General features: G+C 40.5%; 6 protein-coding genes and 1 long non-coding RNA gene across 11 annotated transcripts; 4 read left to right on the forward strand and 3 right to left on the reverse strand.

Annotated features, from left to right (window-relative positions):
- The first annotated feature begins 10,944 nt into the window (after positions 1-10,944).
- LOC134206335 (uncharacterized) lies at positions 10,945-12,460 on the forward strand. Its single transcript, XM_062682033.1, has 2 exons — positions 10,945-11,352; positions 11,600-12,460. Exons 1-2 carry the CDS (start codon positions 10,945-10,947, stop codon positions 12,458-12,460), a joined length of 1,269 nt encoding a protein of 422 aa, XP_062538017.1.
- Positions 12,461-21,300: 8,840 nt separating this feature from the next.
- On the forward strand, positions 21,301-23,188 carry LOC134221696 (uncharacterized). Of its 2 annotated transcripts, none has more exons than XM_062700906.1 (5): positions 21,301-21,768; positions 21,832-21,887; positions 22,229-22,305; positions 22,364-22,419; positions 22,667-23,188. In XM_062700906.1, the coding sequence occupies exons 1-5, from the start codon at positions 21,428-21,430 to the stop codon at positions 23,028-23,030; spliced, it is 894 nt and encodes a 297-aa protein (XP_062556890.1). In that variant the 5' UTR covers positions 21,301-21,427; the 3' UTR covers positions 23,031-23,188. The 2 variants fall into 2 exon arrangements, with proteins under 2 accessions (XP_062556890.1, XP_062556941.1); XM_062700957.1 differs by having other exon boundaries at positions 21,302-21,768; positions 22,247-22,305.
- A 242-nt stretch (positions 23,189-23,430) lies between these two features.
- On the forward strand, positions 23,431-75,988 carry LOC134202000 (PDZ and LIM domain protein 7). 4 transcript variants are annotated; one of them, XM_062677161.1, is made up of 5 exons: positions 23,431-23,849; positions 43,175-43,326; positions 74,143-74,276; positions 75,130-75,730; positions 75,803-75,988. In XM_062677161.1, the coding sequence occupies exons 1-5, from the start codon at positions 23,685-23,687 to the stop codon at positions 75,918-75,920; spliced, it is 1,170 nt and encodes a 389-aa protein (XP_062533145.1). In that variant the 5' UTR covers positions 23,431-23,684; the 3' UTR covers positions 75,921-75,988. The 4 variants fall into 4 exon arrangements, with proteins under 4 accessions (XP_062533145.1, XP_062533147.1, XP_062533144.1 ...); XM_062677163.1 differs by lacking the exons at positions 75,130-75,730; positions 75,803-75,988 and adding an exon at positions 74,390-75,082 and having other exon boundaries at positions 23,436-23,849; XM_062677160.1 differs by lacking the exon at positions 23,431-23,849 and having other exon boundaries at positions 42,831-43,326.
- A 4,265-nt stretch (positions 75,989-80,253) lies between these two features.
- Positions 80,254-86,535, reverse strand: LOC134206336 (uncharacterized). The gene is given in 8 exon segments (XM_062682034.1): positions 80,254-80,382; positions 80,384-80,583; positions 80,643-80,802; positions 84,786-84,973; positions 85,339-85,507; positions 85,567-86,039; positions 86,102-86,203; positions 86,272-86,535. Coding segments are annotated over 8 exon segments (1,473 nt in total). The 5' UTR covers positions 86,324-86,535.
- A 25,166-nt stretch (positions 86,536-111,701) lies between these two features.
- LOC134202047 (proteasome subunit alpha type-6-like) lies at positions 111,702-114,291 on the forward strand. The gene is made up of 3 exons (XM_062677164.1): positions 111,702-111,937; positions 112,001-112,333; positions 113,874-114,291. The coding sequence occupies exons 1-3, from the start codon at positions 111,862-111,864 to the stop codon at positions 114,203-114,205; spliced, it is 741 nt and encodes a 246-aa protein (XP_062533148.1). The 5' UTR covers positions 111,702-111,861; the 3' UTR covers positions 114,206-114,291.
- On the reverse strand, positions 114,258-114,939 carry LOC134202063 (probable small nuclear ribonucleoprotein Sm D2). The gene is made up of 2 exons (XM_062677165.1): positions 114,744-114,939; positions 114,258-114,683 (listed from the first exon to the last, which is right to left on the reverse strand). Coding segments are annotated over exons 1-2 (360 nt in total). The 5' UTR covers positions 114,746-114,939; the 3' UTR covers positions 114,258-114,325.
- Positions 114,940-119,435: 4,496 nt separating this feature from the next.
- LOC134221830 (uncharacterized) lies at positions 119,436-119,921 on the reverse strand. Its single transcript, XR_009982383.1, has 3 exons — positions 119,846-119,921; positions 119,625-119,774; positions 119,436-119,568 (listed from the first exon to the last, which is right to left on the reverse strand). It is a non-coding gene; the product is annotated as an uncharacterized LOC134221830 (long non-coding RNA).
- Between the last annotated feature and the right edge of the window lie 17,614 nt (positions 119,922-137,535).

Below are 137,535 nucleotides of genomic sequence, written 5' to 3' on the forward strand. Positions count from 1 at the left end.
ATATTGAGGGAAATCAGAAAAGTCAAGCTCTATCTGGAATAAGGGCGAATGTCGCAAGAGAGAATTCTCTTCGCCGACTTCCCCTCTGATGTATCCTGTAACGTACAGTTCGATACTTACACTTTAGCGTGTAAGTGAATTGACAGGTCTGCGCTGCGCGCAACACTGTCTGAGTTCTCGTTAATCAATAAACGAACCGACAGGTTCTTTCTAATCGATCACTCGACCTGAACACATCGTATTTTTATTAGCTCCCGCGAATACCCCCAAGTCTCGGTACATTTCGGTAGTGGTTTTACCGGACTTATTAGTGGCGACGAGGAAAAAAATTGTGTTCGGTGCGGCAGCATTATACGGACAGTGAAACTTCTCCGTTTTTGCTCCAATCACCGTCGGAGGCACCATCGCTATCAACGACGAGCGGACTGTTTCGCCGCTCGCTCAATAGATATAGTGAAATCAAAGTGCTAATTAATTGGTGTCGTTTCGGTATAGTGAAAAAAGCATATTTAATTGCTAACCGAACCGCCATTTGGGTTTTTGGCGTGGTTTTTCCCGCAACAATAGAACCAAATTATTAAAACTTACTACGGTTTTTTTCTTTAGAAAGTGGTGTAAAGTGCTACAATTATATTCTAAATTATTAAGAGTGTTTCTTTTTATTCAAAACAGAAGTTCATCGTTCTGCACGGCGGAAGAATTGTGCCGCGAAAATCTGATTAATTAAGGGTCCACTTCTCGATTGATCGATTTATCGGGCACACTACGGACAGCAGGAGAAATTGAACAGCAGCCAAACCTTTGTTGCTGCGGCTTTTGTTTCACCCCGCCCGGGAGGTTTGATGTTTGTTCGTGGCAACAGGTAAAAGTAGCGGATCAAAAGGGTGAGTGAAAACTTTTTGGTTTATGCCAAAATTATAGTAATTAGAATTAATTGAGAAAGGTGATTCCGTGAAATATTGATAATCGATTTTCTTTTATGACTTGTTTTGATTAATTGGTGATTTTACTTTTCGCTATTGCCAAAGAATAGGCGCTTAATCAAAGGTAATTAAAACATAATAAATTTGCGCAAGAGAAGTGGCGTATTGAATGTAACAACTTGGTAAATATTCTTTTTGGTGATTTTATTTTTCGCTTATTCTAAGAAAAGCTGTGTAATTAATTAAAACTAAATTGGTGATTTAGCGCGTTAATTTTTATCAATTCGAAGCGCGGTGAACAATGATGCTTTTTGGCTTTATTTACTAGAACAAAAGAAAAAGAACACAATAGGAAAACAATATATTATTTATCCTGATTATTTGTCAGTGAACGTATTGAATGTATTGAAGCATTTCACTTATTGCAATTTTTTGTTGTATTACGACTTTGAGTGAACTTGTATTGTTTTTTTAGTTTTTGCTAAAATGTTGACAAATATGTCTTACATGGTAGCTCCCAATATTGAGCCCTACCGTAAGGGTCAATCATTTGCTTCTTGGATTAAACGTTTATCATGCCATTTCCGAGTGAATAAGGTGAAAGAAAATGAGAAAAAATACCAGATGTTACTTTTGGGAGGCGATTTTTTGTTCAATATGGCAGACAAACTCTTTCCTACAGATGAATTGTTGGAAGAACTTTCCTATGAAGTAGTAGTTCAAAAGCTTAAGGAGAGACTTGACAATAATGATTCAGTCTTACTCCACAGATATAATTTCAGTAGAATGGTGCAACAACCTGGCGAATCAGCCGGTGATTACATATTTTCGTTGAAAGTTCTTGCGGAAAATTGTGAGTTCGGTGATCAAAAGGATTACCTCATATTGGATCGCATTCTTGTTGGTCTACAAGATGGCTCACTTAAACATCGCCTTTTGACTGAAAATAACCTAACATTAGAACAGGCTGAAAGGATTATCGCTTCTTGGGAAATGGCGACTTATCATACAAAAATGTTGTCTAACAATAATGTTGACTCTGTGGCTTCAATAAATACCAAGCATCCATTTTGTTATCTGGATAATAAGGATTATAAACATAACTCGCAACTTGACTTCCAACAGTTTAGGTACCGTGATGAGTCTGCTAGTACATCTCATAGCCGAAGGAAAATTGATGGAAACCAACGGATGGTAGACCAGCGTATCTGTGATTACTGCGGACAGCGAGGACACGTGCGAAGAAGGTGCTTCAACATTAAGCGAGAGAAGAGCGATGAAGTCAAACATGTCGACATCCGAAAAACTGGTGTGATTCCGGATAGCTTGTCCCACCAACTGGATAGTTTGAAGACAATGGATTGTGGCTCGGATAACAATAAGGAAAATGACCTTGAATTGGAGTGTATGCGTATTTCTTCCATTGATTATTCCAGTAATTCATGTTTATTGGATGTATCTGTTGAACGTAATGTCATTCGAATGCGGATTGATAGTGGTTCTCCGGTAACAGTAATGGGAACAAATTTGTTCAACTCAAAACTCAACCTTCCCTTATGTAGAATGTCTAATCAACTGACTGTGATAAATGATTCCACACAAAACAAATCTGGTGAAATTGAGGTTGCAGTTGAATTGGATGGGGGACAAAAGAATTCAAATTTATTAGTGCCTTTTTGTGATGACCAGTTTATTCCTTTGCTGGATAAAACATGGCTGGATGATTTTTTCTCCAACTGGAGAAATGTTTTTGGCAATTCAATGCCATTTAACAACTATTACAAAATTTTGGAAAAACAAAATGAAGCACTAATTGCAGTTGATCAAATTAAAATTGTTGATGTATTTGTCAATTATTTGAGTAAAGCTGTGTGTAATGCTGATAGTGAAGGAGATGATTTTACAATTACTAAAAAAGATTGTGACATTCCCTACAGTTGGAGGGAGAACATTTTTAAATTGTCGGTGTTTGATTCCAAAATTCAGTATACTCTTTCGTTGGTGATGAATTTTGCGAACCTTTTTTCGCGAATGGCTTCTAATATGTCAGCTCCCACAGAATATAATGAATATTGGAATAGTGAAATAAAGAATTTTCCTGATAAATCTTTGGTCAATGCCAGGGTAAACAAAAATAATATTATGCAAGAAATGATTTATTCTGATTGGCTTGGGAGAACTTATGAAGATAGAATTTTGGCGAATCGACAAATTTTAAGATTTTTTGACGTGTGTTCTTTGTTCCATGACAAAGTGAATATACCGCAGACAATTCAAAAAAATTTAAAACTTTTATATGGCAGCAAAGTTGATGTTTTTGGAATAAAACGAACAGTGAAACACGCGATGCACTTTGTTGGAATAAACACAAATTTTATTGTTGCTTGTGACGTCTATGCAAGTGTGGCAATAAATCCAAAACAACACATTATTATTAAAATTTTAAAACGTAAACCTGCTACAAAACTTTTGGCAGTGAATAAATTCTCCAAAAGGGTGGAGGTAAAGTGGTTGATGGTAAACTGGTTAGTGATTTTTGCAAAGTTTACTAAACTTATTGCTAGTTTTGGAATGCCAGGCGTTATGTTGCTTGACAATGGTCTTCTATGCAAAAGATACAAGTTGAGCTTTCAAGACCTAACAAATTCATGTTTGTTTCCTTATAACTTGACATTGGAGGACAGTTTTCCTTCAGAAAAATCATATTATCATAAATGTATGTTAGTCTGTTTGATTAACTTTAAGAGGCATAACGTGCAGCATGTACGCAAAAAGCTGAGTAAAGCATTTTTCTGTAAACATGTCTCTAATAACTCATTACAGATCATGATTGAAAGCGAAGCGACAACCACCGTCCATCTCACTCAACTACGACTCGCTAATGATGGACGCGGCATGCCAAGGCGATCGATGCGTGTGGTCGAGACTGGTCGGCCGCTACTGACTGACGACGACACTTCTGTGGCTGGTCGGCCGCTACTGACTATCGCAGAATCCACGATGGCATCCGTAGGTGGCGACACTATCTGGCAGTTACCAGATCTGAGCGCGAGACAGACCCCAGCGCTATCGAAAGTGATCCATTTAAATAGAAATAGCAGTAAGAAAAGAAAACTTCCATCAGAGCCGGTAGTGCTTTGTGGCCTACCTTGGCGGTCTAAGAGAACTAGAATAAGAAGTGAATATGTTTTTTTATGATGAATAATTGTTCATTCGAAAGTTCTTTCTTTTAAAGAAGGAAGAGCTGATGTATCCTGTAACGTACAGTTCGATACTTAGAGCCCGCACATAGCATACGTTTGCGTTGCGTTTGACAGTTTTCCCATGGGAAATATGTCAAACGCAACGCAAACGTATCCTATGTGCGGGGCTCTTACACTTTAGCGTGTAAGTGAATTGACAGGTCTGCGCTGCGCGCAACACTGTCTGAGTTCTCGTTAATCAATAAACGAACCGACAGGTTCTTTCCAATCGATCACTCGAACACAACACATCGTATTTTTATTAGCTCCCGCGAATACCCCCAAGTCTCGGTACATTTCGGTAGTGGTTTTACCGGACTTATTACCCTCTTTTAAATTAAAGTGACAAGCAGATGATTTCGTTGCGATTTTTCCCCTCCGAATGAAAGAAAACAATGAAAACTTGCATTCTGATGTGATTAACCGCGAAGAAATCCACTGCCTGTCACTTTTATTTAAAAGAGGGGAAGTCGATGAAGAGAATCCTCTCTTGCGATATTCGCCCTTTTACCAGATAGAGCTTGAAGTTTGATATTCTTTTCAATATTTCCCTCATCTCCCCCGCAGTTTGCCCACAGGAGTCGATGACGGTTGAGTGGGTGCGTGTTTTGTGCGTTATACCGCTATTTGATTCATATTAGTTCAAGAAAAAATTGAGTTTTCTTCAGCTACGGCCATGCCGGCAAATCAGTGAAAATATTGAAGAAAAGTTTGATGAAAAGTTTGACGAAAAAGTATTGTCAATATATGCCTCGTGTAAGGTCTGCTAAAAGGGAACTTGATTTCTGTCCTTTTGACCCTTCCTTCGGAAGTGTCTATAATTCCACTTTGTATGCATTACGCAGGTGTGTTACGTATTAATCTATCAAGAAATCTCGTGATTTATTAAATAAAATGTATGGTATTTCAAGCAAATTCACTTTGATATTGAAAATATAATTATAACAAATGATATGACATGGAATTATGCTTTTTTCTTATTTGTTTCAAAGAAACAAATGATTTTAAATGAGGAACATATAGAAGCATGTACAAAAAAATCTTCTCAGAAAAGCAAAAACGTAAAAATTTAAAGCGATTTCAAAAATTTCTTCAGTGGAAGCTAGATAGCAAATGTGAGCATGTTTTGAGACACTAATAGATTACTTGTATGCATGTATGTGTGCGTATGTGTGCAAATTCTGAAATTTACTACCATAAAAATCTCGCTCATTTTTAAGGTATTGAACAAGTTTAGTTTTACCAAATTAGGCATCCATAAGGCGAAATATATGTTATTATTGAACGCTATTGAGTTTCGCTCAGATCAATGACTGATTTAGTAAGTTCTGGATTAATTAATATCGAGGTCTCTGGAAATTACGAGTACAATATATGCAACCAGCGTCACGATAGTTACTAACCATCTTACAATAGTTATTCAATCTGACGAGCGCCTTATAGATAGGCAGCATGAAGTACAGTACGTTATCATTCGTTGAGTTGTCAATCAACCCATGACATCCGCCTTTGGGTAGGCAATTATTTTGCACTTTCACGGTAAATCGCCGTGGGAAGCTGAGTAGTTTTATCTCGATTTAAATACTGGAGTCTGGAAAAAAATTCCTTATGACTAAGGAAGGGTCAAAATCTCACTGTAGGTGGATTAATCAGGGTTTTTCTTTGTTGTGGATCTTCACGCTTTTCAAATAGTCTTATTTCGGCCGGAGATACGGGTTTGAGAACGATACACTGCCAAAAATATCTATATAAGATATATGTGTCGCCGTTATACATTTTTGCAATAGCTCCACCCTAATATAATCGATATAGAACCACACATAAATTAAATAATTGCTAATTCGAGACCACACATAAAGCTTATTTGGACATATATTTTATTAGCAGTTTTGCATGGAGAATGGTTATGTGTGCGCTGATAATATCATAAGTTTATATATTATACATCATAAGTTAAATCTATTGATTTTTGCCAATAAATATGTGTGGATTTTTAGTAATGTAGTCATGGGATCATATAAAAGCGTCTACTCCAGTAGGATTCGATGGCAGCCACAAGGGGGACAAAACAATAAGTGATTCAAAAATTGATTCTTCTTTTGACTATGCGTTAGCTATGGATGTGGTAAACTCCTTTGTCAAAGGGGGTTTAGCGAGGCGGAAACGGAGTGACGAAGGCTGCAACTAGCAGCACCAGAGTCACCCCAGCAGTGATGGGGTATAGCCCTATCAGCACGCTCGGCATGCTACTACCCGGAATGCGGGTGTTCGCCGACCAACTCGATAATATCAGTAAGGAACTGAAACAGAACCTTCGGATGCTCCGCCACTGTTCGAGTCGCAAGACAAGAACAGGGCGCGTTTATCAGGCGGGTGGTGGGAGAAGAAAAGGCCGACAAAAGTGCCCAAACCGATGCTTGTCTGGACGGAGCAGTTCGGGGTGCCAAGGAGCACGAAGGGCGTCGACCCGAGAAGGCGACTTCTCGGTCCAATAAGGCGAAAGGTATCAACAAGACGCAAGTCGCCGGGTCACAACAGGGTACTAGCCGGCCAGTGCCATCGGCACAAGGAACCGAAAATCCGTGGCAGCTAGTCAGTAGGGCAAAGAGGAAGTCGACCGCATCTCGATCGAAAGCAAAGGAAAGATAGGAGGCCTTACCCTAGCAACACACATGTTCCACATGGGTTACTGTAACTTATATGTAACCAGATTCAGTCACATTTAAGTTGCTGCAACCATTTTGTCTGACTTGTGCTGCTCAGGTTGTTGGTGAAACTGACAAAGATAAGTACACCGAAGTCTTTAAATTGATGCGGGCGGATGAAAAGCTTTCGGCGCTGGGTCAGGACGTGCGAAGCGTCAGAGGCACCAAGACAGGTGAATTGAAACACGGTGCGCAAGCTAGCGGGACGGACTATAGCAGCTGACCCAATAGTTCTTGGGTAATGGCACCGAGGTGAGGTCGTTGGGGGTGGGAGTGACCCTCCAGTGCAAGCAACTGGACGAGGTCACAAACGCGGATGACGTGATACAGGCCAAGAGTTAAACTGCATAGTTCCTACTAGAGACTTTCCCGCTAAAACGATCGGTCGCTCAATGCCCGCAGGGCGATAGACGGTTCCATAAGTACGACGGGTAGTGACAGCGCATTAGACCGACCCTATGCGAAGAAAAGGTCCATCGCCTAAGGAACAAAATAATTGTGTGGCTGGTAATATAGTGAACCCGCTGATACCCCCCTTCGACCTCTCAAGTGAAAATTAGGGTCCTGTGCTCAGAAGAAAATTTGTGAGCGTGAGTGTCACGGTGAAAACTGAAGAGGTTGCGAAGACGGTGCGGAGAAGTTCAAAAGTAGTGATACTTGATACTTGATGGGCTACAGCTCTTCGATGAACCTACGCCGAATGGAGTATCCTTCTCCACTGGACTCGATCCTGTGCCAATTGCTTCCAGTCGCCCTGAACATTGAGCGCCCTCAGGTCCTCTTCAACTAAAAAAAGCCATCGTGTACGCCGCCTTCCACGAAGCGTGCCGCCTCTTCCGAGTTCTCTACCAAATATTATCTTCGCTTGACGTTCTTCCGGCATACGAACAACGTGACCAGCCCACCGTAGTCTGTCGTGTTGAATAAGCTTAATAATATCCAGCCCTTTATACACCTGGTAAAATTCATGATTCATGCGGCGCCGCCAGATACCGTTCTCCTGTTTACCGCCGAGTATTGTCCGCAGTACCTTTCGCTCAAATACTCCGAAAGCTCTCCGATCCGCCTCTTTTAACATCCATGTTTCATAGCCGTATGAAGCCACAGGAAGAATCTGAGTAGTATACAACGCGGATTTTGTCTTTGTTTTCAGACTACGGGACTTAAGCTGGTTATACCCATAGTGATCATCTAGCAATTCGCTTTAAGATCAGCTATGGCGTGCAACATCTGAGGTCCGGGGATCCCTGTCAGGTCCGTGGGTGGAGGACCACTTCGACAGTGAAGTTTTCACCGTGGCCTTGGGACTGGAAGCCAACACTGAAGGTCTAAGCGGGGATGCGTTGGTAGCTGTCCTATCACGCGCTATCACTGTCCTATCAAATGACAGACGCCTAGTACACTGGTGGAGTGCCGAGATTGCGGCCCTTCGATCAACCTGTTAAAAGGAAATGAGCAGCAGAGTAAAACACCAACACGTCCGTGTTGTGATTAGGCATAGTGATTAGGTTAATCTTAACACAACCTACCTCAAGGCTAGACGAAGGAATGCAACGTGCCCGCTCCGAGGATAAAAGAGCGGACAGCCGTGAAGTGCTCCTTTAGCAAGGCCATCAAGAGCAGCAAGAGAGCGTGTTTCTGATGGTAATGAAACAAGCTGGTGCATCGGATACTATCGGAATAAGCGAAATAAAACCGGATACGCTAAGTAACAACTTTTGCATTTATTGACGATTAGTTTTGAACTCTTTGAACAATATTGCTGGAGAGAGGCAAGCGCGTTTTGTCGTTAAACGGAAAACAGTGTTGCGGGTTTGTTGGTAATAAAAGAGGGATGATTATATCTCCCAACGGTTTGTTGTTGACTCTTCCACGATATTGCTGCACCGCTAATCAGGAAAACATAGCCAGAAGTTGATTTCCATGTCGTACGATCGCCGGCCCAGTCGGCGTCAACGAAGCCTATTAAATCCAGAGATGATCCGGAGAATTCGATTCTTCTATCAATCGTTCCGCGAAGATAGTTCACTACCATTTTGGCAGCCGCCCAATCCGCTTGCGTTGCGAAGGTTGATTTACTCGGCGACTTAGTACTGAAACTGCTGCAGCGATGTCAGGACGAGCGTTGACTGCTATATAAAGAAGAGCTCCCACCAGACTGCGGTATTCGACAGTGTTGGGCAGTAGCATCTTCTGAACTACCATGCGCGTATTGCTCATCCCTCGGCGTTCTAGCTGATGTCACCAAGGCCAAAACGTTAAGCCGTTTGTTGTATATATAGCCTCTCAAACTCACACTATAATAGCCGCTACTGTTTCTATCCACTTCTAGACCAAAAAGTATTTGAGTTCTTGAGAACAGTTGTTTCGAATTGTTTGCTGAACTTTTCATACACTAAGTATGTCTAATTCATCCTCTTCTTCACTTGCCTCTTTTTTGCAAATTGAATATCTTTCGGATGCTTGATTTACCCAATCGTCACATGTGTGAATTTCTTCGGGTGGGATATTTAATTACTTTATCCTTTGAACGTTGCTGATTGATCATCGTTCAGTAGAAATACCCTCAACCTCGCTAGTAACTCTGGTAAGATGTAATCACTGGCGTTAGTGAGTTAGTCAGTTAGTCAGTCAGTTAGTCAGTTTCACTGTTAGGACATCTAATACAACACTTAACTGTTCTTTCCATTTTTTGTGTGGAAAATAGCAGGTAATATTATTTCTCGCTCGTCCAGATTGACATAGTTCTGGACTTATCAACCATCCAGCTTTCCAGCGGAACAGTTCGAACAGCATAACAAATCCAGTGGTTTAGGTTCAACTGAGCTATTTACGCGACCGAATCCGTCTATCAACCAGAGGGGTGCATGTTGTTAACGCTGGGAGCACAGATCAAGCACATTGGTGGGAACTTGTTGATCCTCACCTCCCCACTTCCTGCACTGAAGTAAGTTATTCAGTTAGGGCCTCTACACCTACAGTAATAAGATTTATGACCGTCGCCGAAACTCCTGAAACAGGTCTGAGGTATTTTGTTTGTGCTCACTGCCCAAGTAACATTCTAAGTTTTATGAATTACTACAAGAGCGTTATAAACCGATATCTATAAAACCATGGTAAATGCACTTTTACCTTGGTTGCATCCACCAAAACCTTATGGAGACCAGATTTTGTCTAGTTGGCCCACTCTGGTAGAGGTTCTGAAAGGTTTATTGACGAGCCGTTTCATGACTAAATTGTCAAACGAACATGATTCGATTAACACGCTGAAAACCTTTTGAAAACCATTATAAACTGTATTAAAAATGCGTTGAGAATTTTTAAAAACCAGTTTTGGGCTACCTTCCCTAGATACCTGCTAAAATATTTAAAAACAGCATCTCTCATAATGTAGTTGGATTTGATAAATTTCATTCAGATTAGACGAATTCATTTGACCAAATAAAATTAACAGAAAAAAACAAGAGTCATATGTCTCCATCATCAAAATTTAAAATAAATTCTTTTTGTGATTGCCAAAAAATCTTCGTGTATAGTTGAAATTTTAAGTGCGGAATGAAATTTATTGTGAAATGTGCTAAAGGAAATTCGAAAAAACAAATGCGCTTTCTAATATCAATATTATTGCAAATTATCATTTTCCAGAATAAAATTATCATGGACACTAGAACAGGTAATATTCGGTTTATCATTATAATTTCATATATGCATAAAGACATACTGCTGTTCTTTAAAAATAATGTTTTATTTTGGTGTAAATACCATAGTTCTGTTTCTGAATAAATTCGCCTAAAGTCAGATAGTATCATGGCGGATGAATTAACAAAATAATTCCCAGATCCATTATCGTAAAAAAAGTTGGCCTTGTCAAAATTCACTATAAAAGCGAAACATTTCCAAATGACATTTATGCAGATAATGTGCATGCCAGATTGTTTTTATACCAACCAAATTGCTGTTTTCATTCCTCTTTTGTTATTTTTCGCCTTATATGATGACGAAGTTGACAGTTTAAGCAAAATAATTGAAGCAGTTAGCTGAAGTCAGTTCCTATATTTAAAACCGAAAAACGAGATGCCTTACAAAATAGTGCAAACGATCGAGCGAGGTGAAACCTGCCTAACAGTGGTTCCGTCAGGATGGGAGGAAAAAGGTACTCTACATTGGCCAAAAAAGAATGTGGTTGCTAAACTGTCAGCCGATGAATTTTCTGTGCCATCGCCGAAATGGGAACGAATGGACTGCGTAAGAAAAAGAGAATTCAAAACTCGTGCCGAAGCTGAAAGGGAGTTGGAACGTATGGAAGCTGTATCTGATACGGAAGCGGACGAATCTTCCATTGCGCCGCCTTCCAAGAAAAGCTGCCTCGGAACAAATCAAAGCGGAAAAAACACGGTAAAAGACTTCAATAGCCTTTTTTTAGTTCCTGGTCAGGAGGTCAACACCGAAGCTGAACTTGTTAACGAAGAGGTTCCGAACCAGGTATGAATGAATTAGTAAATTGACGAAATTGTTCATTGCCTTAAAAATAATTATTGAGGCTCTTGTAGAAAGGATCCAAAAAGTACGTCACGCAAAAATAGCTTACCCTTCCCACTTGTTCACACTTTTTGTGCCTAACCTGTATGAATATACACCATACTCCTCTGCAGGCGGCTTCTTTTGAAGCGGAACGTACTTAACAAACGAACCCCTTATATCCCGTAACCTGTTCTTTTATGCATTCCAGAATTGTACTATGTCAACAGAAACTATCATGCTGTTTGCTCCTGGAACAACCGAATGTGAACCTGGGTCATCTGGCACGGTGTTTTCGCAGGGATCAGTTCAGGTGACAAGTCAGCAGGACGTTAATCTTGACCTCAAGGCTAATCAGCAAACGATTATGGAGAACCAGCAAATAATTGTGAACAATCAAATCAAACTGATGCAGGCGCTTGCAAAACTTCAGACTGGTGTCGATTATTTAATGGAGAATAATATGTTTGGCAACCATCAGTCTAAAGATCCTGCGAAGATACTGCTGAAACCTGTGAACTCTCTGGCCGAACTTATTGATCTGGAAGAGAGTCTGAAAGAAGCCAATACGATTGATAAGTACGTAGTCAACATGGGATTCATCTGTGGAACTGACGGGAAGGCATCAGGTATGGACAGCTGCTATAAACTCATCGATTACTTTATTACGCGAGAATTCATGCATTCATGCTCGTGGACAGGAAACACCAAAGTTACTGACGAGAACAGTCCAATAAGCACGCTGCAGACTGCACAATCTGAAGCTACTGGGAAGATTCCCTTGAAGTTTTACGTACATTTTCGTTCGCTGTTCTTAAAACTCATTCGCATGGCTGACAAGGATTTCACGGAGATGAAATGTGATGAGTTTTTCAAACGTGTAATGAAAAACAGCAAGGCAAGACTACTCGCAAAATCTTCATCAAAGCATAAAAACCGTCCTTGCAACCTCAAGTATAAGTCACGGAAAGTAGAGGCCACAGATGGAATAAGTTTGGAGAAAGAAGACTTCGAAAAAGGATCCGAGCAAACCACCGTTCAAAATTTGCTGGAACAAACACAGCAGGTTTAGTGGAAATGTATGTTGTTATTGAACACAAGTTTTTTTTTAATTTTAAGTAATTATCTTTTTAACACTATGCTGTACTGCGTATAACTTTTTTTTATTGCCAATGAGTATTTGAAACATAATAAATACATATTTCAAACTATATATATAACAAGTTTTATGGCAGCACATTTACAAACATGGTATAGAACACTTTCACTAGATAATAACTAAAGTTGTATATCCTTGACTCACCAATAAATAGTTTACCAACAGTATATTATATATATATATACATTCACTTCACAAAAGTTAATAAAACTAATGACTCCAAACCCAGCTCCAAACTTAAACTAGAATGCTTAGTCCAATGTTTATACCAATGCATCGGTATCTGCTGATAAATGGATGGAACAACATAAAGTATGTTTGTGTTGTTAGCCATCCAAATAATACATGCATTGAGATTGATTTCCAACACAAGCTACGTCACAGCAAAATCAAATAGGAATATTTTGTTATTTTCAACCACAACCGTAGCGTTTGTGTTCGTGAAAATTTTCGACGAGCGCAATTGCGAAACAAATTGCATAATTACATTCGAACGAACTCCCATAAGAAGCTGTGCAATTATGTACGGTAACATTTGTTTTGTTCACATTTACTTCATATTTGTTCACATTTACATCGGGATGGGTGTCATCACCTTTACTGAAGCACATCGCTCCCATCCACTGCCTAATGGAGCAAGGGCTGCTTTGTCTCTTTTTCGCTGCAAAGAAAACAACGAGGCCAGTAAACTGTAAAATTTATGAGGAACGAAAGAGAAAAAGATGTTTCCGTGCAGTGCCCTATATGCTTGCAGAAGGTCTTCTCCATCATCTGGTATTATAGTTCCAGTTGGAAATCGAATTTCGAACTCTCGAAAACCAGAGTGTATGTAAATAAGAGTGGCGACACTGTCAGAATTGGAACAGAATTCATCTGTCATTCCCATACAAAATCGTGTTCCAAACGAGCAGGAGACCTGTCAAATGCGGCACATGTCGCCACTCTTAATTACATACACTCTGTCGAAAACCAATTTTATTCGCGTTCAATTTATAGCGCATCATTTCGCAACTAGTGCACATTGTTCGCAACTAGATGCGCTATACAGCGCACCAGGTGCGCACTAATGAAATTTGCGACTAATCGGAGAAAAATTGATTTTCGCGAGTTGAAAAATTCGGTTTTGAGCTGCACATATAATACCATGTATTCTCATTGCAATAATCCCGATTTGCTTCAATAAGGTCGGAACGAACCCAAAAGTATTGTATTTGGAATGCTCTGAACATTTTTTAACAGACTTGACGTTTCACTCGATCCACCCTGGTCCACCCGCTGTGGGTGACAATGTTTATATTATTTTGGCAACTAATACAAGCTTAGAGCACATTTGCTCATACCTTTACCCACATCGAAATAATCTTTCGTTTGTTGTTTATTTTGTATTATTTTCGACAGTTTTTTCTTAAACATTCTACGATAGCATCTTAAAAGTTATATTTTGTGTAAAAAGAAATAGTTTTTGGAAAAAAGTGGCTGTTGTATTTTGCTGAAATCCAGCTGAACGGTGGGTGTGTAGAAAAAATCTGCGCGAATTCTTGGATATTACAGATTGGTAAGTGTTAAGGATATTGCTGATAAGCGATAACAGTATGATGAGAAATTTTATGGAAGAGCGCATTTAACATTAAACTTGTTGCTATTTCAAAATTATATGGAGTTGCATACATAGCTGCGTTCAGGACCGGATTTAGCCGGAAGGGGGCCGACAGTTTGTGGGGCCCCAAAATGTACATAAAAGGTTGGTTTTGGTACATAATAATTGTGGGGGCCCGGGGCCATGGCCCCCCCGGCCCCCCCATAAATCCGGCCCTGGCTGCGTTGCTACTGCGTTTCTTATTGATGCCAAAAGATATGTCTCTAATTTTGGTTTTGACATGGTTGTTTTTTTCGAATAATTCAGTTTATTTCACATGAGTTGATCACCGACGTATGATACAAAAATAAATGTAGATGATGACATTTTCTATAGAGTATGCAGTAACGGAATGAAAACGGTTTCTCCGGAATGATTAATAGGTATAGCTACCATTTTACACTTTATATCATCAGTTTTGTAGTATTGCGGTGAACTTTCTTTACAATTTGAACTGTAGATGTTAAGTCTGGTAGATAAAAATGGCTTTCTGAAGAACGTACCAATTTGTTTCAAATGTGAACCATAAATGTCAATAGAACAATTTTTTTTGTTCCGCATGACTCATCGCAACAATGTTTCCTGACTTAGTTAAAAACCATTTGTTCGCTCTATCGTTACTTAATGAATATTCGTTCATTTCAACTCTTGCGTATTGAGCTGAACTGGTTGATAGATTTTCTCGTAATATCTCTTTCGTTAATTTTGGACATGAATCAGCTATGCAAGTGCTGGTATATTCATTACATGTTATTTCATCTATTTCTAATAGTCGTTTGGCAACCTGTGACAAGGGTTTGTTTCCAGTTCGCAGGAGCTTCTTGATTTGACAGAGTTTGCTTTCGAACGGATATGCACTAAAGTCGGACAGTACCCCAAACTTCTTAACATCATTTACTAAATGGTTCAAATTATGCACATTGCTGGTGATGTAATCTTCACCGTAAATATTCTTGAATAATTCCAAATAATGCTGTATCAATTCATTTGCCAAATCGAGTAATTGATCATAGACTTTGACGAACAAATAGTAACAGCGCAATAAAGTACCAAGAAGTGCTCATAAATGTCTGACGGTAGCACAGGTTTCAACACAACTATTGAAATATAGTAAAAAAAAGTGCGATATTCTGTCCCCTTCCAATGCGCTAGGCAATCGAGACCTCGAACAGATCTATGAATTTCGGCGGGCATTTTCATTTGTTTTAACCTTTGTGACACTTCTGCTGTGGTTTTAGCAGACCACTTTGTCCTGTAATTTCCCATGTTTCCATCTCGCCACCCTATTAGATGTCGTTTCATAATGCCCAAGTCAATGAGATGAAGGGAATCTGCAACCGGAAAATCATCTATCATATCCATGGGCAGCCTTAATAGAGGTGAATCGGTTTTATGATGTGATCCGTAAAACTTATCGCGGAATCCACGGTCGGTGCGCAAGTTCGATTGGATTTGCGGGTAATAGTTACAGTGTGAGACGTACGAGTATTCACCCGCCACTGTGCACTTTTGGCAGCCATTCTGTGCATTAAAATTGGCGACTCCTGTGAATATTTATAATAAAATTGTTATAAGATTTACGTTTAAAACATAATGAAATAATGTAAAGTTTAAATACCTTTTACAAATGCTCGAGCAGGAGAGTCACATATAAAACATCTAATGGAAACCGAAATTTTGTAACCATTAATGATAATTCCATTCATATACACATCTTCCATCTCATCAACAAAAGGTGTCAAAAATTGTACAACATCAGCCGGCTTGTGTTTACCAGAGTAAATGCCAATTATCATTGGTTTTATCTGAGGCATCTCATGAATGCTGAACAAAATTGGCCAGAATTCATCTTTAGCACTTCTGTAAATTGGCAATCCATCTATATTAATTTTCAATGATAAATTCAATGGCACTGAAACTTCCGAGCAGACCCTCTCAATGCAAGATTTGAGACCATGATGCCAGTATTGACCGTTTGCTCTAGTTTGAATCGTTACACTCTGTGGAGTTTGTACAAGAGTGCGAGGATCTCTTGGAAGCACATTAGGAAGACGAGTGTTTAAAATGCACAACAGCTCTTTCAGTGCGTTTTGTTTAACATTGTAAGTTACCGCCCAACTTCGAAGAGCCTTCAGTAAACGAATGTTATTCACCATTTCGTTGTTGGTAATGTCATCTTCCTCGTTCTCCGAATCATCTGAATGATATTCTTCACCTCCAGAATATTGGTGTTGAACATGCTGGTAATTAGAAGTATCATGGTTCTTTGGTTCAGTCAGCTCATGCAATCTAATAGTGTCCTCGGCTATTTCAAATGGTTCATTGGTTTTTGGAGGTTCTGTTATCTGCCGGACGGTATCAGTGATGTCGGTATTTATCGACGGATCTAGATGTTTGATACGCAACTTCGAATTACGCGATATTGTACAATTGTTGTTGCAAATGGTTAAAAAGTTTTCTCTAATTTTACGTTTGAACGATCCACTTGTTTTAATTTTCTTCAGCTTGTTTTTGAACGGATCCATCTTTCAGAATACAAACAATTTTCACAGTAATTTAATAATACATTTATTTATTCCGAAGAGTAACAATGAATACTCTATGGTTACATCTCAAACTGAAAAGCCTTTTTTCGACTTTTGTAGCGAGCAAACATGTTTATCGACTATTTTGTGAAGTCAATAATAAATAAACGCTCGCTGAGTTTATGATTGATTTGAGAAACAGCTTTGTAAAGGGAAGAACTGCTGCTTTAAATTTCTTTTTAAATCCAGATAGTTTTTGAATTCATCACTGGACTTCATAATGTTTTGAAAATAACTTCAACGTTTGACATTCTTAAATGTCCCTAGTAAACGAAACAACATGTTGATTGCTTTTATAAAACCATTATAAATTAATGTAAAAGCCAAACGGCAGCTCATTTGTTACTTGGGTGGGCAACATAACTTCAGCTTGGCTTTAGCTAGCACCTTCTGGGCCTCCGCCAAGAAAACTGCGTTCACATTCGACTTTTCCTCAATTGAATCGCGGTATCCTGATCTCTCAATACATCCACCAGGTCCATCCATTGGCTTCGGTGATTTTCTCCAGTCCTTTGCTCTGGGTCACCATTACTGGGCATTACACTCTTATTTGCACCTCATCACTCAGTACCTCCTCTGCCAACTGTTTTTACGCGGAACTCTTCCACGCAGCATCCAGCTACAGTACAAGAATTATTTCGCCTTCTTCGACTTTCAAATCTCCAAGGCAAATCCAATGCAAAACCAAACCAATTCATATCAAATACAAATCCAATCCAAATCCAATCCAATCCAAATTCAAACCAAATCCAACCTACATCCAATCCAAATCCAAATTCAATCCAAATCCAATCCAAATTCAATCCAAATCCAATCCAAAACCCATCCAAATCCAATCCAAACTCAATCCAAATCCAATCCAAATTCAATCCAAATCCACTCCAAATCCAATCCAAACCAATCCAAACCAATCCAAACCAATCCAAACCAATCCAAACCAATCCAAACCAATCAATCCAAACCAATCCAAACCAATCCAAACCAACCAAACCAATCCAAACCAATCCAAACCAATCCAAACCAATCCAAACCAATCCAAACCAATCCAAACCAATCCAAACCAATCCAAACCAATCCAAACCAATCCAAACCAATCCAAACCAATCCAAACCAATCAAACCAATCCAAACCAATCCAAACCAATCCAAACCATCCAAACCAATCCAAACCAATCCAAACCAATCCAAACCAATCCAAACCAATCCAAACCAATCCAAACCAATCCAAATCCAATCCAAACCAATCCAAATCCAATCCAAACCAATCCAATCCAAACCAATCCAAACCAATCCAAACCAATCCAAACCAATCCAAACCAATCCAAACCAATCCAAACCAATCCAAACCAATCCAAACCAATCCAAACCAATCCAAACCAATCCAAACCAATCCAAACCAATCCAAACCAATCCAAACCAACCAAACCAATCCAAATCCAATCCAAACCAATCCAAACCAATCCAAACCAATCCAAACCAATCCAAACCAATCCAAACCAACCAAACCAATCCAAACCAATCCAAACCAATCCAAACCAATCCAAACCAATCCAACCAATCCAAACCAATCCAAACCAATCCAAACCAATCAAACCAATCCAAACCAATCCAAACCAATCCAAACCAATCCAAACCAATCCAAACCAATCCAAACCAATCCAAACCAATCCAAACCAATCCAAACCAATCCAAACCAATCCAAACCAATCCAAACCAATCCAAACCAATCCAAACCAATCCAAACCAATCCAAACCAATCCAAACCAATCCAAACCAATCCAAACCAATCCAAACCAATCCAAACCAATCCAAACCAATCCAAACCAATCCAAACCAATCCAAACCAATCCAAATCAATCCAAATCCAATCCAAACCAATCCAAACCAATCCAAACCAATCCAAACCAATCCAAACCAATCCAATCCAAATCAATCCAAACCAATCCAAACCAATCCAAACCAATCCAAACCAATCCAAACCAATCCAAACCAATCCAAACCAATCCAAACCAATCCAAACCAATCCAAACCAATCCAAACCAATCCAAACCAATCCAAACCAATCCAAACCAATCCAAACCAATCCAAACCAATCCAACCAATCCAATCCAATCCAAACCAACCAATCCAAACCAATCCAAACCAACCAAACCAATCCAAACCAATCCAAACCAATCCAAACCAATCCAAACCAATCCAAACCAATCCAAACCAATCCAAACCAATCCAAACCAATCCAAACCAATCCAAATCCAATCCAAACCAATCCAAACCAATCCAAACCAATCCAAACCAATCCAAACCAATCCAAACCAATCCAAACCAATCCAAACCAATCCAAACCAATCCAAACCAATCCAAACCAATCCAAATCCAATCCAAACCAATCCAAACCAATCCAAACCAATCCAAATCCAATCCAAACCAATCCAAACCAATCCAAACCAATCCAAACCAATCCAAACCAATCCAACCAATCCAAACCAAATCCAATCCAAACCAATCCAAACCAATCCAACCAATCCAACCAATCCAACCAATCCAAATCCAATCCAAATCCAATCCAAATCAATCCAAATCCGATCCAAATCCGATCCAATCCTTCGGAGGGTTGTTCATGCTTTTCTATTGGGTCGGCAATCTATACAACGTTCTGCTCGTGTTATTTGCTGCCTTCCGTTTCGGAGGTGCTGATTTATTCATACTTTTCGGGTTGGCAACCTGCACGTCCTTACTCAGTTTGGGAGTTACACCTGTGACCATTATTCGTCGACGCAACTCCTCAATGTGCCTTTCCGCCAGCTGTTTTGTTCTGTAAAGGGACGAAGAACCCTTTGCACATGTATATACATAAAAATGAGGGGGCCCTCCTTAGCCGTGCGGTAAAACGCGCGGCTACAAAGCAAGACCATGCTGAGGGTGGCTGGGTTCGATTCCCGGTGCCGGTCTAGGCACTCATGATATACGAATGCAGAAATCGACATTGTTGTTTCAAAAGGGCGAAAGTCTCAAACGTAAACATTGATTTCTTCTGCTGATTCAAGGAAGATTAGAGACTTCTGGCGGTATTTTCCACTTCCGTTCGATAGAAGGCGCGGAGCGCCACCAGTTCCATGTAGTTGTTAGCTGGGAGCGATCCTAGTTGTTGAGGAATTTGCAGGTAAAGGGATTGTTTACGTTTGCGACATTGGCCCTTATGAAACACCCGTGTCGAAATGGTAACCTTGCTTAGAAACCTCGCAGTTAATAACTGTGGAAGTGCTTAATGAACACTAAGCTGCAAGGCGGCTCTGTCCCAGTGTGGGGATGTAATGCCAATAAGAAGAAGAAGAAGATACATAAAAATTAATGTCTGTCTGTCTGAAATCTTATAGACTCCGAAACTACTGAACTGAACTACTTTTAAGCAGAGGTTTTTGGGGCCGGGGAAGGTTCTTAAGATGGTTTGAGACCTCTCCCGTTTTTGGAAAGGGGGGCTCCCATACAAATTAACCAGAAACTTCTGCATAACTTGATAACTAAGCAGAGAATAAATCAATTTTATACGAAACGAAGTTCGTCGGGTCTGCTAGTGTTGAATATTTATAGTGGTTGATAGCTCTAAGAATATAAATAGAGAAATGTCTATTGCTTTCATATAGCACAATGCAAACGTCTATGCTGGCTTTCTCGATCCTTAGCAATTGTTGAGAATCGAGAAGGTCATTGAAATTGTCGACAAGATGGATTACCATCTATTGAACACCAAACGAAGTGGACTTTGATAAACATTGAATCTTACAAACCGCTGAGGACGGAATGCCGTCGTTGAGAAGCGTGTGGTCAACTTTTGTTTACGAAAATTCACCAAAAAGATAGATGTTGAATTTGTCTTTCTACTGAATGCAAAGACAACGATACGAAAATGCGTAGACGCCAAATGGCGCCAGGGCCAACCTCGATCTTTACCATTACGATCGCAACTTGATCTCGCCAAAATGTGCCAAGAATTCGTCCATTCATATTGTCTACATGTAGGCGTATTAATTTAGGACAAAATATTCCGTTTTGAAACTGTCAATCACAGGAAGGAAGCGTTGCATCGATAATCACGAATCTTCTAAACGGTTCAAGCTATTTGTAACCACCAGTGATTAACGGATGATGAGAACATTTTCCTGACAATATCGAATCGCGCGGATACTTGTTAGTGGTACCTGCTTACTGTTGTCGTTTATTTTTATCTCTTACCGATCAATATAGAGTTTCGAGCCGAAAAAGGATCACCGCAAAATCATTGATCCGTGCCAGTGGATATCGTCCCGGTGCAGAGCACTTGCACCTGCACGTCGTTGACCGATGATTACATTGGAAGGTGATCAAAACACCCCACCAGTTAGATAATGATGACTGTATAATACACGAATGGGATCTGATCGGCATCCGGCCGGATGTACCGAATTCGGGACGAATCATTTGATTCGTGTTCGGCTCAGCAGCCACTGACACTGTCGGGTCGGCTGACATTGAGTAATAGGTAATTTAAAGCAATTTTCAATTGTTTGATAAATTTTAATCGATCGCGAGTGAGCGGCGCAGAAAGAGCTTTCGCAAACGGAGGTAGAAACAGAAGTGTTCAGAAAGGAGATTAGTGGGACGCGAAGCGTGCATTACAGGGAAGATGGATGTTCCAGTAGACGCGCAGGAGCTGGCGTTGCCACCAATCGAGTCGTTCAAGAACTGCCAGTATCATGTGCGGGTTAGTGGAACGACGGATCTGGACAAGCGGGTAATGTCGTTTGTGGACAATTTGTGGGGGTTTGAGGTGACAGGAGGTGTTGATCAGTATGAACCGTTGACGGTGATCACGGTAAAGCGTGAAGGGTTGGCGAGAAGAGCCGGCATTCGAGTGAACGATGTTATTACCAAGATCAACGATACTTCGGCGGAGAAGTTGACTTTGGCCCAAGCACAGGAATTGATCGCAGAGTCAGGACGGACGGTAAAAATCTTCGTCAGGGGGTAATTTCACTTGCAGGATAATTATGAGAAAAATATATTTGACAAAAATTGTCTAAATTTCAGCGATGTAGAAGAGGAAAGTGACGATGAGATGACTGTGGATTATTGGTTTAAACCTTGTAAGTGAAAGATGTTCCAGATAGTGATCACTCATGTAATTGTCTACAATCGCACTTCATTCTGACGTATCATTATTGATTGGATTTCATAATGACTTGGAAACTCTTTCGGCAGCAACTATTGGGTTGTATGGGATACTACTCGGCTCAAGAAAACAATGGTGTGATTGAGTGATGTGGTGTTCCACCTTTGTCTGGAAGACGTGATTGTTGACAATATTGTTTGTACTCTCTTTCTCTCTCATCCGACCCTCGAGACTATCTCATCCCGTCATATCCTATCCCATCCCACCTGTCCGTGTTCTTTGGTGGAACAGTGGTCCACACTTGTTGATCGATAGATGGTTTTTTCTCCTCAGTGAGCGATGCCGAGCGTGCAATGCTGGACTGGGAGGCACGTATGCGTGCTAATCGGAATGTAAGTTTTGTGTCATCTATTTCGGTAAGCATTTTGTAACAAATCTTACCATTGACAGCCGGATAAATGGAATGGGTTGTGGCCATGGAATGATCGCAAGAAAGTAGTCTACAAGTAAGTATTGGTTCTGTGGCTGACGCCGCCGATGCGAAACGAAAAAGATTGCCGACGCCAAATTCGGATGAAAATAACTCTAGCTGCGGTACGAAATGCGGAAGTGTCAACGGCAGGAGACGGGCGGTTTGGCAGCTTTCCTAAGCATATTGGTGAAATCAAAAATACAATGTTGCCACAAACATGAACTTCTTTTGCCTAGCTAAAGGCGTCAGTAATCTAAGGTTCGATTTTCTTATTATTTTAGGGAGTCCAATTGTTACATGGTGCCAAGCGTGGCAGAGGAGAAGCGTGAGCGGGAATTGAGTATGCGTGTTACGGAGGATGAATACAGAAGGCACCTGGAGCAAGAAAAAGCAGAAGCTGCCAAGAAGAACGAGGAACAACGACTGGAAAACGAGCGAAAGGCTGAAGAGGATCGAAAGGCCGAAGAGGAGGCTTTCTATGCACAATTCGAAGCCGAGCAGGAACGGTTGCATGAGCATGAATCTGGAAAGATTGAAGCCAGTGCAGAAGCTGATCAGTATATTGAGGAGCTGATGCAGCAACAAGATGATCTGCTGATGGAGGAAGTGAGTACTGAGGTGCTAGATTTAGGAGCAACGGAGTAGGACCGCTGTAGAGTAACATGGTAAAGTTTTGCAAGAGTTGAACTCATTTAGCATTAACTGACAAGAACATTCGCGTAATGTTCGATATTTACATGTAAATACCGAAACATATTTATCTTTATTTTTCCAAATAAAAACTGTTTTGTATCATGAAACCATTTGATCAAGTCCTTTCCTGTTTCCCAAATCCGATAGTAAATCCCCAAAAGCACAGGAAGGGAGAGAAAGAGAGGAATAAAGTGCCATAGACGAGACTTATATCAGTTTCTAAATTTATCGCGATCGATAGTGAATTGAACCCATCGTTGTGCAAGCGAAAAGACACGATGCAGCGCGTTGGCCCCGTTACGGAGTGACACGAGACGAGTGAAACCTGTAACGAACACTGCACCAACGATCAAGTGCACGACAACGATCAGATATCACTTGCACACGGGACGGTTCAGACGCACATCGCGGTTGCAATCCAACGGAATTGGTTCCTCGTCTAATTTCTATCAGAGTGACGGTTCGCCGGAAACGTGCCACTTCCAGACGTAGTTCGTTGAACTCTATGCGGTATTCATTGCGAAGATCAGTCCATTTGAAGTTGTGGCTCAATTCGCAGAAGTCTCATAAATCGACTACGTAATCATTTTCATTGGTGTCGTCGAAATGCCCGAATTTGTGATTGAAAAACGCAATATTCCAGTGCTCACGATCGCCTCCAACACTCCTGATGCAGGTGGTGCAACCGGCGGAAGTGGAAGTGGTGAAAATGCCCTCGGTTTCCGAATCACCGGAGGGGCTGACTTCGAAATGCCAATAACGGTGTTTCAGGTGAGCAAGCAGTTGCATCGAATTGGTGGCCAATTGAATCAGTATATAGAAGTAGTGTCGGGAGCATCATATGGCAGACGAATCGAAAATAAACGCAGACGATGGGATGGCAGATAAAAATAGCGCGCCGGCTTCACGGGATCGTCGGCTTTCGCCGGTCGCAACAGATGCGAGCGATGCGTGTTCATGAGCACTGCACGCATTCTGTTCTGGTGGCCCAGTCAACCCACTTTCGAGTGACTTCAATGCCGGACATAACCTAGGATAAATTGATTTCGGTGAAGGTGGGATAGAAGATTGCATTCAAGTTTGTGTGCGAACCGCGTGTGGGTGGCGTTTGCGCAGTAGTTTGGTTTAGAGTAAGATGATACCAGGATGAAGCAAAAACCAACTTGTTTTCTTGAGTTTGTTCAATCTATGGATTCGCGTATTTCATTTGCAGTATAAATAATGGGGACCAAGCATTAAAATATAGATGTTATAATTGTTACTTTTGCACAAATCGCTGTTCTAATGTTGACCATGCGAAGGTGCTGTATTATTTACAAATTTGATTATCAAGTTACAACTCATTTTGCTTATATCAGGAACTTGTTTTTCACCTCTTGTCAGTTTGTTGAATGAAAATTGAAAATAAGGGCCAAGCCATGGTCGACATTGGTCGTTCCCATTGTTCTACCGTTACGCGTGATTTTAAAACTCTCTGTCGGTGCAAGTCTGAGTTATTTGGAGTTGTTAGAATTCAATAGGTAATTCCTAACTAATTTAAAGAAAATTCACTTCACTTAATTTTAAGAATAAAATATTTACTATTTACAATTTAGCCCTCTCAGGGTCTATACGGGAGAATTATTTTCTAGAGGACTGTACAGTTTGGGGTTAGGAAATGCACCGATATTTCACCTTACCGGTACCGGTTGGCTACCATACGACGATAGGGTTGTCAAGTCGACCGAATAGTCCCAATGATAGGGTTGCACCTTCTTCGATGTCGATCTTGGGTTCGGAGCTGGACTGACAGCACCAGCGACGATAATAGGGTGACCGTTCTTCGACTTTCACCAAAGGGGCTTCACTCACAGGGTTGTCACGGAGTCACGGAATGCTTCGTCCCACGTTACACGGTAACTGGTCGTGTACGGGCACTTTTTGACCGGAAAATCACTGGTCACTCTATGGTAACTGGGTTAAGTGGATTGCTTGTTCACCACTAACACCACTCGCGGCATGGAAACTGGATTGACTTTTTGTTCCTGCGGAGAAAATCGAAGCGAGTTAAAACGCGAACTACTTGATGCGGTATTTTTTCCAAACCAAAAGAGAGCGAATCCTGCTCCAACCTCCCTTTTATACCCTCTACGGGATATGCCGGATTTTGACCTATTGTCCATTTCTTATGGACATCATCTCTCAGTAGTTAGTATGATGCGAGATGGTGCTTACGGGCATCGGTAGGAATGGAGGGACATTTGCTTGTTGATTCCAAGGGGTATTACAGTATAGGATAAAGATTTGCATTCAAATTTATTTATTTTTCAAATTCATTTTCTTTTCAATTGGTATCATAGAATGAGGGAATAGGATTTATTTTTTTTAAACTATGTAAGTGTAGAAAACAATTATCAACAATTGGTAAGGTAAATATGCGAAGAAAAATAAAAACGAAGCAAATGCAAGATTGGGACCTATCTTAGAGGTAACAGAGTGGACGAAGACGTGACGACAGGGCTTATTCATTACATAACACAAAAAACACAGATTTGAACCCCCACCCACTCCTCCGTGACATGTTTTTAACATTTCCGTCTTACCCACCCACCCCCACCTGTGACGCATAACGTCTTACTAAAATTTCACAAAAATGATGAACTGGTTTTTTTTAGTGAACTATTTGTTAACTTCCGGGGCAGCAGGGACTTTGTCCAAGGGCTTGACGATCCCTCCCCAGGCCATCTGCGAGTTGTGGCGCCTGCCTAGGATGTGGTGGGGTTTGACAGTGGGCCCTGTTAAACCTCTATAAAAAGCTGCATGTATCCGCAAGTAGGCTCCGCCAAAGCGACGGTGTGCCGCTCAAAGCGCACAAGCCCAAGTCCTGGTGTTAGGTGGGACGCTAAACAGCCCTGACACGACGGCCCTCCGGCGAGACAGGAGGTTTGCGCAGGCCCAATAAGCCGCCTGGAAAACCAATAATTACGAACAATATAAGAGATAATGCGACTCGATATAATCGGCAAAGACCTAGGCGACGAATAAAGGATCACGATTGGAAGCTTGGAACATGGAACTGCAAGTCGCTAGGTTTCGCAGGTTGCGACAGGATGATCTACGATGAATTACATCCCCGCAACTTCGACGTCGTGGCGCTGCAGGAGATTTGCTGGACAGGACAGAAAGTGTGGAAAAGCGGGCATCGGGCGGCTACCTTCTACCAAAGCTGTGGCACCACCAACGAGCTGGGAACCGGCTTCATAGTGCTGGGAAAGATGCGCCAACGCGTGATTGGGTGGCAGCCAATCAACGCAAGGATGTGCAAGCTGAGGATTAAAGGCCGTTTCTTCAACTATAGCATCATCAACGTGCACTGCCCACACGAAGGGAGACCCGACGACGAGAAAGAAGCGTTCTACGCACAGCTGGAGCAGACATACGATGGATGCCCACTGCGGGACGTCAAAATCGTCATCGGTGACATGAACGCGCAGGTAGGAAGGGAGGAAATGTATAGACCGGTCATCGGACCGGATAGTCTGCACACCGTATCGAATGACAACGGCCAACGATGCATAAACTTCGCAGCCTCCCGCGGAATGGTAGTCCGAAGCACCTTCTTTCCCCGCAAAAATATCCACAAGGCCACATGGAGATCACCTAACCAAGAAACGGAAAACCAAATCGACCACGTTCTAATCGACGGTAAATTCTTCTCCGACATCACGAACGTCCGCACTTACCGCAGTGCGAATATTGAATCCGACCACTACCTCGTTGCAGTTTGCCTGCGCTCAAAACTCTCGACGGTGTACAACACGCGTCGAAGTCGGACGCCGCGGCTTAATATTGGGCGGCTACAAGACGGTAGGCTAGCCCAAGAATACGCGCAGCAGCTGGAAGTGGCACTCCCAACGGAAGAGCAGCTAGGCGCAGCGTCTCTTGAAGATGGCTGGAGAGATATTCGATCCGCCATTGGTAGCACCGCAACCGCTGCACTTGGCACGGTGCCCCGGATCGGAGAAACGACTGGTATGACGGCGAATGTGAGCAGTTAGTAGAAGAGAAGAATGCAGCATGGGCGAGATTGCTGCAACACCGCACGAGGGCGAATGAGGCACGATATAAACAGGCGCGGAACAGACAAAACTCGATTTTCCGGAGGAAAAAGCGTCAGCAGGAAGATCGAGACCGTGAAGAGACGGAGCAACTGTACCGCACTAATAACACACGAAAGTTCTATGAGAAGTTGAACCGTTCACGTAAGGGCCACGTGCCACAGCCTGATATGTGCAAGGACATAAACGGGAACCTTCTTACGAACGAGCGTGAGGTGATCCAAAGGTGGCAGCAGCACTACGAAGAGCACCTGAATGGCGATGTGGCAGACGAAGATGGCGGTATGGTGATGGACCTAGGGGAACGCGCGCAGGACATAATTCTACCGGCCCCGGATCTCCAGGAAATCCAGGAGGAGATCGGCCGGCTGAAGAACAACAAAGCCCCTGGGGTTGACCAACTACCAGGAGAGCTATTTAAACACGGTGGTGAGGCACTGGCTAGAGCGCTGCACTGGGTCATTACCAAGATTTGGGAGGAGGAAGTTTTGCCGCAGGAGTGGATGGAAGGTGTCGTGTGTCCCATCTACAAAAGGGCGATAAGCTGGATTGTAGCAACTACCGCGCAATCACATTGCTGAACGCCGCCTACAAGGTACTCTCCCAAATTTTATGCCGTCGACTAGCACCAATTGCAAGGGAGTTCGTGGGGCAGTATCAGGCGGGTTTTATGGGCGAACGCTCCACCACGGACCAGGTGTTCGCCATTCGCCAAGTACTGCAGAAATGCCGCGAATACAACGTGCCCACACATCATCTATTCATCGACTTCAAAGCCGCATATGATACAATCGATCGGGAACAGCTATGGCAGCTAATGCACGAAAACGGATTTCCGGATAAACTGACACGGTTGATCAAAGCGACGATGGATCGGGTGATGTGCGTAGTTCGAGTTTCAGGGGCATTCTCGAGCCCCTTCGAAACCCGCAGAGGGTTACGGCAAGGTGATGGTCTTTCGTGTCTGCTATTCAACGTCGCTTTGGAATAATACGGGTAATACGAAGAGCAGGGATTAACACGAGTGGCACAATTTTCAATAAGTCCGTCCAGCTATTTGGCTTCGCCGACGACATAGATATTATGGCACGTAACTTTGAGAAGATGGAGGAAGCCTACATCAGACTGAAGAGGGAAGCCAAGCAGATCGGACTAGTCATTAACACGTCGAAGACGAAGTACATGATAGGAAGAGGTTCAAGAGAAGACAATGTGAGCCACCCACCGCGAGTTGGCATCGGTGGTGATGAAATCGAGGTGGTAGAAGAATTTGTGTACTTGGGCTCACTGGTGACTGCCGAAAATGATACCAGCAGAGAAATTCGGAGGCGTATAGTGGCTGGAAATCGTGCATACTTTGGACTCCGCAAGACGCTTCGATCGAATAGAGTTCGCCGCCGTACCAAACTGACCATCTACAAAACGCTCATTAGACCGGTAGTCCTCTACGGACACGAGACCTGGACGATGCTCGTGGAGGACCAACGCGCACTCGGAGTTTTCGAAAGGAAAGTGCTGCGTACCATCTATGGTGGGGTGCAGATGGCGGACGGTACATGGAGGAGGCGAATGAACCACGAGTTGCATCAGCTGTTGGGAGAACCATCCATCGTTCACACCGCGAAAATCGGACGACTGCGGTGGGCCGGGCACGTAGCCAGAATGTCGGACATTAACCCGGTGAAAATGGTTCTCGACAACGATCCGACGGGCACAAGAAGGCGAGGTGCGCAGCGGGCAAGGTGGATCGATCAGGTGGAAGATGACTTGCGGACCCTCCGTAGACTGCGTGGCTGGCGACGTGTTGCCATGGACCGAGCCGAATGGAGAAGACTCTTACATACCGCACAGGCCACTTCGGCCTTAGTCTGAAATAATAATAATAATTGTTAACTTCCTTCATAGTACATAATAATACTGTCAAATTTGAATTTAATTTAAAATTTTGTTTTTTATATTATTATTATCATAAATGTTACCCGTAACAGAACTAAACGAACCCACCCACCCCCTAGACAAATCGTAACATTTTGTAACGCAATATTGGGTACCCACCCACCCCTTAATGCGTTATGTAATTTGTGAATGAGCCCACACGGGTCATCACCACGGTGACCACGGTCATTTGGCATAAAGTCGTTTGACATAAGGCCGTTTGGCATAAAGGTCGGTATAATGGTGATTTGGCATAAAAGTTGTGTAATCACCGATTTCGGAACTTGTGCATAATATGTTCAAATATTTATAATTATCGCTTGAACATTATAAGAGAAATGCTTTCCCTAGCAGCACACATGTTCTATATTGGTTACTGCAACTCATATGTGACCAGATTCAGTCACAATCAAGTTGTGGTAACCATTTTTGTCTGGCTTGTGCTGCTCGGGGTGAATTAAAGATTATTGTATCAAATCACCACCGCTCGAAGAAATATTGGTACACTTCATGAAATTTTTATTATCTGCCTTTTCCACTTAACATCTTTTTACCTCTGTGTCAGTAGCAAGATCTATTTATCTATCAAGATCTATCATCTATTTATCGACTTCAAAGCCGCATATGATACAATTGATCGGGACCAGCTATGGCAGCTAATGCACTAGAACGGATTTCCGGATAAACTGATAAGGTTGATCAAGGTGACGATGGATCCGATGATGATGTGCGTATTTCGAGTTTCAGGGAGTAATACAAAAGTCAGGGAACGACACAATTGGTACGATTTTCACGAAGTCCGTTTCGCGCGACATTGATATTATGGTACGTAACTTTGAGAGGATGGAGGAGGCCTACATCAGACTGGAAAACGAAGCTAAACGGAATGGACTAGTCATTAACACGTCGAAGACGAAGTACATGATAGGAAGAGGTTCAAGAGAGGACAACGTAAGCCACCCATCACGAGTTTGCATCGGTGGTGACGAAATCGAGGTGGTTAAAGAATTCGAGTAGTTGGGCTCACTGGTGACCTCTGACAGTGATACCAGCATAGAAATTCAGAGACGCATCATGGCAGGAAATCGTACGTACTTTGGACTCCGCAAAACGCTCCGATGGAATAGAGTTCGCCGCCGTACTAAACTGACTATCTTCTTCGTCTTATTGGCATTAAGAACCCACACTGGGACAGAGCCTCCTCGCAGCTTAGTGTTCATTAAGCACTTCCACAGATATTCACTGCGAGGTTTCTAAGCCAAGTTACCATTTTTTGCATTCGTATATCATGAGGCTAGCACGATGATACTTTTATGCCCAGGGAAGTCGAGACAATTTCCAATCCGAAAATTGCCACCAGTAATCGAACCCAGCCTCCCTCAGCATGGTCTTGCTTTGTAGCCGCGCATCTTACCGCATGGCCAAGGAGGGCCCCAAACTGATTATCTACAAAACGCTTATTAGACCGGTAGTTCTCTAAGGACACGAGACCCGTACGATGCTCGTGGAGGACCAACACGCACTGGAAATTTTCGAAGGAAAGTGCTGCGTACCATCTATGGTGGGGTGCAGATGGCGGACAGTACGTGGAGGAGGCGAATGGACCACGAGTTGCATCAGCTGTTGGGAGAACCATCCATCGTTCACACCCCAAAAATCGGAACACTGTGGTGGGACGGGCACGTAGCCAAAATGTCGGACAGTAACCCGGTGAAAATGGTTCCCGAAAACGATCCGACGAGAACGAAAAGGCGAGGTGCACAACGGGCAAGGTGGATCGATCAGGTGGAGGACGATTTGCGGACCCTCCGCAGACTGCGAGCTGAATGGAGAAGACTTCAATATATAGCACAGGCCACTCCGGCCTTAGTCTGGTTATAAAAAAAAATCAGTAGCAAGATCATCGTTGACTGAGACAAACTACAATAGACGGAAACTCCGATAGCATAATTGTAAGTGCTCAAGAGCAAAAAATATTTTATTAGTTACTAGCAGACCCGACGAACTTATTGATTTATTTATCCGATTAGTTCTTGAGTTATGCAGAAACTTCTGTTTCATTTGTATGGGAGACCCTCTATCCACAAGGGGGAGGGGGTTCGAACCATAAACATATTTTCCCTTCTAAAACCTCCACATGCAAAATTTGGTTCCATTTGCTTGATTAATTCTAGAGTAACAAAAAAATTGGTGTTCAATTTGTATGGGATCCCCCTTTCTACAGGGGAGATGGATCCTAAACCATCTTAAGAACTCTTTTCGACCCTAAAACCTCTACATACAAATTTTCACGCCAATAGGATTTGTAGTTTCCGAGTCTATAAGGGTTAGACAGACAGATTTTTTTTTCGTATATAGAAGAAGAAGATTTCTGCAGGAGATATAAACACGCTGTCATGCATAAATCTAAAAAAAGGAGGATTTTTCCCGGCATATGACAAAGGAAGATACGATTCCTTTTTTTTTTTTTCAATTAATGCATTTGCCCAACCGAAGGCAAAAGACGATATGGTTCCTGCTGTAAGAAAATTTTGATCTTGCTAAAGTTTCGCCACAAACGCTCTGATCTCTCTAAATTTTATAGACGTATGATGCATCATTTGCAAGCTGAGACTCCTTTTCACGGCAGGTGCATAAATCTAAAACACAATTACATGCTATTCTATGTTCGTACGATGTAGACCTCAGACTGACATCTTCAGTAAAGCAAATTTACAAAATAGTAGATCGGAAGCCTTCTTTCAAGAGGCTCGTAAGCATCCTTTCAAGGGGCTGGAAACCACCTTTTAAGAGGCTCGGGAACCTCCTTTCAAGGGGCTCTGGAAGCATCCTTTCAAGAGGCCTGGAAGCCTTCTTTCAAGAGGCTCGGAAGCCTCCTTTCAAGAGGCTCGGAAGCCTCCTTTCAAGAGGCCCGGAAGCCTCCTTCAAGAGGCTCGGAAGCCTCCTTTCAAGAGGCCCGGAAGCCTCCTTTCAAGAGGCTCGGAAGCCTCCTTTCAAGAGGCTCGGAAGCCTCCTTTCAAGAGGCTCGGAAGCCTCCTTTCAAGAGGCCCGGAAGCCTCCTTTCAAGAGGCTCGGAAGCCTCCTTTCAAGAGGCCCGGAAGCCTCCTTTCAAGAGGCTCGGAAGCCTCCTTTCAGGGGGCCCGGAAGCCTCCTTCAAGAGGCTCGGAAGCCTCCTTTCAAGAGGCTCGGAAGCCTCCTTTCAAGAGGCTCGGAAGCCTCCTTTCAAGAGGCTCGGAAGCCTCCTTTCAAGAGGCTCGGAAGCCTCCTTTCAAGAGGCTCGGAAGCCTCCTTTCAAGAGGCTGGGAAGCTTCCTTTCAAGAGGCCCGGAAGCCTCCTTTCAAGAGGCTCGGAAGCCTCCTTTCAAGAGGCTCGGAAGCCTCCTTTCAAGAGGCTCGGAAGCCTCCTTTCAAGAGGCTCGGAAGCCTCCTTTCAAGAGTTTTGGAAGCCTAATTTAAGGGCTCGGCTGCCTCCTCTTAAGAGGCTCGCAAGCCTTCTTACAAGAGGTTTTGTATCCTACTTTCAAGAGGCTCGGAAGTCTCCGAAATTCCTCAAAGTCTTGTAGCAAGCTTGCAGGGGAATCGATCGGCTCTTCATCTCATAGCTCTCATTTCCATCCCATCAAAAACAGAGCAATGAAAAGGTATTTGATTTGTTTTTTTTTTTTTTTTTGTTATTTTTTTCAGCAGTGAGCACGTATGTTAGCAACAAAAAGCGACAAGATTGGTGCTGTATTTCTCTGTTTTGCGATAAGATGAATATATGTTCATTGAGATGGAAAATGGATTAGTTCCCCTATATAAACTTAATTTGAATTGAAAAGTTTTACGGAATAACGAAAATTTCAGACAACTTTTTGGAGAACCCTATATCCCGTTAGTTTAGTCTTATGAGTTACACTTATTTTTATTTACAGCGATAAAAATAGGATGTACCTCAATGAATGCAAAAGATCGAAGGGGTACCTCTCAATAAAAAGGTTGAGAACCGCTGATTTGGACTAACATCTGAAAGCAGACATTTTTATTTTGCTGCATATCATATTCTCAATCCAGTTGAAACCCGGAGTTGGGGGATAGCGAAGTTGGATTTTTCTCACAATCCGTACGTTAAACCTAACTTCGGAAGTGGTGCGCTGTTTTCGTATCGCGAAGCGCTATTCAGCGCACCACTTCCGAAGTTAGGTTTAACGTACGGATTGTGAGAAAAATCCAACTTCGCTAGCACCCAATTTCGGGTTTCAACTGGATTGAGAATATTATCCCTACAATCTAGATCTAGAAAACCTTTGCCCTGCGAGCGTGCTCCCACGTTCGTTATCATATTAGGGGAAAAGGCCCCAAAACGCCCCCCGGGGCAAAACGACTCTCGGAAATAGCCTTAATAAAACTAGACGTGAAATTATGTAGGTTAGGCGAAAAAAGTGTCAAAATAATAGATAATAGATAATAGATAACTGAAATTTTCCACATTTTGATGAAACATCTAACATTTCGGCGAGGCAAAACGCCCTAGCGAAACTATTCTACAATGTACTCGCGTCTCCACGCACTGTCCATACCAGAATGCTGATGTGCCAACGCATGGTACGTTGTTCCCTAAGAGCTGCCTGCTAAAAGGCGTTTTGCCTCATGAATTTTCCGCAACGAAATATCACCACTTTTTTGAAATGTGAGTATTATCAATATGATTGAGATTTTTTCTAATTTTATTATGACATCAGCTAGCTATATTGTTTAACTGTTACGTGAGGTAGAAACACCCATGAAAACCGTTATAGCTAAGGCATAAAAGCAGTCTATGCTTAGCTAGGGCATATTGCCCCTCCTTCTCCTACCATCGTTGTCTGCCGCATCGTCTATCAGGTGCTCTTGATAGTGCTGATGCCAGTTTTGGATCTCTCACCACACAGCTAAAGATTAAAACTGGCAACCCTGCTGTGAACTAGCTGTTTTTACTCCGTGCTCTGCTCTAAGTTAATTAGTTCTGGTTAAACTCTATAAACAATCGTCGATTGTAATACATCCTAAAAATCCTGCTGCTGTGCTGTGCTATTTCCATATCAAATCATAGAAGTGAGTGAAATCAGCTGAGGAAATAAGCATTCAAAATGATGCCCCGTTGCATCTAATGCAAGAGATCGCCCTGCCATACAAATCGCCGCCGATACTGCCGCCACCTTCCTCCACCGCCACCAACCGCCAGCTCCACAGCTTCATGCAAACAACATTGAACATATTCGCGGCTCTATGCCACCACTCTAACCGTCGACGCAGCTGCAGAGAAAAGTTAATTTCATCTCTTTAATATCAATTACAACTACGTCGCTGTAATATGCCGTTAATGTGAAGCTTAGAAATACCGTTATTGGATGTATCCCTGCTTATCCCAGCTGTCGAAATAAACACACGTTCTGCTTGTTGTTTTATTTATCCTCCTGCCCCGCCAACGTCAACAACCCGATAACGAATCATCATCACATCAACCATCGCGAATCGTGGTCTATCGACTTGCTGCTTCAGACGCTCTTCAGATCCTGGTATCCCCCTTCTGATGATCATCGCTCCGCTGCTACATTGCCATCTTAGCTGAGACCATAGCCAGAATACTGGAGCGGATCATAGACATCGCATAGCAATCGTCTTCCATCTTTCGCTGTGTGAGTACGAACCTGACACGTCATTACCAATAGGCATATTTCCAACACAGTTCATAGTTGTCAAATCTGGTTGTTCGCCTAACTTCCACAAGCGACATCTATTGGTGAATACTACAACCATGGGCCAAAATTCACATGTCAGCATCGAAGAGTTGCCAGACCTTATCTCAAATGCGCTTTCCGAACATGCGAGGAAGATATTTCTGAATATCGAGCATAGTCAGCAATTTTAACAAACAAGTTGGATGATCTGTCCGATCAAATTGTTAAGTTGAAATCGGTTATAAGTAAGTTATCCACTGAGAACGACTACTTGAAAAAGCCTTAACTACGCTTTCCGCTAAAACCGATGCAATGTCTAATGTAGTCGATAAGCAGGAAGTCGAATTGGATACCCAACGGCTCTCGCAACTCACCTCCAATGCCATTATTCTAGGCATTCCACGTGTACCGAACGAAAATACTGAATCCCTTGTGAACATAATCTGCCGCACTATTGGGTTCAAAGACGACGACAACAAAACTATCGTTTCGTGCACAAGACTGGCTTCTACTAAAACAGACAACAACCCAATTCGAGTCACGTTTAAAAATGCCAGTGCTAAGGAACGCTTACTTGCAAAGAAGAAGCACTTTGGCTTGCTATCGGTTTCGATGATTTCCGGATTTCGTTGGCCCTATGGCTGGACAAATAAAGTATTCATACGAGAAGAGTTGTCTCCTCTTTCTATGGAGATCTTCCGTGAGCTAAAAACGCAACAATCGGTGCTGAAACTTCGCTTTATTTGGCCTGGTCGTGATGGGGTGATATTGGTAAAGCACACTGACGTCGAATAGCAACCACTAATGCAAGAATTAATTGACAGTATGTACAGGCTTACCATATAATGGATTTCAACAATTTTGCTCAAAATCTTCTTGCATTATCTCCTGATGGAATATTTACATCCGTTAGTTCTGCTGGAGTAAATATGCTACAAATTAATATTCGTGGAATGAATCGTATGGAGAAACTGGATTCTCTATGTATATTTTTGAAAAATCTTCCTGTTATCGTTGATATATTGTTAATCGGTGAAACGTGGATTAAAGAAAACAGAAGCAGGTTCTATAACATTCCTGGTTATATAAGCGTGTTTTCGTGCCGCAGTAATTCTTCTGGAGGAATTGCAGTTTTCATAAGGGAGGGACTGAATTTTGACGTAAAAGCCAATACAGAGGACAACGGATTGCACCATATAGAGGTTGTAGTGCAAGCTGTCCAATCTCGCATCACCATTCATGGAATCTACAGACCACCTGGCTTCGACACGGAAAACTTTCTTTCGTTTGTGGAACAACTTATATCATCTTTAAATCCAAGGAATCCCTGTTTTCTTCTAGGAGATATGAACATAGCTGTTAATGACACCGAATCGCGTGAAGTCCAAAAGTATCTGCAACTGCTGGCTTCGTACAACATGACAGTAACTAATACTTACTGTACACGACCTGCGAGTAACAATATCCTCGATCATGTCGTCTGTCAAACTGAGATCTCCGAACGCATAACGAATAGCACCTTAGACTGTGATCTTAGTGATCATTGCTACGTTATCACCCATTTTAATGTAACAATTGGTAAACTCAACAGAACACTCACCAAGTCCATCGTAAACCATCGGGAGATAAGTACTCACTTCAGGTTGTTTCTTCAGTCCACCAACCTTTCAATCATGCAGCCCAATGAGCGGATATTAGCAATCGTTAATCGTTATACCCACCTCAAAGAACGCTTTTCTAGAACAATATCTGTCGAGGTGAAAGTAAAGCAAAATGTGTGTCCCTGGTATAATTTCGATATCTGGAAACTTGGGAGGATATCCAATAACCTGTTTCAGAGATGGAAAAGAAACCGTAACGACCAACACATAAAAGATCTATTGGAACATGCTAATAGAAGGTTAGCAGAAGCCAAAAGACGTACCAAGTCTAAGTTTTACCAACAGCTCTTCTCTTCGAATAACCCCAAGCAGTTGTGGAGCCGAATTAATAATATCTTGGGCAACCGGTCCAGCAAACCTAAAATTCCTATACTTGAGGTAGATGGACTTCAAATAACAAATCCTGATGATTTGGGAAATGCCTTCAATAGCTTCTTTTCGTCAGTGGGAGAAAACGTCGCAAGAAATCTCAACTCAGATGGTGACCACAACAAATTTAACACCATGGATTCATCAGTACGCTCAATGTTTTTAAGACCGGCATCACAAGTGGAAATAACCAACATCATCGATAGACTTGATTGTTCAAAAGCAACCGGAGTAGATGGCTTTCCGATATCTGCTCTGAAGGAGTATAAACAAGAGCTTTCCAGCATCATCTGCACTAGCTTCAATGACAGTATATCATCCGGAATCTATCCTGATTGCTTGAAAAAAGCAATAGTATATCCAATCTTCAAAGGCGGCGATCCATCCAACCCTACGAACTATAGACCGATTTCAGTTCTACCATCGATAAACAAAATATACGAGAAGCTCTTGTCATCGCGTCTACGCTGTTTTCTGGAAAGTACTGCACTATTATACAAAAAGCAATATGGATTCAGGCAAGGATCGTCAACGGAAATGGCCGCTCTGGAACTTCTAGACGACGTGGCCAGTGCTGTGGATCAGAAGGGGGTTGCTGCAGTAATTTTTCTAGACCTGTCTAAAGCCTTTGACACAATTAACCATGACATGCTCCTGAAAAAGTTGTATACATATGGAATACGTGGTATTGCAAATGACTTACTGCGAAGCTACTTATCAGATCGACAGCAGAAGGTAATGGTATCCGGACACTCCAGTGATTATCAAAATGTAAATTGCGGCGTTCCCCAAGGTAGCAACATCGGTCCTCTGCTATTCCTAATCTATATTAATGATATAGCCAACCTTCGAGTATTAGGCCATCCAAGACTGTTCGCCGATGATACTGCCATTCTTTACAAAGGAAAATCTGTATCTGATTTGTACCTTGATATGCAGATTGATATGCTACTGCTGACGGCATATCTCGAAAATAACTTGCTGTCACTGAATCCGAAGAAGACTAAGGGGTAAGCCAGAGTAAACGCGACGTGCGATGCGACGCGACGCGACAGTGCAATTTGACAGCCTGTTGATAATGATTGTTATTCTTTTACGTGAGTCGCGTCGCGTCGCATCGCACGTCGCGTTTACTCTGGCTTGCCCCTAAGCTAATGATTTTTGGCGGTACAGAAGATCAAGGTTCATCCAATCCTACACTTATTGTCAACGGTGAAACAATTGAAGAAGTGGCAAGTTTTAAATATCTAGGCGTGCATATTGATAGTAAATTACGGTGGGACGTACACATCCGGAAAATCATTACAAGCTGTTCATCGTTATGTGGAATATTACGTAAACTATCTAATTATGTACCGCGGCACGTGCTGCTGAAGATATATTATTCGTTTATCCATAGTCGGTATCAATATGGTATTGCTGTTTGGGGAACATCGTATAACATGTATCTTAAGGACATCCAGGTCCAGCAAAATCGATGTATCAAAGCGATATACAAATTACCATTCCTATATCCCACAAATAGCTTATATAATACCACGGAACATAGGATTTTTCCAATAAAAGGTATGTTCACTCTTCGAATATGCCTTACTATGTACAAAATCATAAATAATTTGAACCTGCATCATAACTGGTCGTTTGCTTCTGCTATACATCAATACCGTACTCGGAACGCTCATTTGCTGCAATTAAGTGGGTTTAGAACTGAAATAGGAAGGAAACGATTTCAGAACATAGGACCGTCTATATACAACCAACTTCCTGATGACACCAAAAACGCACAGCCAATCAGCCAATTTAAGAGTCGTCTAGAAGAACATGTTAAAAACAATATTGATAGATTTATTGCTCGTTAGCTTCATTTAAATGTTTATATTATTTGAAATGTTATAATTGTTATATTAGCTAGTTCCATTGCTTACCATTCTTGCTATAGCGAGAGACTCGAAGCCAAATTGTGTACTCAGTGCTGCATCGTGTCAGCATCTAGAAGGCAGCCAACGCAATGTAGGTAGTGCAACCCTGGTAACGTTAATTCCGAGCGGTGGATCCCATCGCAAACACTTTATTCAAGTACCACATCTACTATAGCAGCGGTGACAAAGGAGAACGCGGCGTTGGCTTCATGGTGATCAGGAAGCAGATGAAGCAAGTTATTAAGTTGAAGACGAAAAGAGACCGTATTTGCGTGTTGAGAATGAAGTGCAAATTCTTTAACTACAGCCTGATCAGCATCTAGGTATGCCCCAACGATCGTTAAGCCTGATAAAATGAAGGATGCGAGCTTTATAAGGCCTACGAAGAGTGACCAACACACGGTGTAAAGTTTGTCATCGGGTATGTAAAAGGAATCAGGAGAGAAAGCTTCTCCTGCCTGTCATTGATACGGAAAGCCTTCATTCCGCTACCAACGAAAACGGTCTGCGACCCGAGTGGCGACATTGCTCACTAATAGACCATGTGCTGATCGACGAACAACATTTCATGAACGCAATAGATGTAAGGTCATTAGAGGCCCGAACAGTTATTCGGATAACTTCGGTGATAGGATTGCTGAATAGTATCGCCTGAAGCTGGACGAGTTGATAGGAAATGTCAGTGGATTGGTCGACGTCAACAGATTGTGGGATAATATCCACTAACCTGCCAGCGACTGACGGAAGGGAAAAGTGCTGCCAGGAGTCGGATGGTAGTGGCTGCTTCCCAATACAATATAGAGCGGTACAGTGTAGAAAGAGCAGAAGGAAACGAATCTACCGCAGAAAGAAAAGGCACTACGAAGAGAGTATGAATCTTGAATAATAATGAAAAATAAATAAATATTAAAAAAATAAATCAATGAATACTGTATGATAGGTAAAGCGCAGGTGAACTGAACATGGATAGAAACAATATGCGGAGGTTTTACGCGACTGTCAATGGCGCGCGGCATAAGACTGTGCTAGTACCCGCCATGTGCAATGACCGAAAGGGGAATTTGCTGACAGACAAGACTATTGTGGCAGCTAGGTAGAAGGAGCATTTTGATTGGCTGAATGGTGAAAACTAAGATGTATTGAGAAGCAGTATATAGTCATAGACGACGATGGTCAAGGAACCACAGAAGATATTTTAGTTACTAGATAAAGATTGTCCCTGTCGTCGCTGTCCGGAACATCTTTTGCTGGCGAGGATATTTGGTGTATGAATGTTTCCTTCATTGATATTTAAATGAAGGAAAAATACATACGATTTGACAGTTTGGTACCACACATGTTTCGGACAGCAGAACAAAGGGAACCGAAGGGACAATTTTTATCTGGTAACTAAAATATCTTTTGGAACCACCAACGCTGGATAAAGATTTCTTAAGATAAATTCAAATATTAATATTTTTTTGCACTGCCAATGCAATTCTATTCTTATTCCAAATTATTTATTCACAAATAAGGTATTCAATTACCAAACCAAATCATTTATTCAATTATTTATCATGTCTAATGGATTCTTACCAAATTGTTAACCTGTTAAAAAATCCACTAACCACAGTAATCTGAGTTAACATTTTGTCTGTCATTCACAACGGTGTATTGTAGTCACAAACCAAACTTCTCGTGACAATGTTAATTAGTAAATATAAGACGACTGACAGCTTTATTGGCAGTATTGGTTTCCTAATATCTCTCGTGCTAAATTTGACTACAAAATTCTTAGTAGGGGAATGATCCCCTTTTGTTTTTGCCGAGAACCAATGTAGTTTGGTTCTGACATATTTTCGACAATAGATCCTCTACACTGAAGATCAGTATGTAATGATTCCCAATAATAGCATTATCAGGCTTATCCGGCGATTCGTCCATACGAATCGTCTTCTCTATGTATAATAAAACATTTGCACTTGAGCTTCAGGAAATTTGATCTTCCATTAGTGCAAACATTTGCCAAAGTCATCTATCGCCCTATTTGTGAATGATAACAATCCTCAACCGGTGTGTGATCGTTGGCTTCGACCGACACGGTGTTTACGGTCTAAATTTAGATGCGTCCAACGAGCAGCGCTACTGTGGCGTGTTGTCCTACACTCAGGCAAATGAACATACGAAATACATAAGGCAAAAATTATGAATCTACAAAATTGTGGAAAATGGTTGAAACATAAGTCTCTCATGCTTTCCATCTTCAGCTTTTTAGATTTCATAAGCGAACGTATGTTGTTTATTCGTTGCCTGGATTGAATTTCATGAGACACTTTTTGAAATTTTGTTCAAAGCTGATTTGAAGGAAATCATAAGGCATTTTATGAAAGACATCATGCTCGTTGTAGTTACCCTAATCGGAAGGAAGGCGCTTCTGTCAAGAGAATCATGTTCTCATTTATAGCAAAGTTTTCAAGTCGTGCGGTTGAATTCAACATCGAGGGGGTGTGAAAAAATCTTATGTTGAAGTGTTCTCAAGTGTCGGTGAATAATATAGTGTTCAATTGAACTCAACTGAGCCAATATGTGAAAAGGAATGGGTTTAATTCGAATAAAGTAGTTAAGTAACTTTATCTAGATTCGAAGATATTTTGAAACGCGTTCTACATCGCTCATTTTTTCATAACCTCGATGTTCTCAATACAACTAAAACGCGAATAATAAAACACATGTCATGTTTGCACAACTATATGAATGAACCAAAATTTTGATTACCATTATTAACGCGCATATTTATAACACAAGAAAATTTTCAATATACACGACTTAGGAATTCATAATGCAGCATTATGAATCGATTAATATATCGCAAAATGCAATAATGAATTCATAGATCTGCATTATGAATTCATTACGATGCTTCTTAAAAAATTACGAAATTCATAAGGCGTGGTTATGACCTCCAAGTACTACTTCTGCGATTCATAAGGTAGGGCTATGGAATAATTCATGTGTAGCGTACAACGTTTATAACGCTTCATTGTAATTTCATAAATGTGCCTTAAGAAAATGAATTTTAAATCCAAAACTTATTGCAAATTTTCAAAAGGCAGGATTATGATGATCGATAGCCAATTTGCCTGAGTGTATCCAAAATGATTGACTGCAAACGGAAACTGTTTCATCCACTGCGACAAGTTTCGACCACTTTATGAGTATTTATTTGAAACTGATCCCGTGTAGATTGCAATATGTACAAATAAATTAAATCCTGCGACAACTACATTGCCCTTGACGTCAGATTTACATAGGTTAAATTTTCATTTCATTTTAAGAAAATAATGATTGTCGTTGCTTCAGAATTGTCTGAGACTCTATTCTCTATTGAATATTTTTCTCTTCTCAGAGAGGTGAATTTTCTATCATCGTTTGGGAGTCGGTTGTATAGGTACCCGTTAAAAGGTTTACCCAGATATGAACTATAGAGAACCGAACAGTTTTGTTTGTTTTAAATGTGCTGGATGGCGTCTTGCCTTATTTTGCTTTGGATTAATATGATTAATATGAAAGTAAAAATATTACGAATCGAAACATCAACTCTGTGTTACTAAATAAGCTTGCCATATGTTTAATGTCAGCTTGTCGACAAGCTAAAGTGCATCTAGGTACATATCATTGCATTTATTTATGCTATTTCTGTTGGTCGGAATCAATTGAAACGCAACATCCCGAGTCCCGACATAGTACAAAATCTCAATAAATTTGGAATAAGGTGGAAATAAAAATTCGAAAAGTGCAATGATTAGATTTCGATTTAACACACTTACTACAAGAAAACAAGTTTGGAAAAGCTTTCAAAATTCCTTTTCCGATTGTATTTTAGATCGGGTTCAAATAGTAGGTTTCACCGATTGCACACATGAGAGCAGACGAAACTTTGTTTTAAAAATATGAAAATCCGAACAAACCATCAAAGAATAACCAGATCACATAATAAAATCACCGACGAAAAATAAACGCCAACGACGACGATGATGATGATGGCCCAGGGCAACCCATCTGTATGGCATCCAACATTTGCCCTCATTATCGGGTTTTCAGTCTCGCGTCTATTGTCCAACCGTTCGAATCTCATCCCGCGATAAAATCCGCGATTATTTTGTGCGCTGACCCCTGGCCGAACTTAGTTTCCTTCAATTGTTGAAACCGTGATCATTGTTTTTGACCATCTGCCGAGATGGCTCTGGAGGAACCGAAACTAGGCCCGGGGGAGGATTCCGAACAGTACGAGGACGCAGTTGGCCAGCAGCGGCCCTCGAAGCGTGACGATGCTCCCGACTACTACAAACGGCCAAAGTTCAAGCGCAACATTATTCCGTTCGAAACGGACGATCTGTCGGTGCGGGTCATACGTGAACGTTTTCTTATTCCGAACCAGGTCAAGGAGAACAGCCCGGCGGCCAAGGCCGGTCTGAACCTGGGCGACCAGATTGTCACAATCAACGGGGCGGACGCTTCGGCGATGCGCCTTGCCACGGCGGAATCCGTGATCAAACAGGCTGGCGAGCAACTGCAGCTGGTGGTGACCAAGTAAGGATCAAATTTAAGTGTTTAGTGCCCTGTGTTGTAAATAAATGGTGTAATGGTGTGATTGGGGTAATTGGTGCATGGATGTAATTAAAAGTGGGACATTATCATTATGTACTTCTATTAATTAGATGTTGGCGAACTGAGTTCAAAAACAAAATATCCTATAGAAAGCGACACTCGTACGATCAGTGAGATCTATTTTTAGATACAGTTTTCGTAAACGAAAATAAGAATGAAAATTTTGATAACGTGAAAGTGAATCTAACAAAAAAATAGAATGTGATTCGTTAATTTGTATAGATTTTCATGATTCCGTGTTCATGCTGAACGTCCCGAATTTTCACAAAAGATTCAGAGAGTGAAGTGCAATACACGTACATGTAGCGATTCAGTTAATGAACTAAAGCGATGCGTGTTGTGGATGTACATGTATGTACATCGAATTTGCTGCTCTCCTCAGTATAATATTAGTTTATCTACCTTCCCTAACTTAACTCTGATTTTTAAAACATTCTGTGGTTTTAATTGAATTTATGGAATCATGAAGAGAGATACAATTATACAATGAAGAATAGAAGTAAGAAACAAGTGTGAAGCGAACAGAATTTTGATTTTTTTTTCTAAGCGGAGGGCCATATCGTAAGAACAGCATTGTTGAAATCGCTGTTATTTTGCCTAACGTCCACCCGGGAACAGCTTGAGTAATAGCATGATGACAACTCTTACCAAGCCAGGCAAATAACAGCGATTTAAACCCGTTAGCGGAAGGGAAGAAATATGCTCTAGCTAGGCAAAGACTGCACTGTTGCCTTAACTGTAACATTTTTGATATTTTGTTGCCGGAAAACCCATGACGCAAAACGCCCTTTAGCTCCTACTTTAATCAAGCCAATCTTATTCGAATAGTATTCCTATTCATATTCCTTTTAATCAACTCCAGGAACTTTTCAAATAGGCGTAAGTGAATTTTCTTACCTTTTCTTTTTCTTTTTTATCGTACCTTCTCTCTTCTTATTTTTTCATTCTTCCTTCTTCTTTCTTCTTTCTTGCTCCTTCCGTTTTTTCTTTTTCCCTTCTGCCTTCTTCTTTCTTCCTTCTTCTTTCTGCTTTCTTCCTTCTTCCTCCTTACTTCTTTCTTCTTCGTTTTCGTCCTTCCCTCATTCTTCTTCCTTATTTCTTCCTCTCTCCTTCTGCATTCTTTCTTCCGTTTTCTTCCTTCTTCCTTTTTTCTTATTCTTTCTCCCGACTTCCTTCTTTTTAATCTTTCTTTCTTTTTCCTTCTTCCTGCTTCTTTCTTGCTTATTCCTTCTTCCTTTTTCCCTTTTTCCTTCTTCCTTCTTCCTTCTTTCTCCTCCCCTCTTCCTTATTGTTTTTTCCTCCATACTTCTCTCTTTTTCCCTCTTCCTTCTTTTTCTTCCTTTTCCTTCTTTTTTTTTTCTTTCTTCCGTTTTACTCCTCCTTTCTCCCGTCTTCCTTCTTCTTTTTTTGCTTCTCCCTTCTTCCTTCTTCGTTCTTTCTTCTTTCTTCTTCTTTCCTTCTTCTTCTTTCTTCATTCTTCCTTATTCATTTTCCCTTTTTCCTTTGCCCTCTTTTTCTTTCTTCTTCCTCCTTTTTCCTTTTCTACTTCCGTTCAAGTTCTTCCTCACTTCGCACTACTCACTTCTCACTCCCCAGTTCTCATTCCGCCTAATGGCCATTCGGCCTAATGACCATTCGGGCTAATGACCTTCGGCCTAATGACCAGCATCGTTGAACAAAATAGTTAAATCATTTCTGTCTCTGAGTTCTGTTCACTTTAACATTGTGTTTTTGATAATTCGGAGGCTTACTTGCTCCAGAAAACTTTCTTCATTCTAAACTTCGGAATCCTGCTTGCTCCAGGATATTGTTCTTTTCATCTCAGAGTCCTACTCAATCTGATCGCTTTTTTCCTTATCTTTCAACCTCGGAGTTCTGCTAGAACTGTTTTTTTACAGCCTTGGGGTCCAATTCACTCCGGAATCTTTATTTTTAGCCTGGGAGCTTTAGTCGCTCTTGAATTACGGTATACCTCCGCTGATCCGACAAATGTATGGCCGGACCATCGGGATTGCTCTCATTAATCCGACTGTCAAATCCATACAAATGAACCAAAACAAAATCACTGCACAAATTTGAAAACTGACAGCATAATGTGTTTAAATGGGTGTTGATACTTTTTAATCCGGAAAATTCCGGATTCGGATTCCGAGATCCGGACTAAGGAGTCGTCGGATTGGCGAGGTCCGGATAAACGGGGGGATACTGTATTTGGGAATCTCATAGTCCTGCTCGCTTCGCAAACATTTTTTTTTCAACACGGGGTTCGGAATATTGTTCTTTAAATTCTCTTCTGTTAGTTTTTCTTTGTCTTACAGATTTTGAGTCCTGCCGGCCCCGTTTTTTTACAGCCTTGGGATCCTACTAGATCCGAAATCTTTATTTTCACCCTTGGATACCTATTCACTTCGCAATATTTAAAAATCTCGAAGTCCTGCACTCCCGCAATTTTTTTAACCCGGGATCTTACTCGCTTTTTTTATCACGGAGTCCTACTCGCTCCCGATTTTTGAATTTTTTCCTTTCAACCTTGGATACCTACTAGCTCCGGAAAATTGTACTTTTAATCTCGGAGTCCTACTCGCTCCGGATTTTTTTCTTTTCCTTGCACCTCGGAGTCCTACTCGCTCCGGAAACTATATTTTCAACCTCTGAGTCTTACTCGCTCCGAAATGTTTTGAATCTCGAGGTCCTGTTCGCTTCAAAGCATTTTTTTTTCTCAAAGTCCTACTCGCTCCGGAATACTTTAAATTTTCTTTTTTAATCAACCATGAGCCTAAAACAGCGAAAAACAATCCCAAACATATTAATGAATGTGGCATGCATCCATTTTTATGTGATCCGTGACGCACCAGGTCTAGCGCTTTAGGACAGAGGCGCTGATATTGAACCGAGGTGCCGATGGACAGAGGGCGGTGCCACCCGCTTCCTCATCCATCGGAACCTCGGATGTTGCTGCTCGCTGCGATGTCCATCTTACCTGCTGCGCCATGTCGTATTCGTTCGCGGCTCATTGGTTCGCTTCTACTTGCTACGATTTCCGTAGTCAAAAACCATCGGGGTTGCTGTGTGAATCTTCTCTATAACATCGAGACGTTCCATGGAATCCAGTTCTTTCTTTACTGCTGCTCGGATGCTATGCGGGGCGTGACCCGCGCGCCAGTCTTGTTTCCCACTGATTCGGGATCAGATCTATCTTCTTCTTCTCCTCCTTATTGGCATTACATCCCCACAGCCGCCTCGCAGCTTAGTGTCCATTAAGCACTTCCACAGTTATTAACCGTGAGGTTTCTAAGCCAAGTTACCATTTTTGCATTTGCCACCCTCAGCTTGTTTTGTAGCTGGCCGCATGGCTAAGGAGGGCCCTTCGGATCAGATCAGATCTATATCGTACACTCCAAGCACTTTCATTCGATGATTTGAGAACGAAACGAGCCGTTTTCGATGGATGCAGGTGGATTCCCAGCGGGCACCTGAGTCAAGCTTCACTGAAAACTATTTGTTTTTTACTTTCACTACCTCAAATCACCCAAGCAGCACATGTCAAGTGAAACTGGCTGCAGCAATCTAATTGTGACTTGATTTGGTCACATATAAGTTACTATGATCTACGCACAACATGAGTGTTGCTCGGGCAATCACTCTCATTTCCTGTACTTTCCAGTTCTTCTGAGTCATCATCGGACTCCGTTTCATTCTCCTCAGATGCTCCATCCTCAGATACGTAGGCCTATAGCCACATATATGTATGTAACGGTCTACGAAATTATTGACGACAAATAAAATAAAATAAATAAAATAAATAAATAAACACCCGGCTCTCCGCATGACACCTTCCAGCGCAATTTTGAACAACTGGCACGAAAGTCCATCACCTTGTCTTAGTCCCCGGCGCGATTCGAACGAACTGAAGTGTTCGCCCGAAATCGTCACACAGTTTTGCGAACAGATGATGCGTTGGAACCTGGTATTCACGGCATTTTTGAAGGATTTTCCGTACAGTAAAGATCTGGTCCGTTGTCGAGCGGCCGTCAACGAAGCTTGGATCGCATCCTCAACTTTCCTCAAGGTGGGGGCTGGTTGGCTTCCATCGCCCGCTGCACTAACGTAGTCATCTCTTCCGCTGCCTTGACTTTCACTGCCTGTACTCTCAGCGCCATTCAAATGTTCCTCGCAGTGCTACTTCCACCTTTCGATCACCACACGTTCGTCCGTCAAGATGCTCCCATCTTTATCCCGGAACATTTCGCCTCGCGGCACGGGATGCGTTGAGCTTCTGGTAGAACATGCGTGTTTCTTGAGAACGGCAGAGCTGTTCCATCTCCTCGCACTCCGCTTCTTCCAGGCCACGTTTCTTCTCCTGAAAAAGGCGGGTCTGCTGTCTCCCCTTCCGTCTATAACGTTTCATGTTCTGCCGGGTACCTTGCTACAACGCGACCGCCCGCGCTGCGTCCTTCTCCTCCAGAATCTGTCTGCACTCTTCGTCGAACCAATCGTTCCGCCAACTTCGTCCCACATACTCGACGTTGTTCTCCGTTGCGTCGTTAATGGCTGCTTTAACTGTATTCCAGCAGTCCTCAAGAGGGGCCCCATCGAGCTCACCCTCTTGCGGCAACGCTGTCTCGAGATGCTGCGCGTATGCAGTGGCGACATCAGGTTGCTTCAGTCGCTCTAGGTCGTACCGCGGCGGTCGTCGGCGCCGAACATTGTTGATGACGGGTAGTTTTGGGCGCAGTTTAATCATCACCAGATAGTGGTCAGAGTCGATGTTAGCGCCACGATATGTCCTGACATCGATAATGTCGGAGAAGTGCCGTCCATCAATCAGAACGTGGTCGATTTGTGATTCTGTCTGCAGTGTCTGCAGTGGATCTCCAGGTGGACCGATATGGAAAGAAGGTATTGCGTAAGAAGGTATTGCGAATGGTCATATTCTTGGAGGCTGCGAAATCAATTAGTCGTAGGTTTCAGTTCGTCAGCCGGTGAGCGCTGAACTTTCCAATAGTCTAAACTCCTTCTCTTGGCCAAACTAAGCGTTCAAATCTCCTATGAAGATTCTGACGTCGTGGCTTGGGCAGCTGTCGCACTGACGTTTCAACTGCACGTATAATGCATCCTTATCATCATCAGTGCTTGCGGAGTGTGGGCTATGGACGATGATTATGCTAAAGTTGAAGAACCGGCCTTTGATCCTCAACCTGCATTCTCTTTTTGATCGGCCTCGAGCACGCGCCTTTGCATATCGCCCATCACTATGAAAGCTCTCCCCCGCTCGTGTCTGTTGCCGCAGCTCTGGTAGATGGTATGATTACGTTCGGACGATTGATCCCTTTCAACAAACCAAACCTCCTGCAGCGCAACAATGTCGAATCCACGGTCCTTGAGCACAGCGGCGAGTATGCGTGTGCTCCCGATGAAGTTGAGAGATTTGCAGTTCCACGAACCGAGTTTCCAATCACTAGGTCCTTTTCATCGCAGTGGTCTTCGCCGATGGTTCCGGTCCATACTCTCTAGTTGATTATTCGTTGCGTGAGCTTTTTTTTCAAGGCTGACGTGCAGGGTCTGACACTAAGCCCTATACATTTCCGGAGCACCATTCCTCCTTATTCCCGGTGGATCATGGTGCACTGTCCAGCACCACGAGGAGGTAGAAACAGGAGTTTCTGGGTAAGAGGCTAAGGATCACGAGATGGGGTCTATTTTATTCCTTCAGGTACGCGAAGTACCAATGGTACGTTTCATTCAGCAGTTGCCGTGCCAGCTGAACATGTTTGAGCGTTTGTTGTGAAGTCGCACAAACTCCCATATATTTTTTGATGGTTGATGTACAAGTTGGCGCTTCGGTCGATTGTGTGTGATATTGTTGGTCAAATGAATTGAGTGTTCGTGCCGCTAGTTGTGGAATATTGTGGATGCTTGGCTGCTCAAAAGGAGTTTGAAGCTAGCCGGTGGACTAAAAACGAGAAAAAGGTGTCTACTCAAAGAGGACTACCAAGACCAAGGCTTGATTATCCCTTTTAGGTACGGAAGCGGAACAAGCAATGCATATGCAATGAGGGAGTGCAGCTCTTAAATAACCTGACCACCAGTTTTCATCTTAACATTATTAATTTAGCCGGAAGGGGGCCTGGGCCGAGAGCTTATGGGGCCCCTAAAATGTACAAAAAAGGTTGGTTTTGGTACAACAGATTTATGAGGGCCACGCCCCCCCCCCCCTAAATCCGGCCCTGCATTAGCATTAACATCACTCAAGTAAAATTTTCCAAACAATGTGGTAAATCATAGAGTGGCCATTGTCAGCAGTAGGGGAAGAGGCCCCAAAACGCCCCCCGAGGCAAAACGCCTTTTGTGGTTTCCCTCATATTTATCGTCATTAACCCTTATCCTCCCATGATACTTTTTAGGCACTAAAAAATGCCTTCAAAAAATCATAACTCCTTTGATTCTCAGCCGATTTTGACGATTCACCTACCAAACGAACCCCAAGTAGCACCTGCAACTTTGCTCAATTAAAAAATTATAAATAAAAGTTATATACGAATTGTAAATAGGTTTTGATTGTAACACCACGTATTTTAATGGTCATAATTTGGTTCTGATTGCTTTTGGATCGGTAAGTTATAGTTGACGGTTTTTTGTGTTTAATACTTGTTTATAACTAGTTTAAAACAAGAACTGAGAGAGTAATGTTTGTTTGTTATATATATGATATTTGCATACTCATATATAACAGTCGAAATGACACACGAAAAATATCCCTTGGATGTAATAATCATTTTGAAGTCTACTGCGGCTGTGAATTAAAATATGCACGCTTACCTCCAATTTTTAAAACATATTCGATTTACTAATTTTCAATCCTGGGTACCCCTTGGGGCCATGATAAGATTTTCTTCCTTAGGTCCAGGTCGGTAAGTCGGCTTCACTATTCTTCCGGGAAGCTGCCTCTTCCGTAGTCGAAAAATATTCACGAGCTATCTGGTTCATGGAATTATTTCACTAAAATCACTTTTTTATAATCTCTTAACAGAAATAGGAATCAATACGTACACAATATTATTATGTATGTTATTGTTTTTGTTTGTAACCCCCGCAACCTATATACAATTCGTAAGTATTTTGAAAACCGATTTATTACTGTTTTATAGCAAACTCTTATATTTTGGTTGCGATGTGTATTATATACGAGTTTTATATAAGATTTGTAGTAGAACATTTATAGAAGGTACTTTTTCACAGAAGTGAATTACATTGGTGTACAAAAATTTTGAAATTCTTTTTGATTTATGTAAAATTAATTTTAATAATGCAAATTATAAACGCCAATTTTGTTATAAACTAGATTTCCCATACGTAGGATATAAAGCTAACGGAAAAAGGAGTTTACAACACATGTTCTAACGTTGTAAATTGCAATTATTCAAATAGAATGTATTGGCTGAAATTTCATCTAATTGATCCTTTATCTCTCATCGTAATTATTCTCGTGTTGCGTTTATAAGCACACATAAAGTCATATAAAATATGTTGGTAATTCGCATAGCCGTTGTTTTATGTTTTGGATTTCTGATTGATTGCTTTTTTGGCCTACTTGCCAGCTTAAAATTCCATTAGCATTTTCACAGTTATTAACTCAAAGCTTTCATATGCCTGACATTGCATGAATATATCTTTTGGATATATGTAGAGGATCGAGAATGTTACCAATTGGTCAAAATCTTTAAAATGTTATTTATTTAGGTTTGATAATATTAAATCAATCAATGATAACCCCAGATTTAGTTGATGACATTAATATTATACTTAGTTAATATTATAAAACAGATTATAATGACAATTGTGACTATAATTTCCTTGAAGGGTCGAAAGTCAGTTAAATTTAAAATATGCTAGGGGGTCGAAAAACTTTGACAACCAATGTAGTAGTATGATGAAAGTAGTAGTATGTAGTATGATGAAAATGGCGAATTATCATGGCCTCGGTCAACAATATGACTGATTTTCACCCATTACGTATTGATTTTGTATGTACTTGCCAATAATTTCATCCATTTCTAATGGCGCATGATTTCTCTAGCACCAAACATGTTAGTTTCACCACAAATTCAGAACGGCACGTTAGTTGGCACTATGTAGCTTGCTAAATATCACGCCTAATGAATAGAAAATATATAATTCGATTACCGTTATCAAAACTCCTTCATAGAACTTTCATGGATATTTATCAAAATCAGAAACAAAATTTAAAAAAAATGACAGTTTGACTTTTATTAGCAGAATTATGTGTTATAATTGTGTTGTATTATTGTTTCAAAATCAATTCCAATGAAACATAGATAATGTTATATAATGACTCCACCTCTTGCGCTTTTTTCGTTATATTGTAGTCGTATATGTGATATTCATAACACCATTTTGCACCAGCAAGAAGATATAAACAAGTTGTAATTTTCTAATTACGACAAGTTGTGTTGCTTGGGACCGGTTAGGTCTCTAGTTTTTAAACCTGAGAAGAGAATCGGCATTGGCTATCTGGTTCCGGAGCTCGTTTCGCGAAATCATGAAGTTTGAGAGGTCGCAAGATGGGTTTCGGATCAGATCGAGAAGTGGCCACTTTCCCGGGGGAACTAGGTCCCAGGAATACCACGGAGCCTGACCGGCACCACTCAGGTACCTCAAATTAGACTATATTGAGCACGTTTCGCAACATCATGAAGTTTGAGACGTCGCAAGATGGGTTTCAGGTTATATCAAAATGGGCCACTTCCCCGGGGGAGCTAGGTACACGGAATGCCACGCAACCTGACCAGCACCACACAGGTATCTCAAATTAGACTCTACTGAGATCGTTTCGCGAAATCATGCAGTTTGAGACATCGCAAGATGGGTATCGGATCAAATAAAAAAGTGGTCACTTCCCCGGGGGAATCAGGCCCCTGGAATGCTATGGAACCTGACCAGAATCACTTTTGTACCCAAATTAGACTCTATTGAGCTCGTTTCGCAAAATCATGAAGTTTGAGAAATCGCAAGATGGGTTTCGGATCAAATCAAAAAGTGGCCACTTCCCCGAGGGAACTAGGTCCCCATAATGCCACGGAACCTGACCAGCACCACTCAGGTACCTCAAATTAGACTCTATTGAGCTCGTTTCGCGAAATCATGAAGTTTGAGACGTCGCAAGATGGGTTTCGGATCAAATAAAAAAGTGGCCACTTCCCCGGGGAAACCAGGTCCCCGGAATGCCACGGAACCTGAGCAGAACTACTCAGGTACCTAAAATTAGACTCCATTGAGCTCGTTTCGCAAAATCATGAAGTTTGACAGGTCGCAAGATGGGTTTCGGATCAAATAAAAAATTGACCACTTCCCCGAGGGAACCAGGTCCCCGGAATGCCACGGAACCTGACCAGAATCACTTAGGTACCTCAAATTAGACTCAATTGAGCTTGTTTCGCGAAATCATGAAGTTTGAGACATCGCAAGATGGGTTTCGGATCAAATCGAAAAGGGGCCACCTCCCAGGGTAACCAGGTCCCCGGAATGCCGCAGAACCTTTCCAAACCCACCAGGGAACCTTGGAAGAGGCACTATTGAACATGTCTCGTGGTTTCATGAAGTAGGAAAGATAAAAAAAATAATTTTAAAACTTTTAGCAAGGTCATTTGATTTGAGAAAAAAAAGGCACCCCACTCGACCCCGGAATTATTCCGGAAGCAGGTGGCCAATATCAATTCTCTTCTCAGGTTTGAAAACCAGAGACCTAACTGGTTCGTTAGGTAGGTGACTCGTCAAAATCGGTTGAGAATCAAAGGAGTTATGATTTTTAAAGCCCAAAAAGTATCAAGGGAGGCTAAGCGTTAAGGTGGCCGTAACAAAACTAGATCTAAAATTATGTAGGTTAGGCGAAAAAAGTTTCAAAATAGTGTATCGGAAGGTCGAAAAACCGAAAATTTCCACATTTTGAAGAAACATCTAACATTTTGGCGAGGCAAAATGCCCTAGTGGCACTAACCTACAATGTACTTGCGTCTCCACGCACTATCCATACCAGAATGCTGATTTGCTGACGCGTGGTGCTTTGTTCCCTAGAAGCTGCCAGCTAAAAGGCGTTTTGCCTCATGAGTTTTCCAGCAACAAAATATCACCACTTTTTTGATATGTGAATATTATCAATATGATTGAGATTTTTGTCAATTTTTGAATGGCATCAACTAGCTATCTTGTACATTCAAAGTTAATTGCCTATATGCCGGGTATTAAGCCACCCGGAGTGGAAATTAATTACTATGTCTGAAACTTGATTATGCATATGTACAACATGTGATAGATTTAGTTCGGAAAAGGTATTGGAGGTCTCCTTCCCTTCGGTGGGGTTTGATCCCGACGACCCCAGTTCGCATGACAGGTGCTTTCCCTACTAAGCTACGAAGGACCTCCGTGGTCCACCGCAACAGCGTGTAGGTACTGGCAAATTAAATTCCCAGCACCAGGTTGACCATGATCTCTCAATACATTTTCAGAACTAACTCTCTCAAATGTATTTTGTACACATCATATCAACCAAGTAGGATGGTATTTAATATTGCCGGCTCCTACACACTTGCTTCGACCAGCAACGGCGCTCAATGAAGTAGGGTTGTGTGAGTTGTGCCAGTTTGGTCGTCAGATCAACACGACCACACAAGCGAAGAGATCGCCACTCGAGATCAGTACATTCAAAGTTACATTGCCTATATGCCGGGTATTAAGCCACCCGGAAAATTAATTACTATGTCTGAATACTTGATATATGCATATGTACAACATGTGATAGATTTAGTTCGGAAAAGGTATTGGAGGTAACCGCCCTTGTGTGGTCGTGTTGATCTGACGACCCAGTTCGCATGACAGGTGCTTTCCCTACTAAGCCCTACGAAGGACCTCCGTGGTCCAAGCAAGTGTAGGTACTGATGAAACCAAATTAGCACCAGGTACCAGCCGATCTCTCGCAATACATTTTCAGAACTAACTCTCTCAAATGTATTGCGAGACATCATGGTCAACCAAGTGGATGAGTATTTAATATTGCCGGCTCCTACACACTTGCTTCATCAGCAACGGCGCTCAATGAAGTAGGGTTGTGTAGGTTGTGCCAGTTTGGTCGTCAGATCCCATGCACGACCACACAAGCGAAGAGATCGCCACTCGAGATCAGTACATTCAAAGTTAATTGCCTAATACCGGGTATTAAGCCGAACGGTGGAAATTAATTACTATGTCTGAAACTTGATTATGCATATGTACAACATGTGATAGATTTAGTTCGGAAAAGGTATTGGAGGTAACCGCCCGCATATAGGCAATTAACTTTGATGTACGACCCCAGTTCGCATGACAGGTGCTTTCCCTACTAAGCTACGAAGGACCTCCGTGGTCGACCACTGGCACAGGTACTGATGACAACCAAATTCCCAGCACCAGGTACCAGCCGATCTAGGAGCTCGCAATACATTTCAGAACTAACTCTCTCAAATGTATTTTTGTACATCATGATCAAAAGTAGGATGAGTATTTAATATTGACCGGCTTAGCTTCCATCAGCAACGGCGCTCAATGAGTAGGGTTGTGTGACCTGGTGCTGGGAATTTGGTCGTCAGATCCCAACACGACCACACAAGCGAGAGTCGCCACTCGAGATCAGTACATTCAAAGTTAATTGCCTATATGCCGGGTATAAATCTATCACATGTTGTACATATGCATAATCAAGTTTCAGACATAGTAATTAAATATCTTGTTTAACTGTTGCATAATGGAAAAATACCCATGAATAGCGTTACAAATAAGACAATAAAGCAGTGTTTGCATAGCTAGGGCATATTGTCCCCCGTTCCCCTAAGTGAAATATTCTCCTATGATTCGGGCAACCGTTAGGTTGCTGTTAGAGATTGTAAATAAGTTATTATCAGGACCACCATTTTAAACGGAAGATTTGAGACGTTGATTTGAGTTGATTTGAGACGAATTTCTTCAAAATTACATTCAATGTAAATGGCATCGGTATAGCGGTGATAACTTTATTCACCATGTGGCGTCTGTAGCCATTCAAAGGTGAACCAGGTGAAATTTTCTCGCAGGATTCAGTCATTGCTTGGAAAAATATAAAAAGCAATAAAATTGAACATTTTTCCATAGATGGCTTCTTCATTAGAAGCGTTTATCGTTCATGGCAAATTTAATAAATTTTATTGCTTTTTTCTCTTTTTTTGTGGACATTTTCTCATTCTTCTTGCTTTTTAGTGATTTTTTCGCGAATTTTGTGTAAAAAATCTGTGGAATGTTTTGTAAAGTTGTTTATTGCTAAACAAGAAATTTTGTATTTTTTTTTTCATGACACATTTTGATTTCATTATGGAAAATTTTCCTTATTTTTGTTTTGTGGTACATCTTTATTGTTTATGAAAGTTTACTATTATTTATGGAAATTATATATTTGGCTTATACCTTGAATTCTGTTCTGGTAATATACTATATTTCTTACAGAAGTTTCAGGGTAAAAAACCACAGATAAAAACGATATTTTGCCAAAATTCTTCCGTAGTCGTTTGTGCACACTAGAGAATTTATGATACAGCTAGTTGAAGTTGAACATAAAGATGTATTTGCGGCTTTAGGGGGGTGTGCCCGAAGTGTAATAGCCTGCTGATACCCTAGTTATGAGAAGATGGATAGGATATGAATACATAATGCTTTTCTTGGAAAATTGAGCTGGTTGTGGAATTTGATACCCCTGCAGTGTCGTATGAGAAACGCGTATAATGCGCATTTATATAAGTTCATACTCACCTGACATGCGGTTTGCTGGACACGCCTTCACCAACCAACATCACCCACCGTCATCAATTGATCGTCTATATGTAGTTAGTAGTTATGTTCTAATGTGTAGAACACTTGCCAGAATAAAAAAAATCCACTGCATCCACAAGTTCGTAGACTAGACTAAATTCCTGCGCAGCCGTTCAACAGGTAGACAGCTTGACGCGTTTTGCGTTATTCGCCGTTCGATGGAGATCCCCGCGTTGGCACGTCATACCCAAGAGCGTCCGCCTACCATAACAAATTCCGTGATGTCTCGACAGGTATACGAGTTCGAACAGGTGACGCCATTGATTGATGCTGAGTGGTCACGTGCTCGTGTAGGTTGGCAAACGGCGATGAAACTAAGATAGGTACTCGCATATATACCTACCCGATACAGTTCGGGCTACTGAATGGGTTAAGAAAACCAATTTCAATGGATATAATTTGAGACAGTCGGCGTCACCGTCGTCGGTGCTGTCCGGAAATAGAAATGCGCATTTTCATTTTTTTTCTTTCATTTTATCGACGACAAACGACGTCGAGAGCGAGAACTGCAAAGAAAATTCATCACGTTCGAGAAGCAAGTAACGAGGTTGAGATTAGCTATTTTCGAGAAAACTCGAATAACAACAGGGCCTATGTACAGCAACACACTTGTGTGACGGAAACAAGTTGCGAAACATTTTTGTTTGCTTCGGATTTTCTCAAGTGTCGTCGGCCTTTCTGGATGGTTGTGGAGAGGTGGTGGTGTGTGATGTAAATAATAAGTAAAAACGGTAGGGTAATCCTAGATTTTCCGTAGCAATGCTAGACGGTAGCAGCTGTTGCCGTTTTTTTTGCGGGTTTGTGTTCTGGTCAGACGTACCTACTTAACCATAAATCATCACAAATTGAAGACATAGTTTATAGTCTGTTATAGTCTTTATGATGTTTCAACAAAATTGAGATCATAGTTCACCGCGATAAGAAGCAGACGTCATTTTTTCCGTCTCCCGAGTTTTTTTTACCTCAGTGAATTTCAGTAAAAATTGAACAGAAAAATTGAAAAAAATGTGCTCTTTGGTTACAAATTCCTGGAGATAATGGTGCAATTTCCAATGTTTGAGTGAATTCTAGTTAGATCCGGTGAGCCGTTTCCTTTTACACCCTCTATTCTATCTTATTCAACGATCATTTGGATCCGATTGACAACCAAACAGAGCTAAATACGAACAGAATTACCTTCATCTACTTTCTATGAGTTCTAAATCAATTATATGCTGTCGATTTCTGTCATTACTTAAGTATGATAATAAATTATAGAGGCCGCGGATGTAACCAGATAAGCGCTCAAAGGAAGTATTACCAAAGAATCAGTCCCAGATTCTCTTATATACATAAATATGTAGCTTAAACATATACCCTAAAATTTATATGAGTGATAGACATTTGGTGTCTTCCACAAAATATTTCACGGGACTTTTGCTTGAGGTGATTATTACGGGTGGTGGAAATTCGCGGCAAAATTTTCTAAATTTCGCGGACAGTCAATTCAGAAAATCTGAAAATTCGCGGCAATTTCGCTGTATATTATATTTCGGTACAAAAAATAAAAAGACAATGTAGATTCCATATTATTAAAATTGTTATGTTTATTAATTTAATTTTTTTTATTATTTCTTTGCATTACTGGTCAAAAGCACGTGGTTGGCCAAATTTTTTTCCGTCAACTTTTGGCGCTGGGAAGTTGATTAAATTGTACTGGCTGACATTACGTTCAGCATCTACCGAGTTTTCAGGAATAGACAGATATTTCACCGCTATAAGAGTTAAGAAAAGCGGTCTTGGTTTGCAAACCAGAACGTGAGTGGATCGGCATTTTCCTGTATCTCCGTAACGGCATGTTCTTAGGCCGATAGCTCATCCTGTATCATAGACTTGTTGATTGCACATTCTGAAATTCCATCGAACAGGTCATCAGCAGACAAAAACTTCGCTTGCTGCGAATCCAGTAATCGGACCGATCGTAAAAACATTAAACCCGGTTGGCAGAATCGCGAAGTAGGTGTCGAGTAGTATTGCTTCATCTTATTCGACGCTTCGGCCAAATTGACTTTTCCCGTCAAACAATTTTATTGGTGCAATCGAATAATTCTCTTATGTAGGATAAACTTTCCTAAAGAATCCATATTTTTTACGTCTCGAACTATTTAAAAAAAAAAACAAAATTGTTCTTCAATTTAATTTTGGCTCAATATTCGACCAATTTCGGATTTTGCACTTCAAAAAAATCGAGACGTCAAAAAATGCGTTGTTTGTCGAATTGGTATTGACTAGGTCAAGAAATCGACTGAGACAATAGAATGGAATAAAATTATTGACGGGAAAGGTTGATTTCGCGGTTTTTCGCGAAAATGTTTAAATTTCGCGGCTAACATCAAATTTCGCGGATTTCGCGGCTTCCGCGAAATCGCGAATTTCCACCACCCCTAGTGATTATATAATGAAGTCAGAAATCGGCCATTTTGTAAACCACGTGTTTTCCCAATATTTTTTTTCAAGAGCGCGAGATGAAAAAACCATAACTCGTATGGGGCTGAAATAATGGTAGATAGTTGGCTTACTTATGCTGAACAATCATAATTTCAGTTTCGGCACTGTACGAAAACTATTACACCAGATTTGGGCTTTTGGAAATGTATGTAGATAAACGTGTGGTGAATTTGAATTTGAATTAGTCACGAAACAAATGAACAGTCGCTCACTTTGAGCCATTGATTGTTTATCCTCGCGATGGATGAACAATTTGAAGTGCTCGATCGAACGCGTTTGAAAGTACAGAAGGAGTTCCGCGTTATTTTGTTCTGTCTTGTATGACAGAAGAATAAAAATTAGTACGCTATTTATCGTGTTTGAAAGAATGATCTCGAGATCTGCGTTGTTTCGTTCTCTTTGTACGTTCAAAATCACTACACGTCACACACTGCAACCGTTTATCAAAACGAACCTTGCTACAATTCTCACCCCCTATATCCAATATCCCAGTGATTTCTCGTGGAAGTGCAGATGACTCGTCGGCTTCCACCAAAGCGAGAATTACGTCAACATTTTCCTACCCATTCCTCAATTGACCTGCATTCGGACACGGCCGGCGTCGGTATTGCCTTATTTTTTTTTGTTACGGTTAAGGGCGGTCAATCATGCTCATGCTCATGATGTTTCAACAAAATAATGAATGCCGGCAATGAATCTATCAGAAAGGATTTAATTAGTCTTGAAGTATTTTCCGTATTAAAGTTATTGTTGTACAGGGGCTAGGCAAAATGATTGAGATAGGCAAAATTTGGCCCAAATTAAAATCCTTATAACTTTTTGAAAAATTGATGAAATTGGACAAAACCGGAAGCGTTCGACGGCAAATTTAGTCAAGATTTAGGAACACGCACGGTCACGAATACTGGCCACCGGACACCGGAGATGTTCCGGATTTTCGGAGGCCATGTCAAAAACACAGTTTTTCTGCCGCTTGTATTTTTGTGTGGTTTGAAGTTACATCGATAAACACTATTTTCCTAGAAACTAGATCTTATTGAAAATTGATCGCGGGCGGTTGCGCTAAGATCCGTTGAAAAACATCCGAGATATGGCCATTTCAGTAAACCTGGTTCCGGATACTATGGTCAATTATGTATATCCTTCCAATCACGTATAGAGCGATTCCAAGCAACAGCATCAAAATTTAAGAAAATTTTTAATTCATGATTTTCTATTAAGTTGAACCTTTGCACAGTTTTTCAATTTCATCTAAATCGTCATTTTTCGATATCAAATCTTCATATTGAGTCACGACTAACTTTTCAAAAGGGTGTATGTGAAAATGGTTCAAAAATATTTAAAAGCTGCACAGCAAAAACGGAAGGTTCGATTGTTATGAGTTTTTCAGCAAAGTAAGAAAACAAAAGGGTGATTCTTAAGAAAATGTGCAGAGTAAAAAAATTTTTTTGCCTTTAAAAATACCATTTTGTCACAAAACTCAAATATCTCAAAACCCTATATTTTTTCGAACGTAATTTTTTAGGGAAAACGGTCCATTATATTAGCTATCTACCATAAAAATTTGGTGATGGTAAACTAATAAACAAAAAAGTTATGACATTTCAAACATTTCACAATTTTCACATATAGTAAACAAAAAAATTTCCGTGTATTTTTTTTCAAGAATCGCAGTTTGATGCTGATTTTTATTGTTAAGGGCCTTGCGTGAGTTAAACAAGTTGTTTGTATGATATTCCATATTTATGTATTCATCGATATTATGTATATTATATGTATAAATATTATATGTATAAATAAATAAAAATGAATTAATATTATCCTAAGTATTAAATTAAATGTGGCAGTTACACAATGTTGTTATAGAAACTCTAAGAGTTTTGGGTTTGAATTTTGGTATGGGTTATGATATCATGAAAACAGTTTATTAATACTTATTTTTTATTTATTTTATTCAATTTTTAAAATATCGAACACTTTTGAATTATTATCAGCACAGTTTGAGTATAGTTTTGCTTTAATTTTATTTTCCGACAATGGAATGAAACAGTGAAATTTTGGGTTCCTTGGATCGTTTTCGCGTTATTAAATTGCTCGCTGAGCTCTGAAGCCTTTATTTCGTAGTAGTAGTAGTAAAACAAAATGATAATTTGGTTAAATCTTTTCTTTTCTACGATTTGCCCAATCAAAAAGTTCTTTCGCAGTTTTAATTGGATGCTCACGTTCTTTGGCTAAACTTGCTCTTGTGGCCATGCGCTTTATTGTTCCTCCAATAGCATCACAAGGACCTTTGCCATGTGATGTAGCAAAAAAATGCCATTCTGCATCAATTCCGTACATTGATTTAAATTGACACATTGCTCCATCAGACATGAAATATATCTTTTTGACTTCTTTATGCTTATCAACGCGTAAAAAGTTAATCATTTTTTCAATGAACAAGTTTACGGATACTGAATCGTGTCTTAAATCTTCGGAAATTATAATAAAACTTAAGTGTTCAATTTGCGTACTTCCATTAAAATAAATAACGAATGGATGAATTGTAGCTTGTTGTACGTTCCAGTGATGGGACTGCACTTCATCTTGCAATACAAAGCTGTAATTTTCAGAAAAATCACAAATGACTAAAAATTCACCATTTTGTAATGTATTTTTCGTAATTTTTAAAAAGCTGGATTGTTCTGTTTTAATGAAATCGTGAGGGATTAAACTTTCTAATTTCAAGCAAAAATATGACACAAACTCATCTACAGGTTTTACAATAGTTTCTATGTCACACCTATCCGTGGTCACCCATTGCTCAAATGATAACTGATCAATATATTTTTCTTCAAACTCAGCGAATAAAGTATTTTCCAATGATGAAGAATCTGGACAATCCGAACAAGATCGTAGATAGCAATTTGATGTTGTATTTTCACACAAAAGACTACCAGTTAACATTTTAATATCCTTTGTTAAATTGATTCTTTTCAAACTATGTAAAATAAGATTAATATTCTCATGGGTTGTGCACACACACACATTATGTGTTCCTGAATTGGAAAGAAGCTTACATTGCCTTGGCCGAAGGCTTGCAAATGAGGAAAAACCTATTTTAATATTATCGTGAATTTCCTTGAAGCGTGTGTACGCTTCTTTCAAAGTCGTCATCATTAATCGTTTTTGGATTGCTTGACGCTTTCCATCTTTTTTTACTGATACATAATCTTTTTGACCAGGCATAGCTCGACTTACTTCATTATCTTCAAAATATTGAACTACTATTTCTTTTGTCTCATCTGTTAATGCAGTACTAGACCTAGTATTTTTGGTTGAAAGACAGTTATTCTTCAATTGTTTTGCCTCTTTTACTGTATTTCTATTGGTTTTGAACTCATCAATGGCATCCTGAATAGACCACGAACTTGGCAGCATCGACAAAATCAATAATTTTTCTTTCCTTGTCGTGGCTGCATTCGAGAACCTTTCCTTCATATTTATAATTACCTCATCGTAGTCTGTATTTTCCACATCATCGGGTCCTAATTTGAAGAGGTTTCTTCGTACAGCTTCGTTTATTTCACGGTATTTTTTCTCCGGGTAATAAACGTAGTCCATCTTACTCCATTTAATCGGAGTCACTTTTATCCCAGCTATGCCCTCGTTAAAGCGTTCGATGTTGACCTTTTGGATACACTCATCTTCCGATTGATTTGTTGAAACAGATTTCGCTGATGGTACGGTGGCAAGGCTCTCAGCACTTAATACTTCTGGTAATTCCTCAGTTGTTGTCGATACATCTGGCAATTCCTCAGTTGCTGTCGTTTTCGAACTTCCTGCGCTCTGCTCAACCGATGATATACAGATTGCTCTTTTGTCAACGTTTAGACGGCAGGACGTGCAAATGCGTAAATTTGTATTCAATGTGGACATTGGAGCATAACCAGTCGCTTTCAGTTTATCTATGGTGCTTTCGGTGAGATTTCGTAACTCTTTTGAACACTTTTTCCATCAAACGGCCTACAACAGTTGAGAAAGCGGCTACTCATGTTGTTCGTAATATTTCAATAAACAAAATCACTTTTAAGTTTTTACTGACTAGTTTGGTGTCATTTGCTTGACTGAAGAAAAAATTACTATAAGATCTTTAACAACCTTAGTAGTAGTAATTTTTTGCTTTTCGTGAGCATTGTCATGGTATGTACCTATCATGCATTTGTTGTTGTTGAAGATACCCGTTTCCTCCCGATCATAAAGTCTATTCTCTAAGAGGTATATTTTTGCAGGTAAACTATAGACGTACACGTGTATATAAATCTTTGATTTTGCAGCTTTTGTCTTAAAAATAACATTTCTGATATGTTTCTATCAACGTTATTATCAACAGGTTTCAACACTATTAAAAGAATTTTTCGCCAGTCACGTGCAATGAAAATTATGACACTATCAATACTTTTGATCACAACACTGGATCGTGTCTAAGTTTCTTATAGATGCTATGAATAATTAAATCAAAATATCATGAAAACAACTTGTTTAAATCACGTCCCTTAACAATAAAATCTGCATCAAACTGCAATTCTCGAAATAACTTACACAGAAACATTTTTTTTTACTAAATGTGAAATGTTTATTAGTTTACCATCACCAAATTTTTATGGTAGATAGCTAATATAATGGACCGTTTTCCCTAAAAAATTACGTTCGAAAAAGATAGGGTTTTGAGATATTTGAGTTTTTGTGACAAAAAATTTTTTTTTTTACTGTGCACATTTTCTTAAGAATCACCATTTAGTTGTCTAACTTTGCTGAAAAAATCATAACAATCGAACATTCCGTTTTTGCTGTGCAGCTTTTTAAATATTTTTGAACCATTTTCACATACACCCTTTTGAAAAGTTAGTCGTGACTCAATATGAAGATTTGATATCGAAAATGACGATTTAGATGAAATTGAAAAACTGTGCAGAGTTTCAAATATTTTCGAAATGGTCGCTCAGGATCGACTGACATGCCCCCGTGGAATGCCTCTATATATTATCCGGTACCATATCAATATTGGTATCAAACTTCAAGATTTTTCATGGAGATGCTTCAGGAAGCATATGCAGGACGATCAGTTGCCCTGACCACTCTGTAGTAGGTTCCAGGTGCCCCGGGGGAAGTGGCCAATTTGAAAAACGTTCAGAACCCTATCAATATGGGTATCAAACTTCAAGATTTTTCATGAAGATGCTTCAGGAAGCATATTCAGGATGATCAGTTGCTCTGACCACTCTGTAGTAGGTTCCAGGTTCCCCGGGGGAAGTGGCCAATTTGAAGAACGTTCAGAACCCTATCAATATGGGTATCAAACTTCAGGATTTTTCGTGGAGATGCTTCAGGAAGCATATTCAGGACGATCAGTTGCCCTGACCACTCTGTGGTAGGTTCCAGGTGCCCCGGGGGAAGTGGTCAATTTGAAAAACGTTATGAACCATATCAATATGGGTATCAAACTTCAAGATTTTTTCATGGAGAAGCTTCAGGAAGCATATTCAGGATGATCAGTTGCCCTGACCACTCTGTAGTAGGTTCCAGGTGCCCCGGGGGAAGTGGTCAATTTGAAAAACGTTCAGAACCCTACCAATATGGGTATCAAACTTCATGATTTTTCATGGAGATGCTTCAGGAAGCATATTCAGGACGATCAGTTACCCTGACCACTCTGTAGTAGGTTCCAGGTGCCCCGGGGAAGTGGCCAATTTGAAAAACGTTCAGAACCCTATCAATATGGGTATCAAACTTCAGGATTTTTCGTGGAGATGCTTCAGGAAGCATATTCAGGACGATCAGTTGCCCTGACCACTCTGTGGTAGATTCCAGGTGCCCCGTTTTTCAAATTGGCCCCAGGGCACCTTGAACCTACTACAGAGTGGTCAGAGCATTTGATCATCCTGAATATGCTTCCTGAAGCATCTTCATGAAAATTTTTGAAGTTTGATACCCATGTTGATAGGGTTCTGAACGTTTTTCAAATTCGCCACTTCCCCCTGGGCACCTGGAACCTACTACAGAGTGGTTAGAGCAACTGATCATCCTGAATATGCTTCCTGAAGCATCTTCATGAAAAATCTTGAAGTTTGATACCCATCCAGCTTTTTATTATAGCTACGGGTCAACCGTGGTAATTTGGTTTTGACATATGCTGTGTACATATTTTAATTTTATAGTGATTACAATCCTAGTAACCTTGAACACCTTCTTACAATAGACACGTCAATAATGTTTGTTTTGTTTTCCAGTTCCCCTTTTCTTATGCATATTTTATTCTTATTGCTATTTTAGAGCGAATTTAATATCTATTGATTATTTTAGATGGATGTTCATTTGAGGTTTTTTTTCCACCAATTATGGATGGAATACCTGCGATTTGGACAGAGCTTTTATTCAAAACTGGACTAAAAGTCTTGCTAAAAGTAGCCATGTCTTTTTATTAATGTTCAAAAATGACTATTTTTTAAGGAAATCGATAATTTGATTCATTTTGTATCTATTATCACATCTTTTATTAGACTTTACCCCAGGGAATTTACCTCAGGGCCAACTTGCTTTGACTCATACAAAATACCAATAGCACAACACGTAAGTGAACCAACTCAAGTCGTCGATGACCCTCTTCCAGAAAATAAATTGGCGTAGTTAGGATAAGCTTAACATCATTTCATTTTTATTAAAGAGTTGGAGTGGAATGATTATGGAATCTTCTCCGAATTGCGCCCACGTTTCGATGTTTGCCATACTCGCTCACAGACTTATCGGATTTTGAGTACCAGAAAGTGGGGCAAGATTCCAGACTATGTTAGACTTTCATAACATTGGCCATCGGGATTCGTTCAGTATAGGTGCTTGGTGGCCTTGTGTCACTGCTTCTGCCCCATAAGCAGGAGATTAAGGGTTTGATCCCTGGCCCTTTCCAATTTCCTATTAGATAATTTCGTTAATCATATAACTCAATCTCTTTGCAAATCAAATTCTCATTGCTAGCAATTATGATTCTTAATATAGAAGTGTTATAAGAAGTGTCAAATACTAATTGCTCTAGTACTTCTAATTCTCATTCATATATTCCTATCCCATAGATCGCATCACTTACCAAAGTGAATCCAGATAATATATCCCTTCATACTAACACAATATCCTATCCTAAGACTATCGTGGAGATGCAGAGGTATACTCGGTCTCTAGTAGCAACGAGAGTTGAACTAATAATCCTTCCTTCCCTTGATGACCGTAAGGACGTGGCCGGCGCCGTAATTGACTTAGTAAAATGCATTGAATTTCCGAAATTTGCACATTGAGAATGATAGCTAAACCACAGACAAACAGACATAACACTCGTCAAATTTCTATCGTTCACTGATTTACTGGTCAATTCAAATAATCATTAGTTGGCCAATCGATCACTCGTGGCGCGCGCATCGTTTTTGCTCGAGTTTGACGTTTGCTCACTACCGCCATCTGGTTCGTGATTTGCCCAACTAACTGAAATCAGCAGATGTCGTTAGTGTTTGAATGACGATGAATTTGATGAGTAAATGTTCAATGTGTTATGTCTGTTTGTCTGTGGCTAAACCCAAGCTCCATTCAATTGGTTCCCTGTGCAATTTCGCAAGTTCTAATAAATCACGGAGTAGCTACTACGAATTGTACGGTTATCCTGCTCATGCTCATGCTCATTGGCCATCGCGATTCGTTCAGACAACGAAATATGCCGCAACTATTCAATTATTGACCCTTACTGGACTTAGGAGTGCTGAATACCAGCAGGGTGTAGGATTTCTGGGTCTATATCCGATAGCATATGAAATTAGTGGGCGCATGCGCTGGTACTGTTCTAGCTCTTCTCGGGAAATCCGCTGCGTGCTCTTCTCGGGAAATCCGACGTATTTGACTTATGTCGAATTCGTTTTAAAAAAGTTCCAACCTAGGTTGGAACCAGTTCCAACCTAAGTGCTGTCAAAGTGTTTTTTTATTCGCTCAGGTTGGAACTAGGTTCGCACTAGTTGAATTGCTACGATATTTTGTACGTCTGGCGTTTTGGCCCACGCTCCCCTCACCATAGATCCATTAAGTGAAACAATAGAAATCATAAATGTATTCAGTTGACACCCAATCGGTTACCAATAAACAGCGGTTTTATTGACGGGAAATTGTATCTTTTATTTCTGCAACTCCGTTTCGGTTTCCCGGTCTCGTTGGACATTCCACTGTGCCCGTTCCGTCGTATTTATATCGGCAAGATTCCAACAGGTTATCGGCCCAGCAGAAGGGAGTTTATAGTGCAGAAGAAAAGTAGTTTGTGCTGGCGAAAACGAAGCGTCCAGGTGAAAAAGACAGTGCTTTGTTCGCTGGCGTTGGTTCGTTTTTTCGCGGTGCGTTGGTTGGTTTGCTCGTTGCGGTACCCGTTCGGAACGCGGAGTTGCCTGTGTAGTGCAGTCGTCGTGAGAACGGAAGAGTTGGCTGACTGAAAGCTGAAGCCCAGTGAGGAAGAAATTGGTAGAAAGTAAACAGACGCGAAGTGTAATTGATTTTGTGTGTTGTTGGTTCTCGGTGCGAGGGGAGAACAGTACGAATCGCACCAGAGGGTAAAGTGACCCAAGATTGAAGAAAATTTATTGCGGTTTGTGATTCTTTTTCAAAGTCGAGAGGAAAGTTAAGCGCGTCGGATAATTAGTTAGGAGATATTTTCATCCGGTGAAGAAAAGTGAGAAATGGCCGAGAAACATACAGATAACAACAATTATTCAACATGGAAAATTCGTATGTAGACGAACTACTGGTTTGTGGTGGTAGATCCAATGCCGGATCCTATCACAACATCATGGAGGAAGGCAAGCCAGAAGGCGCTGGCAACGATCGTGTTATTTATAGAGGATAGCCAGATGAACTTGGTGAGGGACGCATACACGGCGCAGGAGGCTTGGAACAAGTTGAAGGCGTATCATGAGAAGACAAGTATGACATCACGCGTGTCGCTCCTTTAACGGATTTGTAACCTCAATCTAGGAGAAGAACGTGTCGAAGGACCCGAAATGGAGAAGCATCTGTTCGAGCTTGAAGAACTCTTCGATCGTCTGCAATGCGCGGGTCAGCAGCTAGAGCCGTCTTTAAAAATAGCAATGGTGCTCCGGAGTCTACCTGATTCATGTGACGGATTAGTGACAGCGTTAGAAAGCCGGAAAGATGAAGATCTGACGATGGAGATCGTGAAGCAGAAGTTACTCGACGAGTGGCAACGGAGGACGGAACGACTAGCGAGTTCAAGTTTGGAGAACGGTGAAAAAGCGTTGAGGACATATGCAAAGCGACAGGAGGAGAAAATTTGTTTTTATTGTGGAAAGCCAGGACATTTCAAGCGGAATTGTCGTCTGTTCCTAAAGATGCAAAGCGTGGACAATGGAGGTACCGTCGAAGCAAAGAGAGCAAATGAAAATGATAACCCGGTTTGTTTTTCGGCCAAGCAGCAAAAAGGGCGTTGGTTAATTGACAGTGGCTGTTCGTTTCACATGACCAATGATAAGCAGTTCTTCCGAAAATTGGATGAGACCGTGAAGACTGAAGTAGTGTTGGCTGATGGCTCTGTGGTGAAGTCTGTCGGTATCGGCGAAGGGTCTGTGAGGTGCATTGACGGCAATGGAAAACTGACTACGATCTGGATTAAAGAGGTGTTGTACATACCGAGTCTGTACATTGGAGTTTTATCGGTCCAAACACTGCTGAAGAGAAGATTGAAGGTTGAGTTTGGATCATCGAGGTGCAGCATCGTCGATCCGTACAAGAAGGTAGTGGCTATTGGTGAACTACGAGAAAACTTGTTCGAGTTGAAGTGTTCATCAAATTGGAACGAGGTGGTCAAGTATCCGGAAGATTCATTGTTGCAAAGAACTAGGGCAAATCAAGATGAACATAAAGAAGTGTTTATGGACTGTATGGACAATAATTTTGATTATTGGTGTCGGGGATTGCGAGGTAGGTTGTTGAACAATTAGAAGCATGCTGAAAATATCGAGGAGGAGTGTTGAATTGCTACGATATTTTTGTACGTTTGGCGTTTTGGCCTGCGCTCCCCTCACCATAGATGCATTAAGTGAAACAATAGAAATCATATATGTATTCAGTTGACACCCAATCGATTACCAATAAACAGCGGTTTTATTGACGGGAAATTGTATCTTTTATTTCTGCAACTCCGTTTCGGTTTCCGGGTCTCGTTGGACATTCCACTGTGCCCGTTCCGTCGTATTTATATCGACAAGATTCCAACACGCACTAGTTCCAACCCCAAAGCTGTCGGGTTCGCACTGTGTTGTTTCACGGTTTCGCACCGGGTTCACCAATACAACTGTACTACAACTGTCAAAACCACGTGGGTGGGTGGGACTGGGCGGAATAAACAAGCAGAAGGGAGAAACGTTTATTAAAATAAAATGCGCGTTGAAAATCTTTTTTCCGGGAATTTTGTGATATTTGTTATTGTAGTTTAAAATGAAATTAATCCGGTACTGTTGTCTAGATTCAGTTTTAAAAATAATTGTTGGGGAGGTTATGTATTCATAAGTTCATTCAGGTTTTCCTCACAGATGGTGTCCTAAATTAGGTCGGTGGATGGAATTATGTAGTTTGGGAATTCCCCTTGAAACCCGTTCACAATATCCGCTAAGAATTGCCAGAAAAATATTTTTGGGGAATACCGAATAGAATTATTTCTTATACAGAATTTCTTTTGAAATTCTTCCAAAAACTCTTTCGTGCGTTTCAGAATTTTCTCCGGGAATTCTGCCAGAAATTACTTCAGAAATTCTTTCTTGATTTTTTGGCGATATCTTTCAGACATTCCTCCATATTTTTTCCAAGGGATCCTTTCGAGATGAATTCTTTTGAAAATTCTTCTAGGAATATCTTTGAATACTGTTCCAGGATTTTCTCTGGAAGTTGCTCCAGGAATTAATTTGAAAATTCCTACAATATAATTCCTTCAGGAAATCTTTCTAGAATACAGGAACTTACTCGAAGTATCCTTCAGAAATTTCTACGCAAGTTTCGTACATAAATTCCCCCGGAAGTACCTTGAGCAATTCCTCCGGGAGATTCTTGAAAATTGAAAATGCACGGGGCCCAAAATCCGGCGGAAAATTTTCCCGAGCTGTGAGGCTACCTTTATCAGGAGAGGTAGCGAGGAAAAAAAATTAGCGAATCCTGGAGAATTTTTATTACATGCTTCTGAGTGTTCTCCGAAAAAAAACTTTTGCAGAAATAGATGAATTTACGGAAATATGGAAATACGGAATTCGTGGTATAAAAATGTGCACGGGATTATTGAATATAATTAAATAGGGGAACTGTACCGATCTCCATCTCACTGAACATATATTCATCTCAACGGGAAGCAAAGAAATGCAGCACCAATTTCGTCGCCTCTTTTTGTCAACATGCGTGCTCACTGCTGAGAAAAATCACAAAAATAATAAACAATCCAAATTCCTTTCCATTGCTTTGTTTTTGGTGGGATGAATATCGGAGCCATGAGATGAATTCCAGGAGCGGTTTCCCTGTTTATATCCACCCAAAAGTTATTTCCACTATCCCCAAAAATCAGTTCACGCACTTAAACATATTTATTTATCATGATCTGATTAGTCAACGCCAACGCACTGCCAGTGCACTGGATGTCCTGGATCATATGTTTCGAATCAAAACAAACACGATGCTACGCACACCAACATATCCAATGACAGATGGAACTGAAAATGTTTTTTTATTCAGGGTTCGGGTTGGCACTGACCCAGGTTTAAAAACGAATTCGACATTACATTCCCCACTCCAACCTGAAACATCGTATGTCTTCTTCTTCTTCTTATTGGCATTACATCCCCACACTGGGACAGAGCCGCCTCACAGCTTAGTGTTCATTGAGCACTTCCACAGTTATTAACTGCGAGATTTCTAAGCCAAGTTACCATTTTTGCATTCGTATATCATGAGGCTAGCACGATGATACTTTTACACACTTAATCGAGAATTTTCCTCTCGGTAAAATAAATTAACGAACATGATCGTTAAAGTATATTTTAACCGATATCTCGTTAATATATATGACGTTTACTCACGTTACTGAAACTCAGCAATTAGGTTTGCCATAGTTTTCGGTGGTTTGAAATATACCCGAATTTCGGTAAAGTCATCTGTCAAACGTTTAACCTCATTGTGATCTTATGCATCTTGATAGAAGCACGTGAAAAGTAAGGAAAACGGGAAAAAGTACTTTACCACTACTTTTTTGTAAGTATTCATTCCGATATCAATTTGTCGTTTACAAATTAAAACTAAATTTTATGCTGAATCGATCATAAAAAATATTTGAAATAATGTACGGATTTCATTTCAGCGGATTCGCTTCATCTGTGTTTCCACGCCGTAGAACAACAACTTATCAAACGAAGCATTTTCGACGGAAGTCGCTTCCCACGCGTGAAGAGGCCGAACTATAATCATCGTTGGGAAAATTGTATGAGGAAAGATTTATGGAATCGCAAAATATTAGATAGCTGCCGGATTGAAAATCGTTTTCATATAAAGTGTGTTATAGTATAAGCCATAATATAAGCCATATAATTATAATATAAGTATTGATTTCACAATAATAAAGGCAATAATAAACATCTGAGAATATATTCTACTTTCATGTTGATTGACGTTTTTCATTTTTATTTTAATTCATCTGAAAATAAATGAAAATAATCCTTCACTGAATCTCGGTAAAGAACTTCACCGATCGATTCGGCAATGCACTACCGAACAGTACGGTAAATTTTGACAGCTGGGTGATATCGCTCATTTTACGACCATTCGGCATTTTGAACTTTCACCGAGATTTTTACCGAAATATCAGCTGTTGGATTCTCGGCAATTTATTTTGCCGGCCTCGGCGAAAAAAATTAAGTGTGATTGATAGGGTTCTGAACGTTTTTCAAATTGGCCATTTCCCTCGGGGCACCTTGAACCCACTTCAGAGTGGTTAGAACAACTGATCATTCTGAATATTCTTCCTGAAGCATCTTCATAAAAAATCTTGAAGTTTGATACCCATATTGATAGGGTTCTGAACGTTTTTCAAATTGGCCATTTCCCTCGGGGCACCTTGAACCCACTTCAGAGTGGTTAGAACAACTGATCATTCTGAATATTCTTCCTGAAGCATCTTCATAAAAAATCTTGAAGTTTGATACCCATATTGATAGGGTTCTGAACGTTTTTCAAATTGGCCACTTCCCCCTGGGCACCTGGAACCTACTACAGAGTGGTTAGAGAAACTGATCATCCTGAATATGCTTCCTGAAGCATCTTCATGAAAAATCTTGAAGTTTGATACCCATATTGATAGGGTTCTGAACGTTTTTCAAATTGGCCACTTCCCCCGGGGCACCTTGAACCCACTTCAGAGTGGTCAGAGCAACTGATCATTCTGAATATTCTTCCTGAAGCATCTTCATAAAAAATCTTGAAGTTTGATACCCATATTGATAGGGTCCTGAACGTTTTTCAAATTGGCCACTTCCCCCTGGGCACCTGGAACCTACTACAGAGTGGTCAGAGCATTTGATCATCCTTAATATGCTCCTTGAAGCATCTTCATGAAAAATCTTGAAGTTTGATACCCATATTGATAGGGTTCTGAACGTTTTTCAAATTGACCACTTCCCCCGGGGCACCTGGAACCTACTACAGAGTGGTTAGAGCAACTGATCATCCTGAATATGCTTCCTGAAGCATCTTCATGAAAAATCTTGAAGTTTGATACCCATATTGATAGGGTTCTGAACGTTTTTCAAATTGTCCACTTCCCCCGGGGCACCTTGAACCTACTACAGAGTGGTCAGGGCAACTGACCGTCCTGAATATGCTTCCTGAAGCATCTCCATGAAAAATCTTGAAGTTTGATACCCATATTGATAGGGTTCTGAACGTTTTTCAAATTGGCCACTTCCCCCGGGGAACCTGGAACCTACTACAGAGTGGTCAGAGCAACTGATCATCCTGAATATGCTTCCTGAAGCATCTCCATGAAAAATCTTGAAGTTTGATACCCATATTGATAGGGTTCTGAACGTTTTTCAAATTGGCCACTTCCCCCGGGGCATCTGGAGCCTACTACAGAGTGGTCATGGCAACTGACCGTCCTGAATATGCTTCCTGAAGCATCTCCATGAAAAATCTTGAAGTTTGATATCCATATTGATAGGGTTCTGAACGTTTTTCAAATTGGCCACTTTCCTCGGGACACCTGGACCTACTACAGAGTGGTTAGAGCAACTGATCATCCTGAATATGCTTTCTGAAGCATCTTCATGAAAAATCTTGAAGTTTGATACCCATATTGATATGGTTCTGAACGTTTTTCAAATTGGCCACTTCCCCCGGGGAACCTGGAACCTACTACAGAGTGGTCAGAGCAACTGATCATCCTGAATATGCTTCCTGAAGCATCTCCATGAAAAATCTTGAAGTTTGATACCCATATTGATAGGGTTCTGAAAGTTTTTCAAATTGGCCACTTCCCTCGGGGCACCTGGAACCTACTATAAAGTGATTAGAGCAACTTATCATCCTGAATATGCTTCCTGAAGCATCTCCATGAAAAATCTTGAAGTTTGATACCCATATTGATAGGGTTCTGAACGTTTTTCAAATTGGCCACTTCCCCCGGGGCACCTTGAACCCACTTCAGAGTGGTCAGAGCAACTGATCATTCTGAATATTCTTCCTGAAGCATCTTCATAAAAAATCTTGAAGTTTGATACCAATATTAATATGGTAGCGCAACCGCCCGCATTCAATTTTCAATAAGATTTAGTTTCTAGGAAAATAGTTTTTAACGATGTAACTTCAAACCACACAAAAATTCAAGCGGCAGAAAAAATGTGTTTTTGACATGGCACCCGACAATCCGGAACATCTCCGGTGTCCGGTGGCCAGTATTCGTGACCGTGCGTGTTTCTAAATCTTGACTAAATTTGCCGTTGAATGCTTCCGGTTTTGTTCAATTTAATCAATTTTTCAAAAAGTTATAAGGATTTGAATTTGGGCCAAATTTTGCCTATCTCAATCATTTTGCCTAACCCCTGTACGTACTAACTCTTCATGAACTAGTGAACAATGGTAAGGAAAGGAACACACGGAAGTTCTTATTATTGTTTCGAGTCCATGTAATGAGTGAGGCGTGTTATGTTGGTTTATGAAATCAGACAACCGTTATATTGAAACCTATTACTCCTTGAAGGTTAAATTCAGAAAACACAACAATTCTAAGCAATCATTTCGTTTTTTGTCTGTTTTCAGAGATGATGAGGAGGCAGCTAAACTCTCGAACAAACCAAGAGAAACTCATGAAATTAAATTCGCAAATGATGAGGACAACCGGGATGAAGTCACCAATCCCCCAGCTCCGAAGATCAAGTCAAACGAAGGACGTGGTATGTTTGCTAACCTTATCCTAACTTACCCCGGTCCATACACCTGTACTAACCTCAATCTTCTTCTTGTTCCCTGTTTACTGACGCTGTTTATAACGTGACGGTGCGAGTAGAAGACTGGATCCAACCGCCGGAGCGTAAGGTATGGCACCCGATTGTATGGCAGCAGCCACCACCACCGATCCCACCAGATGTATACGGCAAGGATGCACCACATCAGCAGCTGATTCGCAACATTCGCCGACTCCTGACTGAGACGGCCAAGAAGCCGGAGGAGCGCCAAAAGCACATCGAACGAATGATGTTGTCGCTTCCCACAGGTCCGAGACCAAAAACCGACGACGAAGACTGGGACGAGGAACCACCGAAGCCGGCACCGAAGCCGAAGAAGAAGAAATCAAAGGCCAAGAGGAAGGTCGTCGTTCGCAAGCGTACGGACAGCGAAACCTCGGAAGATTCATTATCGCAGGATATGATGTCTACCCCGGCGGCCGCAGTAGAACCCATCCCGGAGGAAGCTTGAAGGAAGCAAACGAAACTATTTTAAAGCTGTTATGCTGTACTGAATATAATTCGTAGCTAATCGCAAACCACTAACATTTGTACACAACTGAGATGCAGAAGGCTAATTTACACGAATACACTAACAATATATACAGATAAAACAAATGCGAGCGTCGCAGATGCGCTTGTTAAAAAAATACACAGTTCTGCGTTCTGAATAAATATGACTACTACAGCGTTGTTTGAAAACTGTGCATAACTATTGATAAAATAATAAATAAATAAATGAATCAAAACGTTAATTTGAATAATATCAATGATTCGTAAAGAAATCCTCGAAATTTTCCAGCTTCCTCTTCGCCTTTCCCACACTCTCCAACTCGTTCGGAAACTCGCAGTCCAAAGTACACTCCGGAACCGGCACTGACTCGCTCACCGTCTTGCGAATCCTGCGAGTATTCCAATGCGGCTGTGGTCGAAGAACAGTTGCGGCAAATGCAGAAGCAACTGAATGAAATCAGCATCATACCGATGCAGATCCAGGCCACGCTCAGTTATCTGACCAAAGCGTTGGCGAAGTTTGCCCCTCCGGAGTTGCACCGAGAGCTACCGCTGTCGTTGCGCAGTAGTTCGGTAAGGGAAACCATACCCGAGGAATGTGAATCAATGGATGAGAGCGAACAGGACGACGATGATGCTCAAGAGTGGGACGAAGATGATGAGGAATTTCTGGCGCCAATCTTTGGGAGATTGTTCGACGAATCTGAGGTACTGGAAGTGATTCCGCCTAGGGAGTTGGGTGACGACGTTGATAGGCGAGAGGACGGACCAGATCAGGACGAAGATGCCGAAGCCAATGAGGAGGAGAAAATGAAGCAGGAAAAGTTGGAACGCGTTATTAAAATGGAACGATCCTGGCCTTGGAGTCAGACGGCAAAGCCGATACATAAGTATCTTCAAAAAACTATTTTATGATTTTAATGCCAACTGACTCATGCGATTTATTTTTTGTTAAATTCTAGGAGATCGAACTGCCATTTGGTACCGAGTGTTGCGTTAGAAAAGGCGAAGATCAAGCAGTTAACTGAAGGTGATTTGTCGTTCTACAACAGAGGCTACCGTCAACGAATTGGAAACTAATGGAAGCTGTGTTAACACAACGCGAAGTAATAAAATACTTGAAATTAACAGCAAGGTTGCTGTAAAAATGCTCACGTATTTTTGAAAGAACTTTAATGGCGTATGTCTTAAAAATAAGAATTTAGAAATTAGAATAAGGGAGCTATCATTACCAATTTATAGCTATCATCTGTGACATTTGGTTGAAATCAATATCAATAACGGTGCCTTCTTGATGTGCGGAATAAAGCGATATAGCTGAATAGTGCCGATATCGCTTCTGAGTTCTGATCATAACCTCCTCATCGGCGCAATATTCATGTGCATTGTAAACATCACATGCTGACTCTACCTCACCTACACATTCTGGGCACTCCGCAGATTCTGCGAAGCCAAACCTATGTAGGATTCGTTGTGGGTCCAACGACCTTTGACTGCGGTGTCCCATGCTCTTGCTTTTCGAGCAGCGAAGCTGCTCTCTTTACACGTCGCACTTGCACCGAGTCCCTTTCGTTGTAACACTCCTCATCTTCCTCTAGGAGTACCGGCATCATCCCAGTTTCAACGCATACCGCCTCATTGTTAGAGTAACTTTTTCTGAGGACTTTTGTCTCACCCCTCGTCGTGACCTCAGGGTCGTTTATTGCTGTTTATTGCCCTGAAGAGGAATTGGGGGATATTTGGCGGAATAACTTCCCTTAAACAAAGAGTCTGGGTGGATCAATAAATTTACCAGAGAACAAAGAAAATAGATTTGGCTATCGTATTAAAAAAAATAAGAAAATTGTAAATTTAATTTTTTAATCAATAGTTTCAAATTTCAAATTTCATTAGTTGAAAATTATTCACATTTGGGTTCATAGGAAAGAAAAGGAAAGGGTACTTTACCGTAATTCCGACCACATGTTGCTGGCAAGTTCCGGCCTGTTGTTTGGCTGGGATCTGAACGGACGAGGCGTCGTACTGACTGCGACTCGTATGCTGCCGGGATCTTCGGACACAGCTAGTTTATTCGTCCACCGCCCTGCGCTTGAGTTCTGCTTGGGGCCGAGTACGAGATAGGACACGTGGTGTCTGTGCAATTCAACATCGCGCATATTTGTCACCATCATGTTTGCACTGCTGCACTCGCGAGGAAGGTGGGATCGAATGACTGCGAATGTGTATACTCCCGATGACTGACGGAATCTGTCATTTAATACATGCATGCTAGGCCTGTTCATGATAAAAGGCATGTCCAATGCCACACATCTCCCCTTTTCTCCAAAAGAAATGCTGTCACCCTCTTCTGCATGAAAAATAACACCTACGACATATTATGTATCATTCGGTTACTTTCTCATCTCTCGTCTCGACTCGCAATTGTACTCGCAACTCGTGAAGTAACATTTCACTTGTACTTCAAATCACTACACAGAAAGAAAAGGTGCAGTGAAAATTACTATTATAGAGGGTTAAATTAAACGCTACACACCCACGATTTTCAGCTGACAATTCAATTGTTTTATTAGAACTAAAAGAACAGTAATATCTACTATGTTGGAATATTTCTACTTCCAATGCTTTTTACCATGTTTATGGTAATTCTGCCTTTTGTGCGGCATGTGATTCTACTATGAAGGTATTTAAATTTACAATAATAGTTTTTACTGTTACTCTTCGGTTTATGGTATATTTAAACGCATTTGTTACATTACATAACACTATTGTATTGTGATGATAAATTATACATTTGTTCGAATTGATACCAAAAATTCTCTAGTAATTACTTAGAGTAAAATAACTTATTGGATATAGCAATTGAATTTCTAACTGAAACTTGATTAAAAAAAATTTCCAAAATATAGATTGTTATTATATTCATGGTATTTAAATTCTATTTAAATTCTAATATGCTGTTCAATTTGATATTAGAAAACATTTTATATCAATTGTAACACCTATATTATCATACATAATAGTAATCGAAAGGCTTTGATTTATTTCGTGGTTTTTATTAGCAAATTTATACAAAAACTTCTTTAGCCCTATAAATTTCCTTACATCTACATTATATACGTGTATTGGTGGACCATCAAACAATGACACATTACAAATTTCAAAAGTGTTTGGATTTCATGCACTTCAATTGACGCAAAATGGTATGAATAATCACCAACATACCATTCTTTACAAACCAATAATAGTTCGTTTTCAAATACAAGCAAATCTTTGATTTCATATAATTCAATTCTGCGCATGTTATGTTCAGATTTAGTAACAAAATCTCCAATCTTATACTCTGTACCTTTGTATGTTGCAGCTTTACAAATGTAAAATGCATCAGAAATCAAGTTTTCTCTGGACGATATCGCATTATAATAAGGTAATTCATTTATTTTAATATGCAATGCATTTTTATATGAAATGTTTTGCTTGGTCTCTACCATATTTATCATATTTTGCATAAAGAACAAATTAGCCTTAATACATAATGTACGACATATGTTTTTTCTTGATGTGATGTTGCGACTATATTGCTTAAACATTTGATGCATGGCCTCGAATCTAAAACTCCATGTATACCTAGGAGGACCAACCTTTTTAATGACATCAACATAATGCAATAGTATATGAAATTTTGGCTTCAACTTCGCACCGAATAATTGCTGATAGTGCGTATGGTGGTACATAATCTGTTCATGTAGTATGCTTAACATTTCATTATTGAAACGTGGGAGTAGCACTATATCTACTAATTCAACTAATGACATCATAAAATTCCAAACTTTGTCGTGCTGTGGAATCAAATCTCCAAAAATTAATGGAAAATATCGAACTAAAAGCATCATCTCACGTGCGGTCATTTTGTATGAGGATAATTTAATTTGTTGGTGTGTAATAGTCTTGATTGTCTTTTGTTTCTCAGTCCTGCCATAATCAAACATTTTTATGCGATAATTGATTATACTCAATGAGATTCTTAGCGTTTTAATCATATGTTCAAAAACAAGCGTGAGATCGTAAGCACATATACCATGCGAGAAGAAATCGTGCATGACGTCAACAGCAACAAAGTCTCCAGCATGATAATGCTGAAGCCTATTGAAGCCACATTCCTCTTTAATTCCTGACTCTTTGGAACTTTTAGTTAAATCAATAGCATAATTTTCCTTATTACGGATTAAGTTGGGATCTAAAATGACAGTTGTCTTGCATTCATTCTTATTCAGTGTGCAAAATCTGTAGTACAACAGTGAGTTGAAAGATGTGACATACCCCATACCTAAATATATACCTAAATTATCACCCAGAATAGCCATTAGCACGAAGTACACTCTTACAGGTTTATTCTCTATATTTAGTTCAATGCCATCCTTTTCAAGCTCAATTAATATATTTACAAGGTCCTTTAATGCTGTCGATGGTCCACGTTCTGCAATGTCAGTAGCTTTTACGAATCCAGCAATGAAAATACAACTTAATCGAATAATGAGATGGTATTGTTGGTAAACTGTAATACAGACCACACACTTTGTGGGTTCCAGAATGAGCTCCTATTGCATCATTCAGCTCTGCTTCATCAGAGTACAGGAACAAAGGAATGACCAATTGTTCACCGTACATAGGATTTATTGCTTTCCATAACGTTCCATTAACAACATTCGATATGTCGTTAGTCTGCTCTAGTCTTGTCATATTATGCATCGTTTGCTCTAACATGGATGATGTTTCAAAAAACTTTTTTAGTTGGAATTTAATTGGCGCCAGGCAACCTTTCGACACAACGTTCCCTTCTTCATCTTTATATTGAATTTCTTGAGGAACTTCTAGCATATTTAAATTTTCTAATTGGGTATTCAACCTATACTCCGTGCATATGAAATTAAAAGGATCTCGCAAATCACTTAGAAGCTCAGCGTTCATAGGATCTTCTCTAATATCTGCTATTTTGCTAATGGCATCTAGTATTGGTACAACAATGTCTTCGGTAATGTTATGTTGCAGTTCGATGGCATCTTTCCTAGTAAGATTTTTTTTGCTAAGTAAACTTATTGTAAAACTTAAAAAGAACTCTCTTAACCCACTTATTTCTAATATTTCTTCTTCTTTGCATTTTAATGGCCTATCGTTATAATTATCATCTACTGTATTATCTCTCGTAGCGTGATCATCTTCAATCGCTCTACTCGATAGTACTTCTGTTACGTCGCAACTTTCAGGTTGATGAGTCGCGATAATATAAACTCCATCTTCAGGATGTTTTTGTACACAAGCGTTGCTTGTTTGAAACGGCGAAAAATGACGAGATGTTATGTGGCGTTTGAAGCGATGCATATCTTTGAAAATCGTTGTAGGTTTACATGCAGTGCACTTAAAATTCGCAATGCTGCTTCAGCTTGATGATGACATCCAGGCTACGCAAAAGACACGGCAATTTATACTCAAACTTTCCGGTTACGACATAGAATGCTTCAATGTGTTCAATGCTGCCTATAGCATAAAATGCGTGGAGTCATTTGAACTTTTGCTGTTTCGCATTCCTGTCGCAGCGCACGGAGATCTTCAATATACTCGTCGTAGGTTTGCAATAGACAACAGACGTCAAATTGTGCCTGTAGTATTGTTGGAAGCTTTCTACCACTGCTTCGTGTTGGTTTGACAACAGCTTGAAATACGTAGCATACGACCAAATCACGACTATCTGAAACGGGTACAAATATTTAATTTTCAATTCAATTTTGATTCTCAAACTACTTTTACCTTGATAATGGAAATCTGCTAGAGAGTCGAGAAGCTGTCGTGAGTGGTCGTCTTTTATCTCGATGCTTCGGATGTAGTTCAAGAAATTACCGGAGAATGCATTCCATTCGTTGAACAGTTTCTCAGAATTCCCGAAGAGAAAATCAAAGTCTGAATCGATCTGTAAAAAAAGGTTTTTTTTTAAATGATGTAATAGTATTTTTTTTAAACTTTATTAATGTGTGTTTTTTTAATATGTAATAGTATTTATTATGTTATAATTATACAATTTCTTTCAATAACTTGTTCAGATGACGAAGTTTTTTACAACTCAACCGATCGACGTAAAAATGTGTATGCAGGGGTTTTTGACTCGTGCCGCAGCGCGAGTGCACAATCGCGCGGTCCAGTTTGGTGGCGGCGCGACAATACATCGTCTCTCTCGAGAATGAGATTTCAGTACGATCAAATGAAATCGAATCGTAGAGCAAACGTCAAAACATTAATTGTAAATACAAAAAAAATGTTTGTGCGTTTTGGCGTGAAGATTTGTTGTGGTGCAAGCTCGTGTTATATTGAAGTGGGCAGTATCAAAATGCAAAATTCACTTGTGAGAAAATTGAAAGCAATCAACCTGAGTCAGGACTTAATTTTCAAAAGTAGCCCTTTTAAAGATGCTTTGAATTTTGAATATAGGATAAAGGGCCATTAGGGCAGCACCCTCCATACCCGTTCATTACTCGAACGCATTACAACCGAATTAGATATTTGGTTTTTAGTATATGCTTTGTAATTATAGATCATCAAAACAAAACAAAACAAAAAATCAAGACATTTGGTTGGCCGAGTTATTAACGTTGCCGACGAGAATCGGGAGTGACAGGGAATGATCTGCTTATTTATGACTCACATATCAATATCAAATTTTTGCAAATGCTCTAAGGAGGCATCTTCGAGCTTGTTGTTAAGGCACTACCAAAGCACTTTTCCAATTACTACAATGATTAAGATTAAAACTATCCTAGGTGGCCGCAGTAATCCTATAAGCAGACGTTCTGAAGGGTCATATATATGATCGATTTTAGGGCATGGAGATCATTGCAATTCATGCTGCCTAAAAAATGTTCCATCACTTCGTTTTGTTCACAATATTGTTGGATTGCTCAGATGTGGTGCTGAAGCTGCAGATCGAGCCCATGATGTTAGATTATTTGTAATATTTAAGTGCCTCTACAGTACAGCACGAACTTTTACCAAAACAAATCTTCGCCCTAGGAGTTTTACGGGCGCAGCTTTCTTAACGCAACCGGAACTATTTAACTTGAAACTACATTTTCAAATGCTGCTGGAAGTCAGTACGGATTTATTCCCTTTCACGAATGGCTTTTGAGCTGGATTTTTAATGGACAATTACACAATATACAATTTCTAGTATCTCACATCGTAGCTCGGAAAGCAGCATTTTATCCACTATCATCCTGATTTCGCTAATGCTCATGAATAGTTGGTGTTGTTCTGAATGATTCACGAGCCAGGAATGATTAAATTTATTACTATATTTAAACAAAAATTAACTTCACCGAAAACTAATGACCAGTACGTGTCATTTTGTGAACTTAATGAAAACAATTTTTAAACTGTCACTCTGAAGCTTTAAAGGGGGTATTCAAATATTGAGTAATTCTCGCTGAAACCGGGCCACTATTTGCACGAGGTTCTTAAAAATGCCTAAATTTATATTCTTTCGAAAGCTTTCGGTGAGCATATTAAGGATCCGAGTTAAATTCTTCAGAAAGATAAACTCCTCTTTAGTTATACACGATATCATTTTAATGAGCCCCTGGATTTTTGTCAATTCTTGACTCACCAAAACTGTCATAACTCCAACATTTCTCAACCGATTATAGAGATCAGCATATCGTTGGAAAGAGGAAGAGTGTATCTTCAATTTGCCATAATAAAAATATAAGCAGCCATATTGAATTTGGCCGCCATCTTGGATTTCTTTTTAAAAACTATGTTTCCGCCAGGTTCGCAACCACCGATTTTGAATATTAATACATCGATGGAAAGCTTAGCTTATATTGTGCATTGTGTCCGAAAATCTCAGGTGTATGTTTTTTCTATCAAAAGTTATGTACGATTTACCAAATTATTTTTTGAAAGGCCATCTGACCAACGAACATTGTTTTTATGGTTAATATGCTACTACGACGTCAGTTCCTTGATTTCATACACTATTCTAAGCCAAATATGTTTCAAAAATGAAAAGCATATCTACAACAGTATTTTATTTGAAGGGCTCAAAAGTTTTGAGCATAACGGAGCCGTATTCAAGTTATTGTATTAAATAATTCAAGAAGTTTGGTATTGGTAAATAGTACATAACTTTTGATAGAAAAAACATACACCTGAGATTTTCGGACACAATGCACAATATAAGCTAAGCTTTCCATCGATGTATTAATATTCAAAATCTATGGTTGCGAACCTGGCGGAAACATAGTTTTTAAAAAGAAATCCAAGATGGCGGCCAAATTTAATATGGCTGCTTATATTTTTATTTTGGCACATTGAAGATACACTCTTCCTCTTTACAACGATATGCTGATCTCTATAATCGGTTGAGAAATGTTGGAGTTATGACAGTTTTGGTGAGTCAAGAATTGACAAAAATCGAGGGGTCCATTAAAATGATTTCGTGTATAACTAACGAGACGTTCATCTTTCTGAAGAGTTTAACTCGGATCCTTAATATACTCGCCGAAAGCTTCCGAAAGAATATAAATTTAGGCATTTTTAAGAACCTCGTGCAAATAGTGGCCCGGTTTCAGCGAGAATTACTCATTACGTTGCGAAATAGGAGGAACGGGTTGGTTTGACTTTTGTTATGCTACGTTTAGATCTGAATATTTAAACAGCTATTTATACGAAATTAGGTGTTTAGGGTCTGTCTCATTTGGAGAATTAAACTTAAAAGTGACAGTTCGAAAATTAAAAAATCACCCCGTTAAAAGAATGGCTGGTGCTAACCAGCAATTCCAATAGGACATCGATGGAAAATGATTCGATATCTGTCAAAAGTAATCTTGCTCTGCGAGCAGGGTTATTTGATAATTATTGAAATGTCACTTTTAAGTTTAATTTCAGTTTAATTATCCAATTGAGACAGAGCCTTAGACGTTAATGCTACAACGTTGAATTCAATTGAATTGCCAAAATTTGAACTTATTTAACTTTCTTTTCGTTCAAGTGAGTTGAATGACGGTGTTTAGATGTTCAATTCGAGTGACTTGTTCAATTCTCCTGCCTTGTTTAAGCTTGACATAAATTTGAATTCTAATCAATTGTCTTCCCTTGGCTAATCTAAACGTAACATCACCTATGGGAGGATCTATCCTGGTGGCGGTAGAAAACTGACAACGATACATATTTTGGGAATGCATTTTGTGCGATGGTATACGAATACCACAGGTCAGTAACAATAGTGTTACTAAATGTAACATCTTCTTCTTCTTCTTCTTCTTCATTGGCATTACATCCCCCACTGGGACATTGCCGCCTCGCAGCTTAGTGTTCAATTAGCACTTCCACAGTTATTAACTGCGAGGTTTCTAAGCCAAGTTACCATTTCTGCATTCGTATATCATGAGGCTAACACGATGATACACACTTAGTTTTTATTTCTGCAGCTCGGCAAAAATCCGCACAGCCGTGCGCCAGCAAAATAAAAAACTGATATTTCAGCAAAAATGGCGTTTGTTAGCTGATTTTCGGCAAAATATTTGCCGATTCTCAGCAATTTTGACAGAAATCTCGGCAAAAAACATGTTTGCTGGGGCACGGCTGTGCGAATCTCGGTAAAAGTTCAACATTTTGCTGAGATCCCGGTAAAAAAAATTAAGTGTGTACTTTTATGCCCAAGGAAGTCGAGACAATTTCCAATCCGAAAATTGTCTAGACCGGCACCGGGAATCGAACCCAGCCACCCTCAGCATGGTCTTGCTTTGTAGCCACGCGTCTTACCGCACGGCTAAGGAGGGCCATATGTAACATCTATGTACTATAAAACAGAAATAAATGACAGACAGCTATCAGTGGAATATGTTTCAACATATGAATGTTGCAAAGTATTCATCGTTTAGTCAGATTTTATATCCTTACCAACAGATATCCAGTTTCATCGAGGATTCTAGGCCATTCAGATAGTACATCTGCCTTTTCAATATCAGCTTCATTGATAATTGAACGCAAACGCAATGACACTGATTGTTTCCACTTAATCTGAACGTCCTCAGCCGGAGCGAAGTTATTGCGAAGCCAGTTCTTCAGTACTGTTTGCTTTGTGATGTCTGCAAATAGGAAAATGTTAAATGTTAGTGTGTTATAATGTTTGTTAATGATACAATACAGCAGTGATTTACTGGTTGGGTCATGGGTAACATTAAATCACTTCGCTAGTAGAGCCATGACACTAAAAAGCTTGTCAAAATTCAGGCTTAGCGTACTTGCGCTGGGATTAACTTTAATAAATATAGTTTGTAGGCTACCAATCATGTACTTAATTAACTAGCATGGTCTCATTGAATTCAAATAATGACGGTGTCAATCGGCGAACAAAATTCCTCCGTAGTCCAATCAGTTAATCAAGGTACATCAAATATAATTTTATCTGTGGATATTTTATATAGATCGATATATACATTCACTGTCTTACCGTCTTCAGAAAGATGCAGTGCAGCATACTTTGCTTCTGGAAAATTGCTTTCAGTTTCCTTAGGAACCTTAAGCAATCTTTTCTTATTCCGATTGTGAAAGCGATCGTAGATTAATCCGGATGGGTGTTTTTTATCAGCTTTGGCGTCCCGGGGATTATAGTAGATCACCTGTTAAGATAAAAACTTCAAATTCAACTGAATTATATGCAACTATTATAGAAACTTACCGCTAGCTCTGTTGTAAAACGCGCAGCTATAAGTTGAGCAAATTTGGCCATGTCAGGTAACGGAAAATACAGCTCGTTGGCGATGTAATAATCGACAATCGTGTGAGCCAAATATTTTCTATGGGTAGCATCGAGGCACTGGTGATTATGGAAATGTTTTACAACAATTTTACCTTTCTCATTGCGACTGAGAATGTCATTGAACAATTCCGTTGTTACTGTAGTCGGCAATAGACGATGTTTCAGTTGGTTTGATTGTGATAGCAATGTTCTTGGGACTTCCACTGTGTTTACCTCCGGCGAATTTTGTTGTGCGCTTGATGTGCTTGCTGTTTGGTATAAAACGCTGTCTTGCCACAAAACCAACTTTTGTCGAAGGGCACACTTATGCCCGGTCCATTTGGCCACTGAAAAAACGTCGTCCAACGACCTATCGTCCATTCCTTTCAGGTACTCAACTGAGAATCCATGTTCTGTAGACGGATTATGAAATTTTTAATCATATTTATCTAATAAAAACTTGATATTTACTTACGGATGAGAATGGCGTAGATTGATGGGCTCAAATTCCATTTTGTAATTAGTTCCTGCAATTTCGGGTCATGGTTTTCCTCTGTGAGCGATTCAGAAGTTTTCAGTGTGAAATTTATCATTTAGAAATATTCATATCCAAGAAATGCTTATCTTCATCAATATCCGGATTATCGGTATCGCCCATCAGTATATTCACTGTTTCTATTTTTAAAAGATCACTCATTTTAATTTTTTTATCAGGAGCATTAATCGAGACAAGTGCGAAGAAAATCTTTTTCACTTTGAATCAAAGAAAATGGCGTTCAGTCAACTTTTAGCACAGACAATTACCATGTTTTTGGTAAAGCTGAACAGAATACATTTTCAGCTGAAAATCGTCGGTTCAATACGCTTGACTTAACCGCAAACATTGTAAGAAAATAAACAAGGAGGTGGGATGATTCGGCGCATGTTACCATAAAAATAGTATTTTCCATGAGCAAAGGGGTAGTTATTTTAAAAATAGAATATATTTATTCTGACCAATAGATATATGAGTTGAACTCGAATGAAGCATGGTATGCTGTACTATAATGTGGTAAGGTTGACTACATATTCTGTTGTTATCACAATAACAACGCACAGTAATTTTGAGAACACTATTATCACAGATAACAGCTGGCATCCCATACGTGTGTAAACATCCGCAACCGTTAATTCAAATGTATTTTAAATTGGGATCCCGTTTGGCAATCGATTGGAGATGGCGCAAGGATCATTGTTATTGAAAACGCAGCCCGAATGCGGCTGCCAAATGCATTGGCTGCGTTCGACGGTTGTAATTCAGCTGCATCCTTAGGTACTGCCGCAATCAGTTGAGTAGATGGCAGTAGTGGGCCAACGTATATTAATTCAAAAGCTTACACAGGATTTTCAATAAAATTTGTTCTAGCTTCAATATCTGTTATCTGTGCTATTATTGTCGTATTTACTAAATACTTTTTTTCTGTGTACCACTAATTCTACTTTTTCGAACACACGTCCAATCCACTGTGCATTCACAGTTGCGAAACAACCAGTAACAAAACCAGATACCATAACTTAAATAATAAGCCCGATAAACAGCTCCAAATCATGGCCGAATATCTAATCTAAGTTAAATCAAACCTCTTGTGTACCTTTCGGATCATCGACCATCGCTGAGCAAGAGACTCTTGGATGAACTATGATCATTCCGATCCACAATAACACGATTCTTCTTGCGGGCGTCCCACCAACGCAGAGAAAGAAACACTTGAATGCGGGCGTTCCACCACGCAGAATTGTGATCATTACGATCCACAATAACACTATTTTTCTTGGGGTCGTCTCACTAACGCAGAGCAAGAAACACTTGAATGTAAACATTTACCACGCAGAACTGTGATTCATCTACAGCTACACCAATCAAGCTCTCCTAATTGCACTCTGCCGCTCCCCGAGACAACGCACGTGAAAACGATTCTTCTTTTTTCATAGTACCCCGATCTTTCGAAACTTAGCCAACCTCGTAGCCAACACTAGCCATCAACAAAGTAGAAAATTTCTTTAACACATTCCAATCCATTGCACTTAGATTCAAATAACAGTACGAATACGTGTTCTTGATAATTCAAACTATTGTAATAAAAAACATTTGAACATTATAGCATTTAATTTTCAAAATGATCTTGTTTTGAAAATAAAACTTAGAAGTTCTCATTGGTGTATTTAAGTCTATCGCCAATCACACACTTGGTTAATCCATTAACAATCAAATCAAATTGGCGAAATCGGATCTAAGAGACTGTTTCTCTCAACAAATTTAAAGAGACTTTGGCAAACAAGCATATTTGTTTGCGTTCCCCTTCCCGCAGAAATAACTCGGTTTGACATAGTAATAAAGAGTGTTTACAAAAAACTTAGTGGTGGGAGCGTTTTGCATCATTTTCTCCTGTAACAAACGTCAACATTCAAAATTTGCACAAACACTTTCGCAAAAGAAATCAGTATTGAGGTAATTTGATACTAGGGGATAAATTTTGTCCCCCAAATAAGAACGAGCAAACAAAACTGTCAAAACCATTGCGAAAAAAATCAGTCTTGGGTCCGTGGACAACACCCTAAAAGCAGAATCCCATTCACAAAGATACATTAATCGTCAGTCATCATCACTCTTCTTACCGATGCAAGAAGCTCCGCTGCTTTTACTTTTTCGGCTACGTCCGAAATTGTTTTCTTTCACACACTTTTATAAACACGATGGGTGACTTCATGGGAAATATTTTTATGCACTCCTGGCAGGATCGCCAAATGTGCAATTCAACATCGCGCATATTTGTCACCCATCATGTTTGCACTGCTGCACTCGCGAGGAAGGTGCACACCAAATTTCCAATTCGTATTTCAGCAATCTGTTTTGCTGAAAGCAGATCAGCAATTAAGTGTTTTGATGTTTCTCAGCAAAATTTTGGGAATTTTACTGTGATACAGTGAACGTTCGCTAATTGGGGTTTTTCTAGTTGGGGCGCTTTTTAGTTGGGGGTTCGCTAATTGGGGCGAAACCCAATTAAAAAGCAGCTAAACGTCAGAATGTGATGTCAAAAACGCGTTGACGTTTTGTTTCCGTGTTTAGCGGGATTGATATTTTCTGGCGCGTAAAATTTTCTTTTGTTCAATGCAAAAAGTAAACAACATTGACGCTTGTCAAACCGCCCCAATTAGCGAACGGCATTCGCTAGTTGGGGTGAGGTCGTGCCCCAATTAGCGAACGATCACTGTACAGCATAATAGTTTACTGAAGGCCATCCAGCAAATTCATGTTTGCTGGTTATCAATATTTTTGACACTTCATGTTAATCTGACAAACCAGTAACTGAAAACCAGTAACAATAATTGCTGAATCTGTAAAGTATTTTTTTTGCTGAGATTATCAGCAAATCGTTTTGATTGTCAGAGCAAAAAGTCAAACCACAAGTTGGAACAAAATCCTTGTGATTATTTTGCGTAGAAGCTTGAAGTTATTTAGAAACTTGAGAAGCTGCTGTGTAAGTATATGATTTCCAAATACAATAGAACTCATTAGCTGCTATGGCCTTATAAACTCCTCAACAAAAATAGCAAGAAATTGATTTTTTATTTCTTTAATTTCAGCCTCCCACATATCTTGATATTGTTCCCGGCATGTTTCAATGCCTGCGGTATTTCCGCAACTCAACATGTTTTAATGTTTTTTTTTTTTTTTTAACTAAATTTATTTGCTAATTATCTAATACATGCATTCATCTCTTAGACTAGGTGTTCCGTGTTTTCTTAACACTATCATCCTTATTTGCTATGTTACTTTTTAGTTATTATTAATACATTTCAATTGCCTCTGGCAGAATTTTTCCTCTGGTTGAATTGAACCATGTAGGAATTACAATCTTTTCAACTTAAACTAAACTTAACCTATTTTATACTAAGGATACAAGGAGCTAATCGTTGCAATAGAAGATTGCAACGATTTTTATCTAAAATTGAAATTATTTTGTTGGACATTTGTTGCAATGTCTCAATATTAGAAATTCTATGAAGTTCATTGGTACTATACCACGGAGGCAACTTCAGAATCATTTTCAAAATTTTATTTTGAATCCTCTGGAGTGCCTTCTTTCTGGTATTGCAGCAACTAGTCCATATTGGCACAGCATACAACATGGCAGGTCTAAAATTTGTTTGTAAATCAAAAGTTTGTTCTTAAGACAAAGTTTTGATTTTCTGTTTATAAGTGGATATAGACACTTAATATATTTGTTACATTTGGCTTGAAGGCCTTCAATGTGATTTTAAAAGTTAATTTTTGATCTAGCAGAAGTCCTAAATATTTAGCTTCGCTAGACCAATTAATTGGAACCCCTTTCGTAGTGACAATATGTCTGCTAGAAGGTTTCAAATAAGAAGCTCTCGGCTTATGTGGGAAAATTATAAGCTAAATTTTGGAAGCATTCGGGGAAATTTTCCATTTTTGCAAGTAAGTGGAGAAAATATCCAAACTTTTTTGCAATCTACTACAAATGACACGAAGGCTTCGCCCTTTGGCTGAGAGACCTGTGTCATCTGCAAACAAAGATTTTTGACACCCTGGTGGTAAATCAGGTAAGTCAGAAGTAAAAATGTTATACAATATGGGCCCCAGTATGCTGCCTTGGGGGACACCAGCCCTTACAGGTAATCTATCAGATTTAGAATTCTGATAGTTTACCTGCAGTGAGCGATCTGATAAATAATTTTGGATCAGTTTAATGATGTACAGAGGAAAATTAAAATTCATCAATTTTACAATCAAACCTTCATGCCAAACACTGTCAAATGCTTTCTCTATATCAAGAAGAGCAATTCCAGTCGAATATCCTTCAGAATTGTTGAGCCGAATTAAATTCGTTACTCTTAATAACTGATGGGTGGTTGAATGCCCATGGCGAAAACCAAATTGTTCATCAGCAAAAATAGAATTGTCATTAATATGAACCATCATTCTATTTAAAATAATCTTTTCAAACAGTTTGCTTATTGAAGAAAGCAAACTGATTGGGCCATAACTAGAAGCCTCAGCTGGATTTTTGTCCGGCTTCAAAATTGGAACAACTTTGGCGTTTTTCCATTTATCTGGGAAGTATGCCAATTGAAAACATTTGTTAAATAAATTAACCAAAAAGGATAAAGAGCTCTCAGGAAGTTTTTCGATAAGTATGTAGAAAATACCATCATCACCCGGGGCTTTCATATTTTTAAATTTTCTAGTAATAGATCTCACTTCATCCAAGTTAGTTCCCAACGAAAGCTCAAAAACATTCTCTTGATTGAGAATATCTTCGAAGCTCCGTGTAACCTGATCTTCAATGGGCCTATAGTGAGACCTAGACTAAAATTATGGGCACTGTCGAACTGCTGAGCAAGTTTCTGAGCCTTTTCGCCATTTGATAATAAAATTTTATTTCTCTCTTTAAGCGCTGGAATTGGCTTTTAAGGTTTCTTAAGAATTTTTGTTAATTTCAAAAGGGTTTCGAACTGGGATCCAACTTCGAGACATTATTCTCAAAGTTGGTATTTCTCAGAATAGCGAAACGTTTTATAATTTCATTTTGCAAATCCCGCCAAATAACTTTCAACGCGGGATCGCGAGTTCTTTGGTATTGCCTTCTTCTCACATTTTTAAGACGGATCAGTAGCTGAAGATCGTCGTCAATAATAATGGAGTTGAATTTAGTTTCACATTTAGGAATTGCAATGCCTCTGGCTTTGACAATTAAATTCGTCAAAGATACGAGAGCATTATCAATATCACTTTTGGTATCGAGAGGAATATCAACATCAAAATTCCTATCGGCATACGTTTTATATAAATCCCAATCAGCTCTATGATAATTAAAAGTAGAGCTGATTGGAAATATTCTTGTGAGATTTCAAACGTCACAGGAAGGTGATCAGAGTCAAAGTCAGCATGAGTTACCAATTGGCCACACAGCTGACTTGAATCCGTTAAAACTAAATCAATTGTAGAAGGATTTCGACTGGAAGAAAAACAAGTTGGTCCATTGGGATATTGAATAGTATAATATCCTGCAGAACAATCTTCAAATAAAATTTTACCATTGGAATTGCTTTGAGCATTATTCCATGAACGGTGTTTGGCATTGAAGTCACCAATTATGAAAAATTTGGATTTGTTGCGAGTCAGAATTTGAAGATCAGCTTTCAACAAATTCTTTTGCTGCCCATTGCATTGAAAAGGCAAGTAGGCTGCAATGAAGGAAAATTGTCCAAAATTTGTTCCAACAGAAACTCCCAAGGTTTCAAAAACTTTGGTTTCAAACGAAGAAAATAATTTATGTTTGATACGTCTATTAATGACAATGGCGACCCCACCACAGGCGCTGTCAAGACGATCATTTCTGTAGATAAAATAGTTTGGATCTCTTTTAACGGAGAGTCCTGGTTTTAAATACGTTTCAGTTATAATGGCAATATGCACATTATGAACTGAAAGGAAGTTGAATAATTCATCTTCCTTACCCTTTAGAGAGCGGGCATTCCAATTTAGAACTTTCACACAATTATTTGGATCCATTGAAACGGAGTCCGATAACAATTTTTGTGTGTACTTTATACCAACCTGAACAGCTTCAGGAATGGTATTTGCTTTGAACATTGCATCAATCATGTGATGCAATTGTTCAGTTAAAAAATCAAAATCGGAAGCAGTCATGCTACCTGAATCAACAACATGACCGTTATTTTCCGTTGGGACATGGGTATAAACCTCATTTTGAGAAGAGAAATTTTGTCTACCAGCAGCGATGTTTGCATACGTAGGTACATTCGAAAATTGGAATTTACTGAAGTGCTTGCTACCCGTTGACGAGCGGCAAAATTTGTTTGTGAATTGTGGTGGGTATGAATTGCTCGACCGGTAACCGGTTTCGAAATTTGAGCGTTTGAAAAATTTCTACCCGTCGAATCTGGGATCCGATTGGAATTTCCGTCATCAATTTTGCACGGGAATTCAAAACTTTTTGCGTGAAGGGCATTCCCAGAAATTGGATTTATGATTGCCCCCACAATTTGCACATTTAAATTTATTGGAATCTTCTCTCACAGGACATGCGTCCTTGGCGTGAGAGGTTCCACCACAAATCATGCATTTAGCATCCATGTGACAATGTTTGGTTCCATGACCCCACTTTTGGCACTTATGCTACGTTTTGACAGGGCAAGTGAATTGAACAACTCAGTTGAATTCAATTGACTTGCCAAAAGTTGAACATGTTCAACTTTCTTTTCGTTCAAGTGAATTGAATTAAGGTGTTTACACGTTCAATTCGCGTTTGATTCAAGCGACTTGCTCAATTCACTTGCCTTGTCTAAACGTAGCATTACGGCACTGGGTGGGGTTTTGGAAATTTCCCCAGGCCTGCGGAAATGTTCCCATGTAACACGGACATGAGACATAATACAGGCCTTTTCCAAACTTTTCATATTATTTAGTTCACTTTTGTTAAAATGAACTAAATAAAATTCTTGAGAAATGCCCTCTGGGAAGTACCAGAGTGGGATTTCTTTTTCATCTTAATTACTTGGACTGGTGAAAATCCAAGTAATTGAGAAATTTCAATTTTAATCTCATCCAGTGATTTGTCATCAGTGGGAGACCTTTCAAGACGGCTTTGAAGAATCGCTGAGTTTTGTCGTCGTAAGTGAAGAGTTTATGGCGCTTCTCAGTTAAATACTGAAGAAGACGTTTGCGATCGTCAAAGGATCCCGGCAAAACGCGGCAGTCACCCTTCCTAGCAATCTGAAATGAAACCTTGATCCCCTGAAGGTTACTCAAAATCTCATTCCTAAAGCCAGAAAACTCGGCAACAGATACCACAATCGGCGAAATCCTTTGCTTTTTCGCATGAATCGAATCACCTGGGCTAGATTCGATTTGCTCAATATCATCATTAATCAAATCGAACTGATTGCTCAGTTCGATAGGAGAAAAATTATTTCCGACATTAGAGTTTGAAGGAATATCTGAATTCTCCAGCTTCCTTCTATTTTTCCGCGCTTTGGCAGGACGGTCTTGAAACCTTGTTTCTTTGAAGGAAGTGGAGAATTCAAAGACTCCTTCCTCTTGTTTTATTAATACTCATTGCTGAGCGTGGAGACGTGACCTTCTAAGAGGTTTTTCCCAGAACGGTGTCCCTGCAGGATTACCACCGCTTGTCGGAATTTTACTTCCGCAAACGGGTCCAACGTAAAACGAAGGCACGGGTCCTTGCAAAGATCGTAACAGGATCAGTGGGTACAAATAGCGCTGAGAAGCACCGTTGAAATTAAAATAGCTTCGGGTAGTATTAAAAACTTCCTTCCGCAATAAGAGAAAAAGAACCGCACAGCACGAAAGCACGATGCGGTCTGAACATGTTTTAATGTTTATAGATATGAAGCGGTGATACTATACATATAAATATAATTGGCAATAAAAAACATGAAGCATGAAACAAAACAAATTTTAATACTATTATTTAAAGAAATATATTAAATTGAGCAATATTTTGCAACATTACAGAATATTCTGGAAAACTAAATTTTGCTGAATAATCAGCAAAATATTTCGCCATTATTCAATTACTGGTTACCAGCAACACGATTTACGTTTTGCTGAACTTTCAGTAAACGATCTGTCATAATTCCCAGCTAACCATTAAGCACTGTAATAAGCCTTATTTAAACCGTAAAGCAGCTTTTCAGTGCTTATAAGCTGTATATGTGTTTTTCAAATGCTTATTGGCAGTATAAACTTCAGGCAGTAAAAGAAGCCATATATCGGTATTTAACGCTTTGATGGAAAGCTGATCAGCCCTGTGGATACAAGCCGAATAAGGGAACTGTCAAAACCAATTTAGAGCTATCATTTGTGACGTTTGGGTGAAATCAATAACAATAATGCCTAGAGTTTTACAACCTGTCTCTGTTACTCGCATTTGAAGCTTATATACTTTCTAAAGCCTACCATATATGCTTTGCAGTAAATGATTAACATTTTTTATAGAAAACTTAATCATACTGAATGGATCGGATAAATGTTTCATACTTCTGTTGTTCTGTTATTCTGTAGCTTTATTTAATAATCCAAAGGCGTCCAAAGGAACCTATTATATAGGTGCCATGAACCCAAAAAGTTTCATAATTACGGATTCAGCATGGTTTTGCCTTTCTTTTTCATCATTTCCCGCTCTTGTGATGAAGACAGGTGGAAACCATCTGTTTTTATCACTTGCTAGCAACAGATCCACTCAATTTGAAGATGGATCAGATGGCAAACTCAGTGGTACTCAAACGAAATCCTTTCACCAAGTGTTCTAGCGTTCAATCCCGGAGATAACAATAAATAGCAAAAAATCATCGAGTCCTCAGTGGGAAGAATAAAGAAAGAACACATCAAGATGTAAATAAATATTTTTCGTTTCATATTTTTTCGTTTCATTCCAACTCGTCTAAATATTTTGACATTTTGTTGGCATAGGCGTGGAAAAATAGGTAGGGCAAGCATTATATCAGCCAAATAATTCGCCAAAAGCGGCTTTTGAGCAGCACTTGAGTATAATGTAGGGCTCATTAGCACTGTTGACCAGGTTTTTAATGCGACTGTAGAACCGAAATAAAGTCGATTTTAACTGCTTAATGGTTACTTGGGTTGTGTAGATCAACTTTGCTGGTTGTTCAGCACTTTTCTTTGCTGGATTAATTGCTGGTTTTACAGCACAAAAAAAATCAGCAAAATTTTGCTGGGTTTCAGCGATAAAAAATTAGTGTGTGGGATCGACTGACTGCGAATGTCGAGCCGGTGACAAGCGCGGTGTCATAATCATCAATAGACATAGACCGCTGTCATCATTGAAACGCAGTATGAAAAAAAATATAGCCCGGGACATCCTGGCTACGATCTGGCGATAGGCTTAACAATAGGATGTCAATAGCCTGGCGAATGTGTATACTCCCGATGACTGGTGGGACGGGATCTGTCATTTGACACATGCATGCTAGGCCTGTTCATGATAAAATGCCTGCCCAATGCCACACAGTGTCCGTCAACGGCGACGTACACAGAAAAAAAAATCCATGGTAACAATTACTATTTTGTAGACTACGCCATGTTTTTAAAACAACCACACATTTTAAGTTAAATTAACCATGCATTCGGACAAATTCACCACTGATTCAGTTCATGTAACTGTTGAAAATAAATTTAGCGTGCAATCCTCACCCCTCACAATCGAGATTATGCAATATAGGCGATATAGACACACCATGACTCTTGTTGTGTTATCGAAGTTATTATTGTTTATAGAAAATGTAAATAAATCAGAATCGTTATTCGTTCGTGTAAAGTCCAACTGAGTGGTTGTTTTCTTTCTTCCGTTCCGACGTTCCCGCTTCGCTTTATCGGTCCGCTGTACGTTAGTTGTCCACTGTTGCGCGCTCTCCAACAGGTTATTGGCCCAGGTATGGACGATAAAGTGAAAATCGCCGCGTTCGACGGATCCGGCTTCCACAACTGGAGGTTCCGGATGGAAACCATTCTCGACACTTTCGATCTGCTGGATTGCCTCCACCGGGAGATGAGTGAGATCGACGAGTTTAAATTGGTGGCGGACGATTCCGCTAGTGTAAAGTCGGAGAAGAAAAAGAAAATGGTGGAACGAAGAGCCGCGGAGAAAAAGTGTAAAGCTGTGATAATTCAGGCGATTGCTGACAGCCAGCTTGAACTTGTGAAAGACTGTGCGACACCGAAGAAAATATGGGACACGCTAAAAGCGGTGTTTGAGCGTCGCGGTGTTGCCGGACAATTATTTATCCGGAAGCAGCTCCTCACATTAAAGTATGTGGAGGATGCGAGTGATAGTTTGTCGGAACACCTGCTGAAGTTTGATCGGTTGATTCGGGAGTTGAAGGAAAGTGGTGCGGCTGTAGAAGACTCCGACGCGGTTTGTCATTTATTGTTGACACTGCCACCGTCGTTTGATTCAGTAGTTACTGCAATCGAAACACTTCCGACCGGTGTTACAATGGCGTTTGTAAAGAAGCGTTTAATCGATGTGGATATAAAACAAAGAAATCTGCTGGCCCCTGGAGGGCGAAGATGAAGGTGTTGCCATGTTTAGCAGACAATGCTGGAGGAAGTATAAGTGTTTTCGATGCGGTAAAGTTTGGCACAAACAAGCCGAATGCCATGTGAATATGTCTATAGGATCAGATCCGAGTGATTGTGATTACGGTAGAAATAAATACACCAGAAAAATCCAGCATCGTAGAGCGGACATAGCTGTTGAAGAAAATCGTTCGTCGGATCGTGTGGATGTGGCATTCCTGGCATCAAAAGAAGAAATTGTGAAAATGCAGTGGTTCTTAGACTCTGGAGCGACGGACCACATGGTAAACGACCGAAAGTACTTCAGCACGATGCGGCGTCTGGAGCGACCGGTGGAAATAGCAGTAGCAAGCGGTGAAAAGTTGTTAGCGGAATACTGTGGCGATGTAGTAGTATACTCAGCTGTTGGAAACGTCAGAAAGAAATGTGAAGCGAAAAATGTGCTGTTCGTACCCAATCTCAGCTGTAATTTGTTCTCTGTGAACCGTGTTGCGAGAGCGGGTATGGAAGTCAGTTTCATCGGCAATGAAGCAAAAATCACAAAATGTGGTGCGGTGATGGCTGCCGCGCACTACAATGGGAGGCAGTATGTGTTAGATGTAAGCCATTTGACGCGAGTACAGCAATGGTGAGCATCATCGTACTACAGAGTGCCATGTACTCCAGATGAGCAGGAGAAGGAAGATGACGAAGAATGTAGAATCAGTAGTTGGCGGAAATGTGCTAAGAGAAGATTTTTTTTTGATAATGCGGATTGACGAAGCTTACGGCTAGGAGGGGCTGATAGTTTAATAAAAAAAAAGGAATACGGAAAAGATTGAGATTGAGCTTTGCAGGAGGACTTTTTAGGATTATTGAATAGTTTTACCTTGAACTTGAAGATCAAGTATTCGAATTAAAATGTGTAGTGACTATTTACAAGTCGATCTGTGATTATTGGATGTACTGCTCGGGTTGTCGGCTTGAGGAGGGGTGTTGAAAATAAATTTAGCGTGCAATCCTCACCCCTCACAATCGAGATTATGCAATATAGGCGATATAGACACACCATGACTCTTGTTGTGTTATCGACAGGGGGAGAAGGTGGAGTACTGAATCCCTACCCCAACATGTGCGACATCTGGATTTGGTTCTAAACTGTAAACAACAGTGTTAATTCTCTACCACCTTTCTGTTATGGCGAGGCAATTTTTATGCACACTTTTGTTTTCGATATTTTATCAAAATTAAACACTCAATCATGCAGCAATATAACGATGTGGTATGCTTGAGATACCTGCTTGATTATAGGGACTCGAAAAAGAATTTATTTGCAGTAACTAACCGAATATAAAAATGTTCACATTAACGATTGCGCCCTAACACCGGTTCTAAGCTTCGATGCAGAGTACACGAGCTTTGTTCGCCAATGACAGGCGTATGAGGCCCTTGGTTATCGAAGTTATTATTGTTTATAGAAAATGTAAATAAATCAGAATCGTTATTCGTTCGTGTAAAGTCCAACTGAGTGGTTGTTTTCTTTCTTCCGTTCCGACGTTCCCGCTTCGCTTTATCGGTCCGCTGTACGTTAGTTGTCCACTGTTGCGCGCTCTCCAACAGTAACAACATTCCACCAAGACCACAGTTGATTTTTACTGCGCGCATGGTAAAATCAAACGGGTTTGTTGTCTGCTGAAAATCGTCGGTGCGTATTCTTAAATTAGCCCTCGGAATGGTAGTTTCAACCGCAACATTCCCGAGCAGCACAAGTCAGACGAAAATGGTTGCAGCAACTTGATTGTGACTGAATCCTGTCACATATGAGTTGCAGTAACCTATGAGGAATTTGTGTGCTGCTAGGTTTTTTTTTGCGTGTATAGATGTGGCTTGTCGGTGATAGCAGCACGGCTCATCGAAATGAATGCTAATACAATGCTAATGGTACAAAAGGCGAAATAGCGTGCAAATATACCCAAGTAACCATTAAGCAGTTAAAATCGACTTTATTTCGGTTCTATAGTCGCATTAAAAACCTGGTCAACAGTGGTAATGAGCCCTACATTATACTCAAGTGCTGCTCAAAAGCCGCTTTTGACGAATTATTTGGCTGATATAGTGCTTTCCCCTACCTATTTTTCCACGCCTATGCCAACAAAATGTCAAAATATTTAGACGAGTTGGAACGAAACGAAAAAAATATGAAACGAAAAATATTTATTTACATCTTGATGTGTTCTTTCTTTATCTTCCCATTGAGGACTCGATGATTTTTTTTGCTATTTATTGATATCTCCAGGCTTGAACGCTAGAACACTTGGTGAAAGGATTTCGTTTGAGTACCGCTGAGTTTGCCATCTGATCCATCTTCAAATTGAGTGGATCTGTTGCTAGCAAGTGATAAAAACAGATGGTTTCCACCTGTCTTCATCACAAGAGCGGGGAATGATGAAAAAGAAATGCAAAACCATGCTGAATCCGTAATTATGAAACTTTTTGGGTTCATGGCGCCTATATAAAAGGTTCCTTTGGACGCCTTTGGATTAATAAATAAAGCTACAGAATAACAGAACAACAGAAGTATGAAACATTTATCCGGTATTTTCCATGCAGTATGATTTAGTTTTCTATAAAAATGTTAATCATTTACTGCAAAGCATACATGGTAGGCATTAGAAAGTATTTCAGCATCAAATGCGAGTAACAGAGACAGGTTGTATAACTCTAGGCATTATTGTTATTGATTTCACCCAAACGTCATAAATGATAGCTCTAAATTGGTTTTGACAGTTCCCTTATTCGGCTTGTATCCACAGGGCTGATCAGCTTTCCATCAAAGCGTTAAATACCGATATACGGCTTCTTTTACTGCCTGAAGTTTATACTGCCAATAAGCATTTGAAAAACTCATATACAGCTTATAAGCACTGAAAAGCTGCTTTACGGTTTAAATAAGGCTTATTACAGTGCTTAATGGTTAGCTGGGTAAGGCTGAAGATTAAAACACTTACATAGCACTACTGAAGCTATTACAGTGCAGCGAAGTAATCCTGTCAAAGTTGACAGCTCGTTTATAACACTGCTAATGTTTTTAGAAAGCATACCCAAGTAACCATTAAGCAGTTAAAATCGACTTTATTTCGGTTCTATAGTCGCATTAAAAACCTGGTCAACAGTGCTAATGAGCCCTACATTATACTCAAGTGCTGCTCAAAAGCCGCTTTTGGCGAATTATTTGGCTGATATAGTGCTTGCCCCTACCTATTTTTCCACGCCTATGCCAACAAAATGTCAAAATATTTAGACGAGTTGGAACGAAACGAAAAAAATATGAAACGAAAAATATTTATTTACATCTTGATGTGTTCTTACTTTTTTCTTCCCATTGAGGATTCGATGATTTTTTGCTATTTATGTTTAAATCCGGGCTTGAACACCTGAACACTTGGTGAAAGGATTTCGTTTGAGTACCGCTGAGTTTGCCATCTGATCCATCTTCAAATTGAGTGGATCTGTTGCTAACAAGTGATAAAAACAGATGGTTTCCACCTGTCTTCATCACAAGAGCGAAATGATGAAAAAGAAAGGCAAAACCATGCTGAATCCGTAATTATGAAACTTTTTGGGTTCATGGCAACTATATAATAGGTTCCTTTGGACGCCTTTGGATTATTAAATAAAGCTACAGAATAACAGAACAACAGAAGTATGAAACATTTATCCGATCCATTCAGTATGATTAAGTTTTCTATAAAAATGTTAATCATTTACTGCAAAACATATATGGTAGGCTTTAGAAAGTATATAAGCTTCAAATGCGAGTAACAGAGACAGGTTGTAAAACTCTAGGTATTATTGTTATTGATTTCACCCAAACGTCATAAATGATAGCTATAAATTGGTTTTGACAGTTCCCTGATTCGGCTTGTATCCACAGGGCTGATCAGCTTTCCATCAAAGCGTTATATACCGATATACGACTTCCTTTACTGCCTGAAGTTTATACTGCCAATAAGCATTTGAAAAACATATACAGCTTATAAGCACTGAAAAGCTGCTTTACGGTTTAAATAAGGCTTATTACAGTGCCTAATGGTTAGCTGGGTAGGCATTTGATTATGTCTTTCAGTGCTATTTTTAGTTATTAGTATAGATAGTGGAATACAGTATACCCCCGCTGATCCGACAAATGTATGGCCGGACAATCGGGGTTTCTCTCGTTAATCCGACTGTCAAATCCATACAAGTGAACCAAAACAAAATCACAGCACAAATTTGAAAACTGACAGCATAATGTGTTTAAATGGGTGTTGATACTTTTTAATCCGGAAAATTCCGAATTAGCGAGATCCGGACTAACGAGTCGTCGGACTAGCGAGGTCCGGATAAGCGGGGGGATACTGTATATAGATGAGCGAAGATAAATCCCCTGTCTCCAAACAATCTGTCAAACGTGTCTCCAAACGAGCATGACGTCACGATTTCAATGGAATCGTTAAGGGCTGTGACGTCATATGCGCGTGTGCACGGGCAAAAAAATCGACTCAGCCGTGCTTCCGCTCATCTATAGATTCTACTACAGTATGCCCCCGCTTATCCGGACCTCGCTACTCCGACGACTCGTTAAGCTATCAGTACACTGTTTGTCATAATGACAAATATTTGTCAAGTCAGCCTGATATCCATGTCGATTTCTGGTCAGTCTGATAGATATCCGGATAAACTTGACAAATATTTGTCATCATGACAAACAGTGTACTGAGGGCTTTAGTCCGGATCTCGCTAATTCGGAATTTTCCGGATTAAAAAGTCAAGACAAAATTTTCAAAACGACTTATCTGCTTTTGTAAACAAAGATTCAAACGACGATTTGACGAATCTGATAGCACTTCCACGCAAACCAACATCATCAATAGGTAGCGGAAACCTTCACCTACCTATTGATGGTGTTAGTTTGCGTGGGAGAGCTATCAGTTTCGTCAAATCGTCGTTTGAATCTTTGTTTACAAAGGCAGATAAGTCGTTTTGAAAATTTTGCCTTGAAGTATCAACACCCATTTAAACACATTATGCCAGCGGTTCTCAACCTGGGGTACATGTACCCCTGGGGGTACTTTCGCCCGGCCCAGGGGGTACCTCGGACAAAAATGCATAATGGCGGATGTATCAAAATTTTAATCAAAACTTATCGATAAAGTTTGATATAGAGGAACTGTTCCTATCTCCATCTCACTGAGCATATATCTCATCGCGAAACAACGAAATACGGCACCAATTAGGTCGCTTCTTTTTGTCAACATGTGTGCTTAATGCTGGAAAAAGTCACAAAAATAAGAAATAAATTAAATACGGAGCAATGGGATGAATACAATTGATGATGAATTTTTTTTTATTATTTCAACATTTTGTCTTGTATATAATATGCTTGGTGATCAGTAACTCAAAGAATATTGAATCCTGCCCTTCGCAACCAGTGCAGTGGATAAAGGGCTGTGGGACAAAATATCAAGAGGACAGAACGACGAATGAACAAATTTTAAAAATCTTATATGCAATCTACCAATCTACACGTTCGGAAAAGCTCAGTTGCTTCGTAGCAAGAGGATGAGAAGCATCCCACTAAGCTTCTCGAAAGCTTCCTTCTAAGCAGCTCGAAGGACTCCTTTCAATAAGATCGGAAGCCTTCTTTCAAGTGGTTCAGAGGCCTCCTTTCAAGAGGCCCGGAAGCCTCCTTTCGAGAGGCCCGGAAGCCTCCTTTCGAGAGGCCCGGAAGCCTCCTTTCAAGAGGCCCGGAAGCCTCCTTTCAAGAGGCCCGGAAGCCTCCTTTCAAGAGGCCCGGAAGCCTCCTTTCAAGAGGCCCGGAAGCCTCCTTTCAAGAAGCCCCCTTGCAAGCAGCCTCCTTTCAAGAGGCCCGGAAGCCTCCTTTCAAGGGGCCCGGAAGCCTCCTTTCAAGGGGCCCGGAAGCCTCCTTTCAAGGGGCCCGGAAGCCTCCTTTCAAGGGGCCCGGAAGCCTCCTTTCAAGGGGCCCGGAAGCCTCCTTTCAAGGGGCCCGGAAGCCTCCTTTCAAGGGGCCCGGAAGCCTCCTTTCAAGGGGCCCGGAAGCCTCCTTTCAGGGGCCCCGGAAGCCTCCTTCCAGGGGGCCCGGAGGCCTCCTTTCAGGGGCCCGGAAGCCTCCTTTCAAGAGGCCCGGAAGCCTCCTTTCAAGAGGCCCGGAAGCCTCCTTTCAAGGGGGCCGGAAGCCTCCTTTCAAGGGGGCCGGAAGCCTCCTTTCAAGGGGGCCGGAAGCCTCCTTTCAAGGGGGCCGGAAGCCTCCTTTCAAGAGGCCCGGAAGCCTCCTTTCAAGAGGCCCGGAAGCCTCCTTTCAAGAGGCCCGGAAGCCTCCTTTCAAGAGGCCCGGAAGCCTCCTTTCAAGAGGCCCGGAAGCTTCCTTTCAAGAGGCCCGGAAGCCTCCTTTCAAGAGGCCCGGAAGCCTCCTTTCAAGAGGCCCGGAAGCCTCCTTTCAAGAGGCCCAGATGTCTCCTTTCAAGAGGCCCGGAAGCCTCCTTTCAAGAGGCCCGGAAGCCTCCTTTCAAGAGGCCCAGATGTCTCCTTTCAAGAGGCCCGGAAGCTTCCTTTCAAGTGGCCCGGAAGCCTTCTTTCAAGTGGCCCGGAACCCTCCTTTCAAGAAGCCTCATCTTTCTAGAGATTTGGAAGCCTACGTTCAAGGGTCTCAAAGGCGTCCTCTCAATATGCTTAGAAGCTTCCTTTAAAGTGGCTCGGAAGCCGCCTTTCAAGCCTCTCTTCAAGAGCTCTGAATAATGAAAATTTCAGCCAAATTTTTGGAGAGTCATATATCCCGTTATTTTTAGTTTTTTCATATATCTCAAAAGCTACAAACATTTTCATTTATAGTACCTCAATTAAAGCAAAATTTCGAAGGGGTACTTCACAAGAAAAAGGTTGAGAACCGCTGCATTATGCTGTCAGTTTTCAAATTTTTGCTGTGATTTTGTTTTGGTTCTTTTGTATGGATTTGACAGTCGGATTAACGAGAGAAACCTCGATAGTCCGGCCATACATTTGTCGGATCAGCGGGGGTATACAGTATCCCCCCGCTTATCCGGACCTCGCTAGTCCGACGACTCGTTAGTCCGGATCTCGCTAATTCGGAATTTTCCGGATTAAAAAGTATCAACACCCATTTAAACACATTATGCTGTCAGTTTTCAAATTTGTGCTGTGATTTTGTTTTGGTTCATTTGTATGGATTTGACAGTCGGATTAACGAGAGAAACCCCGATAGTCCGGCCATACATTTGTCGGATCAGCGGGGGTATACTGTAGTTATTATAGTTATTAGCATCTTGGATTATTCACGAGCCGGTGACAAGCGTGGTGTCATCATCACCAATAGACATAGTCCGCTGTCATAATTGAAACGCAGTATTAAAAATTATAGCCAGGACATCCCGGCTACGACCTGGCGATGGGCTAAACAATGACTTAGTCGAGTCAAGTACGAGACACTGAAGACGGCCTTACTGTTGAGGTCGAAATACGTATCTGTCAAGATACAATTAAGTGGTGGAATTCAATAGGATTGTACAAACTCGTCTTATGACAAGTGAAGACATTCCACTAAAAAGCTCAAAATAATTTTCTTAACACTAATCAAATGTCAAAGCGCGATTGAACACTAGCGTCTCTCTTGACACAATCGCGTAGCACAAATATATTTCAAATCAACCGTTGAACACGTGAACGATGTTGAAATGAGAAGTGTTACGTCTGTTTGTCTGTGGTGGAAGAATTTTTGTATTTGTATACAAAGTATACGTAAAGGCTATATGATAACTCCAATCGCTCAGATCGACGAATTGAGATGATGTCTGTGTGTTTTTTTTCTTCCTAAGCAATGAAGGGGGAATCTGCTCATCAGACTTCCTGGGTTGGACGTTCAGGAGGTGCAGGGTTAGGGACCACCTCCAACAGCAAACGAGGGAGGCATGCCTGCATGAACTGCAGGACTACATCCCCGACCCGCTAAACCGTTTCCATTGCCGCCAAGCCCATCGTCCCTTCAGTACAACCAGAAAGTAATGCTTCAAAGGGGGGGCAGTGCACAACGCACTCTCGAGGTTAGCTGCGTGTCCTTGGAGCACCGAACATCATGACTCTCCTTTTTAGAAGAACACCATGGTATCGTGCCAGCCAACAGGAACGTAGTCAGAGACGGTTGTCGCAAATTTGGAACGCCGTCGATCATGGAATTAGTTTTACGGGCAGCCGCTGTTGAAGTTCCCTCTTGTGTACCAGTTGACCCCATACATCCATTTTGATAACGATGTGATGCGAAGCAAACAGAAGCAAACAAAACCAGGTTTAGTTTTTTCTTTAATAAAATCGTTTGTAAATTATTTGTTTTGAAAAATGACAAAATAAAGAACAATTCTATTTATTCATTATATTACAGTAGACGTTCGATAACTGCAAGTCATTTAACTGCAATGCTTTTTAACTGCAATTCGATAGTTTTTTTTTTTTTTTATCTATTTCGTTTATTTGACAGGCTCAGGCGTGTATAACACTTAACGGAGCCGAGACTTTATGATATTTTCAATCGATATCATCTTATTATCAACAGTTAGTAAGGGGAAAGGGTATAGACCAAGATACTCGTGGCGACTCAAGGTTAGATTGCGTAATTTCAGGACGGACTAGGTTGGGATTTAGGTTTGAGGCATTACAGCTGCTCATCCGGGTATTTGACGTCATTAACGGTATGGCGTAGCGTCGGGCTCGAGTTGTGGTTCGTCAGGAGCATCTTCCGGATGGCCATAGCTTCGTATTACACAGAACAATAAGACAAAAACAAAACAAAAACGAGAAAGAAAAAAAAAATAGGAATTAGACTTTTATGTCAGACGAGCAAAGAAAGGCATAGATGGCCTGCATATAAACCACATCGCGATACCCAGAACACCTCTTACTTCCCTGTAGGGTTGTTTACCTCGGGCCACAAGGGTATCCAATAGTTGCTCTCTGGAGGCGTCGTTTTCCGAGCAATACCAAACTACGTGATCGATGTCATCGTAACCGGCTCCACACCTACATAGGTTGCTATCGACCAGGTTTATTCTATAGAGGTGTGCGTTTAGTGAATAGTGATTGGACATAAGTCTCGACATCGTGCGAATGAAGCCTCGGCTTAAGTCCTCACCTCTGAACCACGCTCGCGCAGAAACTTTAGGAACTATGGAAAACAGCCACCGTCCAAGTTCATTGTGTGACCAAATCATTTGCCAATTTTGAAGAGTACTCTGACGGACTAATGGGAAAAACTCGTTGTTCGAGATTTGTCTATCAAAACTTCACCTTCCTGTGCGCCCACCTTTGCTAGCGAGTCCGCCTTCTCATTGCCATAGATTAAGCAATGGGATGGGACCCATACAAAGGTAATCTTGAATGATCTTTCGACCAAATCACGCATCTGCTCTCTTACAGTTGTAAGAAAGTAAGATGCGTGCTTAATAGGTTTCATCGACCGGAGTGCCTCGATAGAACTAAGACTATCCGAGAAGATGAAATAATGGTCTACGGGCTGATCGGAAATTATCCCCAAAGCGAAATTAATTGCTGCCAGCTCAGCAACATAAACCGAACACGGTTCTTGAAGTTTTCGGAAGGTGGTTGAATTTACGTTGAAAACACCGAAGCCAGTGGATCCGTTAATGCGAGAACCATCAGTGAAATATCTGTTATTGCAATTGACATGTTCATATTTTTCAGAAAAATGGAAGGGATAGATATTTGTCGAAGATGATCTGGTATTCCTTGAATAGCGTGTTTCATGGACAGATCGTATTCAATTGAGGAACTGTCGTTGACGAAGTGAACTCGAGGTGGATTATAACATGGAAGACAGAGATCTGTCGATATGTAGTTGAGATAGACTCGCAGGTATCTTGAACGATGAGCCAGTTCAAGCATATTATCGAAGTTTTCTAATACAAGTGTGTTACTTGTTCCACATTTGATCAGTATTCTAAGTGAGAGCTCCCAGTAACGGTGCTTTAAAGGAGTGACTCCAGCAAGCACCTCCAGGCTCATGTTATGCGTTGAATGCATACAGCCAAGAGCAATACGCAAACAACGATATTGAATTCGTTCCAATTTGATTAGGTGGCACTCAGCTGCTGAGAGGAAGCAGAAAGAGCCATACTCTAAAACAGAGAGAATAGTCGTTTTATATAGTTTGATGAGGTCTTCCGGGTGAGCGCCCCACCAGGTTCCGGAGATAGAACGGAGAAAATGGATCCTTTTCGGCATTTCTCTAACAAATAATCAATATGGGTTTTCCAGGTACACTTGGAATCAAACCAGACCCCAAGGTATTTAGAAGATAAAGATTGGTTTATGTCATCTTTCAACAGCTTTAGTTTCAGTTGAGCAGGGTACCGCTTCTTAGTAAACACTACCAATTGAGTTTTTGCGGACAGAACTCGATCCCTAAATGTCTGGCCCAAACAGTCAGGTTGTTTAGAGAATTTTGCAATGGTCTTTGCAGGACATTTGCACATGAACCTCTTAGGGAGATCACGGCATCATCTGCAAGTTGTCTAAGCGTGCATTGTCCTTCCAAACAATTGTCAATATCTTTAACATAGAAATTGTAAAGCAAGGGACTTAAGCATGAACCTTGGGAAGGCCCATGTAGCTATTTCTGGAAGTTGTCAGAGTGCCGAGAGTAAAGTTCATGTGTTTTACTGACAACAAATTGTACAAGAAATTATTCAAAATAACGGGTAATCCACTACTGTGCAGATTTTCCGACAGTACTTCTATGGAAACAGAATCAAAAGCGCCCTTAATATCCAAGAAAACTGAAGCCAGTTGCTCCTTGTGCGCATAGGCCAGCTGTATATCTGAAGAGAGCAACGCTAGACAATCATTTGTTCCTTTACCTTTTCGAAAACCGAATTGAGTATTTGATAGTAATGCATTTTGCTCGACCCAATGGTCAATTCTTGAAAGGATCATTTTCTCCAATAATTTCCTCATGCACGATAGCATGGCAATCGGTCGGTATGAATTGTGATCAGACACTGGTTTCCCAGGCTTTTGGATAGCTATTACTTTGACCTGTCGCCATTCTGGTGGTACGACGTTGTACTCCATAAAACAGTTGTACAGGTCAAGTAATCGTCTTTAGCGATATCTGGGAGGTTTTAAGAAGATTGAATTTGATATTATCGCATCCCGGAGAAGAATTGTTTGATGAAAGAAGAGACATAGAAAGTTCCAGCATTGAGAATGGTCCACCCAAAGAACCGGGATCAAGCGTAGATTCTCGAAATAGCGGTTCAGCTGGTACGGAATCTGGACAGACCTTTGTGCGAAGTTGAATATCCATCGATTGGAGTATTCTTCACTCTCGTTGGTGGAAATGCGGTTCCGCATGTTGCGGGCCGTTTTCCAAAGTGTTGTCATTGAGGTTTCTCGTGATAGTCCCTCGACAAAACGTCGCCAGTAGCTACGTTTTTTAGCCTTGAGAAGATTTTTGAGCTTTCTTTCAAGCCTCAAATACTCTTCGAAAAGCTCAGACCTTCCGTGTTTACGGAAAGCCTTGAAGGCGTCAGATTTCTCGGAATACAACTTAGTACATTCATCATCCCATCCAGGAGTGGCTGGTCTTCTTATGACAGATGTACTTGGAACGCGTCGTTTCTGAGCTTCTAGTGCGCTTTTATGAATCAATTCGGTAAGGAATCGATACTCATCCAGTGGAGGAAGAATATCAGTTGATTCAATACCAATTTTTACCGCCGATGCAAATTTTTGCCAGTCAATGTTTTCGTGAGGTCGAAAGGAACATTTACTGGCACTGATCGTTGATAGCCGCTTTTGATTGTGGTGACTATCGGCATGTGGTCACTACCATGGGGATCTTGGATTACCTTCCACGTGCAATCTAATGATAGTGAATTAGAGCATAAAGACAGATCTATTCGACTTTCCTGACCTTGAGGTCCTATTCGAGTTACTTCGCCTGTGTTCAAAATATTCAAGTTGAAATCGTCGCACAAATCATAGAAAATAGGCGCTCTGTTATCGTCTCTAGTTTCGCCCCACGCAATACCATGTGCATTCATATCACCCAGTATTAAAACTGGGGATGATAAAAGAGAGACTGCGCTCCAAAGATGCCGACGATTAAGTGAGGCATTTGGGGGAATATACACTGAAGCTATGCAAAGGTCTTTATTCTTTACATTTACTTGGCAAGCGACGATTTCTAAACCATTAACAGTCGGAATGGGAATTCTGTAGAAAGTGTGACATTTTTTGATTCCCAAAAGAACGCCACCATAATGATCATTCCGATCTTGGCGAATAATATTAAAATCGTGGAAGTTGATTTCATCTTCAGAAGAAAGCCATGTTTCAATTCGATAGTTTTGTTTTGCAGTTATCGGACCGCTAAACTTCAAATTGGTGTCAATCTCAATGACAGCTGCATTGCGCTGCACATTTAGATGCACTTTTATTGCATCTGATCGATTGAGAACCGTTTGACGTCTATAGACGATGATTATAGTTCGGCCTCTTCACGCTTGGGAAGCGACTTCCGTCGAAAATGCTTCGTTTGAAAAGTTGTTGTTCTACACACTTAATTTAATTTAACGGGCTCGGTAAACGAATTACTGATTTCTCAACAGCTGAGCTCTCGGCAGTCTGCTCAGTAAAAAGTTCAACCATTTACCGAGTTCTCGGTTCACAGCCTCAATGATGAAATATCAAAAAATACCGAGCTGATCTGTAACAGCTACTGAGCACTCGGTAAAAAATTGCTGGTGAATTTGTAAAAAAATACGGACCTCGGTAATGAATATTGCTGAGCAAAATGTAATTTGGTATTCGTTTTCTTTATTGATAAGGAATTCAAGAGAAACAAATTTTCGTTGATATTAAGTTTATTAATTAAAAAAAAACAATATTTTCCACAGCGTTTTCAAACAAAATTGACCGACCCGGTAGAGATTGTTCTTGAAGGCAGCCTCACACCCTGCGAAAGTTTTCCGTAGTTTTTTATCCTCGAATATATTTCATAGGGCAGCTTTTTTGAATCACCAGGAGTGAGGCTACCGTAATAGAAATCCGACGGGTACTGGGGTGCACAAGGATAGTGATGGATCCATACGTCGGAAGATGATTTTCGGACCATCCGTAGACTGCGTGTTCGGTGACGTGCAGCTTTGAACCGAAGAGAATATTGGTTTCCCCGGGCAAAACCTGACGGATACAGCCAAATTTCTGAAATTCAATTAGATTTTTTTATTCTTCCTGCAGGCCATGGCTGCCAACTTGAGTGAACCGCTTCTACTTACCAAAATATCAATTTCAAACATTAATTTATTGCGACGACAATAAAACACGAGCAAAAGCTACCCTAGTTTAGAACTACCAAAGAAAAATGTATACGCAATATGGCGGCACATCGAGCGTCATGAGAAATTAGTCTGAACTGAACTCGGTAAAAGTATTACCGTTGGCTCAGCAAAATGTATTTTTTTCGCTGAGTTCCCGGTATTTTTTTCAGACAACTTCAATCCCATTTGCTGAACAGAATAGCTCGGTTTTTTTTTTACCGATGCCCGGTAAATTTTGTACCATTGCTGAGAGGTCGGTATAATTTATTACAAAACTCAGTATATTTTTCAAATTTTACTGACCTCTCGGTTCAAATTCATGTTTACCGGGAAAACTCGGTAAAAAATATTACCGAGCTGAAGTTCTCGATTTAAGTGTGTACGGCGTGGAAACACAGATGAAGCGAATCCGCTGAAATGAAATCCGTACATTATTTCAAATATTTTTTATGATCGATTCAGCATAAAATTTAGTTTTAATTTGTAAACGACAAATTGATATCGGAATGAATACTTACAAAAAGTAGTGGTAAAGTACTTTTTCCCGTTTTCCTTACTTTTCACGTGCTTCTATCAAGATGCATAAGATCACAATGAGGTTAAACGTTTGACAGATGACTTTACCGAAACTCGGGTATATTTCAAACCACCGAAAACTATGGCAAACCTAATTGCTGAGTTTCAGTAACGTGAGTAAACGTCATATATATTAACGAGATATCGGTTAAAATATACTTTAACGATCATGTTCGTCAATTTATTTTACCGAGAGGAAAATTCTCGATTAAGTGTGTAGCATGCGTTGCAGTTATCGAACGGCATTCGTTAACTGAAAAGTAAACATTTTGCAGCTATCGAACGGCTACTGTATAAATTCCTCATAATTGTGTCATTTGTTTGTATATCATACTAAAATTTAAATGACTTTCTAAAAATAAGAAAGAGTAAAAAATACCCATTACAGCAAACATTTTTTTTATAATGGGTAAAAAATACCCCTGATTTTCAAGAAGCAGCCTTTTACTCATTAATGAGTAAACGCTGTTTACTCTTTTAATGAGTTGAACTATTTAACTTCATAATTGGTACTTTTTTACCCATTAAAGAGTACTTTGCTGGCACAGTGTATTTTACTCATTTGGGTTAATTGCGCTGTGCGTGTATATTTTGTCTAGAAAAACTCCGACATCATCATGATTGTTGATGATGATGATGGTAATATTATTATTATACATTGTTTGACAGTTCCGGAGTAATTTATTTACTATAGTTAAACTAATGTGATTAACTTTCCACCATACATAATCTGTATTCTAATTCCTTCAAACTTACTATTCAAATTTTAGTTATACGTGTATTTACTTCTTAATGGATCTATAGAAATGTTCTATAGAAATATCGTGAAAATCTTCAAATGATAAAGGAAAATAGAGTTTCCTTTGACTTCGCCTCTGACTATGCGCCTCTTTGAACTGTCAAAATAAATAAGTTGTGTATGAAACTGCGTGCAAGGCTCGTGATGATGCAGTGTACGAAAATCAACAAACTCATCGTCATCATAACCTCAAAGAAACTTTCCGCAAGTAAGCAGCGAAACTACATTCTTGTTATCGTGAACAATTAATTTGTGAAATTGTGGATTTTCACGTAACACTTTAGTGAATAAATAATTCAATTCAGTAGTCCATATCCCTTGTGATCATGTCCCGCGGAAGTAGTGCCGGATTTGACCGCCACATTACGATTTTCTCTCCGGAGGGTCGTCTCTATCAAGTTGGTAAGTCGATGCCGAAAAAATGTTTGTACCTTCATTGACTTGGGCTATTTTTGTTCCCGGCAGAGTATGCCTTCAAGGCAATTAATCAGGAGGGACTGACGTCGATCGCGCTTAAAGGAAAAGATGTTGCGGTTGTGGCCACCCAGAAGAAAATCCCCGACAAGCTGATCGATCCCACCACCGTTACTCATCTGTATCGGCTAACCAAGACCATCGGATGTGTCATGACTGGCCGGATTGCCGACTCCAAGTCGCAGGTGCAACGGGCCCGCTATGAGGCGGCCAACTGGCGCTACAAGTACGGATATGAGATGCCGATCGATGTACTGTGCCGGCGGATGGCCGACATTTCGCAGGTGTACACGCAGAACGCCGAAATGAGACCACTGGGATGCAGTAAGTATTGAAAATAATGTTTGCATTCAAATGTACTTTTGGATAAAACTTGAAGCTTATTCTGAATCGTTCACGCCAACAATGTTGAATCGGAATACCTACGGCAACATCATCGTTTCTAATTAAAAATCATTGTAACCAATTGCTTCAGTGACCAATTGCCAACTCGCGGGCAGGATCATTCTAATGTCCACAACTTATCAAGACAGAATTCATGATAAATAATGTTTTTTATCTTATTTCCCATCTCAAACAAGTATTGAACTCAAGTATGATAGTTTCCTGATTTCATGGACCTAATTCATGTGTATTGAATTTGGTGCTGACCATTTGAAACTCTTCTAAATTTTTTAAAAATAATTTAGTTGAAAATGGTTAACAGTACGGTGTATTTTAGTATCGACAAAACTCAGAATTTCAAAACTAAAACGATTCAAATCAATAGTATGGTAAATTGGAACGTATTTATAGCATCTAAAAAATCTTGCCTGATAATGAATATTTTTGTATGTGAAAACAACAAATTATTTGAGTTCTAACACTTTTTGATGCAAAATGATTTTTTTTTGAAACTGAGTGAAACGATGCAATAAAGCAGTGGTCCCCACTTGCCTACTATCAAAGGCCGCACAGAAATCTTAAGCTGTTTTTTATCTTTAAAGAGATTTTCAGCCCATGGCAATTCAAAGCATCTTCCTGGCTCAGTTCGCAGAAAATATTTTAAGCTGTTTTTCCAAATGATCACATGTCGATCGATTCTGTAACTTCGATCTCATGTTTTTTCAAGGTTGACGTTTATTGTGCACTTTAACTTATACTAAATAACAAAGGATTTTGAAAAAAAATCCCATATAGGATTCTGAACAAAATTCGTTCGAGATTCTAAAAATAATTTAGCATATAGGGCATTATAGTCCGAATTGAATGCCGTTTGAGATGCTGAACATTATCCGTTTGGGATTTTGAACAGAATCCGTTTGAAGATTCCGAACAGAATCTGTTTGTGCTTCTTAAGATTTGGATAATTGACGGAACATTCTCAACTGCGCCACAACAATTTGCTCATGAGGTGAACCTTGGATAATATTTTGAACAGAATCCATAGTTGATAGTCATCGTATTTTCTGGAATTAAAAATCTAGGAAGATTTCAGTTCAATTTACTAGAACCGGACCTATTTTGAAATATATAATTGATGAAACTATTACCGATATAAAACATGCTTCAACATCATAATGATGTGAACTTGACAGGTTCCCGAGTACACCAATAGATTGGGAATGATAAAAAGCTTGTCCTATCATATAATGCTTATCAATGGGCCACATTTAGTGTATTCTGAGAAATGCTTCGCGGGGCGCAGAAAAAGGCGTAAGGGGCCACACTTTGGGGATCGATAAAGCATGAAAAACTCAGGCGTGAGGCGTCCCTTCGAATTCGCAAACAAGTTTTCTCGCGTGGAAGGTCTCGATGATTGAGATTTGAGAATGGCTTTACAAACATGTTACATCAATCTAATTTTGATTTGTTTCCCTTTCAGGCATGGTTCTGATCGCGTACGACGACGAGAACGGTGCATGTGTGTACAAAACCGACCCGGCCGGATACTACTGTGGCTACCGGGCCATTTCGGTCGGCGTGAAGCAAACCGAAGCCAACAGCTATCTGGAGAAGAAGTTGAAGAAGAAAACCGACTTCAACGAGCAGGAGGCCATTCAGATGGCCATCACATGTCTGTCCACGGTGCTAGCGGTGGATTTCAAACCATCGGAAATCGAGCTGGGAGTGGTGAGCAAAGACAATCCCGAGTTCCGGACTCTTACCGAGGATGAAATCGAAGTCCACCTGAGCGCGATTGCTGAAAAGGATTAAACCAATCTAACACATATGTGGATGATCTTCATTTATTCATTTAATTCGCCAATTCAAGGGATGGAAATACACGTTTATTGAAAGTATCGCTTTGAATGAGTCCTTAATTCTACTTTAAAATTACTTTCCGGCTGCTGTCGCTTGTGGGTTCCGAAGCACCAAAATGACCGAATCGCCTCGCAGGAACATCTTCGAAATAAAACGATCCTTGTTGACGGGCTTGACTTTTTTCTTGCCTTTGCCGGTCCGCGGGACTTCGGTCCACATTTCCTTCACATTCTCCAGAACCATGTTGCAGTGCCGATCGAAGGCTTTAACGCGACCCAACAGTTTTTTGTTGTTGCGGCAGTTGATGAGGACCTGAGTGTTGTTTTTGACCGACTGAGTTAAAACGGAGAGCGGACCGGTGTTGAATTCCTCCTCTTCCTGGCGGGCGAGTTCTTCCGGCGTCAGCTCGGATTTTGGTTTAGCGAGGGCCCTATTCAATAAGTTTGGTTAGATTTTGTGGAGCATTGTTTTTGTTACTATTTTTACTTACATTGTGGTTTAATGATTGGTACTGTTGATATCCTACCCACGCACTCTTGGTAGAAAAATATATACTAAATTATTGAGGAATTCAACATACAATGCTATTTTATCAAAAAATTAATCCCATTCGCTCTACGATTATCAAAAGACGCTGGAAATCGTTGAATTTGCGGATTGTTTTTCTTTTTGACAGCTTACAAGTTTGACAGAATAAACTATGATGACAATTAATGACGAAAATTAATGATTACAAATGTCATTGTCGGAGTATTCAAACTTCTTTATCGACAGATATGCACGGAAATATCAAAGTGATTAATCGATTGCACTCATAACAAAATTCAATCAGAAACCAGAAAACAAGATTATATTGTCTGTTTCCTTGGTAACAAAACGCGCCGACCATTTTTCAGGCACTATCAAAATCGTCGCCAACATCTTTATTCTAAAATTATGTTAGTTTTATTAGTAAATAATGTCAATCTGCATTAAAAACAGGGCTCAATTTTGGGAAATAAAGTGATTATTGAGTATGCAAAATTTTGTTCACAGTTGATTTGACAGATCTTATGGCCATTTCTGCTGGCGGCGATTTTGGCGTCAATTTGTTTTGCGACGATTTCAAATCGTCGCGGCCGATAAGGTGGGAAATTGATAATATCGCAAATAAAAGAATAAAAATCATTTTTCGTCTAATTCAAAATATTTATTATGCATCTCGAGATAAAATAGAATACTGCGGTTTCCTGCTGGTTGCTTCTCAGGTAATCGTAACGGTCACTAAACACAACAGAGTCAATAAAAATCTCACCCACCGTATGCACTTGCCACGATAAACACTCTCCACACAGACAAACAGACGTAACACTAGAGAACTTACCATCGACCATGACTTCAACGATCAATTTGAATTTGATTGATTGAGCGTTTCACAATTAGAGGCGCTAGCGTCGTAATCCTTCAAATTTGACATTTCACTCCAGCGCCTTCTGGGCCCTGAAGCATAATCAGACTAATAATATTATCTACAAGTTACAAGCTACAAGTCGAAAAATTACAAGTACTTGTTTTGTAATTTGTAATTTGTGTTGCATAAAAGTGATTCGTCAACTAATAATATTAGTACTTGTATTATTAGTAAGGTTGAAATGACAAGTCTGTCAGGTTCATTTACCTGTCAAAATTCATCCGACAGTTAACTGCCAATGCGGAGATAAATGATTTGTTTATGTTTTTCTGCAAGTTTGTGCATAGAATACTGCGATAGGAATACACGGAACACGAATTTATTATCCTTCTCTATTCCGCCTATTCTAGTTTTTATAGGCGGATTTTGGGATTGACATGGGTTTTAATTTGCGCGATTTGTACTTTACTCGAACGTATCTTCCATGAAAAATCTAATTTCGCTAGACTCGTTTGACGCGTATTTCTGACGCGGGTTTCAATTTACGCGAAAAAAAAGTAGTATAGCGCCTCACCATTTAAACACTTGATGTCAGCACTATAAAGTATTTCTGCTTTCTCCAGAGTTATTTGAAAAATTTCATAATTCTCAGCATTGTATTGGAACGAGAAATTTATTCTTATTTATTTATTTATTATCAGACTAAGGCCGAAGTGGCCTGTGTGATTTCGTACGATTTCCAGCCGCTATGCGCCTCCGAATTTCTCTGCTGGTATCGTTATCGGCGGTCACCAGTGAGCCCAAGTACAAGAATTCTTCAACCACCTCGATTTCGTCACCACCGATAGAAACTCGTGGTGGGTGGCTTACATTGACCTCTCTTGAGCCTCTTCCTATCATGTACTTCGTCTTCGACGTATTGATGACTATAGTCCAATCCGTTTAGCTTCGCTTTTCAGTCTGATGTAGGCTTCCTCAATCCTCTCAAAGTTACGTTTTATGATATCAATGTCGTCGGCGAAACCAAATAACTGGACGGACTTCGCGAAAATCGTACCACTCGTGTCAATCCCTGCCCTTCGTATTACTCCCTCCAAAGCGATGGCCACTTGCCTGCACAAACTGATAGTCAGAATCTGGGAAACCGAACAGCTGCCGGAGGAGTGGAAGGAAGGGGTTATATGCCCCATCTACAAGAAAGGCGACAAACTGGAGTGTGAGAACTTTCGAGCGATCACCATCCTTAATGCCGCCTACAAAGTGATATCCCAGATCACCTTCCGTCGTCTGTCACCAGCGATGCCAGATTGTTTCAACATCAATTCCGTAGATTCACTCAAAAATTTTGGATGGCCCTATTTAGGAGCTCATCCACAACCCTAGATAACAATAAGACCACTAACCGTCAAAATTGTAGTAACTGGTCTTGTTATATCCTAACTTTCATGAAAATCATGAAAAGAAAGAGATTCATAGGCACAGTGCCCTGTACAGATTTTCACACTCATGGCATAATGGCAATTGGCAGTTGCTGTACATATTTTTGACAGTAACTGTTTCCAACGTTGAGAATACCATTTCCGCATTTGATTTATTGAACTTTCATTGATTCAGTATATAATCAGTTTAATATTACACACTTACTATATTTCAGAACACTTCAAATTATTAAGCTGATTGCTTGAATATTAGTGCTAATAGGTTGAGCGAGCATTCTTGAATATTGATTCTGGGAGCAATCCCGAGAAAATTTTTCCTATCTTAAAGACGGAAATGTTCAATTAGCCAGTACGAAATAAGCAAAGATAGACGAGCCCAACGCAATACCTTAAATGGATTGCTTCGCATAGGGGTAAAAGAGTGAGACTGTACAAACTGGATCCTATCTTCTGATTGCACCTATTGTGAATCCAGTTGGGCTATGTAACTAGTAGTTTGGGCAAATTATTAAGTTTTAATCAGACCGCATCGTGCTTTCGTGCTGTGCGGTTCTTTCTCTCTTTGCGGAAGGAAGTTTTTAATACTACCCGAAGCTATTTTAATTTCAACGGTGCTTCTTAGCGCTATTTGTACCCACTGATCCCGTTACGATCTTTGCAAGGACCCGTGCCTTCGTTTTACGTTGGACCCGTTTGTGGAAGTAAAATTCCGACAAGCGGTGGTAATCCTGCAGGGACACCGTTCTGGGAAAAAACCTCTTAGAAGGTCACGTCTCCACGCTCAGCAATGAGCATTAATAAAAACAAGAGGAAGGGGGAGTCTCTGAATTCTCCACTTCCTTCAAAGAAACAAGGTTTCAAGACCGTCCTGCCTAAGCGCGGAAAAAGGAAGCTGGAGAATTCAGATATTCCTTCTAACTCTAATATCGGAAATAATTCTTCTCCAATCGAACTGAGCAATCAGTTCGATTTGATTAATGATGAAATTGAGCAAATCGAATATACCTCTAGCCCAGGTGATTCGATTCATGCGAAAAAGCAAAGAATTCCGCCAATTGTGGTATCTGTTGCCGAGTTTTCTGGCTTCCGGAATGAGATTTTGAGTAACCTTCAGGGGATCAAGGTTTCATTTCAGATTGCTAGGAAGGGTGACTGCCGCGTTTTGCCGGGATCCTTTGACGATCGCAAACGTCTTCTTCAGTATTTAACTGAGAAGCGCCATAAATTCTTCACATACGACGACAAAACTGAGCGATTGTTCAAAGTCGTCTTGAAAGGTCTCCCCAGTGATGATAAATTTCATTTCCACCGGTCCAAGTAATTAAGATGAAAAAGTAATCTCGCTCTGGTACTTCCCAGAGGGGTATTTCTCAAGAATTTTATTTAGTTCACTTTAACAAAGTGAACTAAATGATATGAAAAAGTTTGGAAAAAGGCCTGTATTATGTCCCATGTCCGTGTTACATGGGAACATTTCCGCAGGCCTGGGGAAATTTCAAAACCCCACCCAGTGCCGTAAGTGCCAAAAGTGGGGTCATGGAACCAAACATTGTCACATGGATGCTAAATGCATGATTTGTGGTGGAACCTCTCACGCATGTCCTGTGAGAGAAGATTCCAATAAATTTAAATGTGCAAATTGTGGGGGCAATCATAAATCCAATTTCTGGGAATGCCCTTCACGCAAAAAAGTTTTGAATTCCCGTGCAAAATTGATGACGGGAAATTCCAATCGGATTTTCGCTCAAATTTCGAAACCAGTTACCGGTCGAGCAATTCATACCCACCACAATTCACAAACAAATTTTGCCGCTCGTCAACGGGTAGCAAGCACTTCAGTAAATTCCAATTTTTCCAATTTTTCGAATGTACCTACGTATGCAAACGTCGCTGCTGGTAGACAAAATTTCTCTTCTCAAAATGAGGTTTATACCCATGTCCCAACGGAAAATAACGGTCATGTTGCCGATTCAGGCAGCATGACTGCTTCCGATTTTGATTTTTTAACTGAACAATTGCATCACATGATTGATGCAATGTTCAAAGCAAATACCATACCAGAAGCTGTTCAGGTTGGTACACGCAGAAAAAAGTATTGTAAAAACAATAAGATTTGATGTGAATTCAAAAAGATCTTCACATTGTTTTGGCGGTAACAAGAAATATTATTATTTCAACAATCCAGTATTGTTGATTAAACGAGAGCTTCACAAGCTCTATTTTAACGAAGCTTTTATGCGGGGTTGATCAATAAAAATATTCTTGTTGTTTTCAAAAGAGATTTTCATTTGTTTTTAATAGAGAAGTATGTTTGTTCTAATAATTATTTCTTTTTGAAATAAAACCAAATGTATTATTGTTTGTAATGTTTAATGAATGTAGTTTAAATTTGAATTACTGTCCTTAGCATAAAATCTTCCTTCTGTATGTTGAGGCTTCCTCCTAAATTCATATTCCGGAAAAAATCGAGACAACAATACCGTAATCTGGAATAGAATACTTTGTTATTGTTTGTTACTTAGTGCTGTTATATGGTTCTTACCTTCATTTGAACGAATCGGCATTTTTTACATGGTTCCATACACATTGTTGCTTCAGATTCCCTCGGGTTAAATTTGTCCTTGTTGCCGGTCATCCAGCTACATATAAGTTTCCGTGCGCTGTCTATACCGGAAGCACTCGTTGGCAAACACTGATTAATGAGAAAAAATATCCAAAGATTATAACTGATAGACGGTTGCAAATATGTACAAATCAACATACCTCTCGGATTCTCAGCGGTGCACCGTGCCGGAGCCTCGGTCGGGGCTAATTTTCTGTCCGCTTTTGGTTATGTCCCAGGTTATGATGTCATTCTGTTTTTTTTCGATTCTAATTTGTTTACCGAAATCGAGTCAAACAGTTACGAATAACTTATTCAAATTTTGAGAACAAGTGAATACAAACTAATCAGTTACGGAGGATTGGTTTCCAGAACGACTTGAAATCGCTCATTTTTGTTTTATGTACTTTGCTTTATCCATGAGACCGTGAACTCCATAAATGTAATGTCTTTATATACAATATGTTTATATTAGTCTGATTACATTATAATAATTATTTTAAAAGCGAATAATTTTAGATTGTTATACAGCAATAGTTATGTGTTCTTCATTGGCATTACATCCCCACTGGGACATTGCCGCTTCGCAGCTTAGTGTTCATTTAGCACTTCCACAGTTATTAACTGCGAGGTTTCTAAGCCAAGTTACCATTTCTGCATTCGTATATCATGAGGCTAACACGATGATACTTTTATGCCCAGGGAAGTCGAGACAATTTCCAATCCGAAAATTACCTAGACCGGCACTGGGAATCGAACCCAGTCGCCCTCAGCATGGTCTTGCTTTGTAGCCGCGCGTCTTACCGCACGGCTAAGGAGGGCCCCTTAGTTATGTGTTGAAACTTAGTAACTATTGAAACGAATCAATGAAACTAGATCGTGCAAAAATAACAAGCATGAGTTCAGATTCAATATAGGCTTATTGCTGTGCGTGTAATAGCCGTAAAATGCATGACAGTTATTACATGGCATTCGCTAAAATTAAACGTAGACTTGTTGTTGTTTAATGAATTGCAAGCGTAATTTCATATCCACCAAACCGTTGTTTAAATTAAATTTTGTCCATAATATCTCACTGAGGTTATTTTCAAATGTATAAACGATTCTATTCGAGCTTTTTTCCAAAAGCTCATATCAACAAGTATTGTTGAAATAATAATATTTCGTCATTGAAGTTATCTCAACTAATCTTGTTAAAACAATAAATTTTGACGTATTATTAATAAAATATGACCATTTAAAATCAACAATAGGATTTGTTGGTTCAATATTACCAGTTTTCTGTCCGTGTAACAGTTCATAATGTGCATATTGCCATTATAACTGAAACCTATTTAAAACCAGGACTCTCCATTAAACGAAATCCAAATTATTTTATCTACAGAAATGATCGTCTTGACAGCGCCTGTGGGGTCGCCATTGTCATCAATAGACGTATCAAACATAAATTATTTTCTTCGTTTGAAACCAAAGATTTCGAAACCTTGGGAGTTTCTGTTGAACAAATTTTGGCCAATTCTCTTTTATTGCTGAATACTTGCCTTTCCAGTGCAATGAGCAGCAAAGGAATTTGTTGAAAGCTGATCTTCAAATTCTAACTCGCAACAAATCCAAATTTTCCATAATTGGTGACTTTAATGCCAAACGTCGTTCATGGAATAATTCTCAAAGCAATTTATTTGAAGATTGTTCTGCGGGATATTCAATATTCCAATGGACCAACTTGTTTTTCTTCCAGTCGAAATCCTTCTACAATTGATTTAGTTTTAACGGATTCAAGTCTGCGCTGTGGCCAATTGGTAATTCATGCTGACATTGACTGAGACCAGCTTCCTGTGTCGTTTGAAATCTTACAAGGAGCCATTCATAATCCAATTAGCTCAACTTTCAATTATCATAGGGCTGATTGGGATTTATCTCAAAACGTATATCGATAGGAATTTTGATGTTGATATTCCTCTCGATACCAAAAGTGATATTGATAATGCTCTCGTATCTTTGACAAATTTAATTGTCGAAGCCAGAGGCATTGCAATTCCTAAATGTGAAATTGAATTCAACTCCATTATTATTGACGACGATCTTCAGCTACTGATCCGTCTTAAAAATGTGAGGCGAAGGCAATACCAAAGAACTCGCGATCCCGCGTTGAAAGTTATTTGGCAAGATTTGCAAAATGAATTAAAAAATGTTTCGCTATTCTGAGAATACCAACTTTGATAATAATATTTCAAAGCTGGATCCCAATTCGAAACGCTTTTGGAAATTAACGAAAATTCTTTAAAAAAAAACTCAAAAGCCAATTCCAGCGCTTAAAGAGGGAAATAAAATTTTATTAACAAATGGCGAAAAGGCTCAAAAACTTGCTCAGCAGTTCGAGAGTGCCCATAATTTTAGTCTAGGTCTCACTAGTCCTCACATTGAGGATCAGGTCACACGAAGCTTCGAAGACATTCTCAATCAAGAGAGATTGTTGGGAACTTATTTGGATGAAGTGACTATTACTAGAAAATTTATAAATATGAAAGCACCGGGTGATGATGGTATTTTCTACATACTTATTAAAAATCTTCCTGAGAGCTCCTAATCCTTTTTGGTTAATTTATTTAACGAATGTTTTCAACTAGCATACTTCCCAGATAAATGAAAAAATGCTAAAGTTGTTCCAATCTTGAATCCGGAAAAAAAAATCCAGCTGTCGCTTCTAGTTATCGCTCAATCAGTTTGCTTTCTTCAATAAGCAAACTGTTTGAAAAGATTATTTTAAATAGAATGATGGTTCATATTAATGACAATTCTATTTTTGCTGATGAGCAATTTGGTTTTCGCCATGGGCATTCAACCACTCATCAGTTATTAAGAGTTACGAACTTAATTCGGCTCAACAAATCTGAAGGATATTCGACTGGAGTTGCTTTTCTTGATATTGAGAAAGCATTTGATAGTGTTTGGCATGAAGGTTTCAGCATCGTCCTTCATTCCAGTTCGAGACAGCAACACGTACGGACGTGTTTTTTGCTCGCGCATTTTTTCGAAGTGTTTTTTCTCGTTCTTTCGCTGTTTACGTTTTCGCTTGTCGCGTTGGCGTTATTTTCTCCCGGACCCGTCATGGGAGACTCGGTGGCCGATTCGGTCGCTGGAAAAGTGCCTAAGCGCACTGCTCTTGGAGGCGCGGGTAACCCTCCAAGCAGCTTTTGCAGAGCAACGTGTTCTCGCCGTTGCCGCTTGATGACGCCGGCAATCCGCCGAAAAGAGGAAGAAGCAGCAATCGCAGCTGCCGCAGGTGCAACCGGAGCGGAAGGAGAAGTGCCCGCCCGTGTTTGTGAAGGGCGATCCGCCGGATTTACGACCAAAAATTCGCCAGCTGATCGCTAAGGGGCTGAAATGTACTTTTCGGCTCTGCAGCGAGGGCGTGAAAGTGATGCCGGCCAACAGGGACCATCATCAATCCGTCGTGGAGTTCCTCGAGGTCCACAAGTATGAGTACTACACTCATGACCACCCCGGCACGAAGCCGCTCAAGGCCTTGCTGCGAGGACTTCACGACATGAAGGAGGAAGAGCTCCAAGCAGAGCTTGAAAGTTGCGGACTGAAGCCAGTAGCCGTCCACAAGATCGCTCGTCACGACAAGGCGAGGAAATATCGCGACCAGCTTTACCTGATCCATCTGGAGCACGGTTCCACTACCTGGAAGGACCTGAAGCTGGTTGGCGTTATAAATTACACCGTCGTTGACTGGGAGCGATATCGGCCAGTGCACCGCGATGTCACGCAATGCACCAACTGCTTCAATTTCGGGCACGGCACCAGGAACTGCCGCATGAAGCCGCGCTGCAACAAGTGTGGCGAACCCCATCCGACTGACGAGTGCGACAAAATGGAGGTGGCCGATCCCAAGTGCGCCAACTGTGGCGGCAAACATCGGGCCACCACAAAGGGCTGCCCAAAGCGAGCCGAGTTCCTGGAAATCCGGAAGAAGGCTTCCACCAGGACCATTCCGAAGAAGAACCGTGTTCCTGTAATCAACGAGGTGAACTTTCCAGCTATCCCGGCTCCCCGTCGTGTGATTCCAATACTCCCACCGCTACAGCCGCACAAGCGACTGGCAGCGGCAGCTGCATCGGTCCAAGCTCCAGCATCGTCGGCACCATCCACCAGCGAATGGCCCCCACTTCCTCCTCCTGGGTTCCGTCGGCAGTCGGAGAACGAAGCCGTCCCACCGGAAGAATCTGCCCCGCTGTACACTCCGGAGCAACTGATGCCGATCTTCGCGCAGCTCGCCACTCGACTGCGCGGCTGCAAAACCCGATTCGACCAGGTCTTCACACTTGGCATGTTCATCATTGAAAATGGCTGCTAGGGTGGGCCTGGTCAACTGGAACGCTTGCTCGCTAAAGAGCAAAACAATCGAGCTGAAGGATTTCCTTGAGGAGAAGGAAATAGACGTGGCGTTCATCACCGAAACGCACCTAAAACCGGAGGTGAACATCAACATCCCGGACTTCCGCATCGTGCGACTCGACCGGCCGACCAGGGGAGGTGGTGTGGTCATCGCTCTTCGCTACAACATCAACTGTCGTCTGCTTCCAAGCTTCCAGCTCAGTGTCATCGAGGCCATCGGTGTCGAAATCACCACTTCGGTCGGCACAATCGCGCTCATCGCGGCGTACTGTCCAACGCAAGCCAAAGCCGGCGATGGATCATCGGCTGCCCTTCGGAGGGACATCGTCAAGCTGACGCGGAGGCAAGGCCAGTATATCATTGCCGGCGACTTGAATGCCAAACATCAAGCCTGGGGCAACAGTCGCGGCAATCGAAACGGCACCATCTGGAGCAACGACATGGAGGAAGGCCACTACACGATCCTGAGCCCGGATTCCCCCTCTCGGCTGAGTCGGTCCGGTGCCCACGCAACGCTCGACCTCTACGTAACAAACCTGAGTGACCACGTCTCGCAGCCGGTTGTATACCAGGAGCTCAGTTCGGATCACTATCCGGTGGTGGCGGAACTGGGCTCCTCGGTCAATCGGCACCAGCAGTTACGGCGGAACTACCACCGAGTGAACTGGCAGCGTTTCCAGCAGTGCGTCGATAACACCGTCGACTACGAGGTGCGTCCGGAGACGCCGGAAAGTATCGACCGCCAGCTGTGCGCTATCGAGGAGGCGATCACGGCGGCCCGAGAGCAACACGTACCGACGGCTCGGCAGGTAAGCAACTCCTTAAACATCGATACACTCACCAAAGATTTGATTCGATTGCGGAATGTCACTCGCAGGCAGTTTCAGCGTACTGGACTGCCTGAGCTTAAAGCACGCTGCAATCGAATCACAAAAATTATCAAGGCCAGAATGGTGGACCTCAAAAATAACGACTTCTCGAATAAGATCCGCACTCTCCCAGATTATGCTAAGCCGTTCTGGAAAATGACCAAAATTCTAAAATCCAAGCCTCGGCCCATTCCACCTTTGATCCCACTAGACAATAATGGCTCTAAGGATCGCTTGATAACTCCTGCAGAGAAGGTCGCTGAAATAGGTCGTCACTTCGTCAGCTCACACAATCTTGGGCAGAACATCGTCAGTCCACACGAAGCAGCCGTCAACGAGCATGCTAACAACATCCATTTGATTCCCAACGACTTCTCGGAGGAGTTGGAGATCTCAGCTGACGAATTGACGGCCTATATCAAATCGTCGAAGAACATGAAGGCCCCAGGCTTCGACAGCATCCTGAATCTCGAGCTCAAACACATGAGTGCTCCGTTCTTTGAGCACCTCTCGCTGATCTTTAATCAGTGTCTCCGGCTTAGCTACTTCCCATCGTCCTGGAAGTCAGCGAAAGTCATCCCCATCCGGAAGCCTGGGAAGGATCCTTCCTCCCCAAAAGTTATCGACCCATCAGCCTTCTCTCAGGGTTATCCAAGCTATTCGAAAAAGCTATTCATCATCGGTTACTTGAGTCTGCCGAAAATCTCAACATCTTGCTCGAGGAACAGTTTGGTTTCCGACGCGGTCGGTCAACTGTACACCAACTGACCCGAGTTACCAACGTCCTCAGACGGAACAAGTTTGTCTCGAAAACATCCGCCATGGCCTTACTCGATGTCGAGAAGGCATTTGACAATGTATGATGGCCTGGTGTACAAACTACAACGCTACAATCTTCCCAGCTACCTGGTGAAAATCATCAACAATTACCTGTCGGCAAGGACATTCCGGGTCTCAATCAGCGGAGCGAGTTCCAATGCGCACAACATCGTCGCAGGCGTTCCCCAGGGCAGTATCCTCGGGCCCCTGCTTTTCAATCTGTTCACCTCCGACATGCCAGAACCTCCAGAAGGCGGCATTCTGTCTCTGTTCGCAGATGACACATCCATCGTCTACAACGGTAGAGTGATCAGAGCGCTAGTGGCAAAACTCCAACGAGGCCTGGATGCCCTGACAGAGTACCTCACCAGCTGGAAGATCTGTATCAACGCGGCGAAGACCCAGGTCATCATTTTCCCCACTCCAAATCCCTAAACTTGTTCCGCCTGATGACTGTAAAATTATTCTCAATGGCACGACTGTGGAATGGGCCAATGAGGCCGACTACCTTAGCTTAGCCCTCGACAGCAAGCTTATTTTTCGGCAACAGGTTGACAAGACGATGACACAGTGTATCGTTTTATTGAAATTACTGTACCCTTTGATCAACCGCCGGTCTTGGTTGTTCCTGGAAAATCAGCTTGCTGTCTACAAGCAAATCATCCCCCTCGTGATAGAATATAGCAGGCCGGTCTGGGAGAGCTGCGCTAAAACCCACCACCTCAAACTTCAACGGGTCCAAAACAAATTCCTGAGGATGATCCTCAACACCCTCCCAGGACAAGAACATCCGAGGTCCACCGTCTGGCCGGAATAAAAACCTTACATGAACGCTTTGGTGAGTGTAAAGAAAAGTTTAGGGTCCGTTGCTTGCATTCGGATCAGGCTCCAATTAGGGCGCTAGTTCCAATCTAGGTTATCAAATTTCTTATTGTAAATATTAGTGTACATAGTAGTTAGGTTATCAAATTTAAAAACACACATGCGCCTCCTAAAGGCCGTCATGATATATCATATTAACACTTAAATAATAATATGAACATAAAAATTTAAAATTGAAGTTGGAGGCCAAGCCGGCCGAGCACTGTACATGTAAAAATAATTGTAGAACAGAAAATGAAACAATAAAGAAGAATTTTACTACTGCATGAAGGTTTGATTGTAAAATTGATGAATTTTAATTTTCCTCTTTACATCAATAAACTGATCCAAAATTATTTATCAGATCGCTCACTGCAGGTAAACTATCAGAATTCGAAATCTGATAGATTACCTGTAAAAGCTAGTGTTCCCCAAGGCAGCATACTGGGGCCCAAATTGTATAACATTTTTACTTCTGACTTACCTGATTTACCACCAGGGTGTCAAAAATCTTTGTTTGCTGATGACACAGGTCTTTCAGCCAAAGGGCGAAGCCTTCGTGTCATTTGTAGTAGATTGCAAAAAAGTTTGGATATTTTCTCCACTTACTTGCAAAAATGGAAAATTTCCCTGAATGCTTCCAAAACTCAGCTTATAATTTTCCCACATAAGCCGAGAGCTTCTTATTTGAAACCTTCTAGCAGACATATTGTCACTATGAATAGGGTTCCAATTAATTGGTCTAGCAAAGCTAAATATTTAGGACTTCTGCTAGATCAAAAATTAACTTTCAAAAATCACATTGAAGGCCTTCAAGCCAAATGTAACAAATATATTAAGTGTCTATATCCACTCATAAACAGAAAATCAAAACTTTGTCTTAAGAACAAACTTTTGATTTACAAACAAATTTTTAGACCTGCCATGTTGTATGCTGTGCCAATATGGACTAGGGTAAAAGACCCAATAGTGGAGGAACTAAGCACGATCCACCACTATTCGTTTGCTTACACCACGCCCTTAATTTATTTCGCTTACCTTAAGTACGCATTCGGAAGCTCATCAAATATATTTTAAACGAAGAGTTATCCGATCGCTGCATAATTTATCTTTCTTACCTAAAATGATACCTCCAATTATTGGTGCAGTGTTCCAATAGTTGCGGTATTTTTTAATTCGTGTTCCTATAGTTGCGAATCCCATTGTTTTCCTATAGAACTCGCAACTATAGGAACACTGCCACAACTATTGGTGCAAAGCAGAGAGAAAGATAAGGTATTTTAATGATACTTTACCGGTTTTGATGCAATTCTCAAACTGTTTTCTTCTACTTCGTGTAATGGCAGATCAACAAATTGATAGAATGCATGGTTTGCTGCGTTAAATACATAGATTGGGTAAAAACAGCACTATCGCAACTATAGGAACACCCACGACTATCGGAACTATTACCCTAGTTGCTGCAATACCAGAAAGAAGGCACTTCAGAGGATTCAAAATAAAATTCTGAAAATGATTCTGAATTTGCCTCCGTGGTATAGTACCAATGAACTTCATAGAATTTCTAATATTGAGACATTGCAACAAATGTCCAACAAAATAATTTCAATTTCAGGCAAAAATCGTTGCAATCTTCTATTGCAACGATTAGCTCCTTGTACCCTTAGTATAAAATTCTAACTGCCAGAGGCAATTGAAATGTATTAATAATAACTACAAATATAACATAGCAAATAAGGATGATAGTGTTAAGAAAACACGGAACACCTAGGCTAAGAGATGAATGCATGTATTAGAAAATTGGCAAATAAAAAAAAAAAAAAAAAAAAAAATAAGTTTTAATCACATCTTGGTGTTATTTAATAAATGTATCAAGAAATACTTTGGAAAGCCTAGCAGATTTTTTTTTTTGTAAATACCTAACATATTTCTATAGGAAATACCTCCAGAAACTAATTCTGTAAGTCATCCATAAATTACAACCTTCAATTTTTTTTAGGAATTCCTTCGAAAGTTAGTTAAAAATTATTCCAGGACTTCATTTTAAAATTCTAACATGACTTCTTTTAAAAAATCCTCCACAAAATCCTCCACAAAAAAAAAGGATTTTCGAAAGAATTTACGATGGAAGGTCTTATGGGATTTCCTAAAAAAATGCCTAGATGCCTAGATTTCTCCAGATATTTCTTTGAGAATTACGCCAGGACTTCCTCTAGGAAAAAAAATCATGTTTTCAACTGTGCGTTCCATATTTATAGGTAGTTAGAATTAAATTAAGCATTTTGAAATTAGTTATTATTTTTTCTTCTTGACCTTTCGGAGACCAGTAGGACATAACTTTCAATAAATATTTGTAACGGCCTTTCCCTCGCAATAGAAACCCATATACCAGGAACTTACTATTGTTCACACAACTTGAACTAAATTTAATATCAAGTGCGATTATTTTACAATTCTAAATTATTTTTTTACTAACTAAAAAACGCACCGCACCACCTCACATCGTTAGATTGCATCAATATGGTAAATGAGAAGATGTGAATCGACTTCATCAGCACCTTTTTATGTACCATATTTGTCAGAATGCTCGTCAAATCAGAAACTAACCCACAGGCAAGCCTTACAGTGTTCTCGTACAATTTTAATCACAGTTAATTTAACTCACAGATACTCCAATTAAAATTAAAAGTGCGCTTTTATAAAAACCGTAGACTTCCGCAGAAATTTTCAAATTTCCGCAGTTTTTACCTACGGATCCGTAGATCCGTAGAAAGCAATCAATTCCGTAAATCTACGGAAATTTCCGTAGATCTGGTATCGCTGTCTGTCACCATTAGTGAACGAGTTCGTGGGAAGTTATCAAGCCGGCTTCGTTGACGGCCGCTCGACAACGGACCAGATCTTTACTGTACGGCAAATCCTTCAAAAATGCCGTGAATACCAGGTCCCAACGCACCATCTGTTCGTTAATTTCAAGGCGGCATACGACAGTATAGACCGCGTAGAGCTATGGAAAATTATGGACGATAACAGCTTCCCTGGAAAGCTCACCAGACTGATCAAAGCAACGGTGGATGGTGTGCAAAACTGTGTGAAGATGTCGGGCGAACACTCCAGTTCGTTCGAATCGCGCCGGGGACTAAGACAAGGTGATGGACTTTCGTGCCTGTTGTTCAACATTGCGCTAGAAGGTGCCATGCGGATAGGGTGACCATATAAAATTTTTCCAAAGGAGGACATTTAACAGAATCGTAGCGAAAAAGGAGGACATTTGGATGAAAAAGGAGGACATAAAAAACATCGATCATTTTTTTCGTTTTTAATATGAGAATATTATATTTGTTAGAGTTTTGCACACTAAAGTCTATTGGAAGAAGTTTCTGTAAGTCGAGGCAAAACCAACATTTTCTTCTACTTTATTATTTAACATAACAGATTACTTGATTACTCTAGATGGAACATTTCCGACTCTCATTATAGTCTACATGAAGCACTTTCTAATTATAAACTACCAGCACCATCTTTATAATGGAAAGATTTTCACAATTTAAGGCATGTGAATTAGAATGATACCGTTAACTGTATGACCACAAAGTTTTCAATTGAAAAAATATAAACTGATTAGAATTGGATTGAAGTAACTCAAAACTGTTCAGATTAGTTTTAGATATTTCTATTCCATTCTTGGGATGACATGACGGTTCTTCTTTGCCTCACATATAGGGCACTGTATGGATGCATTTTTTTATCTTTCGTCCTTATGAAAGTTAGAAAACGACAAGGCCAGCAAATGTAAGTTTTGACATTTGGTGGCCTTGTCATTTTTCTTATTTCTATGCAGTGAGAAAGACACAAAGTAACCCGTGCAGTGCCCTATTCAAGAAACATACCGTGCAATGCGTTTAAAAGGAAATTTGATGGGTGTTTAACCGTAGAACATGTTTGAGAAGCATTTGCATTCTTTTTTATTATTAAACTAGTCGACCCGGCAGACGTTGTCCTGCATAGTAGGCGAAAATGCGCGTTGTGAACTCCCCATGCAAAATTTCCATATGAATCTTAATTTTAGTATTTCATGATTTACTCAACTTTACTCGTAATTTTCGCATTAGGAAATGTCATATAAACCCGTCGGAAACTATAACGAATGTTTCTGCTAAAGAAATGAAAAAAATCCATCCAGCCGTTTTCGAGTTATGCGGATACGAACACAGACCATTTCATTTTTATATATAAGATTTATCAAAATTCCGATTTTTCAGATATTTTTGACACCTGTATAATTGTAATTCACGCATTTTATGTTCGATGTTTACATTAATTTTATTCCAAAACTTCAAGGAAAATGTTTCGGAATTGAAACCAGAAATGCAAACGTGTGCAACGGTTTGTTACAGAATTGACTTCTGTTGTATTATTGCTAGATTTTCTTCAGAAATTGATCTTCATGCTACCGTTTTCCCAAAATTTCCAAAAAGGAGGACATTTTAGCGCAAAAGGAGGACATTCGATTTTCAATGAAAAAGGAGGACATGTCCTCCTTTAGGATACCATATGGTCACCCTACATGCGGAGAGCCGGGTGTAACAGCCGGGGTACGATTTTCAACAGATCCAGTCAATTTATTTGCTTCGCGGATGACATGGACATTGTCGGCCGAACATTTGCAGAGGTGGCAGAACTGTACACCCGTCTGAAACGTGAAGCAACAAAAGTTGGACTGGTGGTGAATGCGTCAAGGACAAAGTACATTCTTGTGGGCAGAACCGAGCGCGACAGGGCCCGCCTGGGAAGCAGTGTTACGATAGACGGGGATACCTTCGAGGTGGTCGAGGAATTCGTCTACCTCGGATCCTTGCTAACGGCTGACAACAACGTTAGTCGTGAAATACGAAGGCGCATCATCTGTGGAAGTCGGGCCTACTACGGGCTCCAGAAGAAACTGCGGTCGCTGTTTGCCACCGCACCAAATGTGTCATGTACAAGACGTTAATAAGACCGGTTGTCCTCTACGGACATGAATCATGGACAATGCTCGAGGAGGACTTGCAAGCACTCAGAGTATTCGAGAGACGGGTGCTTAGGACCATCTTTGGCGGTGTGCAAGAAGACGGGGTGTGGCGGCGAAGAATGAACCATGAGCTCGCCCAACTCTACGGCGAACCCAGTATCCAGAAGGTAGATAAAGCCGGAAGGGTACGATGGGCAGGACATGTTGCAAGAATGCCGGAGAGCAACCCTGCAAAGATGGTGTTCGCTTCCGATCCGGCAGGTACGAGACGGCGTGGAGCGCAGTGAGCGAGATGGGCAGACCAGGTGCAAAACGACTTGGCGAGCGTGGGGCGTATCCGAGGATGGAGAGATGCGGCCTCGAACCGTGTATTGTGGCGTCAAATTGTTGATTCAGTGTTATCTGTTTAGATGTAATCAAAATAAATGAGAATGAAAGCTATGTTGAATAGCAGATACGAAAGACCATCACCTTGCCGTAACCCTCTACGCGTTTCGAAGGGACTCGAGAATGCCCCTGAAACTCGAGCTACGCACATTACCCGATCCATCGTCGCCTTGATCAACCGTATCAGTTTATCCGGAAATCCGTTTTCGTGCATTAGCTGCCATAGCTGGTCCCGATCGATTGTATCATATGCGGCTTTGAAGTCGATAAATAGATGATGTGTGGGCACGTTGTATTCGCGGCATTTCTGCAATACCTGATGTACGGCGACCACCTGTTCTGTGGTAGAGCGTTCACTCATAAATCCCGCTTGGTACTGCCACACGAACTCTCTTGCAATTGGTAATAGTCGGCGGCATAAAATTTGGGAGAGTACCTTGTAGGCGGCGTTCAGCAATGTGATTGCGCGGTAGTTGCTATAATCCAGCTTATCGCTCTTTTTGTAGATGGGACACACGACACCTTCCACTCCTGCGGCAAAACTTCCTCCTCCCAAATTTTGGTAATGATCCAGTGCAGCGCTCTAGCCAGTGCCTCCTCACCGTGTTTAAAAAGCTCTCCTGGTAGTTGGTCAACCCCAGGGGCTTTGTTGCCGGCCAATCTCCTCCTGGATTTCCTGGAGATCCAGAGCCGGTAGAATTATGTCCTGCGCGCGTTCCCCCAGGTCACTCACCATACCGCCATCTTCGTCTGCCACATCGCCATTCAGGTGCTCTTCGTAGTGATGCCGCCACCTTTGGATCACCTCACGCTCGTTCGTAAGAAGGTTCCCGTTTATGTCCTTACACATATCAGGCTGTGGCACGTGGCCCACGGTGCAAAAAAATGGATTATTATCGAAGTTTTATGTACCTCTTATTTTTTGTTAAAGAAAGTTAGGCAAGGTCACTAGAAATGAGGTACGGGGTGTTTAAAAATATTTCATCGGCGATTTTTTGAAAAAAGTGATTTTAAATGTTTTCTTCCTTAATATACTAAAAAGTCAATTGATAACTCAGCAATGGATAAATTATTGTAATTAGCCCTCAGAATTAAAAATATACATATTTGTAGCCTTTTGAGTATAGAAAACCTATCTTAAAACCGGTCTAAAATTTGTAAGAATATTGTTTTTTATTGGTTAAGGCGGTTTTTTTTCAAGTGTTTCTTTCGTTTTTAATTTTTGCGTTTTTAATAATTTTCAATCTCCGGCATCTATACTGTTGACTGATGAATATTCACTTGAATATTGTTTTTGCAATTCTATCTTTTGACATTTGCAATATATAACCTGCCCATTGAAGTGCGCCGAACATTTTTTGTTCTCAATTAAATTATTTTATTTCAATTATTTTAAAAGATTCATAATATTTTCGCTTTTAAACATATGATATTCCTTGTAATTCGTGCGTAAGCGCCACTCGTCATTTACTGGCCCCTAACTATGCATTGTATGCAGCACCTTCTGGTTGGAAAGTTTGAAAGCTTCCTAGTCTGCTTCTTTACATTTCATGTACGTAATTGCCCACCGATAGAATTAAGGTATTATAAAAAGCAAATCTTTTCTCCGTCTGTATTATACAACTTAGGCCTAAAACTTGTTATGTACTCTATTCGCATTAGAAATACTTCACAGTAAACGTCTTTGTCAGTATTTGCAAACATTTAAAAGGTATTTTTTCTTCACCTTTAAACACACCCCTTTCAAGCACTATATCAGAACAAGCAACACTCAGCTTATCTCTGTATCTACACGCAACCATGAACTTTATCTCGGCAGTACTTACGTATATGCTCTCGGAGTTTGCAGACAAAATGGTGGAATCTTTTGTCTTACTGAAGATTGAGATGGTAATTCATTCTACAAATTGTTATAGATAGAAATATAAATTTGTTTGATGTTTTTGGAGAAATTGTTTCCTTAGAATACTTGTGGATTGCTGTTGCGAATACGGTCTTTTACGACTTACGTAACGAACTTACTGCCCATAAAAGTATGAATGACCCACACAGAAATGGAATCTCTCAAATATGGGACAGTTGTGCTAGTAGCAACAGCTTAGCTTCGGTAGCATGCAGTTGGAAATGAAATTCGCTCTGTATAAAGCCCTACTTCATCCGATAGCCTATTTCGGACATGAAGCATGAACACTGTAAGAAGCAGGCCAGGAAGATTTAGGGTTTTCAAGTAAAATGTGCTGCGAACAATATTCAGTGAGGTTCTTGTGCATGGCGTGTGCCACAGTAATGATGAGACACTGTATCTAGAGGAAAATATTATGAATCCTATAAAATATGGCAAACTGACAAAGGGCTGGCCATCTAGTGTGAATGTCGGAAGAAAAAATTGTGAATACAGCAGATAACCAAGGCTGGAAATAGATGATACTTGCTGAAAAAATTGAAAAAAGATTGTGAATAAAGCAAAAATGAAACAAATATATATCCGAAAATTTAAAAACGCTTAATTCACAGAAAAAAAAACATATTTTTCAAAATTTTAGATCCGTTTCACGATAGGTTTTCTGTACAAAAGAGGTAACACAAATGTATATTTTTAATTCTGAGGGTTAATTACAATAATTTATCCATTGCTGAGTTATCAATTGACTTTTTAGACGGTATATTAAGGAAGAAAACATTAAAAATCACTTTTTTCAAAAAATCGCCGATGAAATATTTTTAAACACCCCGTACCTCATTTCTAGTGGCCTTGCCTAACTTTCTTTGAAACAAAACAGAGGTACATGCAACTTCGATAATAATCCATTTTTTAAACAGTGTGGCCCTCACGTAAACGGTTCAACTTCTCATAGAACTTTCGTGTGTTATTAGCGCGGTACAGTTGCTCCGTCTCTTCACGGTCTCGATCTTCCTGCTGACGCTTTTCCTCCGGATAATCGAGTTTTGTCTGTTCCGCTCCTGTTTATATCGTGCCTCGTTTGCCCTCGGGCGGGGTTGCAGCACTTTTGCCCTTCCTGTTTTCTTCTCTCCTACTCAATGCTCACATTCGCCGTCAGACCAGACGTTCATCCGATCAGGAGGCACCGTGCCAAGTGCAGCGGTTGCGGCGCTACCAATGGCGGATCGAATATCTCCCCAGCCATCTTTAAGAGACGCTGGGCCTAGCTGCTCTTCCGTTGGGAGTGCCACTTCCAGCTGCTGCGCGTATTCTTGGGCTAGTCTACCGTCTTGTAGCCGCCCAATGTTAAGCCGCGGCGTCCGACTTCAACGCGTGTTGTACACCGTCGAGAGTTTTGAGCGCAGGCATACTGCAACGAGGTAGTGGTTGGATTCAATATTCGCACTGCGGTAAGTGCGGACGTTCGTGATGTCGGAGAAGAATTTACCGTCGATTAGAACGTGGTCGATTTGGTTTTCCGTTTCTTGGTTAGGTGATCTCCATGTGGTCTTGTGGATATGTTTGCGGGGAAAGAAGGTGCTTCGGACTACCATTCCGCCGGAGGCGGCGAAGTTTATGAATCGTTGGCCGTTGTCATTCGATACGGTGTGCAGACTATCCGGTCCGATGACCGTTCTATACATTTCCTCCCTTCCTACCTGTGCGTTCATGTCACCGATGACGATTTTGACGTCCCGCAGTGGGCATCCATCGTATATCTGCGCCAGCTGTGCGTAGAACGCTTTTTTCTTGTCGTCGGGTCTCCCTTCGTGTGGACAGTGCAGTGCACGTTGATGATGCTATAGTTGAATCGGCCTTTTATCCTCAGCTTGCACATCCTTGCGTTGATTGGCTGCTACCCAGTCACGCGTTGGCGCATCTTACCCAGCCCTATGAAGCCGGTTCCCAGCTCGTTGGTGGTGCCACAGCTTTGGTAGAAGGTAGCCGCCCGATGCCCGCTTTTCCACACTTTCTGTCCTGTCCAGCAAAACTCCTGCAGCGCCACGACGTTGAAGTTGCGGGGATGTAATTCATCGTAGATCATCCTGTCGCAACCTGCGAAACCTAGCGACTTTCAGTTACATATTCCAAGCTTCCAATCGTGATCTTTTATTCGTCGCCTTTTTGGCATTAAGACTTGGTGGTTCTTCGTAAAGTTATTCAAGAATATATTCTGAAATTCCTCCTGAAATATAATTGTAAACTCCTGCCAGAATTTCATCCAAATTTTCCCCAGAAAATCCTTCAGAAATTATTTCGGGTACTCCTCCAGGAATAATTCATAAAATTCCCACAGTAGTTCATTTGAATATTCTTCCAGGGATTCTTCCGTAGAACCCCCCGAAATGCCTTCATAAATTTCTCCAGAAGTTCATTTAGTAAAACAATGTACTTTAAAAATTCCTGCAGAAATTATTCCGTAAAATTTGTTGAAAGAATTCTTCCGGAAAATGATTGAAGAATGACATAGAAGTTTCTGAATGAGTTTTCGTAAGAGTTTATAACGGAAATTCGAAAGGATTCTAACAAATCCCAAAATAATTTGCAAATGAATTTTCCCAAGGATTTGGGAAAGAATTTCTTAAGATTTTATAAGAGATTCCCGAAAGAATGCTCAAAGGAATCCCGAAGGAATTTCAAAATGAATCTCCTAAGATCTGGAATGAATTCCTATAAAAGTTTTCAAGAATTCCTGGAGATCTGGAGAAATTTCTGAAGGAAATTTTGAAGGTATCCTGAGAATTTCCTCCTACAGTTTCCGAAAAGATTTATTGAGAACGTACAAATTTCTAAAGAAACATTGCAAGGACTAAACGAATTTCCGAAGGTATTCCTAAAACAATTTGCGTAGGTAATCAGAAAATCATTTTTCTTCTAGGAATTTCCTCGGAAATTCATTTAGAAATTACTTCGAAAAATCCTTTAGGAATACTTTTATGATATCCATTAAATTTATTTTTGGAATTCCTACGGAAAATCATTCAGAAATTCCTTTAAGAATATCGATGGAAATTGTTTCAGGAATACCTTCCGGAACTTTACTGAGAATTCTTTTTATGAGTTCCTTTATGAATTCCTTTGTAAATTGCGGATTTTCGGATAGATTTTTTTAAAAGAATTGCTGAAGGTATTTCCGAAGCAATTCTTACAGGAATTAACTCCAAGAAATCCTTCGGAAGTTTTTCAAGAATTATTCAAAATCTTAGGAAACTACTACAAACTCGTCTTATGACAAATGCAGACGTTCGACTAAAAGCTCAAAATAATCTTCTTATCAGATATAATAAAATTTCAGTAAAATTTTCGATTTTGGTGAGTCACGTGCCCCATCGTGCATCTGCTTAACTCCGCCTGTGACTATGGCTTAAATATGGAATTATGTTATGGATTGATTTTCATAGAATTTTTCTAACAAAAGTAGGCCTGTCCGTTTTGAACTACCTATTTGATGACATAAAATGATGACAAGAAAAGTGATAGATTAGACGAATCTATCACTTTCCACGATTCTGTCAAGAACTGGCTGTGTATGTGTAAACTAGATTAGACTAGACTAGCTCT

The sequence above is a fragment of the Armigeres subalbatus genome, chromosome 1 (genome assembly GCF_024139115.2).
Source record: "Armigeres subalbatus isolate Guangzhou_Male chromosome 1, GZ_Asu_2, whole genome shotgun sequence".
NCBI classification, from domain to species: Eukaryota; Metazoa; Arthropoda; class Insecta; order Diptera; family Culicidae; genus Armigeres; species Armigeres subalbatus.

Coding starts and splice junctions, on each gene's coding strand:
- LOC134206335 (XM_062682033.1), top strand. CDS start 10,945: ATGCCTTACAAAATAGTGCAAACGATCGAGCGAGGTGAAACCTGCCTA. Junction 11,353..11,599: donor ACGAAGAGGTTCCGAACCAG/GTATGAATGAAT, acceptor TATGCATTCCAG/AATTGTACTATGTCAACAGA.
- LOC134221696 (XM_062700906.1), top strand. CDS start 21,428: ATGGATGTTCCAGTAGACGCGCAGGAGCTGGCGTTGCCACCAATCGAG. Junction 21,769..21,831: donor GTAAAAATCTTCGTCAGGGG/GTAATTTCACTT, acceptor TCTAAATTTCAG/CGATGTAGAAGAGGAAAGTG. Junction 22,420..22,666: donor CGCAAGAAAGTAGTCTACAA/GTAAGTATTGGT, acceptor TTATTATTTTAG/GGAGTCCAATTGTTACATGG.
- LOC134202000 (XM_062677160.1), top strand. CDS start 42,974: ATGGCTCTGGAGGAACCGAAACTAGGCCCGGGGGAGGATTCCGAACAG. Junction 43,327..74,142: donor CTGCAGCTGGTGGTGACCAA/GTAAGGATCAAA, acceptor GTCTGTTTTCAG/AGATGATGAGGAGGCAGCTA. Junction 75,731..75,802: donor ACGGCAAAGCCGATACATAA/GTATCTTCAAAA, acceptor GTTAAATTCTAG/GAGATCGAACTGCCATTTGG.
- LOC134202047 (XM_062677164.1), top strand. CDS start 111,862: ATGTCCCGCGGAAGTAGTGCCGGATTTGACCGCCACATTACGATTTTC. Junction 111,938..112,000: donor GGGTCGTCTCTATCAAGTTG/GTAAGTCGATGC, acceptor TGTTCCCGGCAG/AGTATGCCTTCAAGGCAATT. Junction 112,334..113,873: donor AATGAGACCACTGGGATGCA/GTAAGTATTGAA, acceptor TTTCCCTTTCAG/GCATGGTTCTGATCGCGTAC.